At 39.4% G+C, this 144,179-nt stretch overlaps 1 protein-coding gene and 1 long non-coding RNA gene across 2 annotated transcripts in view; one reads left to right on the top strand and one right to left on the bottom strand.

Annotated features, from left to right (window-relative positions):
• PLPPR4 (phospholipid phosphatase related 4) overlaps positions 1 to 20,807 on the bottom strand; it is a 35,837-nt gene extending 15,030 nt beyond the window's left edge. The window contains exons 1-2 of the mRNA XM_010950433.3: positions 19,958 to 20,807; positions 2,356 to 2,541 (exon numbers count right to left, since the gene is read on the bottom strand). Coding sequence (XP_010948735.1) covers positions 2,356 to 2,541; positions 19,958 to 20,035 — 264 coding nt within the window. The 5' untranslated portion in view covers positions 20,036 to 20,807. The remainder of the gene's footprint in view (positions 1 to 2,355; positions 2,542 to 19,957) is intronic.
• Positions 20,808 to 53,314: 32,507 nt separating this feature from the next.
• Positions 53,315 to 141,466, top strand: LOC123615506 (uncharacterized). Its single transcript, XR_006723120.2, has 4 exons — positions 53,315 to 53,790; positions 126,406 to 126,480; positions 138,970 to 139,079; positions 140,794 to 141,466. It is a non-coding gene; the product is annotated as an uncharacterized LOC123615506 (long non-coding RNA).
• Positions 141,467 to 144,179: the final 2,713 nt, after the last annotated feature.

The following is a 144,179-nucleotide window of genomic DNA, read 5'->3' as shown; positions in this document are numbered from 1 at the left end:
GATGGAAAAAATCAGCTGATCTTCCTTTTGTTCATATAAAGGTCCTTTTAAAGACTATTGCCCACATGAGGACTTTTGTTTGGCTTTGTCTTCACACGGATGGGTGAAAGCAGGAAATGCCTCTCACACAAATGGGCTCTGAAAGCCATCCGCAAAGGAAGGATTCAGCCTGCCTCTCTACCTGCCCCCAGCTCCATTCTGGCACAGGTGAATGCCACCATAAACGTCAAAAGAAGACGGCATCCTTGAAAGTCAGAGATTAGAGTCTGTTATTTGCACTTTCAGGAATGGGGGGCAAAGGAGTTGGAGCAGTAGCATACGTGGTAAGACTGGAGACAGACTCATGGTTCTAGAACATGATGACTCCAAAAACTATAGCACCAATGTTTTGGGAAAAGGCCTTAAAAACAGAAGGAAAAATGAACTTAGAAAGAAATTTAGAAGATACATGATGCATGTTTGGAGAGAAAGGTTGTGAAAGACAGTATTTGACGTCGGCAAAGCCAGGATTTGTTTTACCATCAAGTTATTTACTCAAAACCCAGGAAATCAGTGGGGAAGAAAAGAGCCACTGACACCCTGGAATATCCTTAAGCTTTAAGTGATGTGGGCGACATCAGGGACCCTGTGGTGTAAATATTTCTCTAGTTCGCCTCTGGTTCCATTAAGAGGCGTGCAGCTGCTACGAAGGCCCTGGAAAGCCCCAGGAATTCAGGTGATCTTTGAGGAATGAGTTGGCCCTGGGCTCTCCACATCAACTTTGTAGAAGGGAGTCACGGTAGATTTGTTCCTTCACGCCTCAGGGCTCAGGAAAGAAAGCATCGACCCAGAATCCCCCAGAAAGCATCCTTAATTTTATGCTGAGAATTTATTACTGGAAATGAAGGAGTCAGAGAAGCAGGAAGACAAGGAGGAGGCCAAGGTCATTGTCCTCAGGACCCATAACAGTGTCAGTAAAGGGGTCACCGTGAAATAAATGGTGCTGGCAGGGACTGCCACAATTAGACGTGCTTCCCAGCCCCTTGGTAGAACACCCTGGGGAAGGAAGACTTCTGGGCATATAAAAAGCAAATTAGTTAAATGATTAAGTATCACCACAGTCTTTTCAGCAGAGTCATGAACAACTGGACACTATTTTATTTTTTTTTACTTCAAATATATCAATTGTAATAAATTTCTACATTACACTCCAATTGGGAGAAATGCTCTTGGTCTAATAGATTTAAAGCAAATACTCTTTTTGTTCATGTCAAATGACTGGATGATATGGGTTTCAAAAATATGTCTTTAGTGAAATGACCAGAAAATAGTTATTCTGAGCAAGCAACACTGCGCTTTAAATATGTTTTGTTAGTCTGAGTCCCAGCTACTTCCAAGTAACTCATTAATAGTTCCAATCACCCTGGAGTTACTGGAGCTCAAAGAACTCATTTATTGACAAAGTATTTTGACAACTTTTAAGTACTATGGAAAATTAAGTTCCAGTTTTATCTTCTGAGAACATTTTATATAATTTATTTATAGGGTAAGTAGCATGTTATGATTATTTAGTATAGGGAAATTGAAAAAAAAAAAAACCCACAAATCCACAGTTATATAAAAGTACAGGTCTATGAAGAGACTTTCCTAAAACTGCTGATGTACTGAGCCAGAACAGACCAATTCACTAGGGAATCTTATAAAAACTCCATTCAAAGACAGCTTTTTATTGAATAACCACTTCCTCTGACAATCATGAGCATGATAAAAGCAAATAAGAGTTCCTGCCATTAGAAATAAATATTATTAACCCTGAAACATGTTTCTTGTCCTTTGAGTAGATTCTGGGAGCATAAGATGGTATAAAGGTTTGGCCAGTATTATCTATTCATTGATTTATTAAAAAATGTGTTATTCACATTGTATGTGTGTGTGTGTGTGTATATATATATATATATATACACAACTACATTTTTAATCTAATTCCAGTAGGTTAGGGCATTTCTTTATCTTACACATTTTAAAATGCAAATGCTTGTTCTGAATCTATTTAATCCCACATGGAGAGCAGGGAGTCAGGAATGTGAGTTGTGCCTTCTTCACAGTTGATGCTTGGTGCTCAGAATCAATACAGAGTGCCCATCTACTCAAAAGTGAGAGCAACGTGCACTTTTGAGAAGAAAGTCTGTCCGCTGCAGATTTGTTTATTCCCCACAGTTTCCCAGACTTTCAGATACAACGTGAACACACCAAAAATACGTTAAGGAGGAAATGTATCAGAAAATTTTTTGTTTGCTTTTAACCCATTTATCACATAAATGTGGTCATTTCTTCGTTTTCTGGGACTGACCAACACAATTTGTGGGCAATTCTTACCGTAATTGCAGGTCCGGCAAAAGCCAGGCTAAGCAGCATGAGGAATGGGATTGCCTCCTGGGTGGGTTCGATGTACGGCATGCTAAGACTCCGGTCATAGCAGCTGAATCCAGAGTGCACAGGTTTGAAGACATCCGTGAGTTCAAGGAAATACAGGCTAACCACCGATGATGCCAATATCGGCAACTGAGAATGAAGGACACAGATCACCTTATTCTTGTACACAGGTCGTGCGCAGAATCAGTGCACGTCGAAGTGGGAAACAAGTGTATTTTTCTCCTTCTCTCACCCCGTCTCTCTGATCTCAGAGGTGAAACCATTCATACGTACTGTAGCGTCTGCCTTCAAAATAAATCTCCAGTTCATGTTCCTCTGTCACCAGCCTGCTCTGAACCCATGTGGTGTCTCACCTTTGCTCCTGGATTACCTCCTAAATGCGGTTCCACTTTCGCTCTTACCACCCCCACCTCACCCATCCATTTTCTACCCCAACATCCCCAATATTTTGAAAACATTTGAGGTCCTATCACTCCCTATCTTAACCACTCCAGTAATCTCCATCTTACTTGAGTAAAATCCAGATGTCACATCACAGAACGCAAGTTTCTACATGATCTGGCTCTTGCTTCTGTTTCTCACATCTTTTTATACCATGTTTATATCACTTCCCAGCCCCCTACCCACTACAATCCAATTGGCCTTCACTTTTTTTTTTAATTGAGAAATAACTGACATATATTGACATATAACATATTAGTTTCAGGTGTACAACATAATGATTCAATATTTTTATATATTGCAAAATGATCACCATAATAAGTTTAATCAACGTCCATCACTACACAGTTACAACTTTTTTTCTTGTGATAAGATCTTTCAAGATCTACTCTCTTAGCAACTTTCAGACATACAATACAGTATTATTACCTGTAGTTCTCATAGTATATTACATCCCCAGGGTTTATTTGACTAATAAATGAACATTTCTAACTTTGGACCCCCTCTACCCATTTTACGCTCTGCCCATTCCCCACCTCGGGTAGCCACCAGTCTGTTCTTTGCATCTATGAGTTCAGTTTTTGTCGTTGCTTTTGTTTCAGATTCCACACACAAGTGAGATCAAATGGCATTTGTCTTTCTCTGACTTATTTCACATAGCATAATATCCTCAAAGTCCATTCACATTGTCACAAAGGGCAACATTAACTTCTTTCGAAGGCTGAACAATATTCCATTGTGTGTATGCACCACATTTTCTCTACCTATTTATCCGTTGGTGGACTCTTAGTTTACACCCATGTCTTGGCTATTCTCAATAATGCCACAATGAATATGGGGGAACTTTTCCATTTGGTGCTTTAGTTTTCTTTGGACAAACACCCAGGAGTGGAACTACTGGGTCATATGGTAGTCCTATTTCTAATTTTTTATGACCTTCCATACTGCATTCCATAATGGCTGCATCAATTTACATTCCCAAAAGAGTGCACAATGGTTCCCCCTTTTCACCACATCCTCGTCAACTCTTATCATTTCTTGTCTTTTTGATAACAGCCATCCTAACACCTGTGAGGTGGTATCTCATTGCGGATTTACATTTCCTTTATGATTAGTGATGCTGAGTGTCTTTTCATATACCTGTGGGCCATTTGGAGGTCTTCTTTGGAAATTTAGCTATTCAGATCCTCTGCCCATTTTATAATTTTTTTATCTGTTAAGTTGTATGAATTCTTTATTTACTTTGGACATTAACTCCTTATTAGATATATGATTTGCAAATATCTTCCCCCATTTAGTAGCCTGCCTTTTCATTCTGTGCTGGCTTCCTCTGCTGGGCAGTAGCTTTCTAGGCTGACATGGTCTTACAGTCTTTACTCTTTTCTGGTAACAGTCAGATTCAGTCCTATCTAGCGTTTCCTGCACTTGCTGCTGCTGCTTCCTTTTGTGCTCTCCCTCAGCTCTCTGTCTGACTGGCTTCTCCTCATCATTTAGTGATGATCTCCTGTACTCTCTAAGGTAACCATTGATCCACCCTCCCCCCCGAACCCTCATCATCTAGCTTGATTTCTTCATGGCATTTATCATTAACTGAAATTACTTTGTCGATTTAATACTTCACTTACTTATTTTTCTTCTTCCTCCGTCTCCCACTGAAATACATGCTCCATGAAGTGCGAGCTTGCCAGGGTTATTTATTGTTGAGTCCCCAGGACACAGAATTGCCCCTGGCACATGGTAGGCATGCAGTACATCACTAAGTAATTTAATGAAGCAATAAACACTTGATGATAAAGGGCTAATTGAATAAACTAGTAAATATTAATTCATTACAATAGCTAGACTAGAGTTACTAGATTTAGCAAATGAAAATACAGGTCACTCAGTGAATTTCTCAGTGATGAGAATTTCTGGTAAGTAATAAATATTTTTTAGTGTAAGCATGCCCCATGCAATATTTGGGAGCTACTTATACTAAAAATCATTTGTTGTTTATCTAAAATTCTAACTTCACTGGATGTCCGCTAGTTTGTCTGCTAAACCTCAACTAGACACAATTTACTTTCTAGATTTTGTGTTTTGGTTTCAATTATTCATTCATTCAAACAGCAGTGTGCTGGGTACTATGTGGATCCTAACTATGATAAGGCAAACAAGGCGTGGGCTTGGCCATCAAAGATCATACGTATAATGAATTAAATTATATGTTTGCTCCCAACATCTTGTCTTCAGAGATATCTCTGGTCTTTTGAATTGCTCAACAACAGAACTTTCTTTCGAACGTAAGAAATTTAACAGACGGTATGTGCTAGTTTTGGCATAGATTTAGAATCGACATATATATAATAAAAATCACACAGACATCTTTTGACTGCATTTAAAATGAGATTTAAATAGAGATTTTAATAGGTCTACATAGTCAAGCATTAGGACTTTTATTTTCTAGTTATGTTGTAGCCAAAAAAATAGTGTGAACCATGCTACTTTTATGCAGCAATACAGAGGAGGGAAATTATCTGAAGATTAGGGAAATGGTTTTCAAGAAGAAAAGATTGATTCTTATAATTACCATCTGCCAGGAAACTTGTGAGTAAAAATAATAGAGCAATTTTTAAAGAGAAGATTATGACAGTTTTAGAGGACAGGGCAAACAAAAGAAATGTGTTTCAAAAGATGACATTTGCTAGATAATATTGATTTTTCTGATGCCAATTTGAAAGAGACAAATCTACAGTATACATCAATTTTAGAGAAACATTGTATGGAATCTATCATGACATTTTATCTGGGTCAGAAAGCTTACTTGTTATTAGTATGTTAATAACAGGAACACACTTTATTTCTCATTGGGGTAGTTCGCTTTGCTCCCAGCCTACAGGGAGACACGTCAATTCCATTCTTTTCCTTTTTCATAGTCTTGATGAATTCAGAGTCCTCTGAGACACTCAAAAACTGGTGGGATCACGGTCACAAGGAGTCATGTACCATACGTGATATTCATGGCTTATTTATTTAATCATTCAACAACTATCTATTGAGAGCCTACTAGCACTGGGCGTTGTTCTAGGTCCGGGGAATACAGCTGTGATCAAATACAAAGTCCTTATTCTGATTAAGATTTCATTCTTGCTGAAGAAGGCAGATAAAAAAAATTCAAATTATAATATTATAAAGAAGATAAAAGAGGGGGGGCTATGGTAACTGAGTGCCCGGTTTGCTGTTTTAGACCACGGAAGTCCTACCTAAGTAGGTGTCATTTAAACAGAGACTAGGATGGGCAAGAATGAACTAACCACATAAAAACCAGGTAAAAGGCGGAGTCAGAAGGGAGAAGTGATATACGATGAAGTCAGAGAGGTGGACTTGGGGCCAGACTTTGCACAGACTTACAGGCCACGGCAGGAGTTAGTATTTTCTCCAAAGTATGTTTGGAAATACTTTGGAAAGGTATAGTAAGCCTTGAAATATATTTTACTAAGAGATCGCTCTGGCTTTGGGGTTGAGAATGATTGTGGTGGGTCAAAAGTAGAAGCAGCATGAAAATTTAGCAGGCTCTTCAAAACCCAGCAAATACTTATCAAGTGCCAGGTATGTGCTGGGCACTGCTCTAAGTGTGAGGAACGTAACAGTAAACAAAACAGAGGAAACACCCTGCGCTCCTGACGCTTAACTGCTAGAGGATGCTCGGCAACTGCAGTAATCCAGGCAAGAGACAATGACGGCTCTCTCTAGGGTGTGGTCCTGAGATACAGAGAAGCTGGAAGATTCTGGATATAACTTTGGAGACAGAAATGACAGCACTTGTTGACAGGTTGGCTATCGGAGAGAAAACAGTTAAGGTTGATTTCGAGGACTTGGGGCTTGTTGGTGTCATTTACTGGGGTGAGGAAGGCTGGGAAATCCTTGAGTAGGAGGAATCTAAGGTTCTGTTTTGGAAATATTAAAACTGAGGTGCCTCTTAGTTATCCAAATGTAGCTGTTAAGAAAAGAGTAAGACGCTAACCTGGGGCTTCTGAGGGAGTCCAAGGCTACAGGTAGAAAGCCGCAAGTCATTGATACAGGATGATTGCAACATCACCTCCACTTGCAGAAGAGCAACACTTGCTCAAGAAAGTTCAAAAGTTAAATTAACTTTTTGATTTGATATGAATAATGTCATAAGAACCAAAGGAGGTAACTGTGTCTCTTCGTATCATTCATGTACAAGAGAGAATCTCAGAGAAAAAGAACATTCGTTATATTAATAACAAATTTTAAATGGGAGGCTGGGAACCAATCCTGATAAGTAATCCCACATCATATAAAATGTGACATTTAAAACATTAATATGTTTTATTGAAATGAAATTCAAACCGGAAGAAATATTAACAGATCAAAGTAATTTTATTAAAGCTTATGGCAAGAAGTAGGTTGCCATTGGTCAAGAAATAGGACAGAATTTTCCATTTCCTACAGCTCAGTCTTTAATGACATTCCTTAGTATTTTTTGCCTTCTAGCTGATATAGATAAATGCTCCCTTTAAATATTGACAATAGTAGTAATAATAACAGAGTTTAGAGCTTTATGGTTTATTAAACTGTCTTCACTCTAACTGTAGCATATTTGGATTAACTACAATCAACCTCAAAAATATAGTCTATAAAAAGCGCATTAACACTTCTAGTGTCACTGAGAGTAGGGCAGAATGAGTCTATAACATTATTCGAGGTTTAGAAATCTAAACTAGTTTTCACAAATAGGATGGAGGTGGCTGATGAGACACGCACAGATACACGTAAAAACGGGGCAGTGTGTTTGGGGGAAACCAACGCTGGCTTCAGAATCAGCAAAATCCATTCTCCCTTCATTTATTCCACTAGTTTCTGGGATTTGGAGCAAGTCACTTAACCTTCCTGGGCCTTATTTGTTATCAGTGGAAAGAGGGGCTTCTTACATTGCAGCTAGTTCTAAAATTCTCCAGGTGCTGTCACGGTGTAAGAAACATTCCTTTCATTTCTTTCACACTCTCACTACCATATATAATGTACTAGATTCTTTTTTTTAACCTCTATTTCCCCTCAAGTCATTTCATCCTCCACCATACTTCCAGGCTAATTTTTTTGGAATTCACATCTAATCATGCCTTTAATAGTGCCCCCCTAATTACAAAATAAAGTGCAAATTTCCTAAAATGACACTTTGGCCTTTTATATTACAGCGTCGATCTTCCTGTCTTGTTTAATTTGGCTTTATAACTACCGTGCACTCTGTCAACCCACAAACAGCCTAAGTCCCCATTACACTTATGACCCAAAAAGGCATGTTCTAGTCTTTGCTTTATATTACATTTTTACGTCTGTTTCCCACAAAAACTGTCCTTGTAGAAGTCGATATCACAGTTTTTTCTCCCACAAGCCTTCCCCATGGTCTCCATTCAGGACTGAAGATTCTGCCTCGTGGGCACCATACGTATCTTTATTGTAGCTCCTGTTATTCTGCCTTAAAGTGTAATTATTATTTGCATATTACTAGCCCTTCTCTTAAGCTCTGTTACTTCAAAGTGAGACCTTTGTAATTCACACAGTGTCTTGAATATTTTAGGTGTCCAGAAAATATTTATTGAATTAAATCAAAAGAAATCAGGGCATTGCCATCAAATAAACAAAAAATGGACAATTTCTTAACAATATGCAGAATGTGTTGAGGTTTTAGGTGCCAGACACTGTGCTAAGTTCGATAATAGTTCACTGCAATCTACACCTTATAAAGCATCTATTGGCACGCCCAATTTACAGATGAGAAAACTGAGACATAGGTTACAGAGCAGGTGAGTGGAGCGCCCAGATTCCTACCCAGCTGCTCTAGTCCAGGAAATATGAGCTAAGCTGCTTTGCTCATGGATCTCCACCCACTCTCCCTCCCGACATTGCTACAATGGCTGCGGTTCCCAGACAGGAAGAGGATGCTGCAGAGGGTATGTGCTGTTTGAAAAAAGCCACCCTTGCTCTTAATTCTTAAATACTCTTAAACGGTTCCTCTGCCAGCATCTCCTTATGACTCAAACATGAAACTGCTTCTCCAGTCTAGTATCTCTCCTTTCTAGAGCTCATTTGACTTTCAGTTACCAAAAGAATTTATGGAGCTCCTACTCTTAGGTAAAAAGAAAAGAACGTTTATTGACTTTTTATTTAGACATTTCCCCATAAATCACCTAATTTAATACTCACAACCTCCCTGGGGATTTTTAGATAAATTTTAAGATGAAGCCCCTGCTCCAGTTAAGTTAAACAGCATGCCTGGAGTCTAAGTACAGGCCAGCCGTTGAAACCCGATCTGTTCCATTCCTGGAAGCACCAGCCCCACGGCACCTGCTGCCACTTTGGTACATGTCGCCATCTGGCACCAGTCTGGGGCTTCTCAGGAAAGGATGGCCCCAGGCTTCAGCGGAAAAGCCACTTTAAAGGACAGACGTGAGAGCGGGCCATGTGTACATGGGGTTTCATGACACTAAGAGCGAAGGGGTGGCAGGCACTTTCAAATCATACTCCTCATTGTATAGTAGCCCAAGGTCTCTGACGTTCTACCCTGGGAAGTTTTCTCCAATGTTATTTTAATTTGTTTTTTTTGTTAATATCAGAAGACCCCTTCATTATATGTTGGATGTGGTCTGCTTTTATCTTCACTTCTGTTTCCCTTAGTGAATGACTTCGAATACAAATGTCAGGAATCGGGCACATCTAAAGCTCTCCTGTTGCGTTTTCGTTGGACGGCTTTCTCCAACTGCACGGAGGTGGCCCGCTGAATGCCTCTGGCACAGCAACTGCCATGGGTGGGCAGTTGCTCCTTTACTTTTCTCTCTTGCTCGATGGCAAGACCCTTGAGAGCAGGGGATTCTCTCATTCATGTCTCTGTCCACAGGAAGGACCCAACATACCGGGTATCTTCAGTGTAAAATAAATTAATGCCTGGGTGGATGATTTGAACAGAAATGTCAAATGTTTACACAATTCTTGTAGTGTAATTAGCATGACAAAAGAACAATCCCCAAGTAAAAAGATCCTTGTTTATTTCCACCATGGAAAACCCCTCTTCTGTGAATATCTAGATTTCTAATATTTTTTTAACATTAAAAAACACAAGAAACTCAAATCAAGTCCTCAGAATAGCAATGGTAATTAATAGAGAAGAGCAAACAGACCTAATATAATGTTAAGTTTAATGGGAAAATTGTGTCCTATGTTTTCATGCCCAAGTATAAATTACGTCTTTACAGCTCTAAAAAGACTAATTACGGTCACTCAATGATCCAACAGTAAAGTTTAAAATAATGGTACGTGACTGCTTCATCACCTGAATATTGATCTAGCATTAGGCTTGGGGTAGTAAGCTTTGTAGTCACCAGCTCTAACCTCAGGTCCTGATTTGCTCCTCTTATATAATTAGACACTGAAGCATGTGTATTGTCTTGGAAAGCATTTTGTTCTTTGAATCTAATTAGAGACTAAGACCTAAGGCTGGGGACTTGCATTTCAATTCTTAAAAGTACTTGCTTTGAAATTTTTCCTTACGGCTGTAATTTCTTTACCCTTAGAACATATACCTGTGTTTTAAAAATATGGTACAAATCAAAATTCAATGCTACTAATATTTGGCAGGTACCATTTAAAGTATATACTTGACTTTTCTGAACTCATCCAATCTTCACTACACCCTTTTGATGGAGGTACTATTATTATCCCCGTTTTACAGATGAGGTAACTGAAACAGAAAATTATATGATTTGTGCAGGATTATACAGTTTATCCACTAGATTATAAACTCAAGAGATCTAGCACCTGAGTTCATGTTTGTAGTCATTATACCTACTGCCTCCTGCTCACATTTTTTACCACCGAGCTTACCTTCCCAAAGACACTGAAAAATAGCAAAAAATAAATTAATATAAACTACATTTTTTCCTTTGTATGCCATGACTGTCAGTCTACAATTTCTGCTGTGAGGGGTATTGTGCATATATTTTTTGATGTCTCCTAAAAAGTAAGATTTTAAAATACTCAGATTAAATAGTATTTTCACTATTAATGAGATTATTTTGCTCACACAGAAAAAACATGTATATTTTTGTCTGACCAGTCTTATAAAAGAATATAGTACCTTTGGGATCCGACAGGTATTTATTAATATCAAAAGATAGGAATGAAAGGGGGAAATATTGCAGTAATGTCAGAGAAATGAAATTAACTAAAAATTCTATATTTCAGATGTGGAATAAGAGAATAAAATTTCTTATTTTGATATTTAATGTGACAGTCTTATTTATATACATACAAATTATTGAATTAGAGACATCAGTATTTTTAAATTACTTTTTTGAGTTGTTTACTAAATTCAGGTTATCAAAATTACCCTTAAACCATTTCATTTAAGCACTATAGAAGTTTATATTTTCTATTATGTAATAATTTATTTATTTAACAAACATTTATTGGGTATATACTATGTACCTGATATATTTCATGTGTGCTGTAAATTACCCAGAGAAGGGATTTCCAATCTACTTTTGGAGATGAGCATTTAACAATGTCTCGTGAATCACTCTCTCCTTCCCAGCCTGACTCCTACACGCTTAGATCATACTTAAATGCACATTATGAGCCCACCTTTAAGATGAAAGATTTTGCAAGGCTGCTGAAGACTTTATTTATTTGAATGTATCTGTGCAAGGGGTTGATGAATAAAGTGATATGGAAGGAGGGCTGTTAATGTGGGACATTAATAACTTTTATTTTCCAACATCCTAAAAGTATTTTTAAATTAAACATGATTGTTTTATGTGTTTCATTATGAGATGCATCCAAAACTCATGAACAAATATACAAAACAAATACAGTGTAACATGGAATACAAGTACATATGACAAAGAAGCACATTTTATTACTAAAAAATTAGTATCTAATAGCTTGCCCTACCATACCCACAAAAAATGGTCTTTGCTGTCATATGGTCCTTGTGTAACTAAAATAATTTTCTGTGAAAATTAAAACTCTAAGTTCTTTGTTTAAATGATGTCTGTCTCTGAAGTCTCAAATCTCACATAATGCATATGCTCTAGATGATAAAATGAGCGTAAGTATAATTAAGAAATTGTAGAATAGATAAAAAAGATTATACTGTATAGCACAGGGAAATATATACAAGATCTTATGGTAGCCCACGGAGAAAAAAATGTGACAATGAATATATATATGTTCATGTATAACTGAAAAATTGTGCTCTACACTGGAATTTGATACAACATTGTAAAATGATTATAAATCAATAAAAAATGTTAAAAAAAAAAAAAAGGCATAAGGACTCATAGGCCTTGGAGATTGACTTAATCTTAGCCTTTATCGCCGCTTATTTTACAAGTACTTACTGGTTTGGAACCTGAGGTTGAGGAAACATAACCTGCAGACTCATTTACCGTCTTTTGGCTCCTAGGGGCCTCACTTCATCTCTTATAAACCCAGTGTTTTATTCAGTCTTTGACTTGGTTTATTCTGGTCAAAACCACTTTGTGACATCCATAAGGTTGTAGGGTGAGACTGTTTATTTTTCCTACCTGTCTCAGGAACACTTAAAACTTGATTTCAATCCTTTATCGTTTCAGATGACAGAGTAGTGCCCTCGGGTTTTTCAAAATAAAGTTGTTGTAGAAATTTAAAAAAAAATACAAATGTCTCCTCTGGCTGGGAAAAGAAAGTTAAGGAAAAATATATGTTCATCACTACGAGTCCTGCTTTACTCCATCCAGCGAATCTTTACTGAAATTCTACTAGAGATGAGGACGTACACCAGTAATGAGTCCATATTATTTCCATTAATTTAACCAAAAGGCACGTAGTAAGCAATCAATAAATATTTATTCAATAAATTCAATAAATTGCCATGACAGAACAAACAGAATACATCCTGGCTTTTATCTTGGCACCCCCTTTTAGAGTGTATTTAGTGTAAGACTGGTCTCTTTTAGACTATCCGTGAACGCCCCGTTTCTGAAGCATAATTAGAACTGTATTAAGTAGCAGTTTTACCTCCAAGGCACTCCTACAGCACGAGCTTTTGGTGAGAACATTAAGTTGTAAACAACATATCCACACAGACTTCCAGGGTCTCACTCCCAATCAACAGTCCGCTGGATGGACTGACACCTTGTCTACCTTTTCCTGAAAATGCATTGACTTTAATTACTCGTATTTCCCCTTGTCTTTAATTTATACCTAAATGGTCTAATGCCAGTTTTAGAAGAATGTACAGAAGCCAACTTTTTATAGCAAATAAGAAAGCAATTATTCTCCTTTATGCTGATTAACATAAATGTTTTGTGATTAAAAAACAACCAAACAGTGATGGACCTAAGAGGCAATTGATTCAGTGTCTAATTACGGCCAGGACAAAAACACCTCAGCATTAATTATGTCAAAATTAGCATTTCTGTCCCTGGCTTTCACATTCCAAAATCCACTTGACTGAGGAGAGTACTCCATTCTATAGTTATCTGGAAGCCCATTTCTCAGCTGATTAATTCTAGAAGACCATCTAGAGATGTTCATAATTAGACATTTCATAGCTTAAATGCAAACGTTTCTCTCACTGTAGCACAGGGGAGGCCAGCACCACCTGGATTTCAGGCAAGTTCTCGGACCTCCATGAGTCTCAGTTAATTTGTAAAATAGACTTAATAGCTACTCCTCAGTTGTATTTAAAGGATCAAATGAGATAATGTGTATGAAAAAATTATATTAAACCATAATAGAAAGTTCAAAGTGATTTTGTTACTAATGGTGTGACTTACATCCTCACTCCTCCCAAAGTTTCCTCTTTCTATACTGTCTGTCAGGGACCCCATGTCCAGAGAAGTCATTGTGAAATTATAGGTGGACAATTAGGCAATGAGAAAGAGAAACATCACTCCCCATTGTGTGCTCTTTAACTGTAACCATGCTTTTCAAAGAGCCTAACAATTTGGAAAAGCAGAAAATCCATTCATAACGTGTTGTTTTAACGCCATGTGGTGCTATGCCATGTGGACCCTAGGTATTTAGATGGAACTTTCAAACAGCAGGCACAATTTGTATGCATGTAGAATTAGAATGATCTGTATTTTAAGTGTTATAATCCAGGGGGAAACTCTCTAATATAAGGAATTATAGAAATGGTATAATTGCGAACAAGGCTGAGAACAGCAGTCGGGAGACTTGAGTTCTATTTCTGATGTGACATGAACCATAGTGTTTTTAGGTAACACGGCTGACTTTTGCAAGCCACCATTTTCTCACTTGTGACGGAAGAATCAAACAAGATGTTCCTGGACTACATGATTTGATTAGACGTCATTCTGTAATAATACATTGCCTCACTTTTTGTTGTTGTTGAGAGGTTGCGTGAGAATTAGCCTGTTGTGTGTGTGTGTGTGTGTGTGTGTGTGTGTGTGTATGTATGCTGGGAGGAAATCCCTTTGCGTAGTATCTGTAACACATTCCCAAAGCAAACAGTAACAATTGTGCCATAAATGCTTTCTATTTAACAAGCCAACTTAGACAGTTCAAATGCCTAAAGGAATCTAATCTCCATGGCTCGCTCACAGATGAGATACCCAGTACCCTCACATGTACTTCACTCCTACCTTACGTTTTTCTCAGGCTTTTTCTCCTAATCCTCTTTGGCCCAGGCTTTCTGTCTGTCTGTTCTTTTCTCCAAACGCCATCATTCTCATAGACCCACACAGCCTACTCTTCTCAATTGTATTCCAGTTCCAGCTCCACCCACAGCTCTGCACTGAGTCTCCCTCCACGAGAACCTCAGGGGTACCATTCGTGCTTTCCCAAGGGAAGCATCTTTTTAGGTAGACAGTCATTGTGCCAGCTGAACCTCTGTGTCAGAATAAAGTCAGTTCCTTGAAGCAGGAGATGGCACTAACAAAGCCACGTTCAGTAGCTGAATGAAGAGAAAAACTCTACGACTCAGACAGAACCCCGTCATGACATCTTCCAAGTACTTGCCTGCAGATACCGCAGAGCTAAGCTCGCCAAGTCACGGCAGAGGCAGGTCTCCTGACCCCCCTCCTTCGTTAGGTTCAGTGTTATCATGAGAATCACGTGTGAGGTGGAGCCATGGAACCACAACGCAAGAGCGAGCTGGAGATGGACCCGCACCCAAATCATGGCTCCTTCCTTTAATCGCTGTGTCCTCAGAAAGATACTTGGTTCTTTGAGTTACAGTTTGCTGATTTAAAAAATCATGACAGTCTTCTTGATTTTACCTTCTTGACACTACCTTAATACAATTAATACTACCTTCTGAGGTAGTTCTCAGGATTAAATATAATGTACGCACAGGGTCTGTCATATAAAGGGGGCTGGAAATTGACCATTCCTTGTTGTTACTAGAATTATTATTATTATCCCTTTGAGGTTGGTAGAAGTCACCTTTTTTTTTTTTTTCTATTACAGAAAAGTCAGACCAGGACTACTTGACTGTGGAGACACAGCAAGATCCTGATGGAACCTAGGAACAGTCAGAATTCCCTAACAGCAGGTTCCATGTTCAGCACTTGGTCGTGGTGTTTGTGGAAATGTCCTTCCTCATGTAGTCTTCCTAAAACTTAGGGCTCTTTTATCATCTCTCTTTCCTTTTTGTTTTTCACCAAAGAGCTTTGCACATTGTGACTGTAAAAGAGGAGGAAAGATTTGTCAGCTCATCTCTGTTGGCAGGGTTTGGACTACCTCTTTGAGCAGACTATCTATGCCATCCAGCAAAGGGAAAAACCTGCAGTTGCTATTTTGGTACGTGTGATGCAGAATGTTGTGATTTTGTACTTCCTACTGACGTTAAGTTTATGTAAAAATCAGCTAGCTAGATTTCCCAGCAAGAAGATCAAACGAGTTATATAATTTTCACATAGATCTTGAGCTGGAACAGAAATCTTGTGAATTCATGTTTGCTACAATTAAGATATTGTGATACTTTCCAGTGGGAAAAAGTAAAAATCATGTTAAGGTTCTGTCAAGACACACTAATGTCTAGGTATGATGTTCAGACTGACCTAACTAGGGTTTTTCTGCTTAAACAGAGACTCTTTGAACTTCTTTGGGCAGGATGGTAACAGAGAAACAATGGCTTTTACTCCTCCACACCGTCTAGTTACTGACCCTAAACTGTAGTAATCAACCTGCAGTAACAAAATCCTGAAACACACCCATTGTTAAGTGCAACATTTGAATTAGTGAAAACTTTCTGCATAATTTCAGGCCTGCTGTAATGCTTCAGATACAGTGATTTTTGCATTTAATGGGGAGAGGATGCCCCTACTCCGTCTGTGTTTATGTGTGTGTGTATGAAAAACAAGAATTTTCAAACCATCTGCATCTCTAGCCCTATAAAAATATCTCTGCATATAGGTCAAACATAGTTCTTTTACCCCCAGAAAGTAAACATTAGATTAGTAATAAACAATGTATGCCACAAAGCAGAATGTTTAAATGAAAAGAATTTTTTCCCCATTTACTTATTAAGAACTTACATCTTTTCGGTTTAAAGGGTAATTTACAATTTGTTTATATTACATACCAAATCAATGTGAACTCATATCTTGGAACAGGATGACTCATGAGCACAGAATTGTGAGTCTGAATACAGGTGGGACCATTGTAACGCTCTGCGTAAAGGAAATGCTTTAGGCACACAGACAGCCAGCTTTTCTGTTCACCTTATTTGAGAGTTCCGTTCATAACTTGACCTTTCTTTTCCCAAGTTGAACAATGCAAAACAGAACTGTCAAACTTGTTCATAAAGTGAGGTACTGTGCTGGAAATCATCTAGTGTTTTCCAAATTACCATGTGATACTGATATATTTAATTACTGTCAACCATAAACCCCTTTATCAGCATAAACAGTTGGTAGCATAAAACCAAAGAGGTAAGAAAAGCTTAATTCTATCCATTACCTTAACGTTTGCTTAACATGGAGTCTGGTGGTGAACCGGGCCAAGAAGACTTGGTTTTAGCGACCAAACACATCAGCCCAGCCCACACTGTCCATACCTGACACTGCAGAAGAGACTGGTGCATCCTGAGTGCCGACTCTGGCTCAGAAATGATGTCTGGTGTATTACATACTTTCACCTCATAAGATACTGTAAGATGTGAGTATTATCATTTCTGTTACCCATCAATATATATTTGATATCGCATCACATAGTTTTTTATTATATATGCAGACACTGAGAATGAGAGAAGTACCTTGGCCAGAATTATCCAAGCAGTATGTGGCGTAGGTAGTACATGAACCAGGTCCACCTGTCTGTAAGGCCCAGGCTTTTCCCAGGAGACCATGGTGCCGTTTTTCCTGCCATCATTCAGTGTAACCTGACTTCAGCCCCCTCTGGTCTGAATGAAAGTTGCCCCTCAGTTTCTAGTTAACTTCTTCACATTTCATACCTATCATGATGAGCAGCAATTTAAAACAGCTCGAACTTCTGGAAGAAAGGCCAAGTTTAACTTGTCCATGGTGTCACTGACTTGAGACCCAGAGATGGTTTTCTCCTCAAATTCTGGTCATTTTTACCTCTTTTTGCTACTTATTGTCTGAAGTAACAGAAAAGGCTTGAAATGTGTGCTTTGGGTTGATATGTGATGAAAGATTCACTCACGTTTCACTTTTGCATTTTAATTACTAAGGTCTAGGAGAATATGTTGCGAAGCAAAGTGCCATTACTCTCCAGCATTTTTACTGACACGTTAATTCTTGCTATATTTCTTCAGCCTCCAAAGGAGATACAAAGCTCATTCTCACTGGCTTCAGAATGAGTCATTCCAAAGGAGTTCAGTAGTGCATTCTGTCAACCCCTTAAGTAATTGGTGTACTAATGTCTTCTCCCATTTTCTAGAGGCTCTTCAGTGGTTCATCAAGCATTTAAGTTTCAGAGAGACAATTTGCAGTCCAATTTTGTATCTTTCCCTTTGAAATCTGTTACCCCTAAGACATCACGCCATAAATGCTCATTCCAACTCCATGACTGATCGTCAAGGAACCGTTCTGTACTTTGCCCTGCTCAGGAATTTGTAGAAGGCATCTGAATGGGTCAAAGTGAATGTAATGATTTGGGGCTATTTCCACACTCATGGAAAAGAACTCACATCTGTGAGATGTTTGTTCCTAGAGACCCATTTAAAATGCATTAAGAGGCATCTTTTTTCTTTTAAAATTTTAGTTTAAAAGGTAATGTACTCCTGTTAAAGGTATCTGAAAAGTCCACACATAGATTCTTTAAAGGCATATCCTTAATTCTCTGGCTGGCATCCTCTTTCATGAAAGTATATTCCTTGAAGCCATATAGCTACTATCCATATGTGGTCAGCTTCTAGCTGACCTCAGATGTGCTGTGTCCTGGAGGTGGAAGCCAGCAATTAACCGATTTCTCCTAAACAGATGTAACAGGTCTAGACGTGCATGAAAGTGTCTTCAGACAAAACCACAGCAGACTAGCCATACAAGTGGCCTGACAGGGTTGAACTTACAGGCAGGGAGCCTGTCTCTCTACCCCTTTACCTTTTTTATCATGGAATCTTCTGCTGCCACATTTGTTTTTTCTTGAGAAAATTGTTCATTTGCTTTCAACGAAATTATCTAAACCATGGCCTCAAAATCCCTTGTGAAAACAGGAGGAGCAAAAATTAGCAAATCAATTAACTAAATAAACAGGTCAATTTTTTATCCTTCTTTTCTATGGGTCATGGATGAAGGAGTCACCCATCATTTCTCTGAGACTTATGCAAATCACATACATGTTTCTTAACACTGAAACCATTTGTAAAATTGTGAGACCCAAGAGAAACTTGCAAATACACTGTTATCTATAAAAACAATCTGACAATGTCTCTTGTCCCAAGTTTCAAGGCAACGACTATCCCTCAACACAGAAAAGCCTTGCAGTCATCAAATACAGAACCTACTATCTGTACTTAGAAGTGCAAAACCTCCATATTCAGCTGAAAAGACGGCCAAGGAAGGATATTTACAATTCAGCAACAGTCTTAAAATTCTCTATGCAATCCAGACTCTACTTACACAGAATATAGTTTTATACTTAAAACCGTATGATTTCAGTAAACCTACCAATCTTTTCACATCTTTTTTCTACCTATGATTTAATAAACCTCTTGCTTAAAAATGTCTTCCTAATGCAATGGACCACAGTGCATGGAATCACTGTAACTGTCAATCTTCATAGCCCTCCCATAAATTGTTCTTCCCTTAAATGCTGCATTTTGGTAAGTTAGAGGTTCATTATGAATACACCAGCATTTTAACTGCTTATGTATAATATTGCTCAGCAGAGAATAAATACACATGTACAAATCTTGCAAAATCAGATGATGTCACTTAGTTTTAAACTATTATGCATACATATACATATATACATATACATGTGTATATGTATATAATTTTTGTTAACCATGGCAAAGGGCCAATAGATGGATGCCTAGAGATATGGACCCAATTTTAGAAGCAGATGTGAGCACCACAGTAATTATAAAAGCGGAAGGGCTTTCCGGTTTTGTTTTTGTTTGTAATGAAACAATCAATACTCCTAATGCTGTATAAACATCTCCGGCCCTCATGCACCCCCCCCCCCACACACACACACCCGGGGCATGGCCGTGTGTATTTCAATTCCTACAGAAAGCTCACAGAGTTCTAGATAACGTACTAGCAGATTGAGGACACAGATCTCGAAATATCAGCGTCACGGCCCCTCTGGGCCACGGACCAGGCTGTGCACATAGGCAGTGCAGAAGGGCCAGGGCACTAGCCCCACACTCACTCCCACAGGTATCTCCTGCCTGCAGGCCACCGAGCAGCGGCATCGCTCGTGGTAATCACCCCTGGCCGGCAGGCACTCGCAGGCACACTCGGGGAAGCTCCCGAGAAAGCTGGGGGGAAGGGGGAGAGGCGGGCATTTGGGGGCAGCAGCGCGCACCCTGGCGCGGTCTGCGCGCCTCCAACACGGTCCGGGACCCGAACTGGCTCCGGAGCCGCGCGGAGGATCTGCATTATGCCAAGGCGCTGGGCCAACTCACCTCCACGAAATAAAAGCAGGGCAGGAGGGTCACGCTGTCCTTGGTCACTTTGCCCTTTGGCCTCTCCTTCGCCGACATCCCTGCCGCCTGCCCGGGTCTGCGTCCTCCCCGGGGCTAGGTGTGCACAGCGCAGCCGAGGCGAGATGCCTCCTGCAGCCACAAGCGCCCGGCGCTGCTGATGTCACATTCCCCGCGGGCACCGCTGGAGCCAGCGCGTTACAGGCGGCGCCCCCGCCTCTCCCCGCCCCTCTTTGCAGCAACCCAGCGGCTCCCGGAGCGGGCAGGTCCTCTGCCTCCCCTCCTCGGGCTCCCGCCCCCTGTGATTCTCGGCGGAGATGTCCAGCTCCCTCCTCCAAGCTGTTGCTGCAATGGCTTCTCCTCGCTGCCACCCTTCCTCCGCGCTCCACCGCCCTTGCCGGGCTTCGCGGCGGTCGGAGCTTGACGTCAAGAATCGGGAAAGGGGGATGCACCCCCTGGATTCTGCAACAGCGGGGCTGGAGGCGACCAGGCACCCACGCCTCCCGCTGCCCCGCGCCCCCGGAAGCCTCCTGGATCCCTCCAGGAACTCAAATTTCAGTTTTGCTGGCGAGCAGAAGCCCGCTCCTGCGCACTGACCCACAGCGTGAAAGCCGACCTCTACCTGCGCGAAATTAAAACTTGGATCCCATATTGAAAAGTAGGCCGTGGTGGGAACTCGCTGAGAGCTGGCCTCTATCCGGGAATGACCTCCCAGTCTGATGGTTCTCTGCCTAGAAGTCTCCCTGACTCCCTACAGCACTAACTCCCCTGCTGATGAACGCTCACTGTGGCCTGTCTGGGAGTGGGGCGGCACCAGTGGAAGCCGACGTGTGGGCATCCTCGCTGAGCCCAAAGCCCAGGTACGCCCTTAGCTCGCAGTCACACCCCGGCACCGCGGCAGTGTTACGGGCATAACCGCAAAACGGGCACTTCCCGGATATTAACCATCTAAATGAAGTCCTTCACTTTCATGATGGTGTTCTTGGCTTGTCTCAGTTTTGTGATTATTTTGGCAACGCAGAAGTGTCAAGTGACAGGAGAAAAACACGCAGCAAACACAAAACACCACGTTATACTAATCGAGATCACCCACTTCCGTGACCACATGCCCTTGGCCGTTTCCAGTATCTCTGAAGTCTCCGTTTCAAGCATCTGAAGGCCAGTTCCCATTCCACTTTTCAACTCACTTCTTTAGTGGCTAGTCTGTCTTAGTCAGCTTGGGCTTCTATCAAAACAGAACAAAACAACCACAGAATAGGGAGCATAAACAACAGACATTTGTTTCTCACTGTCTGGAAGCTGGAATTCCCCGATCAGGGTACCAGCATGGTCAGGTTGCAGTAAGGACGCTCTTCTTGGCTGTATGCTCACACGGAAGAAAAAGAGAGCTAATCCTATCATGAGGGCACCACCCTCATGACCTCACTGAAGCCTAATTACCTCTCAAAGGCCCTCCCTCCGAATACCATCACATTGGTGGTTAGGATTTCAACGTATGAATTTGAGGGGACACAAATACTCAGTCTATCACATACTCCACCAGATCTTGGCATCCTGGGGACTATCTGATCTACCAATGCTCACATTTTGCTGCCATTACCATGTCCTGCCCTCACTTTCTACTACCAGACTTTGGTTCTAGAGTCTGGCAGTATAATCGCTCATTTCCTGCTCTCTATTCACTACACTTACCTGGCAAAATCCCAGCCCCAGTTAAACCCAATTCCTTGACTTTGCCAGACTAACTGAGGTGGGTAGAGAAAAACACACGGCCACATGGTCTTGTCTCACATTAGACTCATGACCACCAACTTCAAGTGGCCCCCACTCCCTCACATCCTAGTATTTTCCAATAGTCTGTTCACGTTCTCCCTCTCTGAGGATCAACTCATACCTTCTCCAGTTCTTCAAATCCTGGCATTTTCAGATAATGACTTCAACTTTTATTTCATTCAGAGAATGAAAGAAATCAGAAGAGAACTCTGCTGTCTTCCAAAGCTGACTACTTGCCTCCAACCTCCACCGTCCATAGCTACCACTGTCTCCTTTCTGAACTGGCACAATGGCCTCCTAACTGTTCTTCTAGCTTCCACCCTTGCTACCCCTATAACCTATGAACCACTCCCTATACAAGAGCCAGAATGATCAAATGATCTTTTGAAGAGGAAATCCAATTGTGTCATTCTGCCCAAACCCTCCAAGAGCTTTCCATCACATTCAGGGGAAAATCCAGACTCCCCACCTCTCCCTCAAAGCCCTACCCAAGGACCCTGCCTGAGGATTCATGCACCTCATTCATGTTGCTTTGTGCCTTATTAGTGTGGAAATCTCACTCTCGCTTGCTACTGCCTCAGGGACTTTGCACTTACTGTTCCTTTGTGTAGGGATGCTGTTCTGCCAGCATTACTGAGATTAACCTCTCACTCCATTCATACTTCTGTTCAAATTTAAACTCTTCAGGGAAGGTTTCTTTGACCACTCGCTCCATCTGAGTGGTCACTCCAGGCCTCCATTACTCTTTATTCTTATGAATTATTTTCTTTTTCATCATAGAACTTATCACTGTCTGATAGTTTATCAAGTATTCATCGGCCAATTTTTTTTTATTGCCTTCCTCTCTCACTAGAATGTAAACTCCATAATGCCAAGATGTTCTTTATCGTTATGTGTCTGCCTAGTTATTGAGATTGCTCCTGGCAAATAATAGACATTCAGTAAATATTTGTTAAGGAAATGAATGAATCAATTATATTCAATGATGCATATGGAGTCATGTAACAGAGTTTCTTCCACATACTAAACGTTCAGTAATTGTTAGTTGATTCCGTTTATTATCATGCTATTAATCAATAACTCTACTCTTCACTACTACCAAAGTTACTTCGTGTCTATGACTTTTCTTTTTTAAATTTCTTAGTGTCTCAACAGAATTTACAATTCTTGGTGAAGGTACAAAATAAGTTAAAACTTTTGAATTTATCATCCAGGAAACTCAGCATTTATATATAAAGGGTAGGCAAAAGCTAAGGCTAAAACTATAGCTCCCTAATTTCAATAGCAAGGAGCTGAAAATATGTAATAAAATATTGGAGATTCACACTGGCCACACCGCAATAATTCAAGAAATTATTGAAACATCAGAAAGATACTGTCCTTCCCTCTCCAGGTAGTGTGATCAGCTTGACCCTGACCACATGAAACATTGGGAAATGCTTCAAAATTCACATCCAGTTCCTACTGCAAATCTTTTATCCCTCCCTTGCCCACATTCTCTTTCTTTCTCTCCCTCTTCTTTTAAAATATTCTCTTTCCCATTTAAAATCATTTCACAAAACAATCAAGCTACTTTATGCAATCCCCTAAACATAAAACATGGTCATAATGGCTTCCGTTGGGGTAACAGTTTGATGTGTTTCACCTCTTTGAACTTTTGATGCTCAAAACAATGCAATAAACAGGGCAAATTATTTCTCCATTTTATATAGAAATCTTGTAGACAAGATTCAGAGATGGAAACAAACAATCAGATGGCTGAACAAGAGGAGACTGAGATTTGAAGACCTGAGTCCAAGCTCAGGATTTGCTGTATTGGAAATCTGCCCTTGAGCAAGTGACTTAATAGCCCTCAGGTTCACTTTCCTAACATATAAAATGAGAAAAATATTGGTACCATCTGACAGCAACGTTCTGTAGCTCAAATGTGACAATATGTATGAAAGCACTTGGTAAACTGCCAACTGGTCCACCCATTCATACGTTCCTCCATTCAGCCTACAAATATTGATTGATTCCCCCACTGCATTAGAGGTCCTTTTCTTTCTGGGTACCCACTGGAGAGAAGAGTAGATATGGTTCCTGTCCTCACAGAGCTCACAGTCTAAAGCACGTGGAGAGGGGAGAGACACAGACAATAAAAACCTCAGTCAGAGCAGCAGAGAACACGTACACGATGCTCACTGTGGACAAGGCTCTGTTAAAAATGCTTCGTACGTGGTACCTCATTTGATTCCCACAGCATCCTTAAGAATTAGGGACCACTGTGTCACATTTTTTCAGTTAAGGAAACCGAGAGTCAGAGAGCTTAGTTACGGCACGCAAATGCAACAAGTGTAATTACTATAATTAGTGGAGCTGGGATTCTGAACTTAGTGGGTTGCTGCAAGCTCTGTGATCCTAAGGGCTACAAACACATACTGCCTCTCCGAACAAACATATAATTACATCTTGTGAGATACACTACTAAAGAAAGCATTGGGATGCAGTTGTAATTGCTATGAGAAGCGTGTTAAGTGTGGTGGCCAAGGGAGGCCTTGGGGGGAGTTGACATCCAAGCCCCTTATAGCACTGAGGCTACTCGGGGACATTCCTGAACTAAAAATTACTCCCCATGCCGCCTTCACCAGGTAAGTCCACATTTAGGCCGAGGACAGAGCTTGTGTGTTGAACGTTGCTTCAGGTTGCCAGCTGCAGCTCCTCAGAGCAACAGTGCCACTAAAAGCAATCCAATATGCCTCACAGAACTTGGATGTTTTCCATGAAAATCCTGTTCCAGGGCATTCAAATAAGACATGGCACCCACTGAAAAAGCGGCCCTCTGACAGTGTACGAGGCAGAGTACCACACGGCACAAACAACCTGGGAAAGCACGCCTGAAAATGCATTGACATCATCGAGAAACCTGTCAGACGCCTGCGATAAGAAGGAAGCAGATTTCCTTTGTGTTGGTTTTGGTCCCACAGTCGAAGACAAACTCTTTTTCAGCTTCCTGGCAACTATTCATCCTCAAGATATTTGTCTGACATTTATCTTTAAGGTCATAAAAAGGTGTATTTAACTTAGTCATGTGCTTCCCAGAAATCAGTCCACTTCACAGCCTTTTGAGGAGACAATATAAGATTTTACTTCGTTTATCTAAGGGAGAGAGATGTGTAAAAGAACCGAATGTGCAGATGTGTGAAGGAGGAAAAGTACCGAAACGAGGAATGTTCTGGAAGATGGTAAAGCGATGTTCTAGGCCTGACCTCACCGTTGACTGTGGCTATGGAGGGGAACATTTTACCTCAGGGACTCAGTTTCCTCATCTAGAAATGGGGTGAGAATGGCAAAGTGGACATCTGTTGTTTCTGCGTGTCCAGGATCCATTGTTCCTTCCTGAGCTGGTTTCTCGAATTTTCCCGATGGACTGTCTCACTCCCCACAGTCAGAGCTGGAGTGAGGGGAACGATGAGCCAAAGTAGACAACTGGACTCCACTCCCAGGAACAGTAATACCGACAGAGAACATTCTTGGTGGTAACTCACGGTGGAAGCAGAGAGAGCAGCGATCAGTGTTGGTCCTTCAGCTCTTAGAACTGCCCTTGCGCCCTTCTGCTTGGTTTGTTGGTTGGCACATCCTGTATCCTTCCAAATAATAAGTTCTTCTCCCTCTTTTTCTCTCCTCTTCTCTCATTCTTTGATTAATTTAGCCAGAGTCCACTTCTGTGACCCAAAATTCCTACCTAATACAAAGGGATCACAAGACACTCATTTGCTAAAGGATTAACTTAAGACCTTAAAAAAACGAAACAAAACAAACAAAAAAAAAAACTAACACCAAACAGTATTCTCTGGCAGAAGATACAGGAGATATTTGAGATACTTTTTACTCAAATTTTATATTTTCCTACAGTCAGTAACTTTTGCCCACCATCGTCCTCTGTGATCCCCTGCCAGGGCATGGTAGAAGCTGATCTGCACAATTCTAGTGAATGCCATTCCACAGAATATGTCTTTGCTTGGGCAGTGGTGACTATCCCAAGATGTCTCATAGCAGAGACACAGGGAACAAAGCAAAAAATTGCATTACAGAGCTTTGCTGTGGGTGTGCCTTTGTGCATTGGCATATTAATGAGTCGGAAATGGATTACAGCTTTCCGACGAAATATTTATCTCTTCAGGGACCCGGTGTGGTCTGTGCAAGAACTTCAGTGCAGGTTGCCTCTGGTTCCGAGCATCCAGGTTGCTGTGGAGCATCCTCTGACAGCATGGCCAGAGGGCTGCAGGCGAGAAAACGAGAAGAGTAGCATCAGAACTTGCTGCTCCACCCCAGGGTCCCGAACAGAGCCAAGAAGGAGCCCCGCCACCCGGACACCCGCTGAGCAGAACATGAAACCCACTGGACAAACCCCTGGACAGTCAGCTGCAGATTGTGTCACTGGCACAGCCCCAGGTGTGGCATACTGGGGGTGATGAGAGCGCGGCAAGAACCAGCGGTCTCCTCATGGGCACAGCTAAAGCTGGTGGCTAGGACTCCTGTCTTAACTTTGTCCATGGGCTGCTAATGTGTCTTTTAGGGGTGCCTCAGGCAGCCACACAGCAACTTTCCTCAAATACATGCCCATTCTGCAAATAAGAGCATCATTTTCAGGTTGACACGTTTGATGTAAAATTCCTAATTGGATTTCAAAACATCCAAGCTATCACGAAAAAATTTAAAGGTTACTTTTGTCAATGAAAACAGAGCTGTTGGGTTTTTTTCCCATGTAATTTCAAAGGTTGCTATTCTTTCAGTGAGTGTGAAGCAAGGATTTTAGATTTTTCTTAGCTACCATGCAGACAGTTTCTCTTCAATGATGACTATCAAGAAGTTAAAGAGATCAAAATTTTTAATTTCGATCAGAAAATGTATGTAGCCCTTCCTTGTACAAAATCATATTCATGGAAAGTAAGCTCAAGTGTCTCATTAAAAAATTAGACAGATTTTATTTGGAAGTTTTATATTTGAAGTATTTCCTTAAACCTTCGTGTTTATATGCTATAAAAATGGACTTCATTTTTCCCACTAAGTTTTATATAGTTTACTTACCTCAAGGTCCTTTCAGTTTAACCCTCTGTATTAATGCACAATTTCACGTGTGAAAAGGTTGAGAAATACATGAACGTGAACTGTTTGTTTCCTTTCTTTTGGTGCCACATGGTGCAAATGGTTCTCCACTGTCTTACTGGTAAGACACTGAAGCAACTAATTCAAGTGTAAGACAGAGCCAACTGTAGAGTCTAAAAATCTTACCATCTTGGATTTATTCACGCCTCTTAGCCCTGATCGTCTCCAAGTCCTTTCGAACTTCCAGTGAAATTTTGCTCTTTCTTATTAGCCTCTTCCCTGTTTCCACCGGCATCAGTTAAGATCTGGTTTCCTGCAAAAGTCACCTGTGACCTCCATGCTCTTCTGCTTTACCAACCCCCTCCTTGTCTCAGCTAAACAGCCTTGCTTCCCCCTCTGCACACGGTGTCCTGGCCTCCGATGAGCTTGTGTAAGCCGTACTTGGACCACATTCATTCAGTCCCTGCGTCTTCTCACCTGCTGTTCCCTCCCCCTGAAATGCATTAACATCTCACGTTTCTGAATTTCATCCGTGCTGCTCCAACTTTCAGTGACCTCTCTCTGAACACCAGTGGTCCTTATTTTGCACTGCACACTCCAGCACTTGATTATGAACTGCTTTGTTTTATTTGATCTACTCTAAGAAATCTTGTACTCCCAGCTGTAGGAGCAAATTAGGGGAGAGATACTTACCATTTCTCCTCTATCCGTCTCCCTCTCTCTCACCTCTGCTTCCACCATTTTGTTCAATTTTTCATTATCTCTATGACGTTGGAATAGCCTCCAGGCCAATTTCCCTGGATTCATCTCTTCATTTTCTGACCAGTTATTTAATTTTGCACCAGGATGCTTCTCCTAAAGTACACCTTTGATCATGCCACTCATTTTCTCAAAAACGCTCCACGGTTTTCCAGGCTCTAGCCTGGCATTTAAGGGCTTCCTTGGCGTGGGCTCCACCAATCTTACCATCTCACGTCCCATCCGCCCTGTACACTTAAGTTGCCCCAGCCTACATGGTACTGCATAAACCATACTCTTCTGCACTGAAGCCTTGTATGCGTACACTTCCTTTTCCCACTCGCAAAATTTGCAGCCAAAAAGCAACTTCCTAATGAAGCTTCCTAGATCTTTTCCATGTCTATGATCCTTTAGGATTCTCCTTGGATGTTGTTTGTAGATCATCTTATATTCTGCATTGATCGTCTTACTTTCCTCAAAGGTACTCTGCTTCTTTAAAGTATGGACTATGTCTAACTCATCCTTCTTTTCTTTTTTTTTTCTCTTGACCTCTCAGCATAGTATTTTGTACATATCAAAAGTTCAGTGAGTATTATTGAATGAGTAAATTCTATAATTTCTACTCCCCTCTCCAGTGGCTAACACAGTATCAGAACAATGTAGATATTCTGAGTACCTCCTGATTAATTTAGGGTTCTGTGTAGGAATAAACAGTCTCCCCCACTCCCTTGCCTTCCTTCTCTCTATCAACCCTTTGAGAGCACTGACAACTTTCCCAAGATGTGTGAAAAGAGTCTGACACGTACAAATGAGAACTTACTGTAATCAGTCCAGAGTGACTCCTGTTCTCTCAACCCTTTCAAAATTATTCATTGATTGCCAGAGTTTGTGTAATAATTAGTCCAACAAGAGGATGCTGAGTGTCTGTCTGGAGCTACTGAGAAGTGGGCCCAGTCAAGCAGGCCTTCACCCTCCTCCCTCCTCTTCCCAGCGTCTAGCCAACCATGATCGCTCTGCAAAACTGCAGCTCAAATTCTCGGAAGTGATACTGAAGACTCACTTCTCTTATGAAGTCTCCTAGGCTTGTCTTCAGATTCTAACAGCGCTAGAGGTCTTCCATAATCCATGTGCTAGCTGTCCTCTTCTTTCTCTGAGCCCCTGAGCACTTCCGCGGTCCTTGCATACATCCTCTCGACTGTCCTAGTCTCCTTAGCTGTGCAGCTCCTCTGCGGGCTGGGGCTTCTGTTTCATCTGTCGTACTAAACTGGCTTCTCTATGTGCTCTCTGAATTTGACCAATATGATGATGACCATCATATTTTCTTTTTATTGAGGTCTAATTAACATATAACATTATATTGGTATCAGGTGTACAAAATAAATGATTCAATATTTGTATATGTTGTGAAATGATCACCTCAATAAGTGTAGTTAATGTCTGCCTCCATACATAGTTACAAAATTTTTTTCTCATGATGAGAGCTTTTATGATCCACTCTCTTCGCAACTTTCAAAGATACAGTATTTCAAACACTCAATACAGTATTATTAACTGTAGTCACCATGCTTATGTTTTATAACCAATTATAAGAAAAATTAGGGCAAGAGTCCAAATGGTTTTAGAAGGAATTATTGAAAAGAAGCACCTTCCCAGACATGGAAAGCAGCATAAAATGATGTAAAGAAGTGGTTCTTAAACTTTGCCTTCACTCACACCGCTTTTGTTCTTCCAGTATGTTCTAGAAGCACTTATGAAAAGAGCTAAAGCATGATAGTTCTTACAATTAAGATACCTTATAGCTTTAAAATTAAACAGATAGAATTACTGTTTAATTTCATAGTAATAGATAACCTACACAAAAATTACACATTTAAAACAAATTTTTACTCCTATAGCTATACCTTTGATAAAGATTTGTTCACTGATATTTGAAAAATAGCCATATTCATGCTGGACTTTATTCTGATGTACAAAATTAATGCAAATTTGATTTCACACAGGTGTGGAGTCACAAATGGCAGAGGATATCTTTCTGTCTTTGCAAATGTGGAGGAGATGCCCATTTCAACTCTTGAATTCTCAGATTCACTGACTCACTTTATACATGTAATTATATGTTGTTGATTTGTAGTCTAGTGAAATATTATCTCATCAATTTTTTTATCTTTTATAGATTCCAGGCAAAACATGTGCTGCTTTGGTTTAAGCCCACTTTTTTTTCCGAGATAAGACATCTTGTCCAAATACAAAGCAATTCGTGGTTCCAAGGCAGGTGGGCATTTAGTGTCACCAAATTTACCATATTGGTCATGGAGCAAACACAACAACTTAAGTGAGGCCTGTCATATATGGTACCCTTTCCCACGGCCATGAGATTTGTCCAGAGATGGTCATAAAACCAGCAGGAGCTTGTCAGAGTACCCTCCCTGCAGTTTTCTAACTAGAATTAGGAAGGAAGAGTACCCTTCTCTTTTTGGTAGCAAGATTGAACACGTGTGAAGTCCCAAGCTACTTGTGATCATGTTTCCTCTACCAAATGAGGAAAGGCTTACAGTAGTAGAAGAGAATAGAGCTGAATTAAGAGAAAAGAAGAGATAAAAGATACAGAGAGATTCTTGAGAATTTTGTTTTGAGTCTTTGAATTCCATTAACCACAAGACCAGCTGCAAAACAATCTTCTGAGAGATTCAGCTACATGGGTCAGTGATACCTCCTTCCCCAACCCACCTCTGCCTGAGTGTTTTTTTTTTTTTTTTTTTGACATCTTGTCACCTATGACCAAAAATCTGTGTGTAATACACACTCTTTAAGAACGATCCTAATGATGTTGTAAGAGTTTTCCTCTGGGAACAAAGTATGAGGTGTTAACAGTCAGCATCAAACTGATTTCAAGCTACAATCCTACTATGCCATCATCCTGAAACATGCCATGATAGACAAAGTAGGACTCAACACAAGTGTAACTCACCACTACAAAATCGGCGTCCGCCCACAACCTGCAGGAAGGGGTGATAAGGATGTCCATGAACCACTCTTCCATAGGGATTCTGTGCTTCTCTACTTGTGGGCACCCATATACCCAAGTACATGACTCACTGGGGTTAACTGAAGTTGGCAAATTTTGATTGGTGAATTGTGCAAGTTGTGTGATGGGCCAGCACTTGTGAGGTGATGTCAGAATAAAGATGAGTGGAGTACTGGCAATTTAAAAGAATTAAAATGTGCTGTGTTCTTTTAATTTGTATTTTGGATAATTTAGCTTTTCTTCTATTTAGAAAACCTAGTCCTTCCAGAAAGAGCTTCTTACATCCCAAGAAAATGAGCTTACACCTGAAGAAGAGCTTCTTTTAAACAGGGATAAATTTTCTTTTTATGACAACAAACTGCAAGTTCATTCTACAGGCAAAGAAAGAAGTCACCTTGGAGCAGATCTTTGCTTTGCAAAGGGTCGACATAGGCAAATGTACATTGAATAGGACCCAACATCCTTAAAGAAGGACATCACACAATTTTTGTGGCCAGAAAAGCTGCTTTTCTGTTTTCTTTAGTGTGTTGAGACATGAACCAGTTCTATAAAAAGCTAGGATCTTTATAGAAGAAAGAGACCCAGACTCTGACCCTTATTTTATTGGATAAAAGTTAAGGGAGACAATCCAGGTGACCTAGGGTAAGCGTAAACAAGAGGTCTCCTGGCAGGAGAAGACATAAAGACTCACAGGAGGAATACACTGGAAGGAAAGAGTTTCTGATTTGATGACCCAAGTCCAAAATAATGGAGTCCAAGAGTTGTCAAGGTTAGGGATAGTTCTGGAGGGATATGTAACTAACATGGTTAGCCCTCTGGACTTGACCCTGACATAGCCTGGTGCTTTGAGGAACAATGGATGAGCATGAGATTGCAAAATAAGAGAACTCTAACCTGGTAGTCCCAAAGTGGGGCTCTTCTGCAGCCTGTGTGGGGTTGCAAACCGTTGAATCGCAGCAGCCTTAGGCTAGCCTGCACTGGGCCGTGAGTGGCCAGGGTGTGGCAGCAAATGGGGACAAAATGCCACTGAAAAAGTAAGGCTCTTTCTTTTTTCAATTGAAGTATAGTCGATTTACAACGTCGTGTTGTCTCTGGTGTACAGCACAGCGATTTAGTTACACACACAAATATACGTATGTGTATTCTTCATGTTCTTTTCCTTTATAAGTTACTACAAGATATTGAATACAGTTCCCTGTGCTAAACGGAATAACTAAGCAGCAAGGCTTTTGATTCTCTCTCATCTGGCACTGGAAGCAGACTGAGCAACAAATCAGCCCCTGGGGTCCTTGGTCTCAAGACAAAATCCAGATCCAGCCCCCTTCTCTAGTGTCACTGAGTCACAACCACACCCCTTCCTTTCTGTGTTGTCTGGGGCTGCTTTGACACTACGAGGCAGAGTCGAATAGTGGGGACATGATTATATTGCTCATAAAACCCAAGATGTTTACGCTTAGGTCCTTTACAGAAAATGCTGGTGACCCCTGATATTCAATAGCTGTCACCAATATTCCTTCACTCCGTCTAGTCTCATTCTCACTAATTCCCAAGTCTAGTCTCTGAGTGTACTCTGAACCCACGGGGCTGCTCTCACTGTCTCCAGAATGGACCATGACTTCATATACCATTTCTCATCCATCTCTCTCAGAGCTGAGTTCTTAAACAACACTCAACCCCACTGCAATATCTAGTGCCTTAACGTCACATTCTAAGGACATGAATTCACTGAGCACAGTGAATTTCTAATGTGACTTTAGACACACAGAAATAATAGGAACACAAAATAGAATCTAAAGTGTATCTTTAAGGATTTGACAGAAATTTAAAATATTTCCTAATATGCCACAAAATACAGTAGAGTAATAGCTTTAATATTACATTTAAATTTCAGGCATCCATTTGCCTTTGCAAATATTATTCAGAGAAAATTTGAAGCCCTAAAGTATTGTAAAATGGCAAAGGCCATGTTAAAGGAATATCTTTAATTTGTTCAGTGTGCTGAGTTCTTTCAGTTATTTAAAATAGCATGCAAATTAGAGTAAATGAACCAATTTTTCAGGAAAAGCAGATGGAATCTTGGTCTTAGTGTCATTTGAACACTGAAAGCAGCAGTTGTATTGATTAGAAAAGAATATGACTAGATTCAGGGAAAAAATGTTATATTCCACTGACCAGTGACTCATTCCCGTCTTACACAATTCAATTTTTTAAAGTGTATATATTGGATATATACCTAGTAAATATATATGTATGAGGAACGTAGCTACATTCTGGCATGTATTTGCCTCTGGCATATATTTGGCATATATTTGCATATATTCATATAAATAATAAAATAAACATTTAATAATTCAACAGATATTCATTGCAGGACTGCTCTGTTCAAGACACTGCACTGAGTACTAAATGTACAGAGATGGATAAGCACATTTCCGTTCTCAGCGAGTTCACTCTAGGCTAAGGGAACTTATGCAAAATCAAATGCTTAGAAAACAGATACCAAGTCCTCAAATTTTTTTCTCATCTACTCCTTAAAATAATACGAAAAAGTCCTTTCCTTGCCCATTTTATGTTAGTATCTTAAATTTCAACATATTTTTAGATTATTGTAAACAATGTAATTTTGGCATGTGGTAAACATTGGCAATATTAGATAAACCTGTTAGCTCACTTTAGAACATGCATCCAATGGAATCTAAATACTATTATGATCTGATACTTACCTTCATTCAGTAACAATGTAAATGAAAAAGAACTGCTTCCAGTAAAGGTGATTTAGGTGTACACTAACACTCTTGCTAAGCAGAGATAAACAAAGTCAGACATAATGCAGAAAACATCCTCTCAACAACATCAAACACACAGTAAGTCAGCGAGGAATAACCAGTTCTAGACGAGTGAGAGTGAACGCCACAAGGAGGTGGACTGGAGTTGCTGACCTCAGGGGCATTTGTCCATGGAGAGAAGGCAACTCCTGCTTAAGTAAGGGGACCGGGGAAACTGAGAGGGAAATCCCAGCAAACAGCTCTGGGGCTGACTCTCCGAGATGCGGGAAAGCGGCCCTGAGCTCTATAACTGCCAAAGGCAGAAACCTAGCATAGCTCAGCCCTGCGATGGGCAAACACCGCAGGGAAACAACACAGGTCGCTCAGAGAACCCTCAGAGCTTGATCCTGTCCTGCAAGTATCCACGGGTGACTGGGAGCAGGAGATAAAATCTTTTCCTGAAGAAGGTAATAGTGCACTGAGTGACAAACTTCTTCTGAAGATTTTTTTTTCAAATAAAACTGGCCAGCAAATAATGTAAAATTACAAGGAATATAATAAGATAAATTTATGAGTCAGAATCAGCAGAAGCAATAGAAAGAAAGAGATCCAAACGAACTTCAGACATTGGATTTATCAGACATATGTGAGGCTAAACAAACACTTTTGCTTCTCATGGAGATAAAAGTCAAACTTAAAATTGTCAAGGAACTTAGTTTTGCAGATTGGAAAGGAATTACTAAAAATCATATAATTGAAAAATTATGTAGATAGGTTTAACAGCAGATTAGAGTCATGTAAGTATAAGGATGGGAAAATAAACATGATGAATATAGCATGTAAGTCAAGAAAGGGTCAAATCTACAGTGTTCTAAGGTTCTTCATTGCATTAAAGGAGCAAAAAAGAAGGAAAGAAATATTAGCTGAAGAAAAAATTTTCAGATGGAACAAAAATGCACATAGGAAAATGAAAGATATAAGCGTGCAATTCATATTGCATAATGTATATAATCCACAATTATAAAAATAATTGCATGACCTAAAATTGACTAAGTTATTTAGTTAAAATACGAGAACTAGCATATCAGGTTTGAAAATTAATTATATCCTATTTCCAGAAGACTTTGAAAATTTGAAAGTGCAGAGAAAGGAAATACACCAAATGAAAACTTAGCCAGAAGAAACTGATGTAGCTGTATTAATTTATAATGGAATAAAAAGCTATCGAGTTCCTACAGGAACTAATCTAAGACTTTTCAAGTCTTCTACAGTGAAAGCTAAAAAAAAAAAATTAATGGGAGAAATTAAAGGCCTAAATAAATGGCAAGTTATACTCTGTTTAAGAGTGCGACACTCAATAATACAAAATTGTCAATTCTCTCTATAGCCACCTATAAATTCAAGGCAGTCCCAAAGAAAATTCTAAAATATTCCTTAGAGGAACTTGACAATCTGATTAGAAAATTTATGTGAAAGAATTTTGCCTGTCTTGAAAAATGCTTTGTTAATTAGACATTATTGTCATATGTTTTCTCAATTTTTTAGAAGTGTATCAAACTATATTACCAAGACATAGCAAATGACTCTACACCATAACTTATTTATTGATTTAGAAGCACTCTGTTTATCAAGTGAAATTTATTTAAGAGTAAAAAAAAAAAACCTATAAAATTAGAAGTTGTTTATTTTTGGAGTTTGAACATTAACTTCAAGTAAAAACTTACATGTTTGTGCTAAATCTATTTCAAATGTCACTCAAACTACTTAATATATGAAACAAACAGAGAAATAAACACAAGAATTATTATGCATAAATTGATCAATCTTTTTATGGTTAATAGTTATTACATTTACAATTAAGAATTTGACCAGCATATCTCCAACTGAGGAGGCTAAGTCAATCCTAATTAATTGAATTCAGTTGCCAAAATTCAGCATATTAAATCCTAGATTGCATTTTTAGGACCTGGTACACTACAACAAGAGTCAAGGTGGGTGAGAATTACATCTGCCTTTTGTAAAAGCAAAAGAATGTCATGTTCTCGTTCTCTTGGAACCTTGGGTAGTAGCGATATAGATGAGCTTGAGTTAGTCTGCTATCGGATGAGAATCAAAGAGCCCTATTGTGTCCTTGGATGACCAGCCCCCTCCACCAGAAGCAGAGCCACCTAGCTCATTGGCAGCTGATGATAGACCCATGAGAAAGCTGAGTCCAAATTGCCAAATCACAAAACTGTAAGCTAAACAAACAGTTGCCACTAAATTTTTTAATGACTCATTACACAGCAAAAGCTATTTCAACTAGAATGATTTTGCCTGGGATTCTGGCTGCAAAATCTTTCTTTCTTTCTTCTTCCCCAAGCTTAGTTTTCAGCTTATCTGGTTATGCTGAGATTCTTTTGTAAATAAGTTTCTTTTCTGCTTAAATCAGCTAGAGATGGTTTCTCTTGTTTGCAACTGAGAACTCCGACTGGTATACTTGGAATGAGAGAGAATTTTTATATTCTAACGCAATTTTTATTGCCAATATTTTCTATCAACTCATGATATTTTCTTCTGTTCAAAACAGCTCCTATATTATAGCCTACCTTGTCTGGAGAGCAGGTGAAATATGTGGCAGTGAGCCAAAAACACAGCTCTTGGTATAGAAAAGAAATTTATAATGAGAAAGAAAAAGTGGATCGTTTTCTCTGTGTTCTCTACCACCCTTGGCACCCCCCAACCTTAGAAAAAGATTCCATGGTCTTGGAAGAAGAGACAAAATTAGAAGGGGAGCAAAGGGAGCTTAAAAAAGGTGAGTTTAAAAGTAATAGAGATCTAGGCGATAGAGCTTAGATACAGACAAAGAGATAGATGCAGACGTAAGGCACACATACACAAAGGAGGCTTAAGCAAATCAGGAGTTTACTGTTTTTCAAAAGGCAGTGCCGAAAGTTGATAGTCCAGGGTTGGTACGGAAATTCTGTGAATCTATCAGAGACCTACGTTTCTTTTCTTGTTTTACCCACACACTTACGCTTATTTCGTCACAGATTGGCTTCTCCACCTAAGAGCAGGGCAAAAACTGCACAGGAGTCTGTGCAATTAGTTTTCAAGGTAGGCACATTGTCTTCCTCAACAAAATCATTCGGGAAAGCGAGTAACAGTTTCTGCCAAGTGTTTCTTGTAGGTAATTTGTGAACTCTAACGCAAGAAATAAATGTAAGGCAATAGGTTTATATTTGTAAGGCATCTTTTCTTTGAATCAATTTCAAATTTGTTAACTGTCAATAGGAAATGAAAGGTGGAAGAAAATTTAAATTTTATCTAATGCAATCTAAGAATTTTTTTCTTTAACGTCACTAACAGGTGTTTAGTAGGCTCTGCTTGGTCGCTTCTGACTTCTGGGGTAAAAAAAAAATCATATGGTTAATGAATTACAACAAAAAGCATGTTTTCCAGAAATACGTGAGAAAATTAAAATAAATGATGGAATAATGAAAACATACAACATTGAAAATATTAACAGTCTATTACCGAACCAAACTCAGGTCTGCTTCCCCACGGACGGTCAAGCCAAATCTACTGACGTGGGTTGTGCAGAAGGGAAGTGCAGCGTTTACTGAAGGCCGCCTACAAGGAGTCCGGGACAGCTAGTGCTGAAAAAGCCCCAACTTTCCAGTGGGTTTCAGGAAAGCATTTCTAAGGGCCAGGTGAGGGAGTGGGTCCCAGGGTATGCGATCACCTTGGGCACAATTCTCTGATGGGTTGATGGTGAGGCAGCAGGCAGTGTCTCAGGGATTAACATTATCAGTCCTGAGGCTCCAGTAGGTCTGGGGCTCTGTGCTCATGGTCATCAGGTAGTCAGTGTCTTCCATTTGGTGGGAGTTCTCACATCTGTAAAACAACTCAGGAAATGTGCATCAGAAACTGTTACCTGGGTCCTTCCGAGGGGAGCTACAGCAGAGGGTATAGGGGATGGGTCTGCCCTGGAAAGGCCCCCAGGGCCCTGCTCAGTAACAAATCTTTCATTAGAACCAGGGTGGAATTTTCATTAATTGAGAAATGTAACCAATACCTTATACTTTGTTATAGGAAATCAAGTAAATTCTCTCCTTAAAGAAGACAGAAGGAAATTAATTCCTCTTCAGTTAAACAGCTCTTGGCCCAAGCAATAGTGTTTTACAAGCCAGGAAACTGAGTGGCTATTACTTTTCTTTGAAATTGCTGCTTTTTGTACAACTATCCCCATTTTCCTAACTTCATCTAGAGACTACAACTCCCAAAAAGCAACAGGCAGAGACTTGTAGTGTTGCACCGCATCCTGGGAAATTAATTCCCCAAAGTAAGCAGAAGCAGGGGACAGCTAAAAAGCCTAGATAAGGGGGCATGCCAAGCGCTGCGGTTTTTCCTGGATTCCATTATTTCATTATGGAAGAAAGTCAGATAGCAGGAGTTCAAAAAGTCCCACTTCAGCACAGCAGAAGTGCACAAACTGCATGCCTCATACACAATGAAAACACAGTACGATGGCCATGCACTTATACTGGCTTTCCATTCATTCATTCAGCAAACATTTACTGAACATCAATTACATGCAAGAACAGTCCAGGCATGAGGAATAGAGCAGAAAACAAAAAAGACGGAGTCCGTGCCTTTCGAGGAGCTACATTCTAATGGAGGGAAGCAGACAAATAAAAAACTAAATGTGCATCAGGTGGTAAAGATGATGGAGCGAAAAATAAAAAATAAAGAAAGACAAGGAGGATAGAGTGAGGCGTGGTCACTGTTATATGTATGAAGGCCGGGGAAAACTATTTCATAAAGTGTATTTGGGAAGGTCGTTTACAAGAAGGAAACCAGTCTCCCATGTCAGCTTGTGTGCCCAGAGGAAGCCTGATCGCGCGACACCTGGCACGCTCTTTCCTAAGTTACCTGCATGGTTTCTCCCTCATCTTCTTCAGATGTCAGGAAGGAGGAGCAGATGATCCATGCACAAAGAAGAAGCAGAGCACTGATAATAGACTTCTCAAAAAGAAAGAGAGAATGTCTCATTTCAGTTTTTATTATTTGAGATAATGATGTCTTTATTTCATAAATCACAACCTGAAGCTTTGCAACCAAAAGCACTACTGACTGTTAGGGCTAGGAAGTGGTGGATGCTAAGCCACCATTTGGAGGTCTTTGTAAACCCCCTAAGGCCGGGATGGTTTCCTCATCTAGTGCTGCCATGATGCAAACTGCAGGAGACACTATTCATCGAGTATTTTAGATCCTGATTCGAATTGTACAGTAAGACTACTCTGCCCACTACATTATTATCCAATTGCACAAATAAAGAAAGAAAAAGCCATGGACAATTTGTCCATCGTTTACAGTTTGTCACTCTCTGCCTCTCTTCCCACAGCATTTGGTGTCTATTTTCATAGCTTATTCCAGCACCTGTTTCATTGTTGCACAATTGTTTACATGCATATTGGTACTTCCCGCTAGGCTGTAGGTTACTTGAGGACATACATAGAGTATGAGTCATCTTTGCTTCGTCAGTCTTATATAAATAATTGCTAAATAAGTGATTCGATAAATTTAAAAAAATAGAAATCGTGTTAAGCTTGCATTCTCTTTTTTTGTCTGTGTGTTCTTTTTCTCACATATTTCTGAGTCTAAAGCATGCAACAGAATATAATTTAATTTCAGTTGCCATAAACAGCTTCAGAACAGTTGTGTCCACTTATTTAGGGCATGCTTGTGAACGGCCTTTCATCTGGGTTAAGTAGTCCTTCTTTTAAGAGAAGATGGCATTGTAATCATAACCATACATCTGGCCAGACGCAGACAGTCCATTGTTTTACTAAAGCCAAGTAAAGAGCTTTTCAAGCTGTTTGTCAGAACCATTGGAGGCCGAATGTTTTAATTCAGTTTTAGCAACAGGAGGTATGTGATAAAGAAAATGCACCAAAAATGTTAACAATTCCTTTTCTAGGCATTTTATATTCTTTATTTTAAAAAGTGTTAAATTAATAAATATTTGATACATAAAAATTGCAAATCCAGGAAAGCACACATAAAATCAACTACCCTGTGGTAATTATTAACATTAGCATATGTACTTTGTATATTTTGTTGGACATTTGAGTTGGTATCAAGTTTGTTTTCTCATAAAAAAATTATAATTCTGCTTATTTCTTTCTTAGAATTAACTCCTAGGTAAAGAGAAGAATTTGATTATTTAGTACATTGAAAACTCAACGCTTAGTTTTGGAAAGTCTGATGTGGCCACAAGATTTGGTGAACAAATACTACATGAAGACATCCAGCCTTCTGAAGTCACTCTGGTGACCGGACTCATAAGCAAGCCACTGTTTTTAACAAGCCAAGGCCCTGTGGATCTTAGTAAGCACAGTGCATTCGTGCTGCTACAGCAATAATCACTCAACGTGCACAGCAGGCCATAGCTCCTGTGGAGAGTCCAGCTGAGACAGGAGTTAGGATATCAGAAAATGAAGCATATCATTATATAGGATTTAAAATTTCCCTTCTTGGTACTGGTGGATGGAACCTGTTTTGCTCTCTTTATTTTGATTCTTATCTAGAACTTCAGGCCGAAACTTTATGCTGCAAACACAAATAAAATTTACATGGCCCCCAGAGCCCTACTGCATGAGATTCTAACTTAAATGTGGAGGGCCAGACACAAGGAGTTGGCACTTTGGTTGTGAGTCCAAATTCTGTTCTACATTATCCAGGGTCAAGAAGGGACATTGGAAAGGCTGACTTCTTAAATTCTTGTCCAGAGGCTCTTAAATTCATCATTAGTGGGCTCATGTTGAGCTAGGTTTTTAATTTTATAAGCTCTATTTATGTTTTGTATGTTAGAGACCCAGAGTTTTGTATATTAGTCAGCTTGGGCTGCCATAACAAAAGACCACAAACTGGCTGACTTGAACAGGAGAAATTAATTTTCTCACAGGCTACAAGTTCAAGATCAAGGTCCTCCCCCGAGCTTATAGACAGGTCACCTTATTTCTGTGTCTTCACATGGTGGAGAGAGAGAGAGCACTTTCTAGTATCTCTTCTTATGAGAATACCAGTCCTATAGGGTCAGGGCCCTGCCCTTATGACCTCATTTAACCTTAGTTACTTCCTTATTCTAAATACAGTTGCATTGGTGGTTATGGCTTTACCATAAAAATTTTAGAGAGACACAATTCGGTCTGAAGCATTTGGCTTCTACCACAAAGGGACTTACCAACATCAAAAAGAGAAGGCTTAGAGAGATATCATCTTTTGGACTCAGGGACAGAATTAAGTCAGTGCCATTATTATAATTACTGCCAGACTGATACAGACCTTAAGGAGGCTATAGTTTGGATCGTGTTTGTAGAAATCAAGTTGGCTTAGATTTTCCAAGAGAAACTTGATTGCTTTGGGGAAAAAGTAAATTTTGAAATGATAGCAAGAACTGAAGTGGGAGAATAAAAGATAAAGTATCTTTCTTCCTAAAAGGTTAAACTTGTAGTGACAAGGTTAAGAGTTTGGGAGTGACCAGGCTACACAACAATGAAAAGAAAAGAAGATGGACACAAATCAAGTAGTTCTCAAAAATGACACCTCAAAAAAGAGCAGATTTTGGTCATTAATAATCAGAAAGGATGGCTAGAGCCAAGTATGGTCTAACCTAAGAGAAAAAAGGCAACATTTTAGAGAGTAAATGACTCTCAGGAGGAACCAGATATAGGAAATAACTGGGCGGCTGAACCTTAAAGCTACAGGTGGAGAATCAATGATAAGAATGATGGAGGAATTGCCTTTATATTGGAAAACATAGCTGAGCAAAATTTTATGTGGGAAAAGAACAGTGAATGAATTTTCAGTACAACTGTAGCATGCCTTTGAAGTTAATTTTATTATTTTTTTGCCCAAATATAATTTATGAAATATGTTTAGTCTTCTCAGAAAGACACAGAATTGTTGCATTTAGGGAGTGGGTTTATGAAGATGGAAGCTGATCTGTGCCAATAAATTCCTGATGTGTTTCTCCAGAAGGGCACAGACACTCTCTTTATCAAAATAGATAGATAGATAGATAGATAGATAGATAGATACATAGATACATAGATACATAGATAGATACATAGATAGATAGATACATAGATAGATAGATACATAGATAGATAGATAGACAGACAGACAGACAGACTGACAGAGCACTTTCATGTTTATTTCCCAAAGAATAGCTCCAGTTCTGATACATTTCTCTACTCCTCTGAGTGAGAGCAAACTGACATCTCTGATGAGACAAACAAGAAAACAGTGAGCATGTATTTTTCTCTGTCTCTTTCAGATTTTGTAAGCTCCCTGGGATATGCCTGTAAGCTGTATCCCTGGTTATGCAGCTTTCCTGTCTGTGAATGACTGTGTGGGAGAGAGGGGTGGGAAAATGGAGAAACAGGAAACCCAATATGTCTACACATCTATGTTCTCTGATTCCAGTTTTATCAGCAATAAAGCTAATATTTTTACCTTGAGTTTACTTCTCAATTGATTCAAATCTGAAAGGGGAGCCAGATAGAGCGAACCAACATACTCAAAGCCCCCAGAGTTTGGAAGCATTCGGAATGAAAAGCAGCAATTCTCCCCACTTCAACTGTTGTTTTAATCCTTCTGGAGATTCCTGGCATAACCTGTGCATCTATTTCTTGATTCATCAACTTTAGATAATATTACTGACCCTTGTTCTCTTCTCGTTTTATTATTACATCTACATTTCTCATTCACCTAGTAGTTTTATTTATAAGCTAAATGGCACACTTAAACCTCCATTTCTTGAACCATCAACCTTAGATAGGATGAAATTTCCATATATTCTGATTTCATCTTCCATCTTCTGTACCTCTCTTCCCCCTCCACATTCCGTCAGTTCCATCATTATTATCCCACCTGGGCCTCCAAAACTGTAGGGACAGAAAAGTGTTCCCTTCTTTCCTTCTAGGTTTTTTGACTGATCTAATAATTAAGTTTATATAAGTTAGATTAATAGGAGAAAAACCAACAAAACTTTAATAATATGTATTTTTCCAGTATACATAGGAGACACTCAGGAAAACTGAGAAACTCCCCAAAATGGCCAAAGCCCTCACCAAGAATACCATCTTCAGCTAAAGACAAAAGATGTCGGGGGTTGAAGTTGTTTGAGAGGTTACCAGGAAAAGCACAGTCAACAGGAGTATGGTTGTTATGCAGATTTAAGTTATAGCCTTCTCCACTGATAACAGTTTCTAGAGATTTATCTATCCTTCTCTTCCTGGTACAGCAAGGAAGACACTCTTACAAATGGAGATTTCCCCAATAAATGTGGTTTTTTTTTTTTTTTACAAAAGGTAACTTCTACTCAGTTTTCACAGCTTTTCCAATGTCTGCTGTTTCTTAAAAATAATGAACCTAGAATAATCAATATGCCAAAGAGGCATATTTGGGGATGGCATATTTTGCTCCATTTCAGCAGAAGCCCACATTTACAATGTATTTAAAAGTTTGTGGATATTGATATATTATCTTCTAAATTAGCTATTCATAAAAATATTACACAACTTGAAGATTTCTTCCTTTAAATACACATTTATGGAGCACCTTCGTTGTTTCAAGTACTAAGATAGATATGAGAGACTCAGAATTAAAAGAAAATACAGTTTGATAAATGTTATAAATGAGATGTTGATTCAACATATATTAATTTAATATAATGCTCTGTACCTCGAGCTGTATTAAAGATCTTAAAAATATCATCTCATTTAACCTTTAACTCACCCTATGAGGTAGGTTTTATTATTATATCTTTTTTATAGATGCAGAAACTAAGCTTATACACCTGACTCTAAAACTCTCTCTCGCAATCACAAAATCCTAAGAGATGAGGTGAAATTTCCACAGCTCTGTGGATAACGAATGGCATTTGTAACATGTGTTGAAAGTACTAACTTCATTCCTGGCTTAAATTTCCTCACATTGTCTCAATTCTCTTTTCTTATTCTTGTCAACTAAAAAAAAAAACCAAAAAAAAAAAAAAAAAAAAAAACCAAACACACACACACACAACATGAGAGTTGTGAGTTAAGTTTTATTTGGGGCAAAATGAGGACTATAGCCCGGGAGGCAGCATTTCAGATAGGTCTGAGGAACTGCTCTGAAGAAGAAAGGGGAAGGTCAGTGTATATGTGATTTTGGTGAAGGGGGTGCGTGCAGTCAAGCACACATTTTTGCAGAAGGTTGCTGTTAGTCTTGTGAAGGTTGCTGCTAGTCATGAGGAGCAGATGTCTCCATTAATGATTTTAGTGCTTTTCTAGACACAAAGAGATGAAAGAATTTTGGGTCATAAAATCTTCTCCTGAAAATATCTAACTATCTGAAGGCCTGTTCTGCCAGTTTTTCCCGGAGTACAGCGTGCCTCCTTCCTGATCTCCACCCTGAACTCACTTTTGGGTTATGTTGAAGGTCAGCGGCTACAGTGGCCCGGGATTTAACCCTTGTAGGGGCAAATGTCAAGTGCCAATTCTTAGTTGGTGTTATAAATAATGTTTTCATGTTTTAGTATGGGTATCATTACAAGCCACATCAAATTTCTTTTTGGAACAAGAGTGAACATAAATAACCATAGTGTCTGATAACAATTGTCTCAATATTTTCAAGCCACGGCCAAGAAAAGAGACTTGCTGGAGGCAAATGATTTCCTTAGGTGACAAATTCATTTCCTTGGTTCTCATTATTTAATCAACTCTGTCCACATAACTCTATTATTATTCGTTTTTATTCTTTGCCATCATTATATCACAAAAGACCATCCAATACTTTGCTGACATCTAAAAAAATTAATTTCTGCAGTTTGCCCTTCATCAACAGCTTTAGATACTCTCTTAAAGAAGAAAAGGTAGTCGTGTTGGATTGCTTGTAATGATTTCACAAAGAAAACAAGCTATTTCTCTTCGTGTTTCTAAGATACACAAACCATCTGCTTGTGTTTTAGAGTTTCTTTCAGAAGCACTCATTTGGAAGATGATATTTTTATTTTCAAAATACATGGTGTTTTGTGCTGCTCTGAACACAATAAACTAGATTATTCTTGCTGGTGAACTTCCCTCGAGGACAGAAAGGGGCACTTTGGGAAGCTCCACTGACTCCCAAGGCACCGCTCCGGAAATTGCTTCTCAGATGCTTGGAAACTTGTAAGCAGGGTGGAACTTACCTACCAGCTCCCTGTGTAGGAGCCAAGCTCCCTGATTTCTAGACCGGACTCTGCCGTTAATTATCTGTTTGCTGTGGCAAATTGTTAACCTTGCTAGTTCTCAATTTCTGCATCTGAAAATAAGAGGGTTGGATTGCGTTATTCCCAGGAGTCCCTTCCTGCTTCAAAAAGCATGATTCAGGAAAAAAGTCTCAGCCTTACTATGTAGCAAAATTAAAGGGTCACATGGCAATGCTGTGAGAATGTCTATGCATATGTGTATATATGTATATACACAATATACATATATATATATTCTCCCCCTAAGGATCTATTTTTACTTTATATATATACCCATAGAGGGAGATTATAAAAAAGAAACATCTTTCAGAGGGTTTGTCTCAAATAATAACCCACAAATTATGACAATTTACTCTGCTATTCGTATATGACGTTATAACATAATATGTATATATAACATACATAAAAACAATATATTATAATATATGTATAATAATAGACTTATGTATAAATATATAGAGCACAAATATTATAGAATACAGAATATGTATTTGTGGGTTATTATTTGAGACAGATCCTCTGAAAGAAGCTCCTTTTTCACAATGTCCCTCCATGGATCTGTTCTCTACTTCTTGCTTCTCCAAAGTCCTTTTTATTAATATCTCTCTTTTTGGCTGCAGTGGTAAAACAACAATCATGTAAGAAAGCACTTACAAAAACCTTTGAAGAAGAAAGTGTTCTTTTTTCATCATGAGTTAGTTTATTCTATTGGTTTTTGTTGATCAAAGACTTGGGAGTGGCAAGTCAGAACAGATTCGAGACCCATGCGATGGGAATAATGTATGTAGAAAAGTGCCACACAGTCAATAAATAATGCTTTAATCTTAACCTACAAAGTAACTTGAGGCTCCTAGGTTCTGAGGACCTGAAGCTGAAGTTCTGAAAAGATTGTCCTCACTAAATTTCGCTGACATCACGGTTTGTCCTGAAACTCTCATCCGGGAAGTTGCTTGCGATGGAGCTTAAGTCGCTTTGCACGTCTGCACTCAGGGGATTCCGTCACTGGCCTCTCGTGCCACGTGTGCTTTGCGTTGGTTTGTCCACCTGCTGTAATACAACCGTCCTTCCCTGGGTGGCTTCCCAGTAATACCAGCTCTGCCTACAAATGTTCTAGGAAGCACTAATATACTGCTCTGTTCTACGGGTTGGCAGAGGTACTTTGCAGAAAAGCTAGACTTGGTTGTTTTTTTTTTTTCCCTATTCTTTCTATCAGTGGGCTAGGACTTCTGAGAATGCCCCAACCAGAGGCGGCTACAAAACTCCTCTTCCCCAAGGGAATGCCAAAGGGTTGAGTCAGTCAAGTCAAGTCAAGAGATTGGCCAATTGGGAAGCTATTTTCCTGATGTCTCACAGATCAACTCGTACTGCATATAAAGGCCCCATGGATTACAAGATGTGGGAAAACATGAAGAGGATAACTCCAGGTGTGACAAAGTGTCTCCTATGCCTAAAAGCTTTATAAAGACAATCAGCAATCACTCAGGCAGATATTTATAATAGAAACATAATAATGATTCTACACTTTAAATTATTACCTGCATTTACTGCTGCTGTTTTTAATATTGAAACAAAAGGTGCTGAAAGTAATTTGCATCAACCATAGCTGAGAATTAACACAGAGGTTAAAATTATATCCTTCTCTAGGAAAAGCTAATATATGCTAGATTTCTTTCAAACCTGGTTTCAAAGAACAATGTATTCTTTACAAATAAATTAAACAAGACGAAATTCTTATTCTGTCATTTATGATTTTGCATTAAAAATATAAGTAAAGGTACCATACAAGCAGAATAGAATTTTAACAACATCCAAGAATTTTGCAGAAAGATACAACTTAGAATAAAATCTATGGTGCTGTGTGGGCATTTATTCCAACAGCATAAACTAATAAGATTCAACAAATGTACGTGCAGCAGGAATTCCATTAACCTCTCCTGGTTTTCATATGAAACTTAAGTTTGTCAAAGGAATGACAATTTATTTCATTGGGTTCTTAATAATAGAAAATACAGGATGGGTCCAAATTAACTCCAATTAGCATTCTGAGAATCCTGATTCAGTATCAGTAGCTTAGTTTCCATTGTAATGAAAGTTACCAAGCATTATATTTGCTGGCAGTGGGTTAATACCGTAATGACACTGGCTATGATGCAGTTTAAGGGAAATTATGGAGTAGAATCTGTCAGAACAAATCTTGAGTAGGAGGAATAAATGTTTCATAGCACACTGTGTGCTTCCACGTCCAACTGGTGTTCTGAAACAAGAAAAGCCAGGGAGGTCTACAAAATGTGCTCGATGGCGCAGTTGAGACAGAAAACCCAAAGATAATGCATGTTCATATTTTTGTCTTATTACAGTGCCTGTTAGCAAAGGACACCAGGCTGAAGAGGCCATAACTTTATTTTGCCTAAAACAGATTTTAGAGATGCTTTCCTTTTCACTTGATGGAGGCAAACATTGTTTCCAGATTCATTTTACATTTTAATTGACAAAAGATTCCAATCTCAAATGAAATTATCGCTCTAAAGATGTCAGGTGACCATTTTTTCATAACCTTTTTTTTAAATGTAAGAATTAAAATCTAAGGCCATTTTACTACTGTCTGTCCCATTTCATCTAAAAGCAGGTGTCAGTGAAAATTAATCAGTTGATCTAACGAAGAAATGGAAAATTTTATTCAAGCCAGATTTGAGGATTATAACCCAGGAAGAGCATTTCAGAAAGCTTCAAGAATGGTTCCATCTTACAGAAGTCAAAGCACAACTGTATAAATTTTTGAGACAGAGGGCTGTACATTAAATGGCGTCAAATGTAAATATGACAGTTTACAAAATCCAGATCTGAGTGTCATCGTAACCCCCTACAAGATCAAGAAGGAGTGTTACCTTTTAAGGAGTTGTTGATCCTGAGACAACTTTGTTCTTTATGGTTGAGTAGGTATTTCTGCTGACGGGGGAGGTTTGGTCAATGGATAATGCAGAGGGACAGTGCACAGCAGGGGAGAGGGAGGAGGCCAAAAGGCAGAGAGACATTTTTATATTTAAATTTTTCTTGTCTTGCCGTGAAATGTGAATTTTATTTCACACAGAATAAAATCTGAAGCTCTTGTTTCCTCTACCAGACAGGTGTCCTCAAGGCTAAAGAATATAGGAATACTCCCAGGTTTTCAATTTACATAAAGCAGTGTGAGGGAGCGCTAGAGACAACAGTGATGCCTGCCACTTTCTCTGAGGAATGCTTTCTCCAGATCCTGCTTCCCGCGACTTTCAGAACTGTACGTTTTCCTTTGTGACTTTTAGAACTATACGTTTTCCTTGATGGGTGTGGAGGTTCTCAAAGCAGTCCACATCCTTTTTCATTTACCACCCATTGATTACATGTCCATTTTGGACAGTGTCTTAAACTTTGTACTGTAGGGGACCAAACTTTGCCACCCCAAAATGTCTCCCTCATGCAGATTATCTCAAGCTGAAAACAAACAAGGCCCAAAAGACTCAGGAAGGAACTTTAACCTTCCTCTAACTGCCTAAAAAAGCTTTAAATAGATGATCTGTTCCTGGAACAGAGCTATCACCAGAGAATGGAAAGAATAGGGACTAGGTGTGGTGGAGGAACTCTTAGAGATCAGAGTCCACTCTGTCCCATTGTCTCTGCATGGCTCAGAAAGCATTTATTTACCAAACATTTGCTTTTCTATCTCCATATCAAGTGCTCCCTCCTTTTTGAGGTCTGAGATACCTATCCCCAGCCTCCTCTTTTGTCTTTAGTTAGTGATGGTATTTAAGGTGAGGGTTTTGGCCATTTTGGCAAGTTACTCAGTTTTCCTGGATCTCTCCCATGTATACATTTTATTAAATTTTTCTTTGATTTTCTCCTGTTAATCTATGTCATGTCAATTTTATTCTTAGACCAGCCAGAAGAAAGGTACGGGAATATTTCTTCCTCCCCTACGCTACTAATGCCAAACAACTACATGGCCAGGCCTATTTAGTATGATTATGCTTGAAGTACTATTATATATGTAATAGCATTATGTCCTATTTAGTATTATTTCATCTGCTCCTAGAAAAGTACCTAGAATATAAGTTAAATAATTTATTTTGTTTAAATGCTTTGAAGCCTATCTGTTGCCTCCTACATAAAAGATATCAACTCTAGGGCACTTCTACTGAAAAAAAAAATTGCTTTTCCTTCTGTTAAATTATTTCTCAGTTAAAAAAAAATTCCTGAAGTTACAGTATTGCTATCCTTTTTTAAGAGTTAGTCTGCTTCAAGGAAATAAACATCATGGAATAGTTTAATAAAAATAACCTTTCCATAGTCTTTGCAAAAATGACACCACTTGTGAGTATAGATCAACCTAATCTCCTTACCAAGAATATTTAGTTACTCTTTATCTCTCTCCCCTTTTCTTCCACCCTGGAAAAGTTTTATAGGCTGTAACTTGTAATTTTTGGATTTTTAAAACATGAGTGAATAATTATTGGATAGAAACTTCAAGATACAACATAACAAGAGCCCTAGAGAGGATCTTCAAGATCTTAGCCTAATGTATTTCTAGCAAGGTCTCTTTTGAAGACAAAAGCCAGAGAGATTAAGTGGCTGGGCAAGGTCACAGGGAAGGTCAATGATGGCTACACAGCTAAGGCAGCAGAATGTATTTTGTAAAATTTGGAAAAGTGTCATAGGTAGAAAATTGAAAGAGATAAGAATAGAGAGGTCTTTTCTTCAATATAACTCAACACTTCTCCCAGAGGAAACAATGTGTGGGAAGAAGAAAAAGTTGCCAGATTAATCCATGTTGATGTGGATTAATCTTTTTTATATTCTGATCATCATCCACTTTATAAATAAGTTCTCCAACTCGGGTATGAATGAGAAATATGAATGTGGAAAGAAGCAGACAGATTGAATCCCAGAGTGGGAGAATATGACTTTGACTTATTCTCAGATCTTGTTATTAAAAAGGTAGTTTTCAGTAGTGTGGATAGTCTTTCATCTGAGCAATTTCAGCAACTAACGTGGATAAAATCTTAGTCTCAAAAGTTATCACAGAATATGAATAGCCTTTATCTGATGACAATACTCATTTACCACTAGCATTCATATGAGTTAACTATACCTCTGGAAACAAGAAAATCTCATTGCTTTTTATTTTGGTTTGGTAAAAAAAAAAATGCTTTTTCCCTCCTGGACTTCAAATCTATCCTCCTCCTGACATTGGAGAAGAAAATATTTCTTTTTTAGATTTCTCAATATGCTGCCATTTTTTATGAAAAGAATATAAAATTAAAACTAATAATCAAAAACGTTTCAGTGTAAAAGACCATAGAAGACATCTTCTCACTCAATTAACATCCAAATGATGCAATCACATGGAGCTTTCCATGTAATTTTCATATGGAAGAGTTTATTCAAACTGATTAGAGAGAATTTCATATAAAATTTGGAGGATTTTCATAACAAAACATTTATTTTGAATAACATGCTAAGAACGTTTTTCTTCATCAGCAGTACTGGTCTTTCAAATGATTCTTTAACTCAAAGTTTTCTTACAAATAGATAAGAAAATTAATTTTTTAAACCCCACAAGTGGACAGTAATCTCCTTATTACAGCATTATTTTCATGATTTTTTATCTAATGTATGTGAAAATCTTCCCTCCACAGTAATAATATGTATGCATGGCTTCCTTATTGTTGCATTGGGAATAAAATTAAAATGAATATTGTTTCTGTAAAGATATATTTAAGGAAATACAAATGAATAGGGCATTTTGAAATTATTTGGAAATTCAGGAATGTGTGGTTAGGAACAGGTCAGTAGAGAAAACCTCTCTTTGTAAAGTAGATTTCAGATGCTGGCAATTCATAAATACATATCAAGCCAAAACCATTATAATTTTGGATCCCAGATGAAAGTTGTTTATGAACAACTAGAGAACATCCAGCTATTTATAGAACAGAAAATCACTAACACTTGAAAAACAAAAAAGCAATTACTGTATCTCCAACCATGTAATGACCATGTTAGACAGAAGAATCACAAATTTAGCTTCATCATTCTTGAATCAAAAGCTGGATTGTAGAGATTATGGCTGCGTTTGGAAAATTAGAGAAAAATAACACTTTCAGAATTATAACACAAAAAGGCAATTAAAGCTGGTACCATTATTCTCCAGAACAATAAAGTTCCATTTTGGAAAAGATATAAAAGTCATCAGAGGAATATGAAAATAAAATTAATTCAATGACAAAACATTCTTCTCTGTTTCTATCTCTCCTCCCTGAATGGTAGATGTCTTTTATAACCTCCTTTTATTTTTAATTTTCATTTTTCTTCAGAGTCATAATTTCCATCACTTTTTAGTATTCAGTCATTTTTTCTTCATACATTCTTTGTAGTTATCAGGTGATCTTCCATTATACTTTCCCCCTCCATTCCTCCCTTCCTGCCTTTTTTTTACTTTTCGATTTTTTTTCTCTGTGTCTCTGGAAGTACCACCATTGGAAGTTTTGAGGAGGAAGACATTTTCTTCTGCTTTTCTAGGTTCTTCTGGCTGTTCTAAGAATTAAACTGATATGAGACAGATTAACAGAAGAAAATCAAAGAAAAGTTTAATAATATGTATGTATGGGAGAGATCCAGGAGAACTGAGTAACTTGCCAAAATAGCAGAAAACCTCAGGTTAAATACCATCTTCAGCTAAAGATAGAAGAGGAGAGTAGGGGTAGTAGTTTGGGACTTCAGAGGGGAGAAAATCAATTCACATGCAGATGAAAAAGCAAATATTTGGTGAACATGTTTCCTGAGCCATACAGAGACAATGGGGCACAGAATGGACTCTGATCTCCAGACCCTGCTGAGTTTTCCCTGCCACACCTCCCCCACATTCTTTGCATAGATCTTTGGTAATAGCTTAATTTCTGCAACAGGCCCTTTATCTAAATTCTTTTAGGCAGTTAAAGAGGCAACAAGAAAAACTCCCTGAATCTTTTGTTTCTTAAAGATAATCAGCCTAGGTTAATTCTCATGTCAAAGAGACACACTTTGGGGCGACTAATTTTGTTTTCCAATTTTTGGATACAATTTTTCATTCAAAAGAAAGAAGAACTTTCTAAATCTGAGCATTATCTAAAATGGACACAAACAACTTTTCTGGTAATGACCGCCTCACCTTAAGAGATATGTAAGAAGACAGAGAGCTGCTTATCTGAAAAATTGTACAGCAATCTTACATTAAATAGAATATTGAATGAAATGACCTCTAAATTCCCTTTTGTAGACTGAAATAAATGTACAGCCTGAAAGTTGAGAGTTATGTTTTATTTGGCAGACATTAGTGAGGACTCGAACCACTCAGAGCCCGGGATGACAGCCTCTCAGATGGCTCTGAGGGACTGCTCCAAAGGGGCAGGGGAGGAGCTAGGATGTATAGGAATTTTACAACAAAGACCAGGTAGTTGGAACATTAGAAGATTACTTGTTAACTAAAGAAAACCAGGCATCTCAAGTTAAAGAATTTAGCGCTTTTCTATGTATGGGAGGGAGCAAACATTTGGGCTCATTGAATTCATTCCTTTGACAAGCACCTAGCCATCCAGGGCCAGTATCTTGTCGTTTCTTATTCTGAGCCCCCTCAGAGGGCACCACTGTGAGTGGCTGCAGAGGCCGGGCTGCAGGCTTCTCTTCACTGGGGGTGGGGCAGCCGCTGATGACTTGATGACTTCAGCATTCTTTGTTTACTGATATGGTTTGCAATATTTTTTGTTCACACTTTCAGCACTTAGATGATATGTTTCTACAATTCTTTCCTTGGCCAAAGCAGGTCAAAGCACCTCCCAGGATGCTGTCCCACTCAGCAGTGTTCACAGGGGTAGATGCTCATTCATAGCTGTCTCTTCTCTTGCTTAGAAAAGCAGGGAAATCTTCGCCCAAAACTCCTGAACAAGCATGTGATCATGCTCAGGTTGATTCCATTTTCTTTCTGTTCTGCGTTTCCATTTGATCATCCTCTTCGTTCTTTCTCTTGCTTTATTCTCTTTCTTGCCATGTGCCCATCTCCTCTGCCTCCCCTTCTTCTCACTCTGTTCTCCTTTTTATCTTTTTTCCCTTTACTCTTTGTCCCGTCCTTTTCCTTTTCGCATTCCTGTTCTTGCCGATTGTCGCCCAGAGAAGGCTGGTTTTAGGCCTTGCCATTCAGTCCCAAGGCTCAGAAGCAGTTTGTCATTAGAGAAGGAAAGGAGATACTCCGTGGCCTCTTTCAGAAATGAAAATGACTTCTCAAGCTTCCCACGCTCCCTCCTACCATCCCCTTCCCCCTTTAAATATTGATGGCACCACACTAGCCATCTGCTAAGGTGACTCTGGTTGGCACTCTGCAGAGGCCAGGGGAGCGGTAGGTGCAGTCGCAGGTAAGAGACATCAGACATCTTTTCCTTCTATCTGTTACTTGCTCCTCTAGCCCTGCGCGTCAGGCTTGCCAAGGACCGAAAACCCCACGCGCGTGTCCGTAGATCTGCTGCCCAGGGGGAAGTTCCGCTTCCCGCGTGAGCTGTAAATTTGTCTGATGCTGATCAGCACATGCACGGGCTGCAATGGCAGCGGGAGGAAAGGTCGAGCCCGACTCGCCAGGAGGGGCGGCCCGGATTCTAGGTACTGATGTCTCGATGCTTCTGAGTTGGACAAAGAAAACACATTTGGTGTGGGGTCCCCTGCTCCAAACGTTGCTTATTTATACCACATCCTGATGAACTAAAGCTGTGGCTGCCTCGCTCACTGGGCTGATGATGCCCAGAGTCAGGGCAGTGTGCTTTCTGAATTTCAGTGCGGCTCCATCGGGTCCTGGAGAATTATGAAACAGCTGAGTGCTTCAGTGTGTACCACTTAATTATGTGCCACATGTAATTTCAGAGCAGTCCTATTTATAGCAGAACTTTATTTTTAAAAAGCTTATATTTCAGAGTAGGAGGCGATGCAAATCATTTTAGGCCCCGTAATGAGGCTTAAAATGTGACTCAACGGAGCTGTAAAATTGGCCGGCTCTTCAAATGGGTCACATTCAGATCAAGATGGCAAAGAGGACATTCATGGCATAAACACAAGCTCAGGATTTGAAAATTGGAGATTTCTCTTGGGCTGCGCATGTGTGAGTGTGTGCATGTGGGCTGTGGGAGGTGTGGGGGGGTGGGGGGGTGTTTTGTGGACAGGTGGTTATTTATTAGTAGTAAAGATAGAGAAGTCACAAGGAATTCAGGACATATAAATGTCAAACAAGGTCAGATTGGGTCAAATGCATATTCAGAATGCAGATCCATGTGGGAAAGACATAAATGAGAGCAGGGCAGGCGTAGCAAAGATCAGAGAGCTTAAGTGCAGGGGGCGGGGCTTGGCTGGGTGTCAATCATGAGACAGCAAGGGGGTGGGGGAGGGGAGAGCCCGGGTCTCCGTGCTGCAAAGGCCAAAGTGGGGGGGGGGGGGGAGAGGTGACAGCTGAGTTATTAGAAGGTTTTGGTCTCTTGGAAGCGCAATGACTTAGCTTTCCGGCTTTGGTGTGATGTGAAGTGTGACTGAAATGTCCCTATTTTTTTTTTTCCCGTCACTGAGTGAAGACAAGAATGAAAGAGGCTTGTCAATACTTTGGGGGACCTAGAAGTGTACAAAAAGTGCATCGGCCTGGTCTCAAAATGCCTGCTGACTGATGAAGTACGGTCCTCTCTCCCTTCCCCTTCCCCTTCCCCGTGCCCGCCTGCCCCACAGCCTGCCCACGGACCCTGATCCCAGTCTCTTAACAACTCAGCCAGAAACGCAGAGACCGTGCGGGCCTCAGCTTTGACCGCACACGCACGGGCCTGGCTGACTCGGAGCCCAGGTCTGTGTCGGTGAGCAAAGGTCGCCAGGGAAAGCAGTCCCAGCGGCACGGTCATTAGTGGGTCCAAAGCGCCTCGCTTATCCGGGCCTGGCTGTCGCGCGGAGGAAATACAGCGGCACCGCTTCTCACCTTTCCGTGCTGCTCTCACACTTACGTCCTGCTCCCTTCTGCCCGCGGCCTTGGCCCTCCCGCCTGCTTCCAGGCTCGCGCACGTCTTCTGCCCCAGGCTGCGCTGCAGCCCGCGTCCGACCTGCGCGCCCGCTCCTCGGGCCGCCAGTCTCCCCTCGGCGCCCTCACCCTCCTGTCTGACAAAGCGCATACATGCTCATGGCAGGGGGAAAAAAACCTTTGGCAACCAAACAATAGCCAAAAGATTAAAGAAATCTATTCTCAAGCTCTAGCACAACACACTCTGAAAATAACAATGAAAAGCCTGAATTTAATCCAAGGGTCCACAGCAAAATATCACTTTTTGAAATTAAAAAAAATGCCATTAGATACAGTCTCAAGGCCTAGGGTAGTGCTTTGAAAGGACTGAATTGAATCTTGTGGGTTGTTATTAACTAGTTAGTTCTGATTACTTTTTTTCTGTTACTACTGATGAAAGAGAGTATTAATCTGAATATTAGTGTATAAATTAGATTATTGTCATAAATATCACTATTATCAATAAATGACTGAAATGTTATGCTGTACACCAGAAATTGACACATTGTAAACTGACTGTATTTCAATTAAAAAAACAAATGAGTGAATAATCGTATGGTCATAACAAGAGTTACCAGTAATAGTGGTAGCATTTTATTTATTTAGGGATTATAAATTCTGTGAGAGCAGGGCCTGTGTGTAATAGGAGCTTAATAAGTATTTATGGAATGCTAGGTGATTTTTCACATATGGGCTCTCCTGGTCCTCTCAACGGTTCAAGGATCATGTCTCATTCATACTTAAATCTTTCATATGCTTGGCGCTGCAACTGGTAAATGGTAGAAATTTAGCAAAGACTTGCTGGCTGACGGATTGGTGGGGCAGATGTTAACACGTGCTCTGCAAATTCACAACATGCATCTATGGCCTGACCAGCAACTGACTGACCACAACTTTCTGTAGGAAGCAAATATCATCTCTCCTAGAGTGAACAGATCGAAGATTATGTATTTTTGATTGAATATACGTAAACTCTAATCCTAAGCCAATCTCGGACCTCGATATTGACAAGCCTTTATGTGAAGATTGCTGGAAAGGCAGAGTTTTCTTGTACTATTTATGTATTTATGGAACATTGAGATTGGAGAAGCAATAGCTGTATATCAAGAGGCATTTTGCCTAAGGATTGACATCCAACAGATTTGGCATTCACACTTGGAATGGTTAATCAATCTGGCCATGGATTTACTGGGACACTTCTTGGAGTTTTGATGATGTTTGCTAAAGTAAAGAATTCCAAATACATTTGAAGTTATCTAAGCTATTGTGGGTATTTCTGTCATCCTTCAGAGAATTCCCAGAGGAGATGCTAGAACACCTGTAGGAGCAGTGACAAGGACAAACACTTGTGTGAGCAACTTTTTAAGCTCTGATGCCTTCACCAGCAAATCTGAAAAAATAAGACACGCACTACTTACCTCCGATGTCCTTGGGAAGGACAGTGGACGCACTCCATAGATTAGAAAGCACTCTGCAGGCGTAAGCTGCTATTATTATTCTTACCTGTAAAATAGAGGTCACTATTGCTCATCTCTCTTAAAACGTTGGTTTGAGAATTAAATGAGATAGTGTGGGAAAATATTTGAGGAGGACAAGATGCTTTAAGCTGGATAATGAAACTGTTACTCAGATGTCCTCTTCAAGGACATCACTATCTCTTTCTCATGACTAAAAATGTGGTTCATTCTACAGAGATGCAGGGCACTGGCACAAATAAAGTAATTATCACCATTACGTGCTCTTCGATTGAGTGCTACATGCTGCTTCTTCCATATCAATTCTCTGTGAAGCAATAGATGTGTTACCAAAAATGCCATCAGTTATTAAACCCATGTGCCAAATAAGATACCTGTTTGCTCAGCATCACTGATGCTTTTTAAAGAGTTGCTAACTGCAAAAGCTGTCTCTTTAGACCATAAATCATTGTAATTGGAACTTTGGAAACACGCAGGTAGCTAGAATGATGAATAAAGCTCAGCTGGAGAGTTTCAAGTATGGCATTTGTGTTTTCCCTAAAGCCTTTCTTAGGAGAAACTGGGAAGTCAGACAGTATCTACAACACACATATGTCTTAAGAAATCCAACTGCTTATCAGAGATTCTGTTTTTTAGCAACTAGAAAGTTCTTTCATGAATAGATTTCAATTTGCCACAAATGTAGACAACAAACTTGGTTTGATTATATGGTATCCTTCCCAAGTCAGACTGACCCTCCAATTTTGAGAAGCCAATATTTGACACTTTTTGTGTCATCCGTGCCGCCGCCATCCTCGCTGGTGCTGAGCCTGCCAGCAGGTTTTTCATTCTGAGGTCTTTGGAAAGAGCAGCGAAAAAGTCAGAACCAGTTTTGTTTGCTTGTTCAGAGATTCGGCAAGGAACAGGAGGAGAAATAAATTCACTTGCGTTACCTTTCTCACGCAGTGTTCCTACCTGTCAGACTTGGCAATAGGAGAGGCTGACCTTCATACTCTCTTCCCGACACACTCAGTTCAGTGGTTAACAACAAAATTCCTGTCGAAAAGGATAAAAATTATGGAGACAAATATGGTGTGATAGACAATGGTGGCAAGTGTCTGAAAACACCTTTTTTTAAACAGAGAGTGTCCACCTCTGCTCCTGGTCTCTTCTAAAAGCATCATTCAAGGGACTAAAAACACTTTGCCTCTTCAAATCTGAGGAACAAGGCCTGAGTTTTCCTTTCCAATGACTTTTGAAAATCAGCACAATTATATAGTGTGTAGAAGTGACTTTGCAACTGAATTAAGATTCTTTGTGCATAAACTACATGGAAGTAGACAAATTTTAGGTTGACAGCATCACTGGAGTTAGTATCACTAAGTAAGGCTGATTTTCTTTACTCTGTTAGGTAATACCCATCACTGCTTCTTCCCCTGCTCAGGACCCTTTCTGAGTTGGTGCCAGCAATAGGGAAATCTCATAACCTACCCCTGATACCTCTAAGCTGGCTAGTTTTATCTTCAAATCCTTGGTCTAGAGTGTCCTGAAACTTTTACTTTTCTGCAGGCATTTCATTGGACGGGCAAGGTAAACTTTATCAGTTCTTTCTTTTCCTAAGATTCAATACTCCCCCCAGACTCTGTGTTTCCCAGTCTTTTCTTTACCCCTTTTTCCCACTGTGCCTCTTTAGGGCCTCTGTTCCGCATCAAGCCACACACTCAACCTGCTTCCTCCAGTCCAGAGGCTGCTTTTTCGCTTACTGACAATTGCAAAGTGATTCCATTAACATGTAGATGACTCTGGTCAGAGCTGCACACACTAAACGTATATTTGAAGATCAGGGTTAATCAACACATAAGGTACCAACATGTACCACACAGAAGGGAGAACGTTTCTTTCCACTTATTTGTGTCTTCTTTAATTTCTTTCAGGAATATTTTGCAGTTTTTATTGTACAAATCTTTCTCCTCCTTGATTAAATTTATGCCTATATGTTTTACTCTTTTTGATGCTGTTTAAATGGATTGTTTGCTTAATTTCCTTTTAAGATAGTTTGTTGTTAGGGTATATAAATGCAACTGATTTTTGTATGTTGCTTTTACATCCTGCAACTTTGTTGAATTCATTTATTAGTTCTAATGGTTTTGGTGGGGAATCTTTAGGGTTATATCATTTACAAACATAATTTTATTTCTTCTCTGATTTGAATGGTTATTATTTCCTTTTCTTGCCTAATTGCTCTAGCTGGGACTTCCAATATTATGTTGAATAGAAGTGTTGAGAGTCAGCATCCTTGATTTGCTCCTGATCTCAGAGGAAAAACTTTCAGTTTTTCACTGTTGAGTATGATATTAGCTACAGGCTTTTCATAAATAGCTCTTACTATGTTGAGGTAATTTCCTCTATTCCTAGTTTGTTGAATGTTTTCGTCATGAAATAGTGTTGAATTTTGTCAAATGCTTTTTTCTGCATCTGTTGAAATGACCATTTTTTATCCTCCATTCTGTTACCGTGGTGTAGCACATTGATTGACTTGCATATGTGAAAATGTCCTTGCATCCCTGTGATAAATTTCACTGGACAGGGTGCATGATCCTTTTAAAATGCTGTTGAATCTTGTTTGCTAGTGTTTTATTAGGGATTTTCACATATATTTTCATCAAGGATATTGGCCTGTAGGTTTGTTTTCTTGTAGTGCCTTCAGCTTTGGGTAATGCTTGCCTCATAAAATGAGGTTGAAAGTACTCCCTCCTTTTCAGTTTTTTGGGATGGGTTTGACAATTATTTAAATGTCCATACTATACCCAAAACAATCTATAGATTCAATGCAATTTCTATAAAAATTCCAACAGCATTTTTTTTCAGAAATAAACAAAAACAATTGTAACATAAACCACAAAGGACCCTGAATAGCAGAACAATTTTGAGAGAAAAGAGGTCTCTTGCTTGCTGACTTCAAAACATATTACAAAGCTAGAGTAATCAAAGCAGTATAATATCAGTGTAAATAAAATAGAATAGAGATCCCAGAAAAAAATCCATGCATATACAGTCAAATGATCTCTGATAAGCATGCCAAAACTACACAACGGGGATAGGATGGTCCTTTCAACAAATGGTGTTGAGAATATCCGCATGCAAAAGTGTGAAACTGGACCCTCATCTTACACCATACACAAAATAAATCCAAGATGGATTAAAGATTTAAGGGTAGGACCTGAAATTATAAAACTAGAAGAAAACATACAGGAAAAACTTGATGACATCGGTCTTGGCAATAATTTCTTGGCTCACACAAGCAACGAAAGTAAAAATAGGCAAGTGAGACTATAACGAAATAAAAACCTTCTGCATGAAGGAAAAGAAACAATCAACAGAGTTAAAAGGCAGCCTGTAGGATGGGAGAAAATATTTGCAAACCACATATATCTGATAAGGGGTTAATATAAAAAAAATAAGGAATTCTTACAATTTAATAGCAAAAAACCAAATAGCCTGATTTTAAAATGAGCAAAAGACTTGAATAAACATTTCTCAAAGAAGACATACAAGTGGCCACAGGATATATGAAGAGGTGCTCAACGTTACCCGTCATCAGGGAAATGCAAATCAAAACCACGGTCAGATAGACATCACACCTGTAAGGGCAGCCATTTTCAAAATCATAGAAAATAACAAGTGTTGGAAAGGATGGAGAGAAATTGAAACCCCTGTGCATTGTTGTTAGGAATGTAGAATGGTGTAGCCACCATGGACAACAGTATGAAGGTTGTTAAACAAATTAAAAATAGAACTACCATATGATTCAGAATCCCAATTCAGGGAACATATCAAGGAAAACAACTGAACAGAGGATCTCAGAGAGATGTTTGCATTCCCACTTTCATTGCAGCATTATTTGCAATAGCCAAGAAATGGAAAAAAACTAAATGTCCATTGATGGATGAATGGATAAAGAAAATGTGGTATATACATTAACAAAGTAGAAAATCCTGTCATATTGCTACAGCAGGGAGGAAACTTGAGGACATTATGCTAAGTGAAATTAGCCAGGCACAGAGAGACACATACTGCATGATTACACTTATATGAGGTGTCCAACATAGTCACAGAAGCAGAGAGGAGAATGGTGGTGGCCAGGGGCTGGGGGTGGGGGGGTGGGGAGATGGGCAGTTATGATTTATTGGGTGTAGATTTTATGTCATGCAGAATGAAAAAGTTACAGCGATCTGCTTACGACAATATGCATATGGTTAACAATATCGCACTGTACTCTTAAACATTTGTTCTAAGGAGATCTCATATTATGTGTTTTTTTAAAAAATACAATTAAAAGAAATAAGGAGAAGGGAGAAAATTTGTCTCCACATTTGACCGGAGTCACAGATCCAAAACTGGTTGGGGTGCTGGTGCTTGCTGCTGTATTTGTTTTTCTGTTGAGAAATCTGGGATATTATGAGTTACCAAGAATAAAAATCATATTTTCAAACATGTTTTTAACATCAGCAAAGTTTTACTTCAAATTTTTTTTCCAACTCTGGAAAAGCTAACACGCAAGAGGCTAACATGGCTGCCATCTAAAGGCAGCACAGAGGTCACTGAATATTTGTGCATCTTTAGGACAAGAGGAACTGCTCCAAATCTCCCTCACACTGAGGCAAGGGGAAGATGGGGCGAGTGATGAGTAAATAAACATCTTAGCTCTGTCATCGGGGCTGAGGGTTCCCCACTGAAACTCCAACTCCCTAGGCAGTTGATTGGACTCAACCTGTGTTAGGGAAATGTCATCAAAACCAAAACCTTCCTCCAATCCAGAAATCCTCTCCATAAAGATAGCAGAGAAAGAAAACACTTCTATTACTGAATAAGTTATTAAACTGGAATGTGACACACATCACAGTCAATCTGCTAAGAGATTTCAAAGACAGGAAGAAATCTTCCCCCATGCATGCATCACATACATATTTTCAAGATAAACAGTATCTGGTTCTCAAATAAAAAGACTTGATAGCACAATTTGCTATATATAGTTCATCCTAAATTCTCCTCGTAATTGGGGTGTGTTAGCTAATCAAGTTTATCCAGAGGAAAAACAAATCTCATGTTTTATGACTGTAGGTAGTTTGAAACTCTGAGCAAGGCACCCCCTGAAGGTAGACCCCTACCCTTCCACAGAATCAGGGAAAAGGGGGGTCATCTCCCGTGATGTTAATATTTCAAAGAGAGGACTCCCAGGTCCTTGAGAAAGGTGATCCTGGGTCATGAAGCTGGCAAGAGGCCTCTAGCCTTCAAAAGGATTTTTATACATTTCAAAGAGATGAGAAGGTGCGTACAATGATACGTCTTTTAAGATAAACGCTCTAAGAAAAATGAGGGGATGGAAATCTCTCCATTTTCAACAGGGAAAATTAAGCCTCATTTTTAATTTGTATTTGTTCTTACAAGATCTGACAGCCCGGAATACTCAGGGCAACCCGAGCGTGTGTGGCGGTGTGCTGGAGGGACACACTGAGCCTCAGGTTTCAGGAGGGCCATGTGCCTGGCTGGGGTGGGGGCTGGGCGACGTTGCATTCCCAGTCTAGCTCTCAGGAGAGCCGTGCTGGGTCCTGGAGTGGGCGGAGGGGCAGGTCCTCCTTCACAGCCTGCACCTCTCCAAGAGGGCTGTTTTGAGTCTTATATACTGTCAGATGCTGAGGCTTGTCTATATTCAAAGAGCTTTTTAGTTTAAAAATAATAGTTAATGAGATGTGTGTGTGTGTGTGTGTGTGTGTGTGTGTGTGTGTGTGTGTGTGTGTGTGTTTGTGGTTTATTGGGACAAGGCTAGTGCGTCTTTGGAAAGTCTTTTCTATCAACTTTAGCTTTTGATGGATGTGCATTGTGAGTTAATATTTTTATTTCAAAAGGACTAGATTTGAATTCTGCCTGAAGCTATCATTATCAGAAGTTTGCTTTTTTTTTTGTCATTTCAAAAAGTGGTATGTCTTCCAACTGATTCTTTTAAACTCAATTTAATGAAGCAGTTGAGTCTTAGCCAGTCAGTTTTTAAGTCACCACTTATTTGACCAAATTCTATTATTTTTTTTTGGTCTATCTGTGAGAATAAACCTAGGTGTCGTTTGAAATGAGGCAAATAGCAGCCCTGCTCAGAGATAACATTCTCTGTTACGCAACACTGCACCACCAGATCGGTGGCTCAGTTAAAGGCATTTAACCCAGACCAACTGGTAATAGCAGGTGTGTATATCATAAAGACAGGCTCAAGTTACATCCCCCCCATCTCACACTCTGCTTTACTTTGGCTCTCGCCACTATCGGTTCTTGATTTTCCACAGATCGAATGAAGGTGAATGACATCTGTGTCGCAGTTACAATGTAAATTGCGCTGTGCAAAGCCTCCCTGAACAGGAAAGGGGACGTGGCTGATGTGAAGGGGACAGCCATCATGAAGGTCTACATTCTGAACTGGTTTACATTTCCTAGTATGAAATAAATACATGTTAGTGTACAAGTGGTTGGGGCCTTAACGACTTTGTGCTATCACATATCGAGTTCATTTAAAAGACAATATTCCATTTCCAAATTACGTTAGGTTGGGCATCAGAAAACGTATTTATATTCCTACGTTATTTCCTGACTCTGACTCTCCTGCATTCTTATTCATTTGTAAAGTGCATCAAATATTTATTTGCATTTGCTTCCTTTTCAAATACTAATTCTCTCTCCTCAATTCCAACTGCACCTTTTAATCAAGATACCTTTGACTTCTCACATCACTGAAGAGAACTTTTTAGCAATTTGTAGTCTTCATACACATTCCTAGTCTTCTTCTGTATTTGATTGCTTACCTGATAGTAAAAATTCATTGTCAGGCACTGAAGCAATAATCTGATGATCCTCAGACAAGAAAGAATAATGCAAAATATGCCTGTTATTATAGGTCACTCTCCACATTTTGTATCTCCAGGTAGATTTTAAATTTCCTAAGAAAGCATCCTTGTTTTTGCCATCTCTCTGTCTCTTACAGTGATTAGTAAAGTGCCTGAAACATGGATTTCCACAGGTAAATGCTCCATAAAAACCATGATGACTGGAAGAAAAAATGTACCAGAACCAGATGCCCAGTCTAACCCTGCCTTATGTAGAGGACATGACTCTGAATATCAAGGGAGTTGAGATGGGAATTTTCAAGATAATTAATTCATTAAAATGAATTCAATAAACTTGTTAGAGCCCCTGGCAATGTATTCTATTATGGACCTAATACATTTAGCAAACACATCTATTCTCTAGCTTTCTGGGAAGGACAAGCTTATTTGAATTTTACTCAGCTGATTGCTTATTTCTGACCCTGTGTTAACATGGTACTAGGCAGCTAATTGAAATACTCTCGTGTGTCTTTTGAGGACAGAAACCAGTTTTTAAAAGAGAATTTGTTTTTATTTTTGCTTGGGACTTTTAAATAAAACTCATGTCTTTCTTGCATCCGTGGTATAACAAATCAGCCGATTTCTTCCTCCACATCTCTGTACCAAAGGAAATATCCTCACCATTTATATGTGACATTTTTCTTATTCAGAAAGTAGAAATGAATCTACAAGTCCTTTTAGTTTTCATGAACCTAAAGAAATTGATTTAACTGGTATTTAAGACAGACAGAATGAAAAATGTTTTTCCTAACACCCCTTTGAAATCAATCTCATCCAACCAACATTGTTACCCCATTATTCCAATAAATTAAAGGATTCACTGATATTTCCAAATCTTCACGTTATAATGTATGACTTTAATGTGTTCATTATGATCAGTGAAATGGTAGCTTAAAAGCTGTGTGTATTGGTGAATTCTATGTTCTCTCTTCTCAATAGAGAAGAATCAGTGACCAGTGTCCTGGGTGAAAATCAAGTAGGCAGCTGAGAAAAGAAGGAAGGTAAAGGGCACTAGTATATAGTAGATGCCTCCTGTGTGCTCAACACATTGCCTCATTTAATCCTCCTCATTCAAAACAGGTTTTATTGGCTCTGCTTCACAGTGAGGAAACTGGGACTCTGAAATGATGTCCAAGGCTTCCTAGCTAGGAAAAAGTAGGGGACCCGGGATTAAAAGTGTATTTCTCTGACTCCCAAATATTTCTACTAGCCTATGATAGCGCGAATATGATTCAACTGTAGAAAAGACATAGGATAGGACAGGAATAATTTAGCCTGAAGAAGTGAGTATAATGGGAGAAATTCATGCTTCATCTATACAAAGCATCTTTGCACAGACGATGACAAGATCTCCAAGGGCAGATTGAAGAACATTAAAATAGTAGGTGAAGAATTTTAATTAGATTTATGAAAGAAAGTCTTGCCTGTGAGGGGTGTAAACACTGTAGCAGATCATTGAGAGGAGGCACCACTTTGTTGCAAGCTCTTAGATCAAAAGAGGTTCTCTCCTATTAGGTTATGCTAATAAATGTCAAGGTGCAATCATGAGTCCCTGTGCGTGGCATTTGTTCCTCATCCCTGCAGCTGCCTCGGTTGAACTGTCAGTTGGAATAAAAGAAAAGGACTTGAAATCTGGGACAAAAGTAGAGTCTCCCATTGGTGGAAGGCCAACAGATTAGCTCAAATACACATATGTGACTCTAAATTTGTTAAGATCGAAACAGCCTGAACTTTCCCCAAAGCTTGACTCAACCTTGAAAAGGCTTCTTCCTGACCTGAGGCCCCGGACCTCTCTTTTCTCAGAGTTTTACTAAGTTACTTTAGAAAACATGTAAATTCTTTCTCTTCCCCTTTGAGATGTGAAATTTTAAAAGTCTTTTGCCAGTTTTGCTTCCTAAGACTTCCTCCTCTTAGACCTGAGAGTCAGGCCTTTGAAATGCAATTATCAAAGAAGAGAGCACCCCCATCCCCCATTGCTTCCAGGGGTGGGAGCCTAACCTTAGCAGGTACCTTGCACCAAGCTGCACAACTACCTTCAGTCATGAAGATCAGAGCAAGTTTACTCCTCCTGTAGGTGAAGATAATTAGCAGACACAGATGGCCTACAATTCCCCTTCCAGCTCTTAAAACCTCTCCAGACCTTTGTTTTAGTGGAGTTGAGCTCAGACTGAGTTCTGACTTCTCTCCTCAATTGCAGTAGGTCTGGATATAGTCTTCCTTGCCTGTTTAACTTTGTCCAGCACAATTTTTGCTTTGGTGAATATTATAAACATTTTCTCAGTTACATATGAAGAACTTTTGCAAAACTGAAAAAAAAAAGCAGCAATTTAACATGGATGTTGTTAATTTTCAGTTGATGCAGAAAACATAGTTAAAAATGCTTATTTGATTTCTTGGTCAGTCTTCACTGAGAAATTATATTCTTCATTACCTGTACTTTATTTTTTATTTATATTTTAATCAATTAAATTTATATGTATCTTAAAAATGTTAGCATGTCCTTTTGTCCTGGTTTTATGCTAAAAAGATGCACAATTCTATTTTGCTTAATGTGAGTGGCTTGGTTGAAAAATGATAATTTGTTTGTTTCATGCTTTCAAATGTCTTATATAGTAAGCTGCCTGTTTGGGGGGGAAAATCATCCTAGCAGTTAAGCTCACTTATAATGTTAAATTATTAATTCGTCATTAATCTTTCATATGCTTTACTAATGCAGACATGAGATTAGTTTTGAACTCAGTCAGAGTCTCACTGTGAGCTATATTCAATATGTTACATTGTTTATCCGTTGTCCTGACTTAAAGCAAGGAAGCATAATATACTTAAGAATTCCTGATAGTGTAAAGAATATTTATCAAATATTATTTAGCTAAATGTCTTAAGTTAAATGACACTCAGATTATTATTTAGTTCCTTTGGGTTCTTTTCACTTGGATCTTTAAGAATTCATGTGTATTTGTACCAATATAACATTTTGGAACATCCTTGGTTCCCCAAATAGATGTATGAATAATAGTCCCATTATACTATAGTAGTGTTGTCTTCTTAAATGAGATGGCATTTGTGGGGTTCGAGGACAAGTAAGAGGCCTCATAGAGAGCCACAAGGGCTCCAGTCACAGGATGTCTGCGTGCCCCCAGATCACTCATGTCGTGAAGACATAGACCAGAAAACACAAAGAGCATTCCTTTCTCATCATGTAATTGCTTTAGCCCAACAAACAACCCTGAATCGTGACCTAACAGAGCCCTCCCCCGATATTCCTCCAGCATATGAGACTGCCTACCTCCTCCCGTATGTTCCCCCAGGTATAATACACCAATAGCCCTAGGTAAGGCCTGGCCTCACAGTCATTCAGGCTGGTTTGTTTCAAGTCATGACTTCTCCATGTAGGAGTCATAAATCCCACTGCCCCTTCATGGACTCTAACTTTCTCACCAGCCCACAACCAATCAAAAACTTGTGCACAAGCTGATCAGGCAGCCCTCTGTGTTCACCATCACTTTCCCACTGAAGACTCTAAGCTTTCACCATTGGGGCTCACACAGGCACCCCTTGTCTGTGTGGCCTGCTGTTGTTTGTGACAGTATACCTTATAAACCCCTTTTCTATTTTCACTCTTTGTTTTTGGTAAATTCTCTTACTGCCCTGCGCACCGGCCCACCAGATCCCTTGACAATCTTAGGGTAATTCATCAAATCAAAACTGTCCCCCTAGAATCTTTGGGACCAAGGATAAGATGTAACTAATCCACACCCCCAGCACCTTTCTGTCATGTGTCTATTTCACCATTCATGACAGCTAACTCACTTCTATAAAATAGAAGTTTATTCTAGAACTGATTGTGACTTTAGACTCTGAGCTCCCAGACTGTCTCCTGGTAAGTAACTCTATTCAGATGATTGCATGTAAGTTTAAACAAAAACAATGATGTGTTGGCCAAATTTGGAATGATTAACTCAGTTCAAACCAATCAGATCTCCCTCTCCGAACTTATGCTTCTTTCCTCTGGGTACACCCTAAAACCATGAAGGTTTTAACAGTAATGGGTAGGCATCTCAAGGCTGGGGTGATATTCAGTTTCAGCCGCATGTCATGAAGCCACTCCAGCAGTCCTTGAGGACGTCCACATGGGGGGAACTGAGGCTTCAGTTCCAATTCACGCCAATAGCTACATGAGTCATCTGGGAAGTGGTTTTTTCAGCCCCAGTTAAAACTTCCGATAACTGCACACCCCCCCCCACCAACATCATGACTGCAACCTTTTGCAGAACCACTGAACCAGAATCACTCCGCTAAGCTCTGTCCCAAATTCCTTACGCATAATACCTGTGAGATAATGATATCTGTTGTTATTTTAAGATGCTGAGTTGACATATAAAAGTTTTGGAGGGATTAATGACTAATACAGAGCCCGTGTGTGTGTTTGTGTGTGAGTGTGTGTGTGTTCTCTCTCCTGTGGTGGGCTGTCTTCACTACTCTCCGGGTTATTTTCCAGTTAACTTCCAGGTTGGAGGTGGGGACTGAGTTCGGGAGAGGAGGGTGGAAGTTGAGATAGCCCAAGGGTTTAGGTTGAACCTGTCACCCAAGCAACACAGAAGGCTACAAATAAGAAGGGTTTATCTGGGGTCTTAGGAATTGCAATTTGGGAGGTACAGATTCAAGCAGCAACTCAAATGTGCCCCGAGGGAAGTAAAATGGTAAAGTTTTATAAAGACAACAGACAAAGACATTCCAGAGAAGTTCCCTAGGTTGTTTTGCTGAACTATGATTGATGCTGGCAGGCATTCAGATACCTGTCAGCAGCAGACTGGTGGCTGAGCTGCATTTTCCCATCTTCAATAAGTTCCAGGTGGCCCATCGTTGGCCAGGTCAGAAGTTTATGTTGCATCGGGGTACGGACATATGTAAGTTCTACTTCCTGAATGGCCTCCTGGCTCCATTTTAGCTCCCTTTGACATAAGTGACTCCATTTTGTTGTTCATGGTCCACAAAGCACATTTCATTGTCATATTGTCACAGAAAATGATACCTCTGAAGAGATGCAAATAATGGTCTCCAATTTAGTAGTTATGACACACTCGAGTTTTTTCTCCATATTGCAGCCGAAAGTCTCTTTCTGAAGGGCAAATCAGCTCTCTAATTCCACTGCTTAAAACCCTTAAACGGTGAAGATCACTACTCCGTAAATGGCTGACAAAGCCTTCCTTAATCTGGGCTCTGCTGAACTCTCCAGCCTCTCCTGCCCACCGACAACTCTCACCCGTAGACATACTGAAAGGTGCTCTCAAATGACCATTGCTGCCCTCCCGTGCCAGGAACTCCCCCTCTGCATGGAATTCCACACTCTTACTCTGCCCTTTTCTTTCACTCCATGAAAGAAATCCAGCCCTTCAATATTTTATTTGATCTTCACAGCATTTTTGATAAGTTTGAAAAAATATTTTAAAAATATAGATTTCTTCTTCTGGAACAATCTGAAGATAAGGCAAGATGGAGTTGTCACCCTGTCCTGGAGACACATGACGTCTCCATCTTCAATAGTATTTTTAAAATACCATTTTTAGCAGGCAGTGTGAGTTAATCTAGATCCTCAGAGAAGCCAAGAAGGAATTAAATACGCAAGGATGTAATTAGGGAGATGCCTGTCTGAAAGGAAATAGGAAAGTGTTTTAAGAATACTTGGCTTCCAGGGGAGAAAGGGGGTGGGAAGGGATCAATTAGGAATTTGAGATTTGCAGATACTAAGTACTATATGTAAAAGAAATAACAAGTTTCTACTGCATAGCACAGGGAACTATATTCAATATCTTGTAGTAACCTATAATGAAAAAGAATATGAAAAGGAGTATACGTGTAAATGTATGACTGAAACATGATGCTGTACACCAGAAACTGACACATCGTAAACCGACTATGATTTTGAAAAAGAGAATACTTGGGATCTGTTTTAATCAGGTGTGGTAAGACACACAGACGTGGAAATAATACTTACAATTCCCTGGAAAGAGGAGGCATGTCACATCACACAGTGAGCACCAGGGTTGGTCAGGACACAAAAGGAGTGGAGGAAGATGTTGGCAAAAGCCTTTATTGCAGTGTCTGTGGGAAGGAATAGACAGAGGCAAGGTAGACAGGTTTAGGGTTGGCTAGTTTGAATAATTTCAGCAGCTCTGGGGCCTAGAGACTGTCTCTAGTTGCCTGGTACCTTGGCCTTGGGATGATTAGGGCGAGTGAATTGTGGCCTATGGGGTAAGAGCCCAATATAGAGGTGGCTGGATATATGGGCTTTGGGTTGGTTGGTTTGCATTTGAAAGAACGGCATGCTTGGGGGCAAGTGTTACCATCTCGTGGAATCTGCTAACCCTGGGAGGGTCCTCCCTTCCAGGCTCAGCAAAGCCCCAGATGTCAAAACATAAGAATACAGGAAATAAAAAAACACACGTGGTTAATACAGAAGGGAGCTAGCAAAGGTGGGGAACAGGCAGACAGCAATGAGAGTATGATCCTGAGAGAAGACAGAGGAGAAAAGGCTGGGTGGAAGCATCCAAAATTGCCAAGCAGTCTGAGGAAGATTCAGCAAGTCTGCTGGGGAGGATTCAAGCCCAAGTTTGCCAGCAAACAGTCCCTGTTTCCCAGAAACAAGACCTGGTACCTGATCCCGTTTGTTCATTGGATGGGGTAGCCCATGGGAGCACGGCCTGGATGCAAACACAGCCACGGGTTTCAGCGCGTAGCAGCCTGGTGTGCGTCCTGTAGCAGGGCGTCTGGGAGGCACATTCCCATGGTAAGCAAATGAAAGAGCTAGAATTCATCATTAAAACCTTTGCTCATGCTCCTGTACGGCACACCTCTTTAACAGGCAGGCTTACCTGTCCATCAGGCAGGGCTTTTAAAAACCTTTGGAGCCGTGCTGTCCCTGGGAGCCTCAGCCAAGCCCCTTTATCAGTGTCAATAGTCCTTATACTCTTAGTTAGAAACCAGCGGGTTCATCCTGAAGTTGAAAGATACAACTTTGAATGGTGAGTTTCACTTATCAGACATTTAGAATTTAGGTGTTCAGCAGACCCCTGATAACTTTAATACAATAGGTTTAGGAAGTATGTTACTGAAGGGAAAAATCATTATAAACTGTTCTTAATTTGTTTCCATGTTTTTCAACCCTTGACATTAGTGGCCATTGACCTGGAAGCCATACAATCGTGATGGACTCAGGCATGGTTAATATTAGGATGAAGCGCTCAGTTGATTAAGGTTAATGAGGCCAAGGTCATTGGTTTGACCACCTTGAGGTAAAGTTAACTTCAGCCCGAAGGCCATAGACTTTGGACTTTTCAGTTACGTCAACTAGGCTGCAAAGTTATGTACAAGAACACCAGCACTTCGTAGCATCGTATCAAGATGGATTCACTATTATTTTCCTTCCCACTCTTACTCACAAGACATAAGCACTGGCCAGATTTATAGATCTCAGTCTATTCCACTGAATGAATTGTACACAAGCCCATTTTATCTGCTGATAAAATATCATCAGACTTTGGTGTGGTAAGCTTTTTCTACAATACTCTGAAAAATGTAAATGACTATGAAAGTAGAAGTTGTGAATGCTGTTGCACGGCTGTAACAATGATAACAATGTTTGTCTTACGATCTAGTGAGTGTTAGTTTGCGTGGTTGGCAGCTTCTAAAAAGACTCCCAATGACGTCTGCCTCGTGGTGTTCACTTATATAACTGTCTCCCTGTGAGTGTGGGCTGGACCTAGTGACTTAATTTTAAGCAAACAGAATAGTGCAAAAGTGATGGGATGTCACTCCCAACATTAGGTCACAAAAAGACTATAATTTCCATCTTGCTTGCCATCCCTCACTCTCCCTGGCGTGGAGACTGCTTTGGGAGAAGCAAGCTGTCCTGTTGTGGAGAAGACCATGTGGGAAGAAAATGATGTCTCCTTCCAAAAGCCAGTGGGGGTGTCGGGCCTGCCAATAGCCACGTGAGTGAGCTTGGAAGTGGACCATCCAAAGCCCCAAAGCTCGCCAACAGTCCTGCAACTGAGCTTGAAAGCAGTTCCGTCCAGGTCAGGCCTTGAGCTGACTGTGGCCCTGGCTTATGCCCTGATTGCCACATGGTGAGACCCTGAGCCAGAGAGCCCCACCAGCCAGGCCCAGCCTCCTGACCCACAGAAACTATGAGATATGTGTTGTTTTAGGAGATTTTGGAGGTCATTTGTTACACAGCGATCGACAACGAATATACCTGGGAAGGCGCATAAAATATTTTGGATGTGAAGATTTGCCGTAGGTTCATAAAGACCTCGGCTAAATTTTCTATGAAGCTGCCCTTTCTCAGCATCTCCAAAGGATCCACACAGCCAAACATGTGGGAGCAGATGTTGTTCTTTCTTATGACTTAAAATATTCATCAAGGACTCTCTGAACACTTCATATTAAATTACTCCCGTTGTTATGTAGTCTTACCTCATATCCTAACCTGTTTATGCCAGAATAAACTAGAGAGGGCTGGAAAGGGAAAGCATACTCATGCTCCTCTGGAAATCAATGGAAGTGTGAAGAATAGTTTAGAGTTTCATTCGCCTCTGGAGTGTTCAATAAATATGTTTCATGGGAATATGTTTGTTCTATCCCGAAGCATGGCATGGCATAATGCTATGCAAATACTAAATATAGCACCTTGTAAGACGCCATCAGTGAAATAGCCACTCAAAATTCATTGATTTTAAGATTTATCAATTTGCACATTTAATGACCTGTCCCACATCCCCTAGGCTCAGGAGAAAACTAGTTTCCACATAGCCATGAAAGCCTAGGAAAATTGTGAACGGTTTTCCTTCAGTAAGGAGGTTTGCAGTGTAAGAAAAGAGGCCGCGGAGTCAGAGAGACATAGATTTAAAGCCTGGATCTTCCATTTGATGAGCTGTGTGACACTGGGCACATCACTCCCTCTCTGAGTCTCAGTTCTGTATTTGTAAAGCAAGGACAATAATTCTGATCTCATGAGGTTGTCAAGAAACTTGAGTGAGATAGTCTTTGTGAAGCCCTGGGCCAGACACAGTGCAAGTATGTAAGAAATGAAAGATGATGATGATGATGATGATGATGATGATGATGATGATGATGATGATGATGATGATGATGATGATGATGATGATATTATGAAAATGCTTCCAAAAATTTTTTGAAAGTTTCATCACAGCAGCTCCATCAGCCCCAAATTTACACCGTTCTCTTATTCCTTGGGTTCGCCTTATTGCTTTTTGTCCACAATATTAGCCTCCTTTCCATGTTGTTTTTCTTGTCAAACACAAAGTGAAGGGAATAAAACACCTGTCCAGGCTTGACATTTCCATATGGGCCCAGCCTTTCCCGGGGAGAGCTTCTCTCTCCACCAGAAGGCAGAAAGGAAAGATATCTAGCAGGGTGATTTCTACACACAGGTTTAGAGTAAGATCCAGATACTGTTTTAAATTAGAAGACGTTCACTAATGTACGTATGTGTGATCAACTGTCTTTCGCCTCATCTCACTAATTAAGTCTAGTGATGGGCTATACGTTCACATTCATTTGATCCGTGAGAAAGGGTTAGAACTTTAAAATGGCCAAGTCATACTTATGACATACACAAGATTTGAAGGTAATTTTAAGAGTGAAGCCCACACTAGGAGTGTCACGCACAGAGACCATAACTAGGTTATATGTCAACATGAGACATTCCAGCCAGAGTTTTTAAGAAACCTCTTACTGCAAAGATGGATCAGACAAAACTGTAAGCCTCCTCTGACCACGTCCTGCAATCTAAACTCGGCCTTACTGTCATTCTTTGCACTCTGTTTATTTGCACAGCTAGTGGTAGAACTCATAATTTTGTGTTTGGTTATTGATTTATACTTTGAATACTTGCCCTTCCACTAATACACACGAGGCACTTAGGACAACCTCTGACATGGAGTCATGACTCTGTATGTGTTCATTTCTACTGTGTCATCTTTAGTGACTTCAATTTAAAAGATCTCATCAGGCCTTTTCTCTTTGTCTTCAGTTCCAGACAGCCAACATTTTTTCTTAGGGCGGGTTTTCACGGAATACCATGCAATCTGCTGACTGAACTCACTCATTCACGACTTAGACAGATTTCATTTTGTTATCTCCGGGATGAAGGGAAGCAGTCACAATCTGGAAACAGCTTCAATCCATTCACACTTGAATAAGCATCAGATTTATTTCTAGGATATACTACTGAATACAATTTCTTTTGTAGAAAAAAACAAAGAAGAATTAATTCTAAATAGAACACACACACAGACACATTCATGATCTAATCTTGTTTGAATACTCCTTCAAAAGAAACTTCATGGTACTGGCATAAATGCACTATTTTTTTTTCTTAAAAATCTGGCACTTTAATCTCTCCCAGGGGCAATGTTGCTGTATTTTGACTCCTTGGCAAAACTGTAAAGCATTTCTATTCGGGAGGAGCGATAGGGTTGCCAGATTAAGCAAATAAAACTACAGGACACCCGGTTACATTTGAATTTCAGATAAAGAACGAGTACTTTTTTTGGTTGTAATTATATCCTATGAGATATTTGAGATATATTTATGTAGAAAGTTTAATCGTTATTTATCTGAATTCAAACTTACCTGGGCATCCTGTGCTTTATTTGGCAACCCTGGGGGATCACAGCAGGTCTGTTCTGGGGACGCCTTCACATGTTGTTGGATTCCTTTGTCCTCACTTCCCTCTGCCCTTCCCACTCCGAGTCTTCAGAAATATCCCAAGAAAAGCATTCATGTATAATCGTTTTAAATTTTTAAATTCAATGAAGCGAGTGGTATAGCCACGCCCAGAATCCAATACCATCATACCTGCCACTCTGCTCTGGCCCTTATCTTGATTTCCACCCGAGCCCACCCCATTTCTTCCTGCCCTTTGCTTCCTCTTGGAAGTTCTCTTTTAATGACTGCGTTTCTTCCTTGGACAACATGGTGTCTCCTTTGTTACAATTAGGTGCTGGAGTACAGGGCTAAAAAAACCAATGGGAAAAAAAAAATACCCTATTGAGCCTAGAAATAATACATCCATTATTTCAACTATTCCTTTGCTATTGTCCTTCTCCTAATTTATCCTCCCATTGTCCCTGACTGATCAGATGCGAGCACTAGATCAATCCAAATGTCCTCTTTTTCTTTCTTCTGGAATCTGAGCACTGGGGCAGGAACCTTTATTATGTGCAGATTGGTGCCACTATAAATTAACAGTTTTCACACAAAAATGCATATTCAGCTTTGTGCAGAAATACTCTATTTTTTTCTCCTAACTAGCTTTCTCTCCCATTGTCCAGATTGGCTATTTCAAAAACATTATTATTTCATTTCAAAACCTTCTAATTAAACCTCCAGGCTTCACCCTTCACTCTTAGTAAATAACCTCACCTTCAACTTGCAGGGAGAACAGAGCCCATCACACAAGATCTTCTGCAGCTTCCTTAATTCACCTATTCGATTTTTTTTTTTTAATTGAAGTACAGTCAGTTACAATGTGTCAATTTCTGGTGTACAGCACAACGTCCCAGGCATGCATATACATACGTATATTTGTTTTCATATTCTTTTTCATTATACAAAATACTGAATATAGTTCCCTATGCTATGCAGAAGAAACTTTAAAAAAAATCTATTTCTGTATACAGTGACTACCATTTGTAACCCCTATTCAATTTATCTGTACTCACTCTTCCCTGATGCTTGTGTTTACAACGGAAGAGGTACTATTTCTCTTGCGTAAAGTTTTGTATTATGAACCTGCCTGTTTCCTCAAGGGCTGTGTTTTATCAGTATCTCCTTTTATTTATGTTACTTTTTTTCTTTGCTATTTCAATGGTTGAAGAGGATTTAAACACTTGCTAGTCTTTTCTGTCTTTAACAAGGGAGCAAACATAGTAACCCTGCACATCTCTTTAACTACAGCATTACTCCCTTCCTCCTTTCCAAAATCAAGCATTTGGGAAGAGAGAGCGAGATCTAGAATTACTATCTGTTAAGCCCTCATTTAACCAGTAATCGCTCTGCATGTTAAAATCTGCTTTTTGTCTTTAAAGCTGTTTTTTTTTTTTTAAAGTCTCACTGCTGTCTTTGCTCTTAAATCTCATGAAAATCCTTAGTCTTTACCTTGTTTCATCTTTCTCTTACATTTTGTTAATCCCCTCATTGTCTCACAAGGGGTCCCGCAACTCTCAAGAGATTTGCTCCTTTTCTCGTGAGACTTAGCCGACTGCTGGTGAGCATGGTCCCTTCTCTCCCAAAAGGAGTTCACTCCTTTTTGCTTGTAAAACTTCATCCCTCCACCGATGCTTGCCTGCATCCTTCTCCAGCCCAACCCCTTTTTCTTTTCCAAGATGGGTCCCCTTCTGCCGCAAGTCTTTTTTTTATCCACTCTCCTGGGACCATCCCCACACTTTCTCCTGGGGGTTCCTCAAGTCTCACAAGATTTTCCTTTTGCATTTCATAGTATAGACCACTTCTTGAAATATTTTTTCTCTTGCATTTCTGTAATACCACGTCTTCCATTTCATTCTTCTTCCTTCTTCCATTTTGCCCATGATTCCCAAATCTACAGCTCCAAAGCCTCTGATTAGTTTCTTATGGCCACTCTAGCAAATTGCTACAAACTTGGTGGCTTAAAACAACAGAAATGTATTCTCTCACAGTTTTGGAGGCTAGAAGTATAAAATCACAGTGTCAGCAGAGCTGCTACCTCCAGAGGACCAAGAGGAGAGTCCATTCCTTGTTTATTCCAGCTTCTGGCGGCTATTGGAATTCTTGGCATGCCGGCTGGTTTTCTTTGTCAGCTTGGCTGGGGCATGGTAGCTGGTGATTTAATCAAGCACGACTCTAGGTGTTGCTGTGAGGGTACTTTGTAGGTGTGGTTAACATCTACAGTTACTCTAAGTAAAGGGGATTATTATGCTGGCTGGCATAAAATTATTTTCAATTAGAAAAAATGTATTGTTAATGTAAGTGGAGCTTGAGAAGAAGGAAACTGAATTCCTAGGTGATGCTAGTTTTCCTGGAGTTCACTGATCCCTCACTGACCGCTGGTCTCCTCCCTGCCCTGAAGTCCTTCTCTGGCTCAGTTCATTAGTGTGCTCTCCGTCTGCGGAGGGCTAGTGCAGCAAGATCTGTACACTGAAAATCCCGAAATACTGCCGGAGAAGGGCCAAATAAACGGACAGACATATCATGCTCATGACTGAGATACCTGCTAATAAAATCCCAATAAAAATTCGTGGATTTTTTGGGTAGATGGATAAGTTGATTTATTCTGAAATCTACACAAAACAGCAATGGATTTTTTTAAAAAATACAATCTTAAAGGAGTAAAATTAAATTGGGAGACTACCAATAATTAAAGATGCAGCTAATAAGACAGTATACTATAGAAGCAAGACTGGACCAAGAGACTAATGGAACAGGAGAGAGAAGACCCAGCTGTAGACTCATATATATCTGGCCACCTGATATAAAACTAAAGCATCAACACGTTCAATTGGAGAAAAGGGTGTTCTTACTGATAAGTAGTGCTGGACCAACTGGATATTTCTATGAGTTAGAAATCAACTTTGATCTTTAATTCATATACCACACTTCAAAATTAACTTGAGATGGATCATGCACTTAACCATAAAAGATAAAACTTTTTTCATTCGTCAAAACCACCATTAAGGGGAAACATTATACCACAGAATGGAAGAAGATATTTGCAACATGTACGTCTGACAAATGTTCAGAATATATAAAGAGGCCCTCAAATCAACAAGCAAAAGACCAACAATGCAAATTTTAAAGTTACAAATAACTTTCACAGGCATTCGGGAAGAAAGGAGATCTAGATAATCAATAAGTCTGTGAAAAGGCGATCAGTACCATCACTCATGGTAGACATGCAAAAATGATTAAAATGTGATACTCCTACCCGTGTCAATATAAAATGATGTAACTGCTTTGAGATATTAGTTGTTTTTGCCAAATCTAAACACAAACATCTTCTTTGACCCAACAGTTTAACTCCTGAGTATATACTTAAGAGATGTTAAGTCCATACACACATACACACAGAGAGACAATAAAACAAGAATGTTGCAAGCAACCTTATTCATAATAGTTTAAAACTGGAAACTCCCAAAAAGCCCATCAATAGAAGAATGGGTAAGTAAACTGGGATGTGTTCATATAATGGAATTTTACCCAACAGTACCCAACAGAAAAAATGAGTGAACTAAAATACATGAAATAATGTGAATGAATCTCGTGGACATTATGTTGACTGCAAAGGCCAGCTGTAAAAGAGTATATGTTGTATAATTCCCTTTACTGTGTGAACTTTGAGAACAGGCAAAACACATCAATGATGACAGGAGTCAGAATATTATTTACTCCTGCACATGGAGGATAGACTGAGCTGAGGCAGATACAACTTGATTTGTATCTTGATCTAAATCATGATTGCATGGGGATATATACATATATACACACATATATATGTCCACAACTTTATCAAGCTTTTCATTTAAGAGTATACACTTTTTATTTATGTTATGTTGTGTTATGACTTAATTAAAAATGTAAATCCAAGCATTAAAAATACTCCAGGTGTTACCTCTTTCCACTGGGTGTCATGTTCCAAATAGACAGCCTTGCCATGCCCACTCTGCACCGCCTTCCCTAATCCCTGCCCCTTCCGTGGCGCCCCACTGCTGCTGGTTTTCCTGGGAAGCACTGTGTCACCCTCTTAGCTAAACAGTATCACCGATTCCACTGAGTGATCCTGGTGATGCACTGGGCAAATAGATTATTAGAGTGAAATGTTTCTTTTACTTCTGACTTACAGTCATCTCCTAGAATTCAAACAGGGACTCAGTTGGAGACAATGCAGAGCATCACAATGTTACACGAAGAAACACTTCCCCACCCGAATGCAAAGCTCAGGTATTGGGTGTGGGTGCCTGGCATTTTTGTCTTCCAGCATGAGTTTCGCTAGGAAGTTTCTCAGTCCTTTATACAATTAAATCTCCAAAGGTTCTGTTTGGCAAATTGACCAGATGTACTTGTTTCTGCCTGAATCCAGCAACGGCTGCAGGTTAGTCTCAAGCCAGGGCTTTTCATTAACTTCTGTGGACTATATGGTTCCTGGGTGAGGTGGTAGCGCTTCTCGAACTTAACTTAGTGTTAGAATCACCTCAGGGGCTTAGAAGGGAACAGAAGAGAAAAGTTTCCTGACCTGGTTTAGGCAAAAAATTCTTAGACATGACACCAAAACACACATTTTTAATTTAAAAAATGACACATGGGACAGAATTAAAAGCTTTTGCTCTGTAAAAGAAAACTCCTGAAAGAATGAAAAGACAAGCTAAAAACTGAGAGAAAATGCAAGTCGTGGATCCAGAACATGTAAAGAACCGTCAACGCCCAACACTAAGAAAAGAAACTAATTTCAAAAATTGGCAAACGTCTGGACAGTCACCAAAGAGGAGGCTATAAAAATGTCAAATCAGCACATTTTTAACATGTTCAACACCATTAGCCGTAAGTGAAATGCAAACCTAAACCACAGTGGGATTCAGCTGCAGACTAAAATGAAAGATACTGACGACATCAAGTGCTGAAAAAGACGCAGAGCAACTGGAACTCTCATGGTTTGCCGTTGGCAGTGAAAATGCAAAAAACACTTCGACAGTTCTTAATAAGGTTGAACACATACTTACCATATGATTCAGCAACTCCCGCTCTTTGGAGGAATGAAAGCTATGTTCACACACACACACACACAAACCTGTACACAAATGCTTATCTAGCCATCTCTCCCAAACTGGAAACAGCCCAAAGTTTTTCGATGAGTAAATGGATAAATTGTGATCCACCCAAGCAGCGGACTGCTACTCCGCCACAGAAAGGAACAGGCTATTGATCCACGCCGCAATTTGGGTGAATCTCAAATACGTTACACAGAGGGAAAGAAGCCAATTTCAAAAGGCTGTATACCATGTGACTCCATTTATATGATCTTCTCAAAAAGATAAATCCATAGACAAGGAAAGCAGATCAATGGTAACCAAGGGTTAAGAGAATGGGGAGGTGTGGCTACAGAGTCATGGCATGAGAGAGTTGTTTGAGGTCACAGAAGGAACTCTTTCCACATCCTAATGATGGTGGTAGGTACTTGAATCTACATAAGTGCTAAAATGCATAGAACTGAACATGAAAAAGTCAACTTGACTACATGATAATATAAAAAGTAAAATTATTAATTAAAAAAAAAGAAGAAGACTTCCCATGCTTACAAGGTACAAGGATCCAGGGGAGTTTGTCAGGATCCAGCTGCCAGAGCTCATTAGACGTGCCATTAGACACAGTTTCTCTTCTGTCTCCACCTCCTGGTTAAAAGTCAGCCAGGCTGCGACGTCTCTAAATGTTAAATCAATGTGTCAAAAATTATTCATGTATAAGGGGATATATTGTCTTTGCTTTAATAATCATTTTAAGACAAGTTCTCCCCACAAGATGGAAAAAATGACCACCAATAATTCCAAGTTTACATTTGCCCCACAAACAAAAAGAAATCTTCACTTTCCCTGAACATAAACAATTTCCATTGACAAAGCTTACATCCTGTGTCCATTCCTGAGTGCATCCTGAATGGCCAGGAGCTGGAACCCTGTCTTTGTCCACGTCTGTTGCTGGACCAGGGATAGGGGCAGCCCCATCCACGCCTAGACAAGAATGAAGTAAGTGTCGTTAACCGAAGGCATGCTGGATAGAGAGAAACATACGTCATGTAAGGTGGATTCAGTCCCGGGAAAGACATTTAACTATTCCTTGTTTCAGTTTGTCCATGAAAAAGAAGGGGATAATAACAGTATCTTCTTAAAGCAATGACAGCATCTCCCCACCAGTGAGCTGGGTCACAGGCTCGCCTCTGTTTCTCCCAGCCATTTACACAGGCTGTTAACTATGGTTAAAGTGAATGGGGAAACAGTGCCACGGTACCTACATTTCATATTTGTGAAAATGCAGGGTGCTGGCACTGGAAGTGTCCACGGGAAGTCATCTCTCCCATCCTTCTGATTTCAGCAAGGCCCATGCTTGTGCATTTCTAAGGGAAATAACATACATGTTTATGACTTTCATGGGATAATATCCTAACACTCAGTAATATGCTACCATCCTCAGGAATCTCAGAAACATCTTAAATTCAACTAAGTATTCCATGCTGTTGCTTTCATGAAATAACATGAAAGCTCAGGCCCCATCAGTATCTTATTTTCTTCATTAATAATTTTTTAAAGGAGTGAAGGAGCTGGTCTTTGCTATTTCAAATGCCATTATATACTCTTGAAAAGTCATTAAGTCATGAAATCCTTCAGCAATCATTTGTTCTTCGTATAGCAAACTCTTGTTCTGCTAAACTTTATCGTTCAGTCTTTAACCCTTTAAATCTTTTTTTTTTCCCTAAAACTTTCAGAATATCTGCACAATCTCCTTCAGGATGAAGGGAGACTGAGCTTTATAGATTTTCTCTATAGAGAAACTGACAACTAAAAAACCCAGAAATGTCTTCAGAAGAGGAAAAAGGAGCACAGAACCCCTAGACGAGGTCATTCCAGGATCCTGAGGGAGTCCCAATACTTTCCAGACCATCTGGTCTGTATCTAATTGCTAATGGATTGAACAGATTTTTTTTTATCCACAAATATAGCCTAAAGGGGAATTAATTGGGATTTTTGAGAAAGCCTGGCACAAAAGAGCTGTTGTCAAAGAAAGCTAAAGAGGATAGTGATAAGTCAGGACATCAAATTGCACAAAATACATATTTTCATTTTCTAATGGGGGAGAAATGTAGGGCTGCTTATATGAAGCATTTTCAAATCTATTCCATCCCCCCTGTAATTCAGCTGCACTAATTAGAATCTACTTAATTTCTCTGACCCCTTCTAAAAAATGAATCCCAGCCAGTACTCCAATTTTTTTCCTTCCTGATACTGTAGCTTTAATTGTGCATGGAGCTAAAAAGGTTGCCATGGAGATGGGAATCTGTGATGGGGCTGCTCTACTTCTCTGGCCTTGTTCTGAGTCTGGAGTGGAAGGTTCTATTGTTAAAAGAACAGAATTTTAATTTCTACCAATAAAACCTGTGTTTACCTTATAATGCAATTTTGTTCCTGTTGCTATCTTTTATTTCACAAAACCAATAAGGATGCTCAAGATGACAATAACGAGAACGTTTTAGACGATTCGGTTTGTGACTGCTGGAGAGCCCAAAAAAGGTGTCCCAACAGGCTCTGACGTTCAGCACACGCTCCTGCCATAGTTTGGAAACGTTTGCCACCTAGTGGCGACAGCTGAGAAATGCCAAATGATAGGACAAACGTTTCACGTTTTTCGTTACTAGGAAGCAGGAAGAAAAGAGAATCATTGTTTCCAAAAATAGATTCTTCAAAGGAATTATTATTCAATAGATTCAGCGGCCACTGTTTATACCTCCTGCCTCTCTGTATGCTGTTGTCTGGAATACATTTAAGACAGCTGAATTGTTCATTACTCAATGAGATCTTCGACAATTCCTTCCTCTGAGGTCTTCTTCAAACCTTCTATTGCACTCCCACTGTATTTTGTTCTTACCCCGATTACAATACTGATCACATTGTATTTAGGGTGTGAGTGTGTGTGTGTGTGTGTGTTTATCTTATGCCAGGTTAAGTAGTTCCATGAAGGAAAAATGCTTTAACATTTTGTGACTTCTCTGTTCCTCTGGCAGCACCAGGGATAGAGCAGGCTCCCAGTAAACGTTTACTAAATTAATTAGTTGCCTTCTACCTTCAGCGTCTTCTTGAAGCACACGCCTCCTTACTCTCTTTATTCCATTGACCTTTTCTAGCTCATTCTCAGCACGCAGCAGCTCCCAACGCAAGACCTTTGCATACGGGTTTCCTTTGCCTGGGGTGATATGCCTCCTTCCTCTTTTCACGTGGTTGATAGCTACTCACCACTTCACTTTCAGAAATTCAGAAATCTCCTCTAATATTCTTAGAGCTTTGCACAGTTGTGATTTTACATTTTGGGGCAACTATTTAATTCCTGTCGGCCTCCCCCAATAGTATGGAAAGCCTTTGAAAGCAGTAACCACACCTGCTTTGGTTCACTGTGGTATCTCTAGTGATGAAAAATTCAGGCTTCATTATTAATTATAATTAAGTAGAATATTTGCTCATGAGTACCTTTTTATATTTATTTTATTGAGGTATAATTGACATATAGTGTTGTGGGAGCCTAAGGTATAAAACATATTGATTTTATGCATTTATGTATTGCAATATGATTACCACCCTGGAGTTAGCTAACACCTCTATCATGTCACGTAATTATCACTTATCTTTTGTGATGGGAGCAGTTAAGATCTAGTCTCTTAGTAGCTTTGCAATTTATAACACTATTGTTGTTTACAGTGACCAAGCTGTGCGTTACATCTCCAAGTTTTATCTACTGGTTGCACATTTTTATCCTTAAAAAACCTCTCTCCAACCCCCACAGCCACCTCCCTGGCCCCTGGGAACCACTTTTCGGCTCTGTGTTTTCAGAGATTCCACTTTTTGAGATTTCACATCTAAGTGAGATCATACAGTGTTTTTCTTCTCTGTCACTTATCTCACTTAACGTAATACTCTCGAGGTTCATCCCATGATGACAGGTTTTTAAATGTTTTACAAAAATAATTCTAAAAAAAGAGTTATCGTCAGAGAATGTTTAACCTTGTTGGAAAAAGTGCACAATTTGACCAAGTTTATTTGAAAGATACAATCCTCATTTGAATATTTAGGTTATTGTAGGATGAAAAAATAAATAAACTATCCATCTACCCATCTAAATCTACCTATTTATCTTCAAAACACTCAGGTATGTTTTCCCGTGGGATTTTCACAGGCTCCCTTCACATTTCAGTCAGTAAACATGCAATCATGAGCATCTGTGCAGGATAGTATAGCAAAAAGAATGCAGACTTTGGAGTTAGATCCAGTTTCAAATGGCTTGGCTATTTCCAGGCTATGAGAGCTTGTTGTTGTAGCCTCTAAGAATTTCAATTTACTCATCTTTTAAATGGGATTAACAAAAACAGCTTTTCAGGACAATTGCAGAGATTAGCATACCCTTATTTTTAAATCATCCTTGTTAATCCTTGCTGACCAAGGTAAGTACCTACTATATGCTGGGAAAGCAAAAATAAGTAAGATGCTGTCCTGGAACCCCAATGTATAAACCGGTGATTCTGAAGAGGGCTGACAGATCTGTAAATAGTGATTACAGTGAGAGGTAACAGGGAGAGGAAAGGGTGAGTCAGAAGCACACGTGGTGCTGGCACTGAGGGGCCGGGATAGGGGTGGACTTGCCCGTTTCCCCTCACAGTGGAGGTGTTCTGGTTAGCAGTACGCTAGGGCACACTGGCTGAGCCACTAGCTCTGTGGTTTGGGGCATGCTGTTTAATCTCTGCGCACACCTCAGTTTTGTCCTCTGTAGCAAGAACTTAATAAAGCATTTACTAGGTGCCAGGCATCCTTCTCAATGCTTTGTGTGTCTTAACTCCCATGATGCTTACAACAGCCTCATTTTATAGAAGAGGAACATAGGGTAGATAAAAGTAAGTAATGAATATCTTGCTCAAAGTCATAGAAATAATAAAAATGGCAGAGCTGAGATTCAAATCCAGGCATCTGGTCCAGAGCTCCACACTTAATTGTAACTGACTTTGTAAAGTGCAGTTAATAATAATAACTGCATCTCTAGCACCTTCCACGTTGTCTGGCACGGAGGAAACATTCCATAAATTTTAGCTTTTATTACTATTAGATAATTCTACTTAGTGGAAATACTCATTTAATTCAAAGTGAATTTTAAAATCTAGTTGATTCTAAGGGAAATATTTAAAAATCTTGTTCTTCTAGGTTTTTACCAATAGATGTAGGCAGATCACTAATCACCAGCAGTGTTTTTGCCTTTCAAGAGCCCTCTTGTGGAAAAGCACAATAATTCAGGGTAGCGCTTTTATTTATCTGAGAATTGTTACATATCTGGGAAGAAATACTAAATGTAAAGAAAATCTATTAATATTTTTTAAGTTAGCATCACATTTCATTTCACTGAATGTAGCAAATATATTTCATTATTGATGAAATTAAGTAAGTAAAACCTTGCAATGTTGTAAAAAAATTAAAAAGCCATTTCATGGAAAAATTGGAATCTGACATCACAGGAGAGCAAATCTTCTATGACTTTACAAGTCGTTTCTATTTACCTTTTAAACTGTCAAAAATTTTCTAAGGTAAATATTGCAGATAAAAATCTGCTTATCTAAAGAAAATAATTGCAACATTAGCATCTCATATGAGGTATGTTTTTGTGTCATTTATTCATTTTAAAACAAGCTTGACTAAGAAATTAACTTTGAACAATGAATAACCCTGAGTATGTTTAAATATGCTACAGTGTTTAAAAGGTTCTTAGGGCAATTAAAGGTATGAACTGATTAAATATTAGTGTCTGGATGAGTCATTTATTGGATGGCTCTATTGTGAGAGTTAATGCATGTCTTTATTGGAGAAAATAGTCTCCTGGCAAGGAGTATTTATTTGTCTCTGATGTTCTTGGTTTGTTACTGTAGAGATGTTTATCACAGTGACTTGATCTTTACCTTCATTTATGAAAAGGATGCTGTTATCTGCTCTCAAAGCAGAGAGACACCTGTACTTTCTAACTCGCGTTTCTGAATCATAACGAGTAGTCTTACTGTGTGATTTCTTGGGTTTTTACCATCTCCACTTTGGACATAGAGATGATGTGAAGAACTTACACAGTCTTCTCCAAATGAAAATGCACATGGTCAAATGTGACCTTACTATTTAAGTAATCAACAAGCCTCATCAATTTAACTTATTAGGAAGAGCTCAGTGCTAATGTCTATTGAATTTTCTTCCAACAGAGATGTTTACTGAGCATCTATACTGTACTCAGTTCATATGCTGATGTTTTATGGCCATAATCTCTTATAATCTTCACAATAAGGAAACATCATCAGAGTCATTAAGTTGCTCAGGTTCTGAGAACAAGCAGGTGCAGAGCTGAGACCAGAAACCAAATCTGTCCAACTTAATGGTGTTTTCCTAGACCTTTTGGGTTCTGCACCCAATTCCAGTGTTGAGGGGATGGGTTTCCCCCTACATCACCAAGCAATTCTCAGACACTAACAGAGTGTCTGAGAATTCAGCTCAACTCTGACACTACCTTTCTGGACATAGACTCTGATTTCACAGATGAAGGGCTGAGTCCCACAGAACCGCCCTCAACTGCAGGCATCAGCCGCAAGCTAGGCTGTCGTCTGTGCTTCTGACCCAAGGCCATCCATCAGGGGTTCCCACACCACCTCCTTGGGCTTGACTAACTTGCTAGAGTAGCTCATAGAACTCAGGAAAGCTGTTTACTCATCGATTACCAATTTCTTATATAGGATGCTGAAGGATATGAATCAACAGCCAGATGAAGAAATACACAGGGCGAGGTCTCAAACAAGGGAGGCTGGGGCCCAGCACGGTGGCTTATGGAAGTGTTCTGATTCCTCAGCCTGGAAGTTCTCCAAACCCTCTCCTTTTGGGTTTTTATGGAGGTTCCATTACATGGGCATGATTGGTTAACTCGCTGGCTGTCGGTAATTGATTCAAACCCTATCCCCTCTCCCATCCCTGGAAATCAGGGGGTGGGGCTGAAGGTTACACCCCTCTATTCAAGGCCGGTTCCCTTGTCAACCAGCCGCCATCCTTCAGTGCTTTCCAAAATTCATCTCATTTACGTAGAGCCAGTTGTGACCAAAAAGGGCTTATTGTGAATAACAAGACACCCATTTCACCTTTATGGCTCTGAAATTTGTCAAGAACTGAGAGCAAGAGAATAAATATTATAACAATAGCTGCTCCATGGCTCTTACTGCTCAGCAAATTCCAAAGGTTTGGGGAGCTGGGAGGCAGGAACTGTGGCGTGAGAGCAGCTATCAACTTCTCACTTTGGTCCTCTGCATGGCCAAACACATATTTATTGTAAATCAAAATACTGCACCAGCTATTTCCCAGTGGCCTTCTTGGTGCCATAGCATAACCAGAAGGTGCCTCGGGTGCTGCCAAGTCTGGGGGAGCAGATGTGAAAGGTGTCTGAGCTGGTATGATTTGGGTTTTCTGCATGTCCCAGGGTACCTTCCTTTTTATATATTTTGCATCTTGGAGTTCTCTAAAATATCTTATTTGACAAAAGACTTCTACAACTAAAGACCACTTGCCATAGACGGAATGTTTGCAGTCCCCCAAAATTCATATGTTAAGATATAATCCCTAATGTGAAGGTACTAGAAGGCCGAACCCTCATAGGTGGAATTAATGCCCCATAACAGAGGCTGGAGGACACTCCTTTGCCCCTTTGCTGTATGAGGTTATAGTCAGGAGACAGATGTCGATGAGGAAGGGGCTCTCACCAGACACCAAATCCACCGAAGCCATGATCTCAGACTTCACAGCCTCCAGAAATGTGGCAAATAAATGCTTATTGTTTATAAGCCACACAGTTTATTGGATTTTTGTTTTGGGAGCCTAAATAGATTAAGACTCCAGTCTAGTTACACATGCTGCCTCTTAATTTTTACCCCTCTGAATAGGTAGAAGCTTCCTTCAGTGACTTTGTTAACTACCACCACACATTTCCCCACCAATGTTGACTCATGAAGGCTGTCATTTCATCAGTAGACCAATGGTTTAATGCACGTACAGTGGTTCCTTGCAAGAATTTAAGGGCCTCTGGCAGGAGTGGGTTGTTTGGTCCAAACCAGAGCTTTATCTTTTTATCAAACCAACAATTGTTGAATTTCCAATCTTGCTTTTCCTGTTCTAAGGCCAATTATTGGACTTTTCTAGCCAGTTTTTCTCCCTTGGGAACACAACAAATGTTTGACTGCAACAGGTTCTTTAAGGGCAGCATCCCTTGCAGAAATGTCCGCAAGGCGACCCCCTCAGCTTCCAGGGAGTCAAGTTTAGGATGCCCTGAAATCTTAATAAGAGCTAAAGTGGCAGGTAAAAGTATTGCATCCAATAATTCCTGAACATAAGGGCCATGTTAAATTTTATTGCCACTGGCAGTAAGGGAAGCCATCCACCACATTCCAAACTGACGAGCTCACTCCAGAAGCATATCTGCCACCAGCATAAATATTGGCAGTCTTGCCCTTGGCTAAACTACAAGGGCATATGTTCAGCCTGTCGGGCCAAAGTAGCCATAGGTGAAGCTGCTGCTTCAACAATATAAAAAGAAGTTGCAGTAGGACACCCAGCACAATGGTAGCCTTTACCATCTTCCAAACGAGAACCACCAGTGAACCGTAAGAAGTCAGCATTACTCCAAGGAGTTCCCTCCAGATCATCACCAGGCGTTAGGAGGTGAGTCATCAGTGTTAAAGAGCTGCCACAGACTGTGTCAGAGACGCGGGGAGAAGAGCGGCAAGGCGAAGGCCATTGCAGTGTAACAAGTTACGAGAGGAGCAGTTACCAACAGGACTTCACAAGAGGTGAGGCAGCTGACGGAGAACTGCTGAGTGTGAACACAATTTAGGAGGCACTGCACAAGGCACAAAAGTGGCCGAAGCAGACCCCACAATGGTTATCTTGGTGGTCTTAAACAAAGGGGCAGTGGCTACGATGGCTCTAGGCAAGGGGAGTATCTCCATGTCACATGGTCCAGCTGCTGGCCATCACCTGCAACGGACTGATGGTGGTCCCCATGTTTCGGGTCTTCCCTTCCTTTTCATACACAAAAAGGAAAAAGGAAACTGGATAACTGGGATGCCCAGGGGAAGGTGGGTTTATTAAACTCTCTTTTAAGTCCTTGAAGTCTATGTAGTCTGCTTCTTCTCATAAAATTGGGTCAGGGTTGTTATTCTTAGTAAAACATACAGAAGCTTGGCCATAAGAGAGACGTTTGGAATCCAATTTTGGCAATAATCAACTAGTCTGAGAAAACTGAACAGTTGGCACTTAGTTTTGGGTTTGGGGAAACTTGGGACACCATGGAGCCTGTCCGGATCTCGGTGTAGCCCTTGTTCTGACATCAGACGTCCTAAATATCAAACCCGGGTTTGGGCAAACTACCATTTTTCCTTGTCATCCCATGTCTTTTTAAGGCTAAAAGCTTTAGCAAGTGGATGCCATCTTCCTGTAAGGAGGCTTGAGAAGATCAAAGAAGCTAATAATCTACATTTATTGCAACAAAATAGAACCCCTAGGGAACTTTATATCATCCATATCAGACCAGGATTTGTGAGAAATAAGAAGGGCTCACTAAAATCCTGAGACATTACTGTCCAAGTGAATTGTTTTTCTCCCCAGGAGAAGGTCAACGGTATTGGCTAGCTTCATCAGCTGGAATCCTAAAGAATACGCTGCATACATCCATTACAGTAAAGAGTTTGCTTCGAGGGCATGGAGTTTGTCGTGTATGAGGGTTAGGAACAACAGGTGTCCAGGGATGATGATAATGTTTGTTGCTCAGAGGTCCTGGACAAACTTTCACCCTTGGCCCTAAGGTTTCCTCCTGGGTAAAATGGGGGTATTACAGGGACCAGGACAAGGGACAGTGAGTCAGGAGTGGACAAGATGGTGGAGTAGGGAGTCCCTGAGCTCATCCCCTCCCATGGGCACACCAAAATTACCACTATTTACAGAGCAATGATTGATAAGAATGACCTGAAGACTAGCAGAAAAGATTCTCCACAACTAGAGATATAAAGAAAGAATCAAAAGGAGATGAGTAGGAGGAGCAGAGTCACGGTATAGTCAAGGCACAACCTTGTTCCCAAGAGGAAGGAAAATCCTAAACCCAGCTACTCAATAATGTGGGAATGGAAATTCCGAGAGGCTAAGGGACGTGCTTAGGGCTATCCTCCGAGACACCGGTGTTGCTGAGAAACTCCAGGACCCTCCCACGTTCTTTTCCAGCGCTCTAGTTTACAAACTATGATTCCATGGCTTAGTGCCCAATTATGCTCACAGGAAAACAGCACTGAGGTATAGTTCAGTATTGCCCTAAACACAATAACATTCAAACGCACTTAGAAAGTGCACTGTGTTTCTCTCTTTTGAAAGGAATGGTTGTTTTTGTTATCAGAATCTTGTCACTCCCATCTCATAATCGAGTCCCCAATACATTTTCAAGTAGAATTTCTTTGAAAGAAGCCTTGTGCATGGCAGTTTTATTGCTTGGAAGCTCAATTTGTTCCAAGGATAAATCTGAGTAAAACAAATGATACGTTTTCTGCAAAACCTCACAGCTATGGTGTTTCTTCCTGCTTATGTCAAAAGAGATAAAACTAGAAAAATAAACAGGAATGTAACCTAGTTAAGGTGGCCTGGAAATCTCAACATGCAATGTCATTTACTACTAGCAGATGGGACAAAATACAGTCAAAAATACATTAGGGAGGATTCATTAAATTGAGGGGTGAGATGGTAGGAAGAGATAAAGAAAGAAAGAAGAAAGGAAAGAAGGAAAGGGAAAAGGGAAGAGAAACTCAGTTTTGACATCAAAAGGCTAAGACCTTGCCCCAGATTAGTCCACCAGAAACTCTGAAATTACAGAAGCGAGTATGACTGTAGCTCACTGTTGATAAATGCTAGCTGCTCAGGTCTTTAAATGTGTTAGCTTCAACTCTCGCTACAACATTGCAAGATAATTATCATTAAATCCACTTTATAGATGAGAACACTGAGGCTCACACAGACCAAGTAACTTTCCCCTAGCCTCAGAGCTGGCCAGTGTTGGGAGATGAGAGTCAGTCGTCTTACCTGTTTTTTTCTGGAACCCAAAACTTGTTTTCCTTACGCCGTGCTGCCTCTGGAAACTGCCCCAGATGTGAACATATCTGCTAAAGTCAGCCACAGGAATTTGCCTTTTGTGTCCTAGGTTAAAATACATGAATAAACAGACGATTCACATCCCATCTCCAGGAGATGTCTCTTTTTAGGTTGCTTTTGCGTCTTCACTACCTCTGTCTCTTAAGAGCATCCCTGACCAATGCTGCCATTAGGAGATATAACACGGAACCTTAAATTCAACTATCGCTTTCAAACCCTGGACAGGGAGCTACTTTTTCTTCGGTAAGAAATGCACTGATGTCAGTCATTACCAGGAGAACTACCTGACTCTAGGGAGGCAGACACTTTGCAAAAGGCTTGCGACATCATAGGAGATAGGCTACTGGGTAGAAAACGGTAGCAAGAGAGCTACAACCTCTAACCCTGATCACTTTCCTTGCCAGCATATGTACGTTTCAGAACTGCAGCCTGCACGATTCCTTTGGGGTGGTCAAAATACGATCGTCCACATAAACCACGGATTTGCTGTCTGGAGTGCATTCTCCATATTTGTATTATCCAAGCACAAAACTATTTCTTTGGCAAAATATTTCTGTCCTGTTGCCATAGTCATAATTGCATTTTTTTTCCTTTTATCACCTGTGTGCTTTTTTAAAAAGTTGACCATTTCTGGGATATATTTTAGAAATGAAAAGAAAATTCAAGTTGATATGATATTAGCATCTGATTTTCCAGAATAAGTAGTTAATAGTATTAGCTTTATATTCCCCCCACTTTTTTTTTTTTATCCCTTTCATTATTTAGTAAGAGAAGCCCTTTAGGGTATGTTTTGATTTTAAATATTAGGTCAATATATTTTGAATCACATTTCTAAAATCAGCATTTGCATCCCTGAAGTAAATTATCCATTGGAATTGCTAAGGCAAATTCAGCTGTTTCTAATATTAGAAGTAACAATCTAAAGAAAACTACATTAAAATATTTTAATTGGTCAAATATTTTCTATGAAAAGATTTAGTAAAAATATTTGTGAAGCCTGCATTCAGTGGTTTTTAGTTTTTGTTTCAAGCATTGAAACTTTTAAAGCATTGAATTCATTTTATTATTTTCACCAGATAAAGAACAGTTAAAATTTCCAGGCTCTACTGTAGGTAAGTATGAGTCAATACATATCCACCAGAATTTGTCTAAGCATTGTTATTTTTCAAACTAAAAAGATCCTTGTTTGAGGGAAGAAATGAAGCATAGTGGTAGATAAGCATATTTTAGAGACTTCCCTGTCAATGATGTAAGAAAAAGAAAATCTTGGTGTACACTTATACACAAACATGCACTTATACACACTCCTAATTTCTAAAAAAATGAAAATCAACTCAGTTGCCTCTGAAAATGACCAACAAAAATACTTCTCAGTGATTAAAAACAGTAAAAATGAAAATAAGGATATTTGACCACCTAAGCCAGCAATTGTTCAAAGACTGTTTTTGTCTTTTAACAAATTCACTAGGCTATTTGATATTCTGGAGAGACAATAGAAATATCTAGTTTATATTTTAAAATAAGTCCTGTATTTTATATTTTTTCACCTATGTACTCATTTAGACAGAAAACACCTTAACATAAACTTTGCAATATAAAGAATTCAAACATCAAGTTCCAATTATGTAAACACAGACAATTTAACACATTATATATGTGAGAATATTGTCTCTTTGAAAAACATCAAGGTTTCTGGGTCTTTTTGTGTATATGGACTTAATCATTATATAATAAGAGTTGAACTAGTTTTTTTGCCTTTATCTGATAAGTTCCACTGATATGAGTAAGATTTTATCAGCAAAAATTTTTAATAATGCTCTGCTTTGAAATATGAATACATAATAGAAATTCAGTAATAATTATATGTACTTTGATTAGAAGCAACTAGACTTTAGATGTTTAACAAACATTATTTTAATTAATTTTTTTATTGATGTATAGTCAGTTTACAATGTGTCAATTTCTGGTGTACAGCATAATGTTTCAGTCATACATGTATAACATATATTCCTTTTCATAGTCTTTTTAATTATAGGTTACTACAAGATATTGAATATAGTTCCCTGTGTTACACAGTTTAAACTTGTTGTTTATCTATTTTATATACAATAGTTAGTATCTGAAAATCTTGAACTCCTAATTTACCCTCCTACCTACCCCCTTTCCCCTCTGGTAATCATAATTTTTTTTTCTATGACTGAGTCAGTTTCTGTTTTATAAATAGGTTCATCTGTGTCATTTTTTAAGATTCCACATATAAGTGACATCATATGATATTTTTCTTACTCTTTCTGGCTTATTTCACTTAGTATGACAATCCCCAGGTCCATCCATCTTACTGCAAATGGCCTTATTTTATTATTTTTTATGGCTGAGTAGTATTCCATTGTATAAATATACCACAACTTGTTTATCCAGTCATCTACCAATGGACATTTAGGTTGTTTCCATGTCTTGGCTATTGTAAATAGTGCTGCTATGAGCACTGAGGTGTGTGTATCTTTTCAAATTAGAGCTTCCTCCAGTTTTATGGCCAGGAGTGGGATTGTTGGATCATATGGTCTATTTTTAGTTTTTTGAGGACTCTCCATACCGTTTTCCATAATGGCTGCACCAAACTACATTCCCACCAACAGTGTAGGAAGGTCCCCTTTTCTCCACACTCTTTCCAGCATTTATCAAACAAACGTTATTTTAATTTAATCTTCAGAGAAATTTCCCGAGGTAGTTATTAAACTTATTTTATAAACAAGAAAACTAAATGTGCAGAAATTAAGTAACTAGCCATAGTCATGCAATTTGTCAATCAACCCAAGACTGATTTCAAAGCCTGCGTGTTTGCCACTAAACTGTCTTTCCTGAGAGCAAAATGCTTACTTTCTGCCACTGCCAGCTATTTTAGTGTTAATTTTAGGTTACGTTGCATGTGCTTATATTCTCTTCTCTACTTAGATCAGTCGGGAGAAACTAGGATTTTCTGTGGCAACAGTTTTAACTCTGAAATGTCCATGACTTAACCAAGGTTTATTTCTCAGTCACCCACATGCACTGCTGGGTTGGCAGCATGAGCTCGGCTCCATGGGTCATTAACGGTCCCAGTGTGGAGGCTCTACCAATGTGTAATCTCCCAAGTGCCACATAAGCTGGAGAGAGGAACACGACTGTGACACAGTCTTCTCAGTGTCTTAACCTGGAATGACACGGGTCACAGCTGCTCACATTTCATTGACCAGGACTAGTCCTAGGACCCCACCTAACTATGAGTTCAGGGAAGTCCAGCTTTTCTCATGCAGCAGAAACAAGGAAAACTGTTTATTGGTGAACACTAGTAATGTCTACTGTAACCTTCATATTATAATCTAATTTGATTAGCATTAAGAATATTTTTAGCTTTTCATTAATATAATGGGAAAAAAGAATTCCTTCTAGATTATTTAAGGAGAAACATATAAGCCATATGGCAAATGTTAGAATATGAAAAGAGCAGTAAGGAAGCACAAAAACCAACAAATAAGCAAAAAGAAGGGAACAGATGAGGGAAATAAAGCAAATGTAATTGTACAAAAATATGAATTAGAAAGTAACATCAAACCGGAATTAAATGCTAAAAAGGTATGAGCTCAAATTAAAGAGGGAAAAAAGCTACAATCCACACTGTGTGAATGTGTCACACCTAAATCTAGTTAAAGTAGGAGTAATTCTATATGAGCCAAGGACAGACAGAAAGATAGACGGAGATGAAACCAAAGATGCACACAGACTAGCATGTATTATTGTAAAGAGATTTGCCACAATCTATGGAAGAATTAAAATCGGTTAAGCACCCAACCCAAGTAACTAGGAAAGATGACCAAAATATATGTGAAGAAGGCAGAAGGAATGGCTTAATAAAGATATTAATGAATTTTGGAATAAGAGGGAAAGAAAGTGGAATTCGTCACAAACTGCCCCGATGTGGTTCTTGGAAATGGCAGCAGCAGCAGCAACTGGAAGAGTGAGAAGGAATTTGATCATCAAAGGAAAGACAAAAACAAAACCCACACACTCCAAATGCAAAACAAGGAAATTAAGTTAGGAAAGGTATCCGGAAAACTAAAGAGAATTATGCAGTCGTGCTTCTCTCAACTACTGAATAATATCTGACGCCCAGAATGAGATGGTATCAATGACAAAATATGAAGTATGTCATTGGACCCAAGAAGAGAAACATACTTAGAGTCTGATACCTGTTAACAGACTGAGAAAGTTGTCAAGAGATACCCTTGAACAATATTTCAAATCCAGGCAATTTCAGTATGAATTCTTTTAAAATAGCACTAGAAATAGGAACATTCTTTTATTTGAACTGTATCTGCTTTTTAATTTTCTAATGGAGGTCCTGGGGATTGAACCCAGAACCTCCCACATGCTGAGCATTTGCTCTACCTCTGAGCTATATCCACCCCCTATTTGAACTGTATCTGACCTCAGAAGAAAGAAGGAAATCTTTCTGAGTATTTTGTGCATTGAGTTACACATATGTTAAAATCTGACAAAGATAACATCCAATTAAAAAAAAAAACAAATTTGCCTGTGAATATTGGTGCAAAAATATAACAATCTCCCCAGATTGTTAATACACTAAGATAATAAATTTAAAAGTTTTGCATTACGACCAGGTGGAATTATCCTTAGAATAAAGGGGTAGTTCAACATCTGGAATCTGCTGATATGATTAGTTGTAGTAAGAAGTTACAAGGGAAGTCATATGATGGAATCAATAGATACTAAAAAGTATTGGCTAAAACTCAACACCTCTTCCTTTTTAAAAGCTATGAACAAAATAGAAATAGGAGGCTTTCGTATACACGAAAACCACATTATATTAAAAAGATCACTGTATAAATATCAATATAAATTATGATATGCATCTTGTATTTTGCATAAACTATAAAAGTATTCTCTTAAAGTCAGAAATTCAAAACAGAAGGATGTTTACTGCCGTCTGTATTATTCAATAGTGTCATACTTACTTCACTTAGTATGACGATCTCCAGGTCCATCCATGTTGCTGCAAATGGTCTTATTTTATTCTCTTTTATGGCTGAGTAGTATTCCATTGTATAAATATAAAACATGTGAACAATGGGGAAAAAAAATGAAAATACACGAATGGCTGTAAATGATATCATCATATAACTAGAAATGCCAAGAAATTAACTGAAAAATCAATATAAGCAGTAAGAGGGCTCAGTAAGTTGAGTTGCCAAATAACCTAAATAATCTAAATAAATTGTCCAATTATCTAAAAGTCTTCTCATTATACTCAGCTGGAAAGGAAAGGGAAGGAAAACTATGTCACCTATAATAATATAAAGAGAAATTTCCAAGGATAAAACTTAAAATAAATGTATAAATGCATCCATACAGATAAACCATAGATTTTGAGCTATAAAATAAGATCTGAATAAAAATAGATATCCTCTATTCTTCATTTGGGATACTTAAATTGGAAAGATATCGATTGCACTAAATTAATCTAAACATTCAACACAATCTCAACAGGATGTTTGAAATTTTATTAAATGCTTCTAAAGTTCACCTGGAAGAACAATCATGGGGAAATTTTGAAACATTCCACGGGCTGGGTAGCACTAAAGCAGTGTGGTACCAGCCCCGGATGGACAAATCAACAGAACGACCAGGAATAACAGATAAAGCCAAGCCTATATGGGAGAATTGTAACATAAAGTATGTAATAAAAATAGCATTTCAAATCAGTGGCAGAAAGATTATTCAATAAATAGCACTAACCTAATAGGAAAACAAAGTCTCTAATAGCACATACCCAGAGCCTATTAATTTGGCTTCCCAGGTTTCTCTCCAACGCCTCCTCTTCTCCCTTGTTTATTGCTGGTGTATAAGTGAAGCCATCACCACCTCTCTCCTGAACTACTACAATAGTCTTCTGAAAACTCTCCCCAATTCCAGTTTTCTGCATTAATTTTTATTTTAATAAACACCAGAATGAACTATTCAGAATTGGTAAAGATGGAAATTCAGAGTAAGAAAGTTATATTAGTAGGAATTTTTAGGCAAGTTTTCTGAGACATGTTAGTCATTCCATAATTTTGCTTATGGATTGATTTTGAGGACAATATTTTAACAATATCTCATCTATTACATGATTTCAGACCTAGAATGAAAATTTGGAATATGATATGGAAAGGCCTTTGTGTCAAACTACAATCACCCCTTTATTTGTCTCTAATTTCACAATCAGAAGTAACTTTGGTGTGAATCATATATAGCAGGAAATGATACGGAAGCATTTACCTTGGCTTGGAATAAATTATATGATATTCTGGGAAGTAGGTTGTTTTTTTTTTAAATAATCACCTTTTGCAGTATGTTCACATTAAAATGTATAACGTTTCCTGGGAAACGAACTAGACCTTGGAACTGACAAAGTGTGGTCCTCTGACTAACTGTATCATCATTCCCTGGAGACTCGTAGGAAATGCAGACCCTAAGCAACACATCAGACCTATTGAATCAGAATTTGAATTTTTGCAAAATTGTCATGACATTCTTGAGAAGATTAATATTTAAGAGTTAAATATTAATTTCAACTTATAATTAGCTTAATGCAAGATTATTTCCTGGGATAACCCCAGCTCAAATCCACCGTTTGAAATTTCTATTCTACAACACAAAGTCACAGGGAATTCTCAACTCAATCATCTTTCTGTCTGTCTCTTCCTCTCTACTCCTTCACCAGATGTTGAAATTAATATTTATCACAGGAAATGAGAATTGATGGAGAAGCTTCCCCCTCTTTTTCCTTTTCTATTATATCAAGCTTTATCAGACATCAGCTGTAATCACCCCAGATACAAATGTCAATATTGCAAGATGTAGTATATTTTTTCTTCTTTCTAGAAGAAACTAGATTTTGCTTCTAATCATTTCAAGCTATATTTCATTGTTAACTCTAGACTATTTTTTTCATTGCCAATGGTACTTTTTAAAAAGAATTTACAATGGAAACACTGTGCAAGCATGAAAATATTAGAAAAATCTACCTCAGTATGTCTAGAGGGAGGCCAAGATGGTGGAGTAGAAGGACACTCATAGCTCACCCGCTCCCACAAGTACACCAGCATGTCTATGTGTTACTCCGTATCATAACTCCAGTGTCCAGTGGCAACTATAATTTCAGCTTATGAAAGACCTTGAAAGTGGTATAAATTTGAATTGTATGTGCCAAATACTAAGAATATGTGTTTGAACTTGTCTACCATATACATATACATATGTATTTTCTCCCAGAAGAGATGTTTTTTAAAATTTTATCCCTTCAATCAAAGTAACCTTGGAAAATAACTATGGGTGTGCATTTGAAGGATAAGCATTTTCTAATCTTTCAACTGTTGTCACAGAAGGAAATTACTTATTGGTATCATGTATGTCGTTTAAAAGCAGGTGATCTGCTCAGTGAGATAAATCTTGGCCATATGTTAGTAGCCTGAAAAGAAAAAAGGGTTGTAAGCAGAAAATATATTGTGAAAATAAGGCACTTACAAAATTGGTCAAGCCGTCATCATTTTATGGGTTTGGTAAAAGTAAACATAAGATGTATATACGTTGTTCTTCTGGAAGTCGAAGTAAACGATGATTTTTATTTCTTATAACAATATCTCTTTTCAACTACTGGAGAGTTTTCTCAATGTGTTTCTTAGACTATGAAAGAGGGAAGGACATCTTTTTGTTCCAAAGGGAAACTTCAGATTAAATAATTCCTGGAGAGGAGGCGTAGGGACTTTATGGAGGGTGGAAAGAACTAGTGTTGCAGGTCTCCCAACCACAGGATGGGGGCACTGGGTGAGCCCAGAGAAGGAAATGGCATCACGTCCAGGCAGTCAATGCTTTGGGGCCACATGGACAATGGGACTCCCACAGTTATACTCCATCTGCATTTACTTGTTCATTCTTTCAGCACCTGTGTACCAAACACCTGCACAATTCTAGGTGCTGTTCCAGGCACTCGAGATGAAGCACTGAACAAGACAGACAAAATTGTCCTCAAGAAGCTGTCATTCTAGTGGAAGGAGACAAACAAAAATAAATCGACAAAACACAAAATACATAGAATATTAGATAATGAGTGCTACGGGGGGAAAGTAAAGCAGGAGAGGAGCACAGGCAGTGGCGGGGGGGTCCTCTTTAAATATGGCGTCTGTTGCTCTTCAAGAACCAGCCGGATGTTGACAACATGAGAGACATAGTTAGAGATTTTGTGTTTTAAGACTAATTTCTTTTTCATTTATTTATCATTCAGCTTTTTAAAAAGTATATTCTTGATTGTATAATGCCTCTCCTCACAATCCTTTAAAGGTTCACTATCTTTCTCAGTATAAAATCCAAATTTTTTACCATGGCCTGCAAAATCACTTCATGATCCGGTCTTACGGTCACTGTCTGGCTTCACCCTCTACCGTTCTCCTGCTCACTCAGCTCCAGCCACCATGGCCTCTCTGCTACTCCTGACACACTCACTCTTGTCTGAGGGCCTTTGCACGGCTGCTCGCTTTACATTGGAGGTTCACCCTCCAGGTCTAAATGCCCTGTTCTCTTGCTTAGTTTTGGTCTGTGAACATTAATAGAAACCTCAACTGACATAGAGTCAGGAGGCCAGAAGGGTGAGCTCTCACACCCTACAAAGATGAAGGGGTCCAACAGGAAGAAGAAACACTTCCTCTTCTTTCCCGGCAACGGCTCAGCCAATGAGAGTGTCACAACTCAGAATGAAAAGCCGCCATACTTTGAACTCTCAATTCCTACAACGGACCCCTTATTTATTGTAGCTCTCCCAGCTGCCTTTTCCCCTTCTGTGAAAGAGTTCTACTCTCCGTGTCCTGTGGGGTTTGCTCATGTTCCACCATGATTGCAGACCCTAAATCACAATTCTTTGCTGATTCCAAATAAACCTATTCTTGCTGGAGAAATAACTAATGGTCCATTTGTTTAAGGTCAACATGTCTTTCTTCAATATGACATATCCTTTACACCTCCTACCTAAAAACAAAACAAAACAAAACAAAAACAAACAAAAACACCTTCCACTCCATTAATTTGTTCTCTTGCTGAAGCTCAATTTTATTAATCAATAGAGACTGAGGATTTACATCCTTACGTTGGACAGTCCATGTAGGACTTCTCTGCGTAGGTGACACTTCAGCTGAGAATCAAATGACAAAGATTGATTCAGCCCTATGAAAAGCAGGAGGAGTGTTTTCTAGGCAAATGGAAATTGGTCTACAAAGTCTAAAGCTTGAGCAGTTTGAATTGCAAAACCATGAATGTGGCTGGAGGAAGGAGGGTGAAGGAGAACTAGTTTTTAGATAAAGTTATGCGATATTGTAATTTATAAGAAATTTATATTTGGTCTTTCAGATGACTAAAATATATTTTTCATATATATCTGGTCTCCTTGCAAGGTTCAGTGATAAGAGCAATGGGAGTATCCTTTGTTAGACTCTTTGGTCTTGTCCTCAGTTCCAGAAATCTGCCTCAGGGCTGTTGATGTGAAACGGGTGTCCTGATATTCATGACAAGTCCATTTCCACCACAAATGAATTTATGTTAATGAGATGAATTTTGGAAAGCATCTAAGGATGGGGGCTGGTTGCCAGGGGAACCAACCTAGAATAAAAGGGTGGAAATTTTAGCCCTAACCTCTGATTTCCTGGGAGAGAGGAGGGGCTGGAGGCTGAATCAATTGCCAATGGACAATGATTTAATCAATTGTGTCTGTATTATGAAGTCTCCATGAAAACCTAAAGGACTAGGTTCAGAGAGCTTCTGGGTTGGTGAGAACATGGAGGTGCTGGGAGAACAGCACTCCTGGAGAGGACATGGATGCTCCATGTCCTTTCCGCACACCTTTCCTATGCATCTCTTCTGTCTGACTGTGCCTGAGTTACATACTTTTTAATAAACTGGTGATCTAATAAGTAAAATATTTCTCTGAATTGTGTGAGAGCCATTCTAGCAAATTAACTGAACCCAAGGAGAAGATCTTGAGAACTTCTGATTTATGGACAGTTGGTCAGAAGTACAAATAACTACATGGATTTGCAACTGGCACCTGAGGTCCGGGGCAGCCTTCTAGGACTGCTTTTTCCTTTTCAAGAAAACAATACCTAGGGTAAAGTGGAGGAAAAGGTAATAGGGCCTGGAGACAGAAAATCAGGGCTTAATTATGGTTATACTGTGTAAAGCCTTGATATTTAGCAAACTATTAACCCCTATAAATCTCATTGTTTTTATTTGCAAAAAGGATCTTAGGTAAACACCTGGTTTATAAGGCTGCCATTATAGCGTTTACAATGAAAACAATGAACAAATGTAAATCATGCTAATTGATGATAAGGACTACCAGACAAAGGGGAGTGAGGTGGTTTGGCTGGGCAGGGCAGTGGAAGGAGGTGTGCCCTTTTACATGTATTGATCTGAGAGGGCCTCTGGAAAAAACGGCATTTGAGCAGAGACTTGAATGTACCGTTGGACCAAGCCATGCAGTTTTCCATGGGAAATATGCTTCCGGCAAAGGAACAGCAAATACAGAGGTCCTGAGATCACGGTGTAATGGGAGAACAGGAAGGGAAGCCAGAGTGGCTGAAGGAGAAGGACCAAAGCCTGAAAACAGTACCAGCGAGGAAGCTGCCCTGGAGATGAGGAGACAGACAGGGGAGGGTCTCATAAGTTGTGATAAGGACTCTGGATTTTACCACGAGAGATATGAGAAAGCACTGGAAGGTTTTGAGCAGAGAAGTGACATAGATAACCTATTTCTCACAGCGAGGGATCATGAGTAGAAGCGAGGAAATCCGTTGGAAGTTTATTGCTACAGTTCCGCTGAAACACAGTGCTGCACTGCAGATTTTACCTGTAAACAGTAATATAAATATTTACTGTTATAGTTTCCATTTCCTCCATTCCAGCCAAAGGAACTCATTTTAGCTCTGAGTATTTTTCCCTGTTTCTTGCTAGATCCAGGAAGGGAAGGGGAAGAGAGGCTTGGCTGACAAAATGTAATTCTCATTAAAACTAATTTTTGTGATCGAATCCCCATGATAATCCAGGCTCTGGTCTGCCTTAATAATGATGCATAGTTGTTACTGCTTGAAAATGACTAGGGTGTCAGAAATCACAAGGAGATATTTTGCAATTTGCTTTTTTTACTTCGCAAGTGCAAAGTTTTCCTTCTCAGATAGAGGCAAGTAAGAAACATAAATTCTCCTGGGCCAGATTTCCTTGATGCATGCGCCTGTAATGAAAAGCACCTTGCTGAGGGAGGGCTAGAAAAAAAAGCTGGATTAAAGAATATTTTCTTATAAACTTTATGAAAACATTATCAGGTTAATAAAAAATACAGTATAAACCCATAATTTTTAAATAGCGTATTAGTACTTGCGCTATGTGGCCATAATGGGTGTTGCCATGACACAATTATAGATACATGATAGCCGTAAGCTATCGCGCTGGGGCTGATTAACGTAGTTATTCAAATTTCAAAATATGACAATCTTTGTAAAGTGTTGCCCCGTTTTCTTGTCCCTAAATACTTCTTTTAATGCTCAGTGTTTTGCAAAGGTGAACAATGAGAATATGCTTTAGTTGTTTATTTTTCAATCCTCAACATAAACCTGATTTGGTGCAAAAGCTTTGCTCCAAGACTGGCTTAAGTGCCACATACCGCCCAACCTATGATCTTCTAAAGTCCCAGGTTTAGGGAAAGCAGCAGTGGAAAATATTATTTCAGACACAGTTAAACAAAACAAGGCAAAGCAACACACTGCGCCTAGTTCTGTTGTAACAAAACACAGTCACCTTAGTTGCCCTTCATTTTAAGAGGCGGGATTTCAGACATGTCATTTTCCGTAACTGCTCACCGCTCACTGGCACTCTTCCTGCCACCTCCTCTTACAATATTTGCCACCACCACACAGACTTCTGTGTTACAGGAAACCACCCTTCCAAAAAATTACCATTTCCCAAATTTCGCTGAAATGACTCAGATGCTGCCCTATTTTCTCTTTGCTGCCAAACTGCTCTTATTTCTCTACAATTTCCCTTTTTAGAAAGTTTAGAGCTGCAAGTATTCCATTCCTAGCTCTCCTTCTCCTCTAGCAATTCTGTGAATAGGTAAGCTATCACTCCAGGTGCTCCACAGCATTTCGGTCAGTAAAGCCATCGATTATATATGGACAGACACGGGGACGAGGGGGAGTAAGGGTGTGGACCCAGGAGTCAGGACAGAGACAGGGAGAAGCAGAAGAATCAATACAGGTGTGCGGACTTTTATTTCTATATTTCCTACAGAAAAGTTACTGTAGAAAAGGACTCCATTTTCTAATAAACAAAACAGCCAAAACTTGATGCAAAACACAACTGGAAATCCAGGATATACTTTCTGTTCATTGGAAGGTTTTATGGTTAACAAAAGCTGATATTATGTTAAATTATCTTCATGGGCGTAGCCTATGCCTGTTATTGGATCTATTTGCTTGTCCTAATGATTTTTGGGTAGAAAAAAATTATAGGAGGGGAATCCAAAGATAGGAGTTTAAGCTTAGTTGTATGACTTTCATCAGTCATTTAAATTTTTTTTTGCTTCCTGGTTTTCCTTTATTTTTAAACATGTAAAAATTTAATACCATATATGTATATGGTATATATATATTATATGATATAATATATCATATATTTTGTATATCACATACTGTTATATAGATGATATATATATATATAATAGGATTAATATAAAAATTAAATAAATTAAAAATGTAAAGGTCTTTGGAAACCAGCAAAATACTTAATATAAATCCTTGCTTTGTTTATTTTATTTTTACTTCTGGGAAAAAAATTAGCAAGGCCCTCCAGACAGGAGGAGCAGAATTATCAGGATTTAGGAGGACAAAAATGTTACACAGTGTCTTCTGGATTCCATTGTGTACTATGTACACAACTTATTTTAGTTCTTTCTAGTATTTTTCACTTAAAGTAAGCTTTCTTAAACTAAGGCACCTTTTTAAAAAAGAGGTCTATTTGTCTGTTGTGGACAGAATAGGAAAGACAAAAGGCAAGCTATTCTCCACATTAACTGCGTCAGAAGCTGTGCTAGGGCTTCGTATTTCCAGGTGGTACCCACCGCTGTTTGACAAGTGCTCCTTCCCCACACCCAAGCCCCCTGTGGGGCTGGGGGATGGCACTTCCTTAACCCCCAGGTGTAGCCCTGGCCGTGATACTTGCTTTGTCCAATAGGTGGGAGCCAGAGTGTGCCCGTTCCAAACTTAGCCCTCAAGAGACAACAGCTCCCCCACTGCTCTTTCTGGGAGCTCGGACCTTCAGCGTGAGAAGAACGCGCCCCAGGTATGTCCTGCTCCTCCTGTCTGGGCCCCAGAAACTGACACGTGAGGCACAGCTCCTTCCCCAGCCTAACCGTGGGTCTGTGAGCCAGAGGCTAAATGACTGATTGGGGGTGTTTGATAGGCTGCATTATTATGTCAAGACCTAATTATTCAAGGCATTTCTATTATGACTTCCTGCTAAAGCTTTCTGAAAGTATGAGACCCAAAGGGTTCTTCTGATTCTTTGTACCCAAATCCAGTGTTTGGAAGAGCCCCCTGAGGGAAATGTGGAGTCTCCAGAGCAGGACACTCATATCCAAATCCCTTATCCTGTGGGGGTGAGGGGACAGGGCTAGAGGCAGAGGGAAGAAAGACCAAAGGCTCCCAGGTTAGAATGTGAGATAGTTGAAATCCACCGAATTGAGGAAAAATACCAGTTAATTCAGTTTAAGCTCTGTGAGGAGGAATCACAGGGTTGAAGCAAGAGGCTATTAGTGTTTAGGGACAATCCTTCTTCCTAAACTAGAAGATCAGAGATGAAAGGTACCCCTACATGCGCGCGCACACACACACATACATGCATGCACTTGACTTACCTATTACACCCATGGCCAAGCAGAGTGTGGCTGCAGCCTTAGGAAAAGGAGGTGAGCAGCTAATCAGGCAATCTTGCTTCTAATGGGGTTCAGGACTTGCTACCCCAACCTGCAGCCCCTTGGCATATTGACTATTTCAAGCTGAAGGCATTCCAGACATAACAGTTGCAGGAAGGATTCTTTTGACTTTCTCTTAAAGCAAGTCATAAGATCCTCATGTGAGAGGTGCCATTCCTATACCTGGAGGAAAGGATATCTTCATCTCCGAAGGTGGCAGGATGCAGAGGGGAATTGGAGAGAACGGACCTTGCCGAGTTTCCCCATTTCATCCTGATGCCTGATGCCCCTTTTCGTCCTAACACATTTTCCCATGACTCTCCACTCTTCAGCAAAGCTAGCATAAAAGCACTCAGGTTTCTTCATTTCCTTATGAAGTCTTTCCTGTGTCATAAAACTTGTATTAAATAAATATGTATGCTTTTCTCTTGTTAATCTGTCTGTTGTTACAGGGGACCCAGGCAAAAACTTAGAAGGGTAGAGAAAAAAAGATGTTTCTCCTCCCTTATGCGTACATCTTCATAAAACCACCTCAACCCAAACCCAACCATGGACCTTCTCTGGATCTTTCTGGAGGGCAGTAGAGATTTTACCCAGGAAGACTCCGAAACGAGTCCTTATTAGACATTAATTAAATTGAACCCAAGGTAATGCTGTGCTCAAAGCCAAGAGTTTATTTTTAATTTATGTCCCATTTTACACTATGGCTATCCATTTGATCCAATGTAGCGATGAAATTAAGATATTCTGATAATGAATAAAAGCATCCTAGAGTTGAGGCAAAATTTCTACTATAAACCTTGTCAAATTACCAAATTCTCAGGGAGAAACGTGAAATCTCCTTGTAAGTCCAAAGCTAAAGTCTAAAGTAAAGTTAAGGCTGGTATCAGATTTTCTTGTCTAATGAATAAAATGTTCAAAACAATAAAAGCTTCAAATCCATCTTCTAAAATGTCTTATTCTGCTCAGGCTCAGCTGGGAAAGTTTTCCATGTTGGGTGACATTGGGGTTCCCCACAGTGGACCACCCATTAAGGGAACGGCAGACTATTAAGTTACCTAATCAGAAGTAACTAGTCAGTGACATTACTCTAAAGAAGACCAAAGGATAAGTAGCTGTACTAATACATTCTCACGATTTAAAAGGGAGCAAGTCGCCAGTCCCTCCAGGCAAGGAGCCCTCCAGGGCAGCGTTAGGACACAGGACCCCTCTTGTACCTAGCACTGATCGCGCCAGCAGCTTGTCTCATCGGTATCTGGGGAAAGCAGGAAGTGGATGAAGAAAAATCTTGAGTTTAGCCTAATACCATACTAGTTTGCCAGAATCAATGACCAGTGAACTAAAACTCATTTCGGAGGAATCTCCTGGAAAGAGGTTAACTTTGGCAATTCTCATCTCTAGGAAAATTTAAAAAAAAATTTTTTTCTTTTAATTTCCATTTTGCCTTTGAGCACTGAGCTTCTGGCATCGTCATGATGAACTGAGTGTGAGTTCTAGCTGCGCGCCGCATTTGCCACCCTTCGCCATCACGGCTGTGGTTAATGAGTTTTGCCGTGCACTTTCTCAGACCTGTGAATGATCTCTTAGGGAGGTTTTCTCCTCATCCTTGCATTTGTTCAAAAGGAGAAATCCCTTCCACAGAGCCTTGAATTACAGCTGCTGCGGATGCTGCTCCAGCTTGTGTCCCCAAGGGCCGAGACTGGCCAATCCCGCTGCCATATGCCCCACTGACAATACGCAAATTAGATCCGAGGAAACCAAAGCCGCGGTCAGAGCTCGCGTAATTAACGAATTTGGACCAATTAGGGGCCACAGGGCAGGATGTGACTCTGGAGCCTTTGGACCAGGCACACACATTCGAGAGTTGTCTCTCCACAGGGCCATGGATGTAGATGGGATTTGGAGCAATTTTTCTAACGCTACCTCTCTAGGTCTAGCAGTGGTAATTAAAGTCAAAAATTCACTAGTTCACGGGGACATCAGCTGCCTTGCAACCAATAGCAGCAAATATTATGCTGCCCACTGATGCCTGAAAACCGCAGCACCCCATCTCAGCCTCCCCCGAGATGCCTGTAATTGTCCCCAGGTACTTCAAGCTGCAGCAGCCAAGGGCTTAAGAGCTCTGCCTGCCTTTTGGTTAAGCCCACTTGCCTGCCATCCCTCCTGTAAGAGAAGCTACTCACCTCTGGGCAAACCTGACATAGCCTCCAGTGAGCCCGCGAGGTCAAAACCCTGCCTGGTTTAGCTGCCTGATATTTACAGCTCAGGGCTATTGGCTCAGACTGCAGCCATTAATAGCCATGGATACACCTGCAAAAATGTGACATGATGTTCGCCAGCTCCTTGGGTCAAAACCCCACCTGGTCAGCACCTAGTCAAGCCTGAGTGTAGCTATAAGATCCTCACTCTACCTATACCAGAAGTCTGAACTTTTTTAAGCCAAGTGCCAGACTGTGTTGGTCTTTCAGATTCTGGCCCATGTAACAAAACACTGCTTATTTATGATCACAGTGGGTTTTCTATTACTAAATATTACCCGCCTCCCTACTCCCCCAAATTAAAAGCCTCATCCATCCAGTCACATTGTCCACATCAGACAAAGGCTGCCTGCTGGAAGGATTTAGTATACACTACAGGTTTATTGCGTGCTTGAGAGTAAACCAGAGGCACCTCCCTGCAGACAAGGCAATTCCAAGGAGAAAGGAGAGAGAAACGGGCGGTGCTAAACTTAATTGTTCCCATCAACCCACTACTGAGAAGAGAAGGTGCTGAGAGGCCAGAGTGCCTAGGAAAACTCAGAGGGATGGGGGAGACGTATCACTGATCCCTCGAGTATGGGTCCAAAGTTATTAATTTTTTTCCAAGCATCTTTTATCAAAAAATATTTGCTGCCACTGACTTGAAGTGCCATTTCTTCAATTACTAAATTTACATTTATTCATGAGCCTGCAATTGTCCATTCATTCACCAATTCCAAACCAGCTGAGTTACAAAACGGTTAAATACTGTATTTGAAATATTTTACTGGGTTATTCTCCTCTCTTGCTCTTTTCATTGTTTTGATGGATATTGTTAATTTTCCCAGATCAAGAAAAGAAATCATTTTGTGGTCTTCTGCTTGAGATCACTTTGTAGATTTGGCATAGAATTCTGATACAATAATTGAACATTTTTATACAACTTACTTATTTTGAACTTTTTCCTTCAAGTTCTAGATTTTGGGCTCCCAAAAGGCAAGGACCCCTTATTTTCACTTCTGCATTTCATACAGTAGTTTCTACACATGTTAAGTGATAGAAGCAAAGAACGTTTTCCAAATTTTTTTTTTTTTTTACATCGGTGCCTTTTTCCTTTAGAAAAAAATTCCTCTACTTAGATTCTCTTTCCCCACCTTCTCTCTCTGCCGTATTCTGCTTGCTCTTCCTACTTACCTTGAACACAGTCTCCCCTGGGAAGCCTTCACATACACCTGCTCAGGTAGAATCTTCATCTCTCCCCCGTGTTGCTGGTCTACTTCCTATAGGTCTTTCATGTCACTCAGCATCTTCTACTGTGCATGTGTTTCTCTGTCTTCCGAGAAGCACCAAGTTAGAGGGTGCTTCACAGAGGGAATGTGTTAGTCATTTTTTTTCACCCTGCATATTCCTGATATATGACATGGTTTTCAATATGTGCTCAATAAATGAACAAATGCAATAAATGCAATTTGCTTTTGCTTTGTAACATTTATCACAATTGAAAGTAAATAAATCCTTTTGTGTAATTCATTACAGACTCCACTTTTCTTTTAGCAAATGTCTCCCTCATTAGATAGTAAGCTTCATGGTCAGAGATCATGTCAGTCTTGTTTAACACTGTATCTTTAGGGGCCGGCACAGAAGAACTCATTAATAAATATTTATTGAATAAATTAATATCATTTGTATTATAAGTTAATATTATTATTAACTTTAATATTGTGATGAGATGATAGCAAATATTCATATTAATGTTTTGCATGAAAGAATTGCATAGAGAAATATAAAGAACCATTAGATACATAGGGAAAGAAATCATATTGTCTTTAAATATTTTCCAGATTAAAATTCTTTATCTTAAAAGTCATGGAAAGACTGTGACCTGCTAGAACACTCCCTTACACCATACACAAAAATCAACTCAAAATGGATCAAAGACTTAAACATAAGACAAGATACAATAAACCTCCTAGAAGAAAATACAGGCAAAACATTATCTGACATACATCTCAAAAATGTTCTCCTAGAACAGCCTACTCAAGCAACAGAAATAAAAGCAAGAATAAACAAATGGGACCTAATGAAACTTACAAGCTTCTGCACAGCAAAGGAAACGATAAGCAAAACAAAAAGACAACCTATGGAATGGGAGAAAATCTTTGCAAATGAAACCGACAAAGGATTGATCTCCAGAATATATAAGCAGCTCATACGACTTAATAAGAAACAATCAAACAACCCAATCCAAAAATGGGCAGAAGACCTAAACAAGCAGTTCTCCAAGGAAGACATACAAATGATCAATGGACACATGAAAAAATGCTCAATATCACTAATTATCAGAGAAATGCAAATCAAAACTACAATGAGGTATCACGTCACACCAGTCAGAATGGCCATCATTCAAAAATCCACAAATGACAAATGCTGGAGAGGCTGTGGAGAAAGGGGAACCCTCCTACACTGCTGGTGGGAATGCAGTTTGGTGCAGCTACTACGGACAATAGTATGGAGATTCCTCAAAAGACTAGGAATAGACTTACCGTATGACCCAGGAATCCCGCTCCTGGGCATATATCCAGAAGGAACCCTACTTCAAAATGACACCTGCACCCCAATGTTCATAGCAGCACTATTTACAATAGCCAAGACATGGAGACAGCCTAAATGGCCATCAACGGATGGCTGGATAAAGAAGAGGTGGTATATTTATACAATGGAATACTACTCAGCCATAAAAACTGACAACATCACACCGTTTGCAGCAACATGGATGCTCCTGGAGAGTGTCATTCTAAGTGAAGTAAGCCAGAAAGAGAAAGGAAAATACCACATGAGATCGCTCATATGTGGAATCTAAAAAAAAACAAAAACAAAAACAAAACAAAGCATAAATACAAAACAGAAATAGACTCATAGACATAGAATACAAACTTGTGGTTGCCAAGGGGGTGGGGGTTGGGAAGGGATAGACAGGATTTCAAAATGTAGAATAGATAAACAAGATTATACTGTATAGCACAGGGAAATATACACAAGATCTTACGGTAGCTCACAGAGAAAAAATGTGACAATGAATATATATATGTTCATGTATAACTGAAAAATTGTGCTCTACACTGGAATTTGACACAACATTGTGAAATGATTATAAATCAATAAAAAATGTTAAAAAAAAAAGATGAAGCACAAATTTAAAATGTAAAAAAAAAAAAAAAAAAAGACTGTGACCACAGGAAGAGATGTCCTTCGGCAAAGTAATATTTTTATCTTCCTCTAAGTCAAAATAGGATGAGTAATCAACCCATAAAACATTTATATGATGCATATAAATAGGCTGTTAGCAATAGAAACATCAGCCAACAGGTTTACCCTGTCAACAGCAATTTATTAACACGACAAATAGATGAAGTAACATATCACGTGAGCCATAATCCTGCTTCATTCTCATTTCAGTGGCCACTTCCAGAAGAAATTTTATCATCATTGCATTTAAATGTTTCCTTATTGAATATTTAGAGTAGTTTTTAACAAGAGTTTTCAGAGTGATCAAGAGTATTTTAAGCAGAATTCCAGTGGAATGTATCCAGAGTAGCACTTTTTTGAAGGGAAAATAATTCTGAAAATATAGAAATTACAACTCCTCCATGAACGTGACAGGAAAGATAGAGATGTCATTGCTGAATAAGGGACTACCCATAAGTCACCAGTAAGTCACTGTTGTTAATATATTATCTACTGTATTTAATCTATGATCATATACAATATAATAGAATGAATAACTGCAAATGCAGATCCTAATAATAACCTCCCGGTAAACATTTAATATAAAATAAATCTTTCTAGATCCTATTAAGAATAAATTTTAAAACTAAATTGTAGACCCTCTTTGGAAAATTTGTTAAGATTATTAGTTCTAATAATAGCTAATATTTTTTTGAGAATTCACTATGCCTCGGCCACTGTTTTAAGCAATTTACACACATTGCTTCATTATTTGATCTATACAATGACCTATGAAGTAGGTACTATTATTACTTAGCATTTGATTAAAAAGATCTAAGGCTGACAGCGGTCAGTGATGCAGCCTGGGTGACCAAAGCCAGCAGTGGCAGAGCTGGAACTTGAAATCAGTTTTGTCTGGCACGGTGGATGTTAACCACTGTGCTCTATTCTGTAGAACTGACGCGGGAAAACCGGTGTGGGGCAGGAGAAAGGCCATGTCCCAGGCGTCGGTTGGGCCCCTGGGACGTGCCCCGCCAAGTGTGGGTCCTTGGCTTCGCACAGGAAAGAATTCAAGAGCGAGCAATAGTTAAGTAAAGGTAGATTTATTCAGAGAGGTACATTGAAAGGCAAGAGAAAGGCCACGAGGTGTGGGGGTCGGGCGCTCAGATTAAAAGTAGGTACACACTCCATAGACAAGAGTGCGGGCCGTCTCTGAACGGAGAGACAGGGAAAGGCCGCTGGGAGGCACCGAGGCACCACGTTGCTGGTTTTTTTGAGCTTGGTGGCTTCATATGCTAATAAGTGGAAGGACCGGTCTAAGTAGCCTGGGGAAGGGGCTGGGATTCCCAGGAAGTTGGCCGTTTCCCACTCTTGACCTTTTGTGGCCAGCCTTGGGACTGCCATGGTGCCTGTGGGCATGTTATTCACCATGTTAATATATTACAGTGAGCGTATAATGAAGCTCAAAGTCTACTAGAAGTTAAATCTCTTATCATCCTGAGCCTCAAGGCCTCCTGGGGGTTGAATCTTTCACCATTTTGATGTTAATTGCTGTAGCATTCCTTGAATGGCTGTGCCCTGCCCTCTTCCATCCTGTCTAGGAACAAGCTGGCAGTGTAAGGAACAGGGTCTGGCTGAAATCTTGGTCAGGAGGCTATTACAAATATATCTGAATTTGAATGTATTGAATATACTTTGGCATGGGGCATCGCTTTACAGCTCTTTGCATCTTTGCGTTTCTCATTACTCTTTATTGCCTGATTACCCAGCTTACTACCGTTAGTTGATCTCCCTGGTCACAGAAGACACTTGATTCTGAGACTCCTGTTTTATCACATCTAAGATATACAATAAAATAGTAAATGTGGGAGTCTGGGGTGAAGAAGAGAGAGCCCAGGAGCAATAAGGTGAGTTGAAGGTCCAGCTAAAGTGCTCTCGTCCAGCCCTAAATGATGCCTGTGTCTGTATTTCTCTGTATCCAGCAACCTCTCCATCTAAATTGGCTTTTAGTGCGAACCTCATTCAGTTTTGACATCATGTATGTAGCGATTTTTATATGCAGATACTTCAATTTGGGTTTACAAAAAATGGAGCTGATTTAGAGGACACAGATCTTGCCCAGAGGCATTTTGCTGTCTAGATTAGGGGACATCTGGTAGTAAGTAACTGAATAAAAGCACTATAATAAGAAATGTGAGTATAATCTGAGGATACAGAGCTTTGTAATAGAAAAAACCCAGGCTCTGGTGTCAATGACCTGAATAAAAATCCCAGCGTTTCTATTTAAAACTCTCACCTCTGGAAAATACCTTAACCATTCTGTTTTTGTTACGGAAACGACAGGCCAGTCAAGAAACAAGCACCACTCGGAGGGTTGGAGGACTCAGATGTATTACGCCGGCGGGCTCAGAGGGGCTTCTGCTCCGAAGCTCTGAGCACCTTCAAGATGTGCACATGAGGTTTTATAGGGTAAAGTACAAGCTTGGGGTATTCGGCCAATAGGTATGGAACAGCTTTAGCAGCATCATCATCACAAAAGTGGAGGCAGGGAGGCAGCAAACCAACATTCCAAAGCCAGATATGTATCTTTGAAAATCCAGCTGGCTAGCAAAAAACATAAACAGCAAACCAACACTAATTAACCTAGATTTACAAGTCAGTCCAGCAGAACTCAGATCAGTATTCCAATACTTAGACTTGTTAGCCCAGCCCAGCCTCTCCTTCACATTCCTAGACTTATGAATTATCTTGTCAGACCAGCCCGGTTTTTCCTTCACATTTTACTTTTGGCCTGTCTGGGGATGAGAGTGGCAATGTATTCCTTCCCTCCCAGGAAGAGCTCATGAAGCTCTGAAATGAGTTCACTTAACTTTTTTGTACCTTTACTTTCTGATGGGTGCAAAAACTGTGATTTTTCTATAGTTCATGGTCTTTTCTTTTGAAATGTCCTTTCCGCTTTTAGGAACATGAAATGACTTTCATTTTTAATATCGTATTTTGGGGTTCTAGAATTTTCTTTTCTTTTTTTTTTTTTTTTGCTAACATTTCCTGTCTGTTCATGCCTATTATACACCTTTTATACTGAATATGTTAATATTTTTATAACAGTTATTTTAAAATTCGTGTCTGTTACTTCTAATCTCTGGAACATCTTTGAACCTGTTTCTATTGACCATTCTTTCTTTTCAGAATAGGTCACATTTTTGTGCTTCTTTGCCTGCCTTGTAACTTGTATTCTGGATATTGGTATAAAAGAATAATGGCTATTGAAGTAAATGATATTTATCACCATTAAAGGGCATGTTCTTTCCTATAATTTATAGTTGAACTAAATCCAGAAGTGGTTATAGTTTGGGTAAATTTCAGAAGACCATTGGTTCCAAATAATTTGAGAGTCTAATTAAGACTGTCCTTTAAGCAGGATTTGGGATTTAAGCACCAATAAAAATCTTGAGACATCTCAGTGCTTTATAGACCTGCTTGTTAGGGCACCAGAAAGCTCTTTCTGCACTGCAGCCCTTCTCCCAGCTTTCATCACTCCAGAGATCTCTGTCTGTCCTCTGTCTCTGCACTTACCCCTCGGTGAGCTCTGCCACACACACACAGCACAGCCTCCATAAACTTTGTGGGGCGTCCTTCAGTCTCCGGCGGTTTCCCAGCCTTTATCCTGAGTACCAGCAAAGACCCCATGGAGAAGAATTGGGAGGTGGGTGACTTGCTCTGCACTTGGAGGTCCTCAGGATTCTAATCTGCTGTATCAACCTACACGATGCCTTTAAAAGTTCGGCTGGTTTCTCCTTACCCTGCAAACTCACCATCAATGTTGGGCTTGCATTGTCTTCGCATAGCAGGAGACCTAGGAGGCCCATGAAAAACTCTGAAGTTAAGTTCCATTTTTTTTTTTTTTGTGCACCGCACCTCTCTGATGGATGTAAAAAAACTCTAATCTCTGTAGTTTATCCATCCTTTTAGCTGTTCTTTTGGGAGCAATAATCACTTGTGACTTCGTATGTTCTACCTGCGTGAGGAAATCTTACCTTAACCATTCTTAGTTACTACTTTGTCACCTCTGAAAAGGGGAATTTTGTGAAGATTTAAGATAGCATATGAAGATTACTTAGCATGGTGCCTGACATTGTTAGGGCTTGATAATTATTAATGTCCTTTCTCCATTAGGTTGGGATGTCAAGTTAAAAAATAAATAGATAAACAGCTGTGTGGGCTTTGCCTGAATATCATTTGGAAGGTGTTAGTGTTTGAAGACATAGAGCACAGATTGGCAGAAAGGAATGAGAAAACGAGTCTTTGCTTCGTTTATTTCTTTTAACCAGTGTTTATACAATGTTCATTTATCAACTGTGCTTATGATAGGATTTGTTCTTAAGGAGACTTCTTAACCAGAGATCTTGTGCTCACCTATTAATTTTTTAATCCTGTTAATGTATCCACTACATTCTACAGAAACAAAGACCGTTAGTTGCCCTTAGAGGGTTGTTTAAAAGGAAATGGGAGATGAAGTGGAAGCTGTGGAAACAAAACGGAAACTGATAAAAGGAAAATTAAACTAAGGAGCAAAACAAGCACAATGGGAAGCAATTGAGAAGAGGGAAGACTCTCCACAATCAAGGACAGCAGACAATGGCTGACAATGTTTCTGTCTTAAGGAAGGAAATGAATTTATAAACATCTCCTGGATGTATACCAGAGGAGAGTTATAGATCATTAATAGGATTCACACCTGGAAGAATGAATTGGCTTACTGAGGAGTGGGGAAAAGATCAAAAGAGAAGCTACATTGTCAGTTACAGTTAACCCTGCTTGAGTTTCCTCTTGATGGTTTGCATTTACTCAGACCAAAAACAGTCTTTTTGTTCAAACTGCTTTTCTCTCACCAGGATAGCCAGATGGGTGACCCCAGTAGGCAGATAAAGTAACCCTTTATGTATTAAGGGATTTTTGTTGCACAAAATAATTACGTTTTGGGGTATGTGAATTTTCATAGCTTCCAATTTCATTGTAAATACATGATTGACAGAAACAAGAGAAAGACAGGAAATTAAAAAGCAAAGCAAAAAACAAGAAGAGAGTCTCTTGATCATTTTATTTGAGTCAGTAACAAACGAAAACCTCCATGAATTGAAATCCCATGGGAGTGCGAGCGGGAGTGAATTTATCCATTTGTAATCTTGACCTATCAGCTATTACGTGAGGCTTCCCAGCTGCTGGCAAAATCAGTCCTTGCTCTCTGGAGGCAGCTGCTGGGCTCTCATCATCCCGTCTACAATTTTATGCTCAATCTGGGAGCATTTGACTTAAAGAAACAAATCAAAACAAAACAAAAAACAAAACAAAAAACCTCACAAACCTTGAAGTGTATATAGAGACCGGGTATTTTATTTATCCAAAAGGCACTTTCTTTCATGCATGAGAATTATGCTGTGCCATCAGGCATGGCAACCATTTTACATCTCTTCCTTCTTCCTTCATTTCCTGAATCTCCATGGGCGGAAACATTCCATCAGAAGTCTGTATCTCTATATAATTCCCTAAAATTGGGAATTAAGCCTTTTGATGATATGCTTTTCTTTGCTGAATATCACACCATATGTATATATTTTTAAGTTACACTAATTATTTCTTGCTATTTTGTTTATGGTAATCACTACACTAGGAAATAAAAATATACCCTGAGTGGTTTGTCACCAGCTTTGCTAACTATTTCATAACTTACCCACCTCAGGCTATTTGAAACCAAAACCATGGTCCTGTTGAGACAGGAGGGAAGGGGTCAAGGCACAATCATTAAGAGAATGACATAGCTGTTGAGGAAAGGACATAAACTGGTTAGAACCAATGAAGGCCAAGATGGTGGAAAATCGGACTTCCAGTAGACCTTGAGCTTCACTGTAGGCTCACTGTAATGTATTTGCATGCTAAATGATATACCCACAGGTGCCCTGACAGTTCCCAGGCTGACCATAAAAGGCCAAAAGTGGGTTGTGGGCCCGATTCCTGGAAATCTTTGCCCCTTCCCTAAAACAGTTGGAATAATCATCACAGTTGTTAGCACATGAAATTACCCAGCCCATAAAAACTAACCACCCCCACACCCTGGGGCTGCTCTCCCTGCTAAGATGACTGCATTCTGTCTATGGAACGTGCATCACTCTAAGTAAACTTGCTTTCACTTTACTATGGCTAGCTCTTGAATTCTTTCCTGTGTGAGACAAGAACCTACTCACCAGTAACACCTGGCTTACCTGCATCCCAACACTTAGCACACTGTATTTTAATTGCGAGATGTGACCATATAGTAAAAAATACATGGGCCTTGATATCAGAACACCAGCTCAACTATTTGTTGTTTGACATTAGGCAAGTCACTCTAAAATTCATTCCATTTACTTATAAAATGGGCACAGTGATAACAAGTTTTCTGTTGTACGTTTTCAGCCCTGGGTAGAATGGAGTTAGTGCCAAGCACAAGCAGGTGGCACTAGACTGGCTGCTTTAAGATTTTTTTCTGTTCACCTTGATTCAGATTCTTTCCCATATCAATTCATCAATTTCTAAGCTTTTGGGATCAAACAGGGCTGACTAGACCTTCTTCCAAAAAGTAGCAGCACTGGCCGTACTTCTATCCCACCTCCAGGGAAGAGCTACATTTAAAAAGAGATTTGGTGCCCCACGTTTAATCTGTTTCTCCTTTGAAAAAAATTCTACATATTATATAGTATATCTTTATTTTTTATTCTACATCATCTATTTTGTCTACAATCGCTTTTATTTCTGTGTTCTAGGAAAGCATGTCAAATTTTTCTCAGCCATTGACTTGCCTTCCTGTAGGTTCATTTCAGTGGCTTGTGAGCTCAACTATAAATTTAAATTGTTCATATTTCATCTGAAGTTTTCTAGTATTTTAAAGTTATTTCAGCCTGTTTATGTTTACTTAGAAGTCATCCTTGAAATTCTCAGTTATTTTACTGAACTGATACTGGTTCTTGACCAATTCTAATTGTGAGATTAAGAAGTAATTATGGTAGACAATTATTTAAAATTTAATGTTCACAAATTAATGTTACTTGAGAAAGTTACAATATATAATTTTCAACGTTTATGTGGACAAAAGGGGGTATTGTAATTTATACACCTTGTTGTCTTAAAATGATGTTTTTATGGTACAAAAATACTAAATGAGATAAAAGAAAATCTCCCAGAATATAAAGCACAAAGACAAAAGTATAAAAAATATAAGAGAGTGATGAGACATAGAAAATCAAATAAGGAGGTCAAACATATATTTAAAAATATTTTCAGGGAAAGATAGGTGAGGCATTAGTCAAAAACATAATACAAGAGATTTTACTAGAGATAAGGAAAAATGTAAGTATTGAGATTAAAAGTGTCAAGTAATATAAGTAAAGAAAACCCACACCTAGGCATACACTCCTAATTTTTTTTCAAACCAGGAATAAAGAGAAGATTCTAAAAGCTTATAAAAGGAGAAAAAAATAAAACCAATTATCTATAAAAAAAAGTGAGATATGGAATTACACCATGTTTTTCAACAGCAACACTGGCTGATAAAAGACAACGAGACATGCTTCACTGAAAAAGTTTTAGAATATTAGGAAAATGAAACTTAAACAAGAATGGGCACAAAATTATAACACCTTACTTAGCTACGCATGAGCTTCAAGGAGATGTTTACGGCCAAGTTCCCACCTAACAATTGACTTTCCTGTTAAAAGGTGGAAAATAAAACTCCCTCATTTACTTGAGAATGTCAGAGAGAATGCAGATATATAGATATATACAGATTGCATCTCAGCCAGAAGATGGACACCTTCACACAAAGAACTCTGATCAAAAGGGAGAAAGACCGAGAGTTGCTATATCATGAGACCTATTCTCAGTTAAGTATAAATCGAATGTTGGGGGAAAGCAAATCTTTTCAGACTCTCTGTATGGAACTCATCACAAATGTATAAGAAAAGTCGTAAAAGTGTTAATCATCCCAAGGGACCTTAAAAGGTGACATACAGCATGAGATGGTTAGACACGAGACTGTGATGGAGCACATGAGAAGAACAAGAAAACCAGAGCATCTCTAAGTTTCGAGGATCCCAAGTAATCTGTATAGAGTTTCCCCTAGAACTCTGAGTAACATAGTAGATGCTAAATAATTCAAGCTTAAGATAATGTATAATAAACTTATTAGATCATAGTGTGTATTTGAAGAAGCCCGGAAGAATATATGCCAGAAAGCTATAAGTTATCTTTAAACTGTAAGCTTATGAACTATTTTTACTTTCTTCTTTGCATGTATTTATAAGGAGAATTAAATGCCTTTATATTCAGGAAAAATAAAGCAACTTTTTCAATGGATATAATAGAAATTAGAACTGTTTTAATGATGACAAGACTATGCTATGTAAATTCAGGCTGCCATGATTATATATGGCTTAATATAGCTGGAAGAGCTAAGTCTCGTCCAACTTAGTCGAAAAGAAAGCCGAAGTGATCAGTAGCAACCTGCAGTTTTTTTTTTGTTTTATCTTTACCAAGTGACAGAGATAAGTTTACCTTACAGATTCTGTTCCTATTGAGAAAAAAAATGCTGTGACAGGGTTTATGTGACCACAGCTCTGAAATGTGTAGTGAGACTCTCTGATTCACTGGAAAGCACCCAGTGCACACTGCCAGACATCAGCCACGTTATTCCACTGTTAAGTTCGGGCTATTGGATATCACACGGAGCCTGAAGACGTGGCTAGTTTCTAACGTGCTATTTGCAGGAGTCCCAGGTTCACAGGTTCACAGGTTCACATGTTCTGAACCAACATCTGCAAAGAAAAAACAATCCATCTTTTCATTCAGGCAGAAGTTACAGGTCCCCCAACTTCTTCCATAGGTAAGTAGAAGTTTCAGCAGGGCACATTTCCCAGACTCCCACGCGGCTAGCTGTGGCCTTTTTTATGATGTTCTGGTCAATACAGAAGTGATGTGCACACTCTGGGAGAGAACATGTTCTCCGTCTATTCCTTTTCTCCTTTCTGTTTCCTGGAAGGCTGACATAGCAAAAATGAGCCATGTTGGACTAAACAAATGAGGGAAATGCCTGGGACCGCCGAGCAACATGATGGAAGGAGCCTGGGTTTTCAACACGAGGCAGCTGCCTCGTCAGCAACACACTGTGTATGCCCAGACTATTACTTAAGTGGGAAATATATTTTTGTTTGATTGTTAAAGCTACTGTGATTTATTCCTCTATTACAGCATCTTACAAGTATTCTAAATAACACAATTTCAGAATTGATGGAATAAGAAAGGAATTGCCTTTTTGTGGGATGGTCAGTTTATACACATTTTCAAGGACTCACTATGAAGTCAGTAGCGTGTTACATGCTGCTCCCTCACCTGCCAGAAAGCTGCCACATTCACTCATTATTTTAAAGCCTCGCAAACTTCATCATTTAAACATCAAGATTAGAGCTTGACAAAGAGGAGGCTTTTTTATATTCATCTGTTATTTTTCCTCTCTCTTTCTTCAAGAAAATGCATATAAGCTACCAGTTGAATTATTATGGATTGGTGAAAAGATAATCTAACCAAATATTCCCTGAAATGAGACACAACCCATTAGGACATTACCCTAGGGCACCAAAGGTCATTGGCATTATAGAAGATTTTAATATCATTTTGTAGAAAAATTCTTCAATAGAAGCTGCAATCAATAGTCAATGCAGTTATTTTCTTGTAGAGGGTGAGTTCATATTCATGCACTCACTGCTTGAGGCACAAGGGAACTATTAATGTAAATCAATTAATACAAAATAAGGGATTAAAACAATATATAAATGGTAATAAAATGTAGAGTCATATTGTGGGGATCTCTGGCAGTAACAGAATAGCATTGGTGCAATTTAGTTTTATTAGTTTTGTTTTGAAAGTATTAGCTGACGTTTTCTGCAGATATTTACATACATCAAGAACAGAATGATTACAAAAATAGCAATAATGTCCAGTCCTCTCTCAATTTTTTTGCACTGATGAGGAATAGATGTAGCAGTGTTAAGCCAACATTTCTGATTGTCTTTAAATCATTTCTAATGGGATACATTATTTGGTTTCAGGGATTAAAAAGTACAACAGATTTACCTTCCTAATTATGTTTTTCTGAGACTAATATTAACATTAATTAGCATTCCATTTGCACCCACCAGGAAAATTACTCTAGAATTTAAATTTGCCACTTTTAAGCTATATTCAGATTGAGTAGATTTTTCTGTTTATATTAAAATTTTTAAATTTCCTCTGAGAGGGGGAAAAAAAATCTTCCAAAATAACTTACATTTGAATAATTCAAATTTTCAGTCTCTTTTATAGCAATGTAGAAAATTTTTCTAGGATTTTACAGCTAGTGATGGTTCTTAAGACCCTTTCCCCTTCAAAAAGATCTAATAATCTCTTCTCACCACAAAATTTCTATTCAGTTCCTAGCTGGTCCCAAGTATATATAGCTAGATAATAACTGAATTTAAAATAACATAGGAGACCCCACTCTAACACCTTAGTAACTATTACTTAGTATGTTATCTCACTAGGGCCGGGTGGCTCAACAACAGAAGCTTATTTTCTCACACTCCTGGGGGCTGGAAGTCTGAGATGGAGGTGCTGGCAGGGATGCTGTCTTCCAGGGCCCCTCTTCTTGGCTTGATGGCTGTCCTCCTCCTCTGTCTTCACATGTTCTTTCCACATGTGTCTGTGTCCCTGTCTCCTCTTCTTATAAGAATTCCAGCCATGTTGGATTAGGCTCTACCCTATAATGTTATTTTATTACCTTTTTAAAGGCTTTATCTCCAAATATAATCACATTCTGAGGTACTGGGAGGTCAGGACGTCAACATATGAAATTGGGAGATACTACTCTGGTCATAACACCTAGAAAATATAATCTCCTTTCTTTTTTTTTCCTATCACAAAGATCCCAAATACAGCTTCATAGACAGAAGAGTACAAACTATCTGTTGGGTTGGACTTGAGGTCTGTAGTACCAGGCCCCATATTCAGAGCCTGTCTGGAGTGGACGCTTATGAAGTCGTCTCATACACAATATTTCATGTGATATTTCATTTGATCCTCAAAACAAACTTGTGTGGTAGGTATTATTATTACCCTTGTGGAATAGATGAAGAAACAGGATCATCAGGGTCAACGGCTTTCACAATGTTACACTGACGGACAAAGCCAGGACTCAGCAGAATCCTCAGACCACACCTCCTGCTTGGAATTACTAACCAAATTCTTTCCTTCCCCCTTCCCTCCCTTTTGCTCTACTTCTCTTCATTTTTCTTTCTTTCTTTTTTTTTTTTTTTGTTTGTTTGTTTTAGGTGCTCTATTTAATTTTTTTCAAATGCTATAATGTCAACAAGGATTGGTTTTTAAGATACACACACATATATATATATAAATTTATGTATATACAAGATAATATATTTTTAACATTATGTATAAAAATCAAATATACAAAATATATGTTAAACCAAATGAAATAGCTTATATTCAACCAGCTTTGACCTACAAAAGTGGCAATTTCATGTGATTCAATCAAGAGATAACACACAGTGAACACCTGTTTTCTTATTTGCATATCCCTTGAATTCTTTCCCTTGAGATTTACTCCCACTTCTGTCACTCATCTGACCCCATCCTAAAGCTAGCCACATGTCAGCTGGTTGTTCCCACCACGATACCAATCTGGGAGCAAATTGGAAAGGTTAGGGCAGATACGGTGATGTGTCTCTTGAAAAGTGAATAAGTGAGTGCGTCATGAGCAAAAACTGAAATAAAATAACCACTTCTGAGAGTAGCTTCTTATGACTCTATTCCACTAAGAATTTAACATGAGTCGGTATTTACTATAAGGTATTCCTTTCCCCAGGATGGTTAATACTTCTTTATAAAGAACCTCCCCCAGAACAAACAACAGCCCGTCATGGTGACTGTTGTTACCTAGTAAGTACATGAATCACAGTTAGTACTTGTAATAATTACCTATTGTTGTGTAAAAAATTACCCTCAAATTCGGTGGCTTATGACAACACCAAGTTATTATGTCACAGTTTGGGGCAGGGAATCTGGGAGTGGTTTAGTTGGGTGGATCTGGTTCAGGATCTCTCTGGTGCTGCTGTCAGGACGTGGCAGGAGCTGCAGTTATACGAAGGTTTGGCTGAGGATGGAGGACCCATTTCCAAGATGCCTCACTCACAGGGCAATTGGCAGGAGGCATCAGTTCCCCAACTGGCTTTTGGCAGGAGGCCAGCACTCCTGACACATGGGTCTCTCCTCACAGCATGGAGCTAACAGGCTCCAGACCCAGCAACCTACGAGCAAGCCAGCCAATGGGAGGACACAGTGCTTCTAATGACCAAGTCTCTGCGGTCACAGGCCATCACTTCCGCTCGATCCCATTCACTAGAAGCAAGTCACTGCATCCAGGCGAGGGAGATTAGGCTCCACCTCTTAAAAGGAGGAGCATCAAGGAGGTTGCAGACACGTTCTAAAGCTGCTAAGCTGCATCAATGTTGTGCCAAGAAGCACTCAAATTAAGAGTCCGTGGCTCCCAAACAGTATTGAAGATCAAGTTGAGGAAGATTTTTGGCCTTCGTCTTGTACATATAGGATAGGATGCATTAAATGAGTTAAGTAAGCATCAAACACTTCTGAAAAATAGTTTAACATAGCTGAACATAGCAGCAGAAAAGCTGTCTTGGTTTATTTAAAAGATCCAAATATTTTGTTTCTTAAGCATTGTGTCCATGATGCAACCAAGGCTGTTTCTTCACGGTCAGCTCACCTGCCCATGCCGGACTGGAGTTCTACCTAGCTGCTGATATTTAAATCCCAAATAATCGATAACTTGTAGAGAATTCAAAGACAATTAACTGAAATGCATTTATTTTATAATGATATGACAAATTGGGCTATCAATGTTATCCAAAGTTCTTCCTTATCTTTGCTCCTGGTGTGAGGGAGGGAGAGAGGGAGAGGGAGAGGGGGAGGGAGGGAGGGAGGGAGGGACGGAGGGAGAGAGAGACAGACAGACAGACAGACGGACAGACGCACGGAGCTGGAGAATCACGTCTTCACTTCAAAATGAAGACTCTGGAGACTTACACCAAGATGGAGGATGTTGAAAACGATGCTGGCAATATGCTATTGTAGTATTAATCATTATTTTCCTTCTAGTTTAATAAAGACCACATTTCCTTTGTCATCACTCATTCATTATACACATTAAATTTCATGAAAGATTACATGATGTTATATTTGGAGAGCGGAGGGAGACTAGTGGGAGCACGGCTGCCCTGGGGCACCCTGTCTGGCTGACGTTACTTGCAGCCCGCGGAGGTCTAAGGGGGCTCCACGGTGCACAACTGAGACAAGACCCAGGCATCAGCCATTGGCTTCTCTCTCTCTCTCTCTCTCATTCTCATCTTAAATTTGGGGGAAATCTCATTTAATTTGTTTTTCATCATTGCCCATTAGGATTAGTCTTTTGTGGCAGAATTAATTCACAGTCGGTTTTGATTTTTCTCCCTGAGATTCTTCGAAATTTCTTTGCTGGGAAGCTCAGAACCCCCTCCCCCTCTTCCACACGCGCTCAGCTCTCCCGCAGAAGTGTTCCTCCCTGCACTGTCCTGATGCTTGGATTTCCTAGCCCAGCAAGGTGCTTTTCTTGAGTGTGGTGCTGGCAAGAAACCCCAAAGCCCAGCTACCTTCTCTTGTGTCAGCTCCACGCATGGGAAAATGATGCATCCTCTCTCCATCAAAAAGAGGGGGTGCAGGCTGCTTTGCAGCAACCCCTAGTCCTCAGTTCTGCCACTTTGCAAGACTGTATTGAAGGTGTTGAGTAAAATTGAAAGACGTGTGCACACAAAAAAATAAGTGAATAATTTGAATATACAATTGTCAACACACAGATTTCTTATTATGCTCAAAAATTAAATTATATATATATAGAAAGAGATGTACGTTAGATAAATGGAAGTAAAATGAAACATTTTAAAATAAACTTTATTAATGAAATTCAACAAGATCACTGCATGTCATGAATCTCTGCTAACTTAATCCATACAATGAAAATCTTTTAAACTATGTGCAGTGGGAAACAATCTTTGGTGAACAGAATGCTCCACCTAGTAAAATTTTTGTAATTTGTGAAACAACGTGTTTATTTTACATGAGCATACCTATCCGTAATATTTTCTTAAATTGTCACACAACTTCTTGTATTTTTTTTACCATCATAACTAAGCTACTGCTGACATTTCAAGTGGGTGTAAGCCAGTGGGGCATTAGAAAGTGGGGCAGGATCATATAGTAATTCTGTTTTTAGTTCTTAAAGAGATCCCCACGCAGTTCCCCATAATGGCCGCACCCATTTACATTCCCACCAACAACAGTGTAGGAGGGTTCCTTTTCTCCACAGCCTCTCCAGCATTTATTACTTACAGAATTTTTAATGATGGCCATTCTGACCAGTGAGAGGTGAATACCTCACTGTGGTTTTGATTTGCGTTTCTCTGATAATTAGTGCTGTGGAGCATCTTTTCATGTGCCTATTAGCCATCTGCATGCCTTCTTTGGAGAAATGTCTCTTTAAGTCTTCCACCCATTTTTTGACTGGGTTGTTTTGTGTTTTTTGTTATTGAGTTGAATGAGCTATTTGTATATTTTGGGAATTAAGCCCTTGTTGATCACATCACTTGCGAATATTTTCTCCCAGTCTGTAGGTTGTCTTTTCATTTTGTTAATGGTTTCTTTTGCTGTGTAAAAGCTTACAAGTTTGATTAGGTCCCATTTGTTTATTTTTGTTTTATTTCTTTTGCCTTGGAAGACTGATCTAAGAAATTACTGCTACTATTTATTGTAGAGAATGTTTTGTTTATCTTTCTTCTAGGAGTTTTATGATATCATGTCTTATATTTAACTCTTTAAGCCATTTATAGGATCCAGCAGTCCCACTCCTGGGCATATATCTGGAAAAGACAAAAACTCTAATTTGAAGAGATACATGCACACCAATGCTCACAGCAGCACTATTAACAATAGCCAAGACATGGACGCAACCTAAGTGTCCATCAACAGATGAATGGGTAAAGAAGAAGATGTGGGTTTATACACACACACACACACACACACACACACACACACACACACACACACACACATACACAATAGAGTGTTATTCAGCCAGAAAAAGAATGAAATACTACCATTTGCAGCAACATGGATGAACCTAGAGATCATCATACTGAGTGAAGCAAGACAGAGAAAGACAAATATATGGTATCACTTATTTTTGGAATCTAAAAAATAATACAAATGAACTTACTTACAAAACAGAAATAGATTCACAGACATAGAAAGCAAACTTATGGTTACCAAAGGGGAAAGTGGCGGGGAGGGGTAAAGCAGGAATGTGGGATTGACAGGTACACACTACTATATATAAAATATATAAAAAGTAGGGGAGGACACGGGAACAATTTTTCATTGTGTATAGAACTATTCTGTGCACTACAGAGCACATAGCATCCTTGTTCTTTGTCCTTAAATGTCAGTAGAAGGTCCAACCCATTACAATGGCTTAACTCCCATATACAATTTCCAAATATCTCCTGCAGTGAGGCATTCTACTGAAAACTACTGAACTATGGGGAGACAATGGGAGAGGCTGGACTGGTTTGGCTCCTTCAATAAGGAGGCAGACCCCAATTGCTACCAGCAATTGAACTTAGAAAATGAGCCACATCACCTTTTGGGCCTGGTCATGATATCACAACACAGGGGGGTAAAAAAAGCCACGCTCTATCACCACTTCAGCTTCATCTACAGGTGAACATAGAAATTTAGATATTTCTTCTGTCTTTAATGAGTTGCTTACATGCACGTATATTTCTACATAGCATTCTCTGCTGTTCTAAACATTTAATTTAGGCTCTAAGGTTTTGATTCTGCAAGACTTTGCCTCCTTGACTAGCTGAAGGGGCTTAAACTATTTATTTATTTTCATAAGGATCATAATCAAAATATATTAAATGTTAATAATTCTGCATACACTTTTCCACTACTTGGACTCATGCTTACCTAGTCAAGTGGTTTTTACATTAAGAATATTTTATTTTGTAAATTTTCCAAACTAAGTGGTGGGGGTAATAGGGAATGTCCTTGGAATTTGAGTTCCTGCTGCAGATCAGAGTTCAGGACGTCCTTCTCTTTCATCATATTCCTCCGGTCAGAAGTTCCTTGTCAGGTTTCTGACAAGAGTTTATTGACAGAGAACATCTAAAGAAATGTTTAATATTATGACGGGATTGGGAGGTGGGGGAGCAGGCACAGAGCTGCAGGAGGAGTTGTGGCTATGGTACCCACTGAACTGTGATGTTCTATTTCCATAGTCATAACACCTCTCTCTGGGACAGATATAGTCAGCCATTGGCTATCTGGTTGTGCCTGCATCAGGGTGGAAGTGGCAATGTTTGATAACCTCTCTCGAGCCAGAGGTAGCATTTAAAAAAGAAAGGTCCCTGTGGATGCTAGGTGCAATACAAGTGAAAAAAAAAATGATGTTTCTGACATTCCAAACAATAACTCAGGGTGCAAGATGTCAATTTCTGGTAAAGACAAAGTTAGCTTTGTGATGAGAATGTGTGGCGCTTCCACAGAGCACACAGTCATGAACAAGCTGATTTCAAAATCATTTATTCTTTCTCCCTATCCCAACAGGAAAACATGTTTCCAAATCATCGAAGCCAAGAGTTCAGGAGCTACACGATTTTCCCCTGCTTCATCTTTGTAGAGGTAAGAAAATTTTGGAAATTCACCCTTAGAATATGTATTATGCAAAGGAAATATGCTACCCCTTTAAAAATGACTCCAAATACCCTCCTCTGTGTACCCTGAAGCTGTAACTGTAGCAATCTGTAATGCCCTGGGCTTGTTTTCATCGGAAACGTTTTGTGGTCATGGTGATTATGAACATGTGTGCCATATTTGTGTGCCTCTCCAGATCTAGAGTGATAGTCTCATTATTTCATCAATGCACTTCCTTCTCTCTGCTTCCACTTTCTAATATCTACCCTTCTCCCCACAAGCTCTTCCCTATCTCAGGAACTCTCAGTGCCATAGTGTTGGCTTCACTTGATTAATATAGCCAGACCTGCCCCTAAATTAGCCAGCAAACCCTGAGGTCAATGCCATGCATTTCAGGATCTTCTGCCTCTCTTACTGGACCATCACCAATCACCTGTTTTGGTTCCCTCCACCTCATTTTGCTTTTCTCACCTTCTTTTCCATCCCATGCTCTTCATTCAGACTCATTATGCTTATCAAGGATTTTAAGGAATTTGGGCTGATAGGAAGTTAGGGTACATCTGCAAGATTTTGGTATCACACAGGCCAATCGTGTACTCCCGTGAAAGAGTTCATGGGAGAGTTAACGTGCATCTGGACAAACCGTTTCTCGTATTGGCCTTTTTAGATTGTGTGTGTATAAACAATATACTCTTAATACATCAACAACACTGGTGAAGGGACACCCCATTGAAACCTGTCTGGCCAGCCCAAACTCCTGCTGTACATTTACTTTTTCATGAAGTATATATACAATATTAGAGATACCACAAATACATTTTACCATGATATCTTTATCACATGTATATTATTTCCATGTTATAAGGGATAAAAATAATAATCTTAACCAAGCCAGAAATGCTTAATTGGTAATTGCTTCTTGCAATGGTGGCTTTAACAAGATTATAGCTTAGTACTCAGACATTACAATTGCTTTCTTGGAGTCAACCCCCCATTTTCATGACTGCGATGCAGTTTTCTAGTACCCTTCTAAACATGATTCAGGGCAGTCCTATGTATTGGGAGACAAGGGTATCAGGATATTTAGGGGAGGGAAAATGATGACATAATCTGGCAAATGGGTTTTTTTCCAATCTTTCAAACTTTTCAGTCGTCTGAATTGAAGAGAAATTTGCAAGCTTCAACTATTTTCTGTCTCTGCTTAACTCTCTGTTTTCCTGGACGTACTCTGCAGATAACTTAGCAACTGTCCCCAACTCACCCTAAAGCATTTGTGTGGCAAGAAGTATTTTCAGTATAAGTCCTGTGTGTTTCCTGCTTAAAATTTTAAAATTTTATTCCCTCTCTGTTTAGAGGGCTACCTCTTTATTTTCTTCATTTGTATAACCAAGCTTCTGGCTCTTTCTGGAAAAGCATGGTATTTCAAAAACAACTTTTTAATTAATGACTTAACACTTTGTATGTTCATATGAATGAAATGCCCATGTGCTTTTATTTTTTTTCTTTTCTGGAATTTCGACTTTATCATGTGGTAGTGATCTGACTATTGTAGCATAGACACATAGTGTGGGATAATCCCCAAACTGAGATATGTATATTTTATAAGGTTTTTAATTGATAATTTTTAACTTGTCTTTTTTTTCTATTTCAACATGGGTAAAACTGATAAATAATATTAATCATTTGAACCTGACAGTTTCTCTCCTTGACCAAACTGTACTCAGGCTCCCTTGAGCCCCTTTTCAACGAGCCCTTGACTTTTGACTTGGTGTTCACCTCTGCACTTTTCAACTTTAGCACGAGTCCTGCAAGTCAGTTTAAGCAGAATCCCGCATCCTCCGTATCTGGTCACCATTGATGTACAGTCAGTCTGCTCATCCTCTTCCGTTTCCCAGGTGGTGTCTGAGCACCCCGGCCTGCTTTCAGCGAGAGTCCCGTTGGGTGGGTTGAGCCAGAATCTCCCCTTACCCTTGATGTTTCCTCTTAGTAATTTTCCGTTCACTGATCTCCACCCTTTTCCTTGGCTATAAATTCCCACTTTCCCATGCGTGTTCAGTGTTGCAAACTGAACTCAGTCTCTCTCCCCAACTGCAAGATCCCATCGCAGTGGTTTCTATACCTATTGCAATACTCAAAGTCCTCCTTGTGCTCCCCAACAAATATAATGAGTAATTTTTTTCTTTAACAAGTCTTATGCCCAAGTTTTATTAGCCCCATGTAACTTATATTTGTGGAATGAACAGATGACTGTACCTAAATGTCCTGGAGACTGTAGATTAGTGAATCATCACCCCACAGTCACTCAGTATCAGCGATGAGCATGACCGGAACACTCACTCACGCCCGGTCCTGTGCTAGACTCTAGGGGTACGGGCAGATATAAGAGCTCTCCACGGCAAGTCAAAGATGACAGTTGTTTAGAAGGAAAAATAGATGCCCAAAATGGCAAATAACTATTTATGGCTGCTTTAGGTCAATTTGTTCATTTCAAGGCTTATGTTAAATCCCGATCTTCTCTTTAAAATTGAGCTTTATCTAAAATTGTCTCCATAAGTCCCCCAGGGAAATCTTATATACCTCTACTTCTTCAAAATTGTCAGGACAGAGAAATTTGTAAGCAGATAAAATAAATGAGGAAATGGAACAACATTGCCAAGTGACTCCTTTTATGTAGTTGAATTTCTTATATTTACACAACTTACTGGGTAACAAGCATGCATCCTGTCTTAAAAATTCACCATGGAAAGTAGATAATGTTTTCTGTTCTAATTTACTGTAGACTAATAGGATTTTTATCTAATTCATATTCCATTTGACACATTTAAACTCAGCTGGCTCTAAAATTTTTGTGACTCCTGCTGATTCGTCACCTCTCTCTCTCATGCTCCCTTTTATCTTCTGAGAGGCACATTTTTAAAGAGCTCCTTCTAAAGGAACAAAGAGCAGTGTTGTTGCTGCAGACAATACTCTTTGCATCAGACAATTTCAATTGCTTTGATAACCTGGCAATTTACATTCACTCCCTTCAGGTAGCATTCAGACTCCACAAAAGCACCTTCACTGGCAGTTTTATTGTGTTCCCATGCCTAGAGGTCTTGTGCTGAGACAACTTTAGACACAGCCCTTCCATCCAATCACAACTCCTGGACTCAGTAACCCCCTGCTGGGATTCTTAAATCCATTGCAAGGTGGTTTGATGATTGACATTGTCAACTTTCTACAGGAATCATAAGAGCACAAATGTTTAGAGGATTTGACATTTTAAGTCTCTTTAAGAATTGGCCCATTAAAAATAACTACAAAAAACACCTTCCAAACAAAAGCTTTTCTCTATACAATGAAGGGCTTAATGGCCCACTTTATAAAATCTGCATCACCAAAGAAAGACAACCCGCCAAGCCCTGTAGAAGTAGCTGTAGGAAGATACTCTCACAAATGCTTGGGTTTTTTTTTTTGTCACTTGGCTCATTTTTAAGCAGAAAAAAAAAATGCTGTACTTTAACTGAGGCTTCTAAATACTGATAGAAATGATGGCCAGGCAACGTGGTAGGAAGTCCTCTCTACTGAGACGCCCGTGATCCCTGGGGAACCTGGGATCCCTTGGTGCAGAGTAAATTTTGTCTGGTGGACAATCACATTGTGGAGTCGATCCATCTCTTAGTAGTAGAAGCTTTGGAAGTTACTTTAATCTCTCTCTGAGACTCAGTTTCCACATTTGTAAAATGGAAATAATTAAAGTGGGTTGTTCACAGGATTTTCACAAGGAATCAATAAATCATTTTACATAATATGTTTAGCACAATACCTAGCACATATTTGGCTCTCAATAATGTTAGGTAATGTGTTTTATTTATTCAACAAATGTCTATTGTCCTAGACCTTTTTGAAGATTCCAAACTGAGTATTCTTGCCCTTAAGGACCACGCAATTTAATACAAGAGAAAACCTCATAGTCTAGTCATTTAAACTAGCAGAATTTACTGTGGCCAACGCAGGAAGCCACATTTTCTTTCAGTAATTCGCTCTTCTGACCAGTTGATTATACTGGGAGTTGATATCCGATTCAAGGTGAACCTGTCAGTTCATGACACTGAGGAATTTGGAACGGATTTTAAGAAATACAAATCAGTCTCTGAAATTTGCCTGAATTGAGGACAAGCATATCCAGAAATTATGGAAATCACGGTCAAGTGTTTCCAAAACAAATCAGAGAAATCGGATATGCTGGGGAAAAAAAAAAGACTAAGCCTATAGCTGGCTTCCTTTCTGGTGGTTTTCCAATTTCTGATTCCATGTCTTGTGGAAGCAAGCTGCACTTTCTGCCTATGGGTTACACTAAAAACCTGTATCTTTATAATTAATTTTCCTTTTTGTTTAAGTTTGTATGACTTAAATTGTTACTTAAAACCAAAGTGCTTTAACTAAGACCCACGATTTGATAGGCCTGAACTGCTGTTTAAAGATCTGGAAACAAAGTCAGATCTGATAAAGGATTTGTTGTCAGCTACAGCAACGAGAGGAGCAATGGAAAGAAAAGGCTGAAAGATGAATCAAAACTGAGTCGCAAGGGTGGTGCGTACCCAGAGTCCAGACCTAACTCTGTCGAATGTGTTACAGCAGACTTTTATTCTCAGCCATTCTGCTATGAAAATCTGAGCCCAGGGTACCTTTACGAAAGGCATTGTAGGGTTTCTTACAATAATTGTCAAAGCCCATGGATACTATAATTTGCAAATGATACTTAATATCATTTTGCTAATGATAGAAACCCCTGTCCCAGTATTCTGTGTCCTAGCAATGCCTAGTATAGTGTTCTAATCTACTTTTTGCATGGAATATAGTAGTGAATATATGCTAATTACCTAATAAAATATATACTTCGCATAATTAATAAGTACTGAGTTTCAAGAAAATGTTTGATTGAATTTATGGTAATACTTTATGATAATGATATACACTAATTAACCAAAATAAAATATGTAAGTTATCTTCTGATATTCTCTAGTTATTAGTTACTGTCATGGATTTGAGACTTTGATTTTGTTAATTAAAAAATAATAAACAAATAATCTATAGGTGATTTTGAGATTTAGGGAGATTTCTTCAGTAATAAAGATAATTTTATATAAATATATCTTTTATTCTGACTCTTATGTGTTGTTTGAATATCAGAAATACTTAACTTCTCATATTGCAGCTTATTTTCTGAAAAACTAAAGCACTGACTCCAAAGGAAAAGAGATCTAAATTTAGTCCTCTAGATATGGATTGAATGAGAACCTCCAAATTTGTACCTAAAAACCTTAAAAATCAGGAAAAATGTCAAATTCTTTACCATGTAACAATTTATTTTCCAAAAAAGGATTCTGTCCTTTAAGAAATATCTGCTAATGTATTTATGTACTTAAAAATATGTATTATATTTATTTCAAAATTCTTGCTCAGGGCTTTGTATCAGCCCAAGATGGAGGGACAAGAACTGTATTTACACCCCCACCTGAAACAACTTTAAGTGGTAGACACTGTACATCAAACAACAGCTGTCCAGTTGTTAGGCATCAGGCAGTGCAGGGAAACGAACGTGAGACAGAAGAACAATTAGAGTGGTCTGACTCTTGGCCTGGCCTTCCCAGAGACAGCTTCCAGGACACAGGCCAGGGAGGAGGGAGCCAAGCAGAGCCCAGGGTTTTCCCTGAGTTGAGATAATAAAGTTGGGAGTCCAGGAACAGAGTACTGCTTAAGAGAGAGAGAGAAGGAGAAAGAGGGAAGGAGAGAGAGAGAGAAGTGAATGATAAGCAAATTGTTGCACATCCATATCCATATACCATAGGATCCTCAGCAATAAAAAGGAATAAATTATGAATGCAGCAACACAGATAATTTCAATTACAACAAGTGGAAGAAGTCACAGCCTTGAAAAGGGCTACATCCTCTATGATTTTATTTATACACATATTTCTAAAATATGAAAAGTAGTATATAGTGAAATAATATACAGCAGATCAGTCTTTGAGGGTGGGAGAGGAAGGTGGCAAGATGAAGAAGTGATGTATAAAGAACAGAGAAAGCTTTTGATCTGATGGATTTGTTCATCATCTTGATTATGGTGATGCTTTCATGGGTGTATATATTGTCAAACTTACCAAATATGAGCAGTATACTGTGTACATGTATTTACACGCAATATATTGTATACGTGCAGTCAAACTGTATACGTGTATCAATTTTATCTAATAAAACTGAAAAATGATTTTTAAAAGCAAAAAAGAGCTTTTAAAAATATGAGCAGTTTAGCATTTTAAAATTTTCAATTAAATAAAACTAATCTAGGCCAATTTACATTAAAACACCTATAAACAATCTTGAATGTCCTTAGATGGAATGAAAATAGGAGTTATGTCATTAATTATTTATCAATATTGTTTCAGGATAATTATCTCTAGACCTAATAAATCATTATAATGTTTATCATTTAAATCTGTGTTCCTTGTTTCTTTATTCATTTATCTATGAAGTATGTTATTTTTAATTAAAAACTGATCCAAATAGCCAAGGCATTAGATAAAGGCAAAAACGTATTTTATTAATATGCCATTTACTGATGAGATTATCCATTTATACATAAGCTATTAGAGGCAAACACTTCCTTTGTCTTTTTTTAATCAGACAAATTTAAGTAATTTACTAATTTTATGAATATTTATGAATGGAGAAACAAAACTTAGTCCATTTCCTTATCATTTCCCATTAAAAACCTGTTGTAGGAAATACATAGCACTCAGCTTGATACAGTGAACAGGGCCCTCCACATGGGGGACAGTTTTATTTAAGTTCCTTAATTGATAAACTATCATGTGACCACAGAGCGGAATGCTGCTCAGCCATAAAAACTACTGATACATCCAGTAACGTGGATGAATCTCAAAGATGTGCTGAGTGAGTAAGCAGTCTCAGTAGATCACATAGAGTGCGATTCCATTTATATGGCATTCTGAAAAAGGCAGACGATTAGGCCAGAATACAGATCAGTGGTAACCAGAAGTTAGGGATGGGGAGGGTCTGACTACAAAGGGTCAGCAGGAGGGAAATCTTTGGGGTGTTGGAATTCTTCTGTATCTTGTCTGTGTTCACAGAAAGCTTTCTTTTAAAGGTCTCATGTCTCAAATCAGCAAGGTTGAAAACATGCTGACTTTATTATTATTCAATTTATGATTTAAGAGAACCATTTTTCAAATTAATAAAGTGCCTCAGAAGGCTGTACTTAGCTAACAAAGAACCTTGCCTTTATATCGGTAGCATGAAAATTCTAGTGATTTAAGGTGAAAAGGTTCTCAATTGAATTCTTCTGCAAGTTTTCGGTGATCATTAACTCTACTGTGACATTTTGTCAACATGTCCAGGCTTTGCCCTTTGTGGATGATACAAACTGCATTCTCTCAACCTGTCAATGTATTTAGATTTTAGAGCTATTATTCAAAAAGATTCATTCCATGTTATCTTGAGGTGGTAGCAGCTTGTAAATGGTTATCTGTGGGGAAAGGTTTTTTTTTTATTGAAGTATGATTGATTTACAATGTTGTGTTAGTTTCAGGTGTATAGCATAGTGATCCAATTATACATATATATGTATTATTTTTTAGATTCTTTTCCATTATAGGTTATTACAAGATATTGAATATAGTTTACAGGAAAGATCCTTCTCCGAATGCCCTAGCAGCCATCTCTGAAAATGAAGCAGTCATCAAAAAGCTGGAGTAAAAGGAAAGCTAATAGTTAATAAATAACAAAATGTGAAATATGGACTTTTTAAGGATATAAATACTCACATATATATAATATATGTAACTATGTATCTACACGGGTGTAGACAAACGCAGGACACTGTGTAGAGCACGGAGCTACTCTGTACAGACATTAAGAAACTAAAGACTTCCTGATCTTGTATTTGAGAAAGTACCATGATTTTAAGTAATTAATAAAACACAATGAGTCATTTGCTAATGTAAAACATAGTACAGTCTCTTCAACAAGGCGAGAACTAAATCTTGTTAATGAAATTGTCTAAAGAGTACTACTTAGCTATCTCTGCACACGGCTGAAAGCAGGAAGAGCCTTGATGGTAGTCATCAAACTGGGGTCATCCCAACGTATATCCATGACATCAAGTCCACTTTCTTGGGGGAAAAATAGGCATTTTACTAAAACGGTACTTAAACCTAGAAAGGAAAATGAATTTCAGCCAACTCAGCACCAGTCTACTGGCAGTGGCTGCCTGGAGCATGGTGCGGAGAAGAAATCTGAAGCCAAGATTGGGTTCAACAAGAAAGAACAAGGTTCCTGTTTACCAACCTCTGCACTGGCTGAGCAGGCGAAGTGAAGGGTCACACACTGTGCATATGCCCGTCCTGGACTGAACTTTAAAAGATGAAGGGATTCGTATACAAACGTCTGAGCCTCCTTAAGGAACTCAAGGGAACTGTCTTCAGTCTGCTTTAACCTTTTTTGTGTAGCCCCTGTCACCATTTTCCTGTGTAGATTTGCACTGGAATAAAATACTCTTGCAGAAAATATCTTCTTACTTCTTGCAGACAGTTTTTGGTCTTAGCTTATGTATTTGCTACAATAGACCTTTTCCCCCCAAATTTTTGTCTTCCTAGTTTCTGATCTCCTTTTCTATGCTGTGTGGATTCCCTAGACTGTGTGCACAAGTCTTGGTCTTTACAGGAGATGGAGCCTGTTTCCCATTTTAGAAGGTTACAAGACTAGATGCCCATTATCCCAGATTCTTGTAGCACGGGCATGTGAAGGTTCCCTAGGCTCAGCCAGCCCAATACTACAGGCGCTCAGACAGGAGCTAGGGATCGGCGGAAGCACATACAGAGGTTGTGCTAGAAGCAGGGATGGAGGTTGTGACAGCGGCAGCGACAGAAGTAGCAGCGCATTTCCAAGATCAGCTGTGGCAGCAGTTCCAGGGGCCGCACGAGGGCCCAGTGCTGGCCCTGGGGCAGGGGCAGCTGGAAGGCGCGCTGCGGCACCCGGTAACCGGCGGGGGCGCCAGCAGTGTCTTTGCTGGACCTGCTCTGTGATGGATTCAGGGTCCTTGCTACTTACTGCCTAGCTTCCTTTGCGTCTGCACATTTTTAAGTCTATTTCTCCAGCCTTGGAAATAGTCCAGTATACTTTCTGTAAGTTCTTTTTCTGCTTAAATGAATCAGAGTAGTTTTCTCTTGGCTGCAGCTAAGTTCACTGTCTAACAGATTGTTGCAGAGTCTTTTATTAGTGATCAAACTAAGTAAGTTTTGCCTCTCTCCACTTTGCTCTGAAGATGCTAGTTAGCTTTGCTACTTGGTAAACCTCAAAAAGGGGTTTTCTGTCTCCTTGTTGCAATTTGCTCCTTTATATTAGCTCTCTCTATATGTTACATGCTGTGATTTCGGCTGCACTGAAGCAACGGAGCTGACAAATTTTGTACTCTGACAAAAGTGGTAACTTTACTTTAAAAGTAAAGGCTAAAAGTAGAAAATTCAGTTTCAGAAAATAGATACCGCAGCTATTTTGCCATCATTTCGAATGATGACAGCAACATATTCTAAATTCAACCAATTACCACATCTCCATTCTAACATTATCAGCATCATTTCTCCCCAGATGACTCAACAGCCAAATAACCGGTCCCTGGTTCCTCTCCTGCCCACTCGACCACCTCTCATATATACAGGTTATCTTCCAAATAAAACTTTTAATGGCATCTCAGCATGACTTAGGAAAAAATCCAGAATTTTCACCATGGTTTCCAAAGATCTACATTATTTTGCTCTTGGTTACTCTCTGACTTCATGTCCTTCTACTTCCCATCTTGCCAAACTGGACTTTTTGCCTTCCCTCTACCAAGCCAGCAGCGCTCCCAACTCGGCACCTTTGCACTTGCGTTCTCTCCGACTTGATGATGCCTTTCCCAGAGACTCACAGAACGCATCCGCTCACTTAGTTCGGACCTCTGTTACACCACCATCTCCACAGAAAGGACTTGACTCACCATTGTTTCTAAAAGACCACACCTGTCACTCTTTGATCCCTGTCCTATTTTATTTTCCCCTCATAATCCTTATTACACCTGACATTATACAATTTAATTATTTATGTATTTATTTTACTCCTCCCCACCCCCCACCATGAGAATGTGATCTTCATGGGGAGGCAGACTCTAATATATTTTTTATAGCTATATTACAAGTGCTTGGTTGAGTGCCTGACACACAATATTAAAGACAGAATGAACCAAAACGGTTCAGAGTTGGGTGTTGGGTGAGTGAAGAAAAGTGTTGTATAGAACCTTTCTTTCTTACTATTGTAACAACTTGCTTTGTTGGAGCTGGACTCAAACATAAAGTCTTTAATATAAGCATAAGCCTAGCACCTGACAAACTCTAAAATATCTATGCATGAGTGACTGACCACATAAATTAAGCGGTGACAAAAACAGTCAATGAACCTAATGCATTTAAATAATGATCACAGGATTAAGTAAACAAGGGAGCAGATATTAACTGGGTAAATAAGTGAGCAGGTATTAACTGGACAGCCAACTTGGAATCTTTATAGGCATTAGGAAGTGTTTTTGGTGGCCTCATTCCTAAATTCTCTAGTTTTCCCATTAGTTTGCAGTTCATATTTGTACCACTGGCATGATAAATTTTCTTGAGACTTTATGTTAAATCAGCACAGCATGCGCAATTTGAATTATTTGTTAAGCTATAGTTACTGTTTGGTTGGTATCTGTGGCTTTTACAGGAATTATCTACATAGTTCATTGGTCATCATTTATCATGAGTGTCCAGCTCAATATTATTTACTCCATTTCGAGAATATGGTGCTATCCGGTGCTTGCTTCAAGTCAATTAAATTTGGAGCACAGTTCTAGGAAATGTGGAAGTTCTTGAAAGAAAATGACATATTTGCTACCTTCAAAGAGCCTGTCAGTTCTGACATTAGTACAAATCGGGTCTCTTTCTGGGTATGACACTTAGTCTGTAGAGAATAGTGAGGTAATGTTTAGAGTTTGAATTTGTTAGTAAGGTACAAGTTAGGTCAGTACATTCTAGAACGTTTTAGTTGTGTGAAACAACAAATGAAGAAATTAAAGTTTTTTCTAATACCTATTAGAGCTAGAATGTCTGTTAGAGCTGGAATCCTAACAATTCTAACAGAAACAACTAATGTAGTGATTTTCAAACTTTTAAAAATCAGGATCACGTTTAAATGAAATTTTAAGCTGATGCATGAGTGCTTAAAGTTGTTAAAAGTGGAACTATGCCTGTATCCTGCTTAAACAGAACTTGACATCTCCAAGACCCACCTCCTGGGAATCTGTCACAAGACACAACAGCCTGACAGGTTTACGGGCACTTGCACTAATTCAGCTACAGTTTTCCCTCTGGCACCGTTAGACAGAGATTATTCATTTCCAGGGCAGCAGTGCAATTTGCTCCAGCACATAGAGATAAGACGAGGAAATGCAGTCGTCTTGGATGTAAGCGCTCTACTCCTCAGCTCACCAATCTCCTCTCATTATTTTGAACTATAACCAGCCTTCCTTAATTCATGGTCTCTCATCCCTGTATCTGTGATCCCGCCTGAAAAATTAGGAATCTATCTGTACCCAACACTTGCCCCAGATATGATTATATGTCCCCCAGATTTCTGTATACATGCACACACTCACACACACACACACAGTCTGATCCCATTCAAATTGGTGGTCACAACCCAAAGTAGACGTGCCCTTATCTGTTCTATCTACCAAGACAGTGTTGGCAGGGGCCTTGTGGATCTTGTTCACATTGTATCCCAAACACCCATCACACTGCTGTAACCGAGCAGGACCCTACTGTCGCTGGTGATCACCTGATATCCGCAGTGGTGTCTGTAACTGCTTAACTATGTAGTTCAATGGTTTAAAGGGATTTTCCCATGCTCTTGCTGACCAGGGTTAGGCTGGGAAGGAGGGAGGCTTGGGTGGTGCTGGTGCTGCATGCAGGGGTCATGCTCAGTGCCCTGCTTTTGTCCCAAGTGCCCTGCTCCTGACCCCAGTGCCCTCCTCTTGACCCCTTGTAATTTCCTTGTATCCTGTTGTTTGAGATGCAGGCCTCAGCCTGCAGCAGGAGGTCCCAGGCCTTAGCCTGCTTAAAAAGCTAAAAGCATTTATCAACCTGACTTTAAACTGCACAAGTTTTTCCTCAGAGCTCTTTTCCATGGAGCCCCTTCCTATGCATCCTTTGTTCTAGGTACAAGAATATTAACAGAGTCCCAAAGCTGGAGGTGAACTTCATACCCAGCAGAGGGAAGGGGGCCACTGCATCTGCAAAACCAAGAACAATTTGCAGCAACTTGTTACCCTGTATGTGATCTCTATGGAAACTAGCCCTGCCCCTTAAACTCATGAACTCTAACTATAAAACCCCTGCCTTCTCTCCCCAGTAGGCTTGCCATCTTAGAGGCATCAGCCCACTGTGACCTTCTTTGCCTGGCAAAGAAATAAAGCTGCCTTTTCTACTTCATCCAAAACTCCATCCTCGAGTCTCAATTTGGTAAGCAGGCTACGGAGGCCTTGGTTCAGCAACACTGCCTGCATTCATATATGCAAGCACTTATTTATTCAGTGCTTAGTTAACTACATGCATGCTTCCTCTGTACCTAACACTGTTCTTAACACAGAGAAACAACGCTGAGAGAATTTGTTCCTGCCTTCATGCATCTTACCATCCTACGTGTGGGTGGTACTCTATAGATAGTGTTTCAATGAACAGGAACAGCTTCCTCCTAGCAAACAAAGCAGCAGCCATGATTGGACAATAAACAAAGTTTTCAGAGCAGCTTTAGGTTCACAGCAAAACTGAGCAGAAAGCTCAAGAGTTCCAATACATGCCCCGTCCCTCCCACAACAGCCTTCCCCCCTCCATCAACAGCTGGGGTGGTGCATTTGTTGTAATTGAGCAGTCGGCACTGTCTCTTAGTTGCCACCCAAAGTCCACAGCTTACGTTAGGGTTCTCAGTGAGTACATTCTATGAGTTTGGACAAATGTCTAACGACATGTGTCTGCCATTTTAGTATCATACAGAGTAAATTCACTGCCCTCAAACTCTGGCTAGACTTCTAAAATTCTATTTCAGAACTGAAAGAAATTAGATTGAGCAGCATCTCTTTTCAGATTTTCTAGGTGGAGGGTATAGCTCAGTGGTAGAGTGCATGCCTAGCATGCCCGAGGTCCTGGGTTCAATCCCCAGAACTACCACTAAATAAGCTAATTACCACCCACCCCCACCCCCCAAAAAGACCCCACATTTCAGATTTTCTGATCCAAAGTTCTGGCTGAGATGCTATCTGGTTTTCTGAGGAACCCACCCATTCTGGCTGAAACATGCTTTCGGATCAGGTGACCTCACAAACGGGTAAAGGATCTAGCTTCTCATCCTCTCCTAGAAAAGTAGTTTCTGGAGAAGTTTCCCAAATGAGGCAGTACATGGAATGAAAAAAAAAAAATATCTCTGACTTTATCATCACTCAGCATGAATATCACTTTGACAGTCTTTTGTGTAACCTTTCTTTTTCTTCTGGAAAAGGAGCCTCCGTTGGCTGATTTCATTTTCAGAAACCCACATAATCTAGAGGGGCTTCTTCATAAATTAAGAATTGTCTGGCACGAACCCCTCTCCCGTCATGTCACGCTCATTAAGCTGAACGGACTTGCCAATCACGCTTGCCTTTGCACTTGACCGCTCACAGGTGGGCTATAGGCTCAGAACTTAGAGTCTCAGACACCAGAAAACAGGACCAGGTGAGCACAGGTCACCTGCCCCAGTGATTCCTGAGGCACCAAACACATATCGAAAGTCGTATTTCTAACTCCCTCAAATGTAGAGGAGGAAAGTTACCTACTTGCTTCGGGTCAAATAGTCTAAGAGTAGGGGCGACTGTTGTGCTAGAAAAACGGGATCTGGAACACGCATTCCAAATTTATTTCTGCTGCTCTGTGTTAGTGATGTATTTTCTGATGCACTGACTTTCATCAGTCAAAACCAACTAACCATAAACCAAGGTTTAATAGAATTTTGCATGAAGCTAATATTTCTGATTTAGCAGAACATTTTGTAGCAAAATGAGTTAAATTTTTCATATTGAGGGAACAGTTCTCTGAAAGCAGAAACACGATGTTTGTGTACCCAGGAATGTGTCCTTGTCCTCGAAATGTTCAAGGCGTTTTTTGATGACACTCCTCTTTCCTTTCTGAATTCTATGTGCAGGGCCGTGGATTTCTTCAAACTCTTATCATTTTCCTGCATCATTTAAGCTTAAGTATAAATCTAACCAACACAACTCTGCAACGACTGAAATCAGAAGGGAAGGAATGACTTCAGCAGGCGAAATCCCCAGGGACCCTTAAGCAAGTCAAGTAAAATGATTCCGTTGGAAGCTGGCCCTGGCGTGAGAACAGCCACCATCACCCCAGGGAGAACTGCATGGCATTTTTAGTAAGAAGATACGGTAAAACATCAGTTTCTTCCTTCAAAAAAATTATCACATTTAAATCCTTTGAGAATAGTGCAAGAGCTCACCACTGCTTCCATCTGATTATCAAATTCTAGGGAATTTTCCCTGAAATATACAGAAGCTGACAAATTCATTGAGCAATGGGCTACAGCATCTCTCAGGGTTTCACTTAAGTACCCGTAACAGATGGATGTCTAGACTGGTTTTGAACACCCCAGGGTCGAAATTCTAGTTTTAATTATGAAAATCATGTATATAATACATTAGTTTGCTTGCACACGATCTGCCTACTTTATACAGCGATAGTGAGGATAAAATGAGATGACATATGCAAAATATTAAACACAAAGGCTGGAGCATTATAGAGTCTAATACTATTTATTTGCATTTCCTTGTCTGTCTCCAAAAGTAAACAAAAAATAAATTCCAAAGACAGTAAGCTAACTGCATGTGCATTTTCTTCCAATAGACTGTAAGTAATTAGAGCGGAATCCTATGGTACTACTGGACTCTCCTTGCCTCGTTCAGTGCATTGCTGAAGAGTAGGAAAGAGTATGAAATGAAGGGAGAGGAAGGGTTGGGAGGGAGGGAAAGCGGCAGGAAGGGAGGGAGGGAGGGAGTGAGGGAGAGGGGAAAATAAACAGGAAGGGAGGGGGTAGGGGATAGCAGGCAGTCAGACAGGCTTCTATCTCACCATCATTCCCTGCCACTTTCAGTTCAGACATCCAGCTACTTAGCTTGGTTTACGAGACAGTTCTGGCTTGGCCCCGGCAACCTCCGGAACCTCTATAAATACAGTTCATGTTCAGATTCAGTCACACCCAATTAGGAGCATTTCTTCAAATACGCTCTTACAACAACAGCCCCGAGCTTTTGCAGGTTGCACTTCTAACTAGAACCTGTCTCCTCTTTATTTCTATCCCTTTTTATCAGCCTAGCTAACGTCTCACCTTTTAAAGCCCCAGGGAATGCATTTCATATAATTACAGTAAGTAAAAAATTTTTCATTCTTTTCCATTCCATCACTTCCTGTTTCAATAAGATGCTTTGTCATTTTTTTCCTTTTTCAAGTGCTCATACATGATAGCATATTTGCTTTCTCAGTATGCACCGCAAATATTTTTGTTTCCCACCCAATCCATTTTATTTACACCAAATCCACATATAAATTTCTTTATCCATGACTTGTGCAGTCTTCTTTCCCTGAATGTTATTTGTTCCCACGAACTCTTTCCCTGCTATGCATGCAGGAACCAGTGTGGCGCTCTCCTCCCTTAAGCATTTGATCTCTTTTTGCTAGAACTCTGGAATATTCTGTAAGAGTGCTTTTTTTTTTTTTTTTTTTAACTCCAGTCCTACTTAAAAGATAGTAGGATCCCAAAGCAACTCTTATTTATGTCACTTTGATAGGAAGTTATATTTTATATATGAACTTAATTTCCCAGAAATTTTGAGTTATTCTTACCTAGAAAAATGTTATGGAATAACTATTTTTTTTTCCTAAAGCTACTTTTAAAAAGATTATTTTTTTATTGAGGTATAGTTGATTTACAAATCTATGTTTCAGGTATACAACATAGTGATTCACAATTTTTAAAGATTATACTCCATTTATAGTTATTATAAAACATTGGCTATATTCCTTGTGATGCACTATATATCCTTGTGGCTTATTTATTTTATATAGTAGTTTGTACCTCTTAATATCCTACCCTTTATCTTGCCTCTTTCCCTTCCCTCTTCCCACTGATAACCACTAGTTTGTTTCTATATCTGTGTGTCTATTCCTTGTTTTGTCATGTTCACGAGTTTGTTGTCCTTTTCAGGTTCCACATACAAGTGATAACACATTATTTGTCTTTCTCTGTCTGACTTAATTCACGAGGCAGAATGCCCTCCAAGTGCATGACAATTATTTTAAAATGCTTTGAAAGAAAGAAAACTTCAATGACCAAAGAAACTCAAAACTATTTTCACAAATATGGTAGAATTATGGTCAACCCTCTCCTAAAGTAGCTTAAGAACTGAACCAGTCCTTATACAGGGTGGCCAAAGCGATTAATGTTTCTGGGAACTTGCTGATCATGGCACCATGTCAAAGGCTAATTCGTTCAGCCGAAAGTGATGGGATTGGACCTGCAGCTGTGCTCATGGGAATAGCTATTGACTCAGCAAATAAAGAGCAATAAGAATGTCCTAGTGAGCCAATTTAATTCCCATGTATATGTGTCTATAAAAACATGGTTTTCTGTGTCAGCAGTTAATGGGGTATTGAAGTGTTGTCTCCAAGTCCCTTTAAGCCTCATGATTTTGTGCTCAGTTTCTGTAGAATTATAATCCATGTAGCAGGAATCTCAGATTAAGTCGCTACCTTTGCACTGTCCAATGCCGGGGTTCAGGCATGGTTAGGTAAGTTGAGGAATAAATCTGCAAGAGTGTCTTAGTGACTGAGAAGCTTTCTGCAAATGAACGTAAACCATGTCCATTGCTGAACTTAAAGCATATCTGATCATGCCTGATGAACTGGTAAGTTGGCTCCAAAAAAAACCTAATTGTGAGAAAGAGATTAAGAAATACATAAAGAGAGTTGATTCCAAAGAAGAAGAAACCAGGGAAATGGTTTAGATCCAGTAACAAAGACTTTTGTCATCAGAGGAGAAGGAAGTCAGTACAGTGTCTTGGTCGATGCATGGCCTCATTCTAGGCTCAGCTTCAAGGACCTATAAATTCAAACAGAAAGACTTCTTTTGCTAAACACTGCAATGCTTTGTGATACCGCAACACTGTTTCACCAATGTAATAAAATTTCTTTAAAAATATTCAGAAGGGAAGAAGACTGCTCGCAAATCCTTGCATAGACCAAAGAGAGCTTCATTATGACTGAGGGCTCCTAGTGGACACTCAGAGGTCTCGGGTACCCAGGAAAGCAGCAGGAGAGACTCGCACAACCACTGTCGCTGTGTGGTGGTCAGCAGCCTCTGCGTTCTCAAGCCTGGCAATTGTTTGTTAGTGGAGCACCACACAGAGCATCTGCTGTCAGTGGAGCAGCATGGATGCTGTAAGTTAGGTCTTCCCCCTGACTTACTTTGGCTGGGTGTGAGGAGTTGGAAGGAGGGAAGGAGATGGTGCAATGCTCGGA

This window comes from Camelus bactrianus, chromosome 9 (assembly GCF_048773025.1).
Source record: "Camelus bactrianus isolate YW-2024 breed Bactrian camel chromosome 9, ASM4877302v1, whole genome shotgun sequence".
Lineage (NCBI taxonomy): Eukaryota > Metazoa > Chordata > Mammalia > Artiodactyla > Camelidae > Camelus > Camelus bactrianus.
The sequence above is the reverse complement of the archived record's forward strand: the minus strand, read 5'-3'. Positions and strand labels throughout refer to the sequence as shown.